Below are 144,179 nucleotides of genomic sequence, written 5' to 3'. Positions count from 1 at the left end.
TTCACAAAATGGCTACCAGCAACGTGGCCAAACAACAGCAAGGATCAAGGAGGCATGGCAAACAAAGAACACATGCACGCTCATGGCAAAGGACATTGGCTGGATGGACAAAATGTCTGCCGGCCAGCCACATGGTCAAAAAACAACAAGGAGCAGGGAGGAAGCATGGAGAACAAAGAACACATTGAAGCCTATGGCAAAGGACACTATCCACATTGACAGAATGACTGTCAGCCAGCCACATGGTCAAGCAACAACATCAAGGAGCAAGGAGGCATGACAAACAAAGAACACATTCAAGCATTGACAATGGACATTGGCTGGATGGACAAAATGGCTGCCAGCCAGCCACACGGTCAAACAACAACAACAAGGAGCACGGAGGCATGGCAAGAAAAGAAAACATGCAAGCCCATGGCAAAGGGACACTGGCTGCATTCACCAAATGGATGCCAGCCGCATGGTCAAAAAACAACAACAAGGAGCAAGGAGGAAGCATGGAGAACAAAGAACACATGGAAGCCTATGGGAAGGGACACTAGCCTCATGGACAAAACGACTGTCAGCCAGCCACATGGTCAAACAACAACAACAACAAGGAGCAAGGAGTCATGGCAAATAAAGAACACATGTAAGCCCATGGAAAAGGGACACTGGCTGCACGCACACAATGGCTGCCAGTCACATGGTCAAGCAACAAGGAGCCAGGGGGCATGGAAAACAAATAACTCATTCAAGCATTGGCAAAGGAAAATGGCTAGATGGACAAAATGGCTGCCTGCCAGGCACATCATCAAACAACTACAACAAGGAGCAAGGAGGAAGCATGAAGTAAAAAAGAACACATGCCAGCCTATTGCAAGAAACACTTGCTGCATGGACAAAATGGCTGCCAGCCAGCCACATGGTACAACAACAAAATCAAGGAGCTACGAGGCATGACAATCAAAGAACACATACAAGCGTATGGCAAAGGGTCTATTGCTGCATGCACAAAATAGGTGCGAGCCACATGGTCAAATAACAACAACAAGGAGCAAGGAGGCATTGCAGACAAAGAACATGTCCAAGCCTATGGCAAGGGACACTGGCTACATGGACACAATGGCTGTCAGCCAGTCACATTGTCAAACAACAAGAAGGAGCAAGGAGGCATGGCAAGCAAAACACATATGCAAGCCTATGGCAAAAGGACACTGGCTTCATGCACAAAATGGCTGCCAGGCACATGGTCAAACAACAACAAGGAGCAAGGAGGCATGGCAAACAAAGAACACATGCAAGCCTATGGCAAAGGGACACTGGCTGCATGCAGAAAATGGCTGCCAGCCACATAGTCAAACAATAATAACATGGAGCAAGGAGGCATGGCAAACAAAGAACACATTCAAGCATTGGCAAAGGACAATGCCTGGATGTACAAAATGACTGCCAGCAACATGGGCAAACAGCAACAACAAGGAGCAAGGAGGAAACATAGGAACAAAAAAAACACATGCAAGCCTATGGCAAGGGGCACTGGCTGGATGGACAAAATGGCTGCCAGCCAGCCACATGGTCAAATAACAATAAGGAGCAAGGAGGCATAGCAGACAAAGGACACATGCAAGGGTATGGCAAAGGAACACTTGCTGCATGCACAAAATATCTGCTAAGCATATGGTCAGACAGCAACAACAAGAAGCAAGGAGGAAGCATGGAGAACAAAGAACCCTTGCAGGACTACGGCAAGGGACAATGGCTGCGTGGACAAAATGGCTCCTAGCCAGCCACATGGTCAAACAACAACAAAGATCAAGGAGGCATGGCAAACAAAGAAATATGCAAGCCTATGGCAAAGGGAAACTGTCTTCATTCACAAAATGGCTACCAGCAACATAGCCAAACAACAACAAGGATCAAGGAGGCATGGCAAACAAAGAACACATGTACGCTCATGGCAAAGGACATTGGCTGGATGGACAAAATGGCTGCCAGCCAGCCACATGGTCAAAAAACAACAAGGAGCAGGGAGGAAGCATGGAGAACAAAGAACACATCGAAGCCTATGGCAAAGGACACTATCCACATGGACAAAATGACTGTCAGCCAGCCACATGGTCAAGCAACAACATCAAGGAGCAAGGAGGCATGACAAACAAAGAACGCATTCAAGCATTGACAATGGACATTGGCTGGATGGACAAAATGGCTGCCAGCCAGCCACATGGTCCAACAACAACAACAAGAGCATGGAGGCATGGTAAGAAAAGAACACATGCAAGCATATGGCAAAGGGTCTATTGCTGCATGCACAAAATAGGTGTGAGCCACATGCTCAAACAACAACAACAAGGAGCAAGGAGGCATTGCAGACAAAGAACATGTCCAAGCCTATGGCAAGGGACACTGGCTGCATGGACACAATGGCTGTCAGCCAGCCACATGGTCAAACAACAACAAAGATCAAGGAGGCATGGCAAACAAAGAAAATATGCAAGCCTATGGCAAAGGGAAACTGTCTTCATACACAAAATGGCTACCAGCAACATGACCAAACAACAACAAGGATCAAGGAGGCATGGCAAACAAAGAACACATGCACGCTCATGGCAAAGGACATTGGCTGGATGGACAAACTTGCTGCCAGCCAGCCACATGGTCAAAAAACAACAAGGAGCAGGGAGGAAGCATGGAGAACAAAGAACACATCGAAGCCTATGGAAAAGGACACTATCCACATGGACAAAATGACTGTCAGCCAGCCACATGGTCAAACAACAACATCAAGGAGCAAGGAGGCATGACAAACAAAGAACACATTCAAGCATTGACAATGGACATTGGCTGGATGGACAAAATGGCTGCCAGGCAGCCTCATGGTCAAACAACAACAATAAGGAGCAAGGAGTCATGGCAAATAAAGAACACATGTAAGCCCATGGAAAAGGGACACTGGCTGCATGCACACAATGGCTGCCAGTCACATGGTCAAGCAACAAGGAGCCAGGGGGAATGGAAAACAAATAACTCATTCAAGCATTGGCAAAGGAAAATGGCTAGATGGACAAAATGGCTGCCAGCCTGGCACATCATCAAACAACTACAACAAGGAGCAAGGAGGAAGCATGAAGTAAAAAAGAACACATGCCAGCCTATTGCAAGAAACACTTGCTGCATGGACAAAATGGCTGCCAGCCAGCCACATGGTACAACAACAAAATCAAGGAGCTACGAGGCATGGCAATTCAAAGAACACATGCAAGCTTATGGCAAAGGGTCTATTGCTGCATGCACAAAATAGGTGCGAGCCACATGTTCAAACAACAACAAGGAGCAAGGAGGCATTGCAGAAAAAGAACATGTCCAAGCCTATATAAAAGGGACACTGGCTGCATGGACACAATGGCTGCCAGCCAGTCACATGGTCAAACAACAACAAGGAGCAAGGAGGCATGGCAAGCAAAAACATATGCAAGCCCATGGCAAAGGGACACTGGCTTCATGCACAAAATGGGTGCCAGCCACAAGGTCAAACATCAAAAACAAGGAACAAGGAGGCATGGAAAAAAAGAACACATTTAAGCACTGGCAAAGGACATTGACTGGATGGACAAAATGGCTGCCAGCCAGCCACGTGGTCAAACAACAAGAACAAGGAGCAAGGAGGCATGGCAGATAACAAACACATGCAAGCCCATGGCAAAGGTACCCTGGCTGCACGTACAAAATGTGGCTGCCAGTCACATGGTCAAGGAACAAGGAGCAAGGATGCATGTCAAACAAAGAACACATTTAAGCAAACGGCAAAGGGAAACTGACTGCATGCAGAAATTGGCTGCCAGCCACATCATCAAACAACAACAATAAGAAGCAAGGAGGCATGGGTAATAAAGAAGACATTTAAGCATTGGCAAAGGACATTGGCTGGATGGATGAAATGACTGCCAGCCACATGGTCAAACACCAACAACAAGGAGCATGGGGGCATGGCAAGCAAAGAACATATGCAAGCCTATGACAAAGGGACACTGGCTGCATTCACAAAATGGCTGACAGCCACATGGTCAAACAACAACGACAAGGAGCAAGGAAGCATTGCAAACAAAGAACACATTTAAGCACTGGCAAAGGACATTGACTGGATGGACAAAATGGCTGCCAGCCAGCCACGTGGTCAAACAACAAGAACAAGGAGCAAGGAGGCATGGCAGATAACAAACACATGCAAGCCCATGGCAAAGGTACCCTGGCTGCATGTACAAAATGTGGCTGCCAGTCACATGGTCAAGCAACAAGGAGCAAAGATGCATGTCAAACAAAGAACACATTTAAGCAAACGGCAAAGGGAAACTGACTGCATGCAGAAATTGGCTGCCAGCCACATCGTCAAACAACAACAATAAGAAGCAAGGAGGCATGGGTAATAAAGAAGACATTTAAGCATTGGCAAAGGACATTGGCTGGATGGATGAAATGACTGCCAGCCACATGGTCAAACACCAACAACAAGGAGCAAGGGGGCATGGCAAGCAAAGAACATATGCAAGCCTATGACAAAGGGACACTGGCTGCATTCACAAAATGGCTGCCAGCCACATGGTCAAACAACAACAACAAGGAGCAAGAAAGCATGGCAAACAAAGAACACATTTAAGCACTGGCAAAGGACATTGACTGAATGGACAAAATGGCTGCCAGCCAGCCACATGATCAAACAACAAGAACAAGGAGCAAGGAGGCATGGCAGATAACAAACACATGCAAGCCCATGGCAAAGGTACCCTGACTGCATGTACAAAATGGCTGCCAGTCACATGGTCAAACAACAAGGAGCAAGGAAACATGTCAAACAAAGAACACATTTAAGCAAACGGCAAAGGGAAACTGACTGCATGCAGAAATTGGCTGCCAGCCACATCGGCAAACAACAACAATAAGAAGCAAGGAGGCATGGCTCATAAAGAAGACATTTAAGCATTGGCAAAGGACATTGGCTGGATGGACGAAATGACTGCCAGCCACATGGGAAAACAGCAACAACAAGGAGCAAGGAGGAAGCATGGGGAACAAAGAACACATGCATGCCCATGGCAAGGGACACTGTCTGCACTGACAAAATTTATGGTTGCCAGCCAGGAACATGGTCAAATAACAACTACAAGGAGCAAGGAGACCCATCAGACAAAGAACACATGCAAAGCGTATGGCAAAGGGGCACTTGCTACAAGCACAAAATAGCTGTGTGCCACATGGTCAAACAGCAACAAGGATGAAGGAGGCATTTATAGACAAAGAACACATGGAAGCTTATGACAAAGGCTACTGGCTAAATGGGCAAAATGGCTGCCAGCCAGCCACATGGTCAAACAACAACAAGGAGCAAGGAAGAAGCATGGAGAACAAAGAACACTTGGAAGCCTATGGCAAGGGACACTGGCTGTTTGGATAAAATGGCTGCCAGCCAGCCACATGGTCAAACACAAACAAGGAGCAAGGGGGCATGGCAAGCAAAGAACATATGCAAGCCTATGACAAAGGGACACTGGCTGCATTCACAAAATGGCTGCCAGCCACATGGTCAAACAACAAGAACAAGGAGCAAGGAGGCATGGCAGATAACGAACACATGCAAGCCCATGGCAAAGGTACCTTGGCTGCATCTACAAAATGTGGCTGCCAGTCACATGGTCAAGCAACAAGGAGCAAGGATGCATATCAAACAAAGAACACATTTAAGCAAACGGCAAAGGGAAACTGACTGCATTCACAAAATGGCTGCCAGCCACATGGTCAAACAACAATAACAAGGCGCAAGGAAGCATGGCAAACAAAGAACACATTTAAGCACTGGCAAAGGACATTGACTGGATGGAAAAAATGGCTGCCAACCAGCCACATGGGCAAACAAGAAGAAGAAGGAGCAAGGAGGCATGGCAGATAACGAACACATGCAAGCCCATGGCAAAGGTACCCTGGCTGCATGTAAAAAATGGCTGCCAGTCACATGGTCAAGCAACAAGGAGCAAGGATGCATGTCAAACAAAGAACACATTCAAGCATTGGCAAAGGACAATGGCTGGCTGGGCAAAATTGCTGCCAGCCAGCCACATGGTCAAACAACTACATCAAGGAGCAAGGAGGAAGCATGAAGAAAAAAAGAACACATGCCAGCCTATTGCAATAGACACTGGCGGCATACACAAAATATTTGCCAGCCAGCCACATGGTTCAACAAAAAAAACAAGGAGCGTGGAGGCATGACAATCAAAGAATACATGCAAGCCTATGGCAAAGGGGCACTTGCAACATGCTCAAAATAGCTGCGAGCCACATGGTCAAACAACAACAAGGAGCAAGGAGGCATGGCAGACAAATAACATATGCAAGCCTATGGCAAGGGACACCAGCTGCATCTACAAAATAAATGGCTGCCAGCCAGCCACATGGTCAAACATCAACAAGGAGCAAGGAGGCATGGTAAGCAAAAAACATATGCAAGCCTAAGGCAAAGGGACACTGGCTTCATGCACGAAGTGACTGCCAGTTACATGGTCAAACAACAACATTAAGGAGCAAGGAAGCATTGCAAACAATGAACACATTCAAGCATTGGCAAAGGACATTGGTTGGATGGACAAAGTGGCTGCCAGCCAGCCACATGGTCAAGCAACAAGAACAAGGAGCAAGGGGAAGCATGGAGAACAAAGAACACATGCAAGCCTGTGGCAAGGGACACTGGCAGCATGGACAAAATGACGGTCAGCCAGCCACATCGTCAAACATCAACAACAAGGAGCAATGAGGCATGGCAAACAAAGAACACATGCAAACCCATGGAAAAGTAAAAGTGGCTGCATGCACAAAATGGGTGCCAGCCACATGGTCAAACAACAAAGAGCAAGGAGGCATGGCAAACAGAACACATGCAGGCATTGGCAAAAGACATTGGCTGAATAGACAAAATGGCTGCCCTCCAGCCTCATGGTCAAACAACGAGAAGAAGGAGCAAGGAGTCATGGCAAACAAAGAACACATGCAGGACTATGGCAAAGGGACACTGGCTGCATGCCCGTAATGGCTGCCAGCCACATTGTGAAACAGCAACAAGGAGCAAGGAGGCATGGCAAACAAAGAACACATATAAGCCTATGGTTAAGGGACACTGGCTGCATGCACAAAATGTCTGTCAGCCACATGGTCAAACTACAACAACAAGGAACAATGAGGCATGGCAAGCAAAGAACACATGAAAGCCTTTGGCAAAGGACACTGGCTGGCTGGACAAATTGGTCAAACCACATCCTTCTCTGGTTTCAAATATTAATACCCCACAATATATATAAACTTTTTGCAAAAAAATTATATGCAAACAATTGCCACATTTAAAATGTAAGTTAATCCAAAGCCATTCGTTATCTAAATGAAGTTTTAACAACATATACCACTGAAACATTTATTTCATGCACTGATGACTATTAGTACTGGCCTGGGAGGAATGGCCTTAAGGCCCTTTGGAAATCTAGGACACATATAATATTACAAATGGAAACATGTAGAAAAGGTACTGAGCTGTGCAACAATGTTCCTTTACAAAAGGTGAAAAATCAATGAAGGGTAAAATAAATAATAGCTAGGCCTATACTTCAACTCCAGGCCACTCAATAGCACTATACATTTTAAAATCAAATTAACGTACAAAGAAACAGTGGGGCATGCGCATGTAAACAAACAACATTGCCCTTATTCAATAAAGTTTTAGAACTTACTTGTGTGACGATTTCATTAAAAAAAGTCCTTAAATCTAAAAGTATTTCTAGGAGACAAAGAGAGTGATCCTTCCACCTTGAAGTTCAAGTAAAAAGTGACCAGGGGATGGAAAAAGCACTGGGAGGAGCCTGCTGGACAAGAATACTAAGTTATTTTCTCAGACACACTTCCATCCTGTTTGGAAAACAAAAAGGCTTCTCAATCTGAAAAACAAATTGCAGGGTCCATTGGAGAAGGAAGTCTAGTCAGAAAAGCTCATATTGACTAGGTTTCATTGCTCTGGAGAAGAAAATGTATTTCAGAGGTGAGTTTGCACTTGCGAGCAGCCGTTTTGGCCACAGTGTGGCTTGAAGCTACGCGAGAGAATGTGAGGTCTAACACAAGCTCGCTAGCAGCCCAGGAGAATCTTCACACTTATGAGAGAGCATCAAAACCCAATCTTGCAAATGCAAACTAAGTCCATCCGCGCTGGAGAGTGGAATTCTGGAACTCTGTGCTACTTTACATGGCACGGAGTGCCAGAATTCCGCAAACTCCGCCGGTGGAGCAGAGTTCTACTCCCAAGCCTAGAATGAACCTTTACTTTTCAAGCATGTATCTGTTTCTTCAACTCACTAATAAAAATCATCTAATGTCTCTGCCCAGGCAGGCCATCTAAGGCCAATATTTTACTTTTTGGTGGTGTCAAATGGTGGTGGTGGTTTCAGGAAGGTGTCAGCAGTGTAACTGTTCACATGATTGGCTCACACTGTGACTGGAGTTCTCTCCAACCCTGCTTCATGGTATTGGTGAATCTGTTCATGCACACCATCTCTGAGGCCATATGATGTGTTGGACTATGTGTTATATTGGATAGTCTGTGGAACTGTGACCTCTTCCTTTGTCTCCCTTGGAGTCTTCACTTTCTGGAGACTTCTGGAGTCATTTTGAGCTGCCACTTGGCAGCTCTGGTGGTGTGCTGCTTCAGGTACTGGGCAGTTCAGTAAGCACAACCATGTGCTACTTCTTAGGTCTTCTCACCGAGCAGTGAAGTCATAGAGCTCTTCTCTTGTAAGTGTAACAACAGTATGCTTTGTTATCAACTGTTCTGTCAGCCCTCTTTTCTGTATCTGTTTGTTTCCACATTTAGCGTTATCACTTCGTTCACTGTATATCCTTATACTGTGTGGCGGTGTGATTCCTCTCTATATGGCCTTGCTAGTAGGTTCTTGGTCAATGATGTGCAGATTTCTCAGTGAAGCTTTCTTTATCTACAAAAGCTTCACACAGACTAGAGTTGCGCTTTGACTCCACATACACCAAATATTGATTCTCCACTTCAACAGAGGCACACATGGCAACCACAAGCAGTTTGCGTGGACCATGGCAAACTTTCTGGGTGAGCACTGTCAATCTTTGGGTTACTTATCCCCTATCTCCACACCAGTTTTAGCATCCTTTCTAGCCTGGGTGCCACACACAAAGCTATGTATTACACGTCTTCATTCTTCTGCATGTAACCGCAAACTCAACATTCTAAACCTGCATTCACTTCACCACATTTTAACCCTCATGCCACTGCTCTACTGAGTCCTTCAAAAGGCAACAGGGTTCCGTCATTCATACTCACAAGACACTACAGCCCTGAACTGACACATGTGAGCACAGAAGACATTTGCATTGGCTTTGCCGAATTTTGTCTGTAAAATATGTGAATGTATATTTTTGAAGAGACAATAGAATGCACAAAAGTTCATAAAGGCATGCCTAGAACCTGTGACTTTCATACGTTTTCAAGAGTAAGCTGGAAAACATTTGTTGATTCAAAAGTCAGAAACCTGCATCCATCAGAGGCCTGCAGAGGCAGATTTAAGAATTTGTTGCCAATCAAGCCCATGTTGCCAGGGCTGCTGATTGCTACAATAAATAACACAGCTACTGGCATTTAGAATTGACTGCAAGTGAATTCTGATACTGGTTATCTCGATTCATAACAAACAATTGAGCTTGTCCCAATCTCTAGAAGAGTTTGATGGGATTTTCGTCCATAAAATAGTTTACTAAACATTTGGAAAGCAAGTAGTCCTCCCTTGTCAATGTTTGTCAATTACTTTTTGTTAGTGTGTTAGCAGCGCTGCTAATATTTAGAAAAAAGCTCTGTGATGTTGCCAACTCTAGCTCAAACAGAAATGACTCAAAGGGCAGAGTGGGGCAGTCGGAAGGAGGGGGCAAGAAACAATGACAATGGGGCAAGCAACACAACAGGTGGAAGGAGGCAAGCAACAACGACTGGCAAGGGATGGAGGGGGGCAAGCATAAGAAGAGGCAGAAAGGCAGAAAGGCAAACAACAACCACGTAACTGGTGAGGGGGAATGAGGGAACCAACGATGGGCAAGGGACAGGCTTGGAATGGATCAAGCAGCAAAAGTAAGGGGGGCAAAGCAATGAAGGCGGAAGGGGACCGGTCAGTGGAAGGATGATGGCTGGGATAGGATGCAGTACTTGGTCCATGCTCCACTGAAGCAAGAAACACCTAAGGCGTAAGTGAGACTAGCAAGTTTTGACCAACAAGAAGCAAGGAAACCAGGATGACAATGAAGGCAACCAATGGTATGTAATGGGCGGGCTCCAAACCCTTTTTAAGTTGAAGTAAAGAAAGCATTTACAGGTGCTGTCTTGGGTGAGACCTAAAAATTGAGCCATAAGATTCATTTTACAGCACAATTTCAGTAGAAAGGCAATTCTGATGAGACACTGAAGAATTCAAATACTTTATCATCTGTCAAAGGAAGCCAAGATCCCTTGGGCTTTCTTTGTGGGGAAGTAACTCTTCTTACAGAAAATTATGCAAACATATTACCACATTGGGCATTTTATAGCACAATTACCTTAAGACACAGCCTGAAAAAATATACATTTTAAAGTGAAATCAAACAATATGATTATATTATTGGGGCATGAGTTTTAAAACAATTTTTCAACATTTATAGGTTGCTTTTCTTTATTTCTAAATTATACTTTTACATTTATCGATCATGTTCTTTTCAGCTAACTCTGATTTCTTTCGAAAATATTGTTGAAGATCTACTTGAAAGAACCATGATGGGAAAAGTAGAAAATAAACAGCTTTCACAATTACAAATTTTACCCTGAATCATTAACTTAGAAGTTACAGAGACCTGAGACATTCAGAGAATAGGCACATTCCATGTCTCTTATGTTGCAAACGGGTCTTACAGGCTTGAGTAGTTATCACTCAGCTTAGAGACTGTGCAGATTAAGAAATTCAGAAAACAAAGAAATCCATTCGGTTACCCTCAAATTTTACAGGGTTGGGTACATATCAGTCATATTGAGGAGAATGTATAGATTTAGAATACCAGACATATGCATTGGGATACACCAATCTCAAAGTATTCTGTCTCAGACATTATGGGCCTGATTATGCCTTTGGAGGAGAGGTTTACTCCGTCCCAAATGTGACGGATATCCCGCCCGCCAAAATACGAGTCCATTATATCCTATGGAACGCGAAATATGGCAGGCAGGATATCCGTCACATTTGGGAAGGAGTAATTCCCTCCGCCGAAGTCGTAATCAGGCCCTATATGTCTACAGTGTTCTTAAATTCATAAACAAATGTCAATAATGTTCATGAAAGGACTCTGAGTGTCATTAAATAAATACAATGGCAGCAAGACTATGCCCTCTGGTATTATGCCCTGGTATGATCAATGAGACCCTCGTTATAAGTGGCCTCTTAATTTCGATGGAACCAAGAACAGCAGTTATGTGCCGTCAGAGTTATGGGATCTGAAAAAGCACACTGGATCTGATAAGTTTCACATGGAGATTTCAGCTAAAACGTTGGGGAGATATTGAACATTACCAGTGCAGTCGGACCAGAATTACTGATTACCACAATAATTTCTCTTTTCAGCATCTTGGGTGTACTTCTTCTGTACCTCTGCCTTATGGAGTTATCTGTACCATGGGTTTTGGTACTTGCAGTGGGTGGGGGGTCGTCGGGGAAGTGTTACTAGGGGTATGGCTGATCTCTTTGTAGCATTCATTATCACACATACATCAGGCGACGTTCCCACACAAAGGGATCTCATGCACCCTCAGACCTATTTTGGCCCATTTGGGCCTTATAAGTAAGATACATTTTCAAAACGAACGGGCCCACATCTTGGATTGCCAGTGTCTCGGTATTTCACCTAGGAAAAGACTCACAGAACAAAATAAAAATGTGATTGAAGGAGTTCTTAAATTTATCATAGCCACTAGTAGTGCTATAGGTATTATTCCACAAAATTATTTTTGATTAATTACACCACTACGTAGGAGATGCAGCAATAGGCATACCATTCATGATGTCATCTCAGCAGGATAAGTACATTGCAAACTGCTGTACTCTGACTCCTCTGAACGGAAACACGAGCAACCCCAGACCACTCTCAACTTCATTGCAAAGTGCACTTTAAGTACTCATGACAAAGCTGTGATCAATAGAAAAAGATAGCAAACACTCCCAAAGCAAAAAAGAAAAAGGTAATGAATGGAATACTTGAATTAATGATAGTAACTTTCATGGCGCTTGAAAGCATGATACTCATTTTTTTCTCACTGTGCAAATGCTGACAGGTGTGGATGCCCTATATAGTTTAGCCTTGGTCCCATTCCCAACAGCAGTTGAGCCATAGATTTGAGACCATGTTTCATCTAAACACGAATGAACATAAGCAACCCTGGAACATTTTTGGTCTTGTTAGGCCTCATCAGAGACCAGTAGGATGAGTCAAAGTGGGTCAGCGATCTACAGGACATTAATATGATTCAGAGTTTTTCGGATGGGGTTACTCTGTCACAAATGTGACGGATATCTCATCCACTGTATTATGATCCCATTGCAATACGATTCCCATATGGCGGATGAGATATCTGTCACGTTCGTGAAGAGTCACACCAAACTCTAAATGAGGCCCTCAGTGTCACTTACTTTACTTCTGAAAGATAAAAAGATGAGTCATTCCTTCCTGAATTTAAACTTCTGGTTTAATCTTTCATCTCTGCTAACATGGTAGAGCAGGAGTCTAAAGGGAGAGAAGAATTTATATTCTGCCTCGTTTCCCAATCGTTGCTTTGTTAATCAGTACATAATGGCACTTTCCTTATGTAATTCAATAGGACGGTAAGAAGAATAAGCAAAGCCCATGCTCACCTCTAAGACTTGCTGGTAAGTTTTGCTTGGCTTGCAATTTCTATATGGAATGAACTGGCCCTGCATAGCAGCGAGGTTTTTGCAAACAGCAGCCGCTGGTTTTAGCCAGTGTGCCATGCAGCACAGTGATGTGTCTTTTTTGTACAGTTCAGCGAAAGCACACAGTGAGAGTTTCTGTATGGATAATGTTGACTTTGGCATGCAATGACCCTGTGTATGTTAGGTTGCATTAACCTTGTGTGCATGAAACAAACAGAATGATGCTCTTTTCCATCTCTCACCTCCTGCTATCAGTGGCCACATGTACAGGAATAAGAGGAAGAGGTGAAAGAGAAATTAAATAGAAAAAAAAAAGAAACAAAGTTCCCCACCACTCTGCTTCATAACTTCAATTCGTCATGGGGGGGGGGGTCTGCAGGATATAATGGATCTCTATGAAACAAAGAGACATCTTAAGTAACTTGGCCTTGAGACTGCTGATCGTAAACTGTAACATCAATATCTCTGAATAGCCAACTCTCATTACTTCGGCCGATGGCAATGCTGTCACCGCAGGTTGCACCAGCAAAGCAGACATTGAACATTGCAATGGTAATTTGCCGGGGGGCCCTGCACTGCCATGGCAAGTGGATGGGCAGTGCAGGGGCACCCCTGTGGTCCCCTGCACCTGTTCTCCACCAGCCGTTTCAAAGCGCTGCTACTGCCATGAAACTGCTGGAGGAGTACTTGGTATTTATCCACATGGCAGCGTTGCCGTGGCAGATTAAGATCACCACCACCACCAGACCGACCAAATCCAAGATCCTGCAATGTGTTGCTGCATGGCGGTCCAGACCGCCACGCGTAATGAGCTCTAAGTGTCAGTATCATTTTATAAAATGCATAATACTTCTTGTATCCTACACTCTATTCTAATAGGTCCTCCCTTGCATTAGAAAATACATAGAAGTATCATAACTTTACAATAAATCTGCCTGTAAGTCATTCATAAGTGTCACATTCTTGTTAGTTATTTTTCCTACTACCCGATGCCATCAGTATAGTCGCATATGCTATTAGTTGACACAGCATTTCAACTATCCACCTTTTATATAGACTTTATCAGGACAAAAACTCAATTCAAATAAGTATGGGAAAGAAAGTTTGCCATGTCAGATTGTAAGTAGACATATATTCACTATTTTCACTATACAGCCTGATCTTCTGCTTTACTGTCATATATCTATACGAAGATCCGCCATAGAACTTGTGGTCATCTCAAATATTGAAACAACAGAGGCAAAGCTCTTACCCAATTCATCACCTGAAACCTGAACATACAAAAAATAAGTATCTCAAATAAATAAGTATCTCAAATAAATATTTGGAGTAGCACTTTTCCCTATGTTTCTAGTAAGTACCTCTAGTTATGTCGCTACATGCTCCCTCGCGGAAGATGAGGTATAGTTTCTATTTGACTTCTGTAGAATGACAAAACAACCAATAGTATTAACAGTCTGCTCCGTACTGCGAGCAATTGTATGTCCAAGCAAAAACTCCTATATCTTCTACATACATTTGCATATATACATGTCATGTAGTCCAGTCTAAGAATCCTTCCTGTTTCTTCATAGAGTACAAGCCCACTATTAGAAGTTCAGTCAAAAATGTTCAAGAAAATAATTCCAAGTTTGCTTACATCAACAACATTACTTTAGGATACTGCTCTATATTCCCAATGTTCATCAAAATATTCCTTAAGAAAGCAATAGGTCTTTGCAAGGAAAATTTTATATCATTGTTGCAAGGTGTGGGCAGTCAACCCTCACTATGCATGGGTTGACTTTTGACTTTGCGCATTCAGGATTGCCTACAGTGACTCATGTATGTCCATATTTTGTGCCCAACACAGGGCTAAACAGCTGTTTTGCATGGCATTCAACCACGCATGGGGAGGGGTTGGGCACAGGGCGTAGATTCCAGCCAGGAGCAGCACCCAAACCTACCTCAGTATGGCACAGCAGCACTGTTTCTTTTTGTGTGTGTGTTTTTAATTAGGGATGTTAATCCCTCGGGTGCCCTGGACGTAACGGTTACGTCCTGGGTAGCATCGCTCGGGTGCCCAGGACGTAGCCGTTATGTACAGATAGGGGCCCTCTGGGGAAGTGCTTGCGTCCCCCCAGGGGCCTCGCACCCCCCTCCTCTGGGGAAAGGTAGAAGGGGAATCATTTCCCCTTCCACCCCCGCCCCAACCTCCCTGACCACCCCATGGCATCTGATGACATCAGTATGCGATCGCACGCTGACCTCATCAGATGCCTCCCCTCCGCACTGAGATCAGAGGTGAATTGCAAAAGAATGTATCCTCCGATCACGTGGAGGGGGCGAGAGAGGCATGAAAGAAGAGGAAGGTCTTCACTCTCCTTTCATGTCTCTCTCAGCTTGACACTAAACACCAGGGAGTTTGTTATTTTTTTTAATTATTGAATAAGAGGAGAGGACCCTGTGGCAAGGGCCACTCCCCAGGGGGAAATTTATTTCTAGGCCATTTCTGCCCTCCTGGTGGCAGTTTGGCCTATTATAATTAGGCCAAACTCTCCCGGGGGCAGAAACCGCTAGACACCAAGGATTGTTTTGTTTCTTTCTTTCTTTTATTGTTTTCTATGTGGGGCATGACCCCTTAGGCAAGAGTTGCTACCCTGGGGTTAAAATTAACTCTAGGCCATATCTGCCCCCCCCCCCCTTGGAAGCAGATCAGCCTAAACCACTAGAGAACAGGGAATAATAATATTATAATTATGCCGATATGCCCCAGGGGGCAGAAATCCCTAAACACCAGGGATCTTTTTTTTTTGTTTGTGTTTATTTTTTTGTATGTGGGGAGCAACCCCTTAGGCAAGGTTCACTCCCCTGGGCCCTTGGAGGCAGATCGGTCTATTTTTATTAGGCAAACCACTAGTCACCAGGGATTTTTTTCATCAGTTTCACATGAGAGGTGCGACCCCTTGGGCAAGGGTCGCTCCCCTGAGGGGGGCAAATTTGTTTTAGTCAATTTCTGTCCGCCCTAGGGGGCAAATCGGCCTATTGTAATTAGGTCGATCTGCCCTGGGGGTGGCAGAAACCCCTAGACACCAGGGATTTTTTTTTGCTTTTTTTTTTTTTTTATATGTGTGGAGTGAACCCTTAGGCAAGGGTTGCTCTCCTGGGGGGGCAAATTGTCTTTAGGCCGCTTCTGCCCCCCATGGGGGCAGATCAGCCTATTTTTATTACACCAATTTACCCCCAAGTGGGGCAGAAATCACTAGACACCAGGGATTTTTATTTTTTGCGTCAATTTCACGCAAGGGGAGTGACCCCTTAGGCAAGGTTTGTTCCCCTGGGGGGCAAATTTATTCTAAGCCATTTCTGCCCCCCTTGTGGGCAGATCGGCCTATTTTTAGTAGGTTGATCTGGCCACAAGGGGGTCAGAAACCACTAGGCCCGAGGATTTTTTTGCACCAATTTCACGCAACAGGAGTGACCCCTTAGGTAAGGGTCGCTCCCCTTTGGGGCAAATTTATTTTAGGCCATTTCTGCTCCCCTTGGGGACAGATTAGCCTATTTCTATTAGGTCGGTCACCCCCGGAGGGGCAGAAACCACTTAGGCACAAGGGATTGGTGTTGTGTGTGTGTGTTTTGTTTGGGGTGCAACTCCTTGGGCAAGGGTCACTCCCCAAGGGGGCACATTACTGTTGGCCATATCTGCCCCCCTTGTGGGCAGATCAACCTATTGTTGGAAGGCCCATCTGCCCCCAAGAGGGCAGAAAGCCCACCAGAGACCAGAGAAGATTTATTTTTTCAAAATAAGAGGGTGAGGGTATGGCCACACCCCTACCCCAAGTAAATGGGGCCAAAGTTGTTCTGCCCACCAGTGGACAGATGGGGCAATTACCCCTGATCCAGAACTGGGGGGAGGGCAGAAAGTCTACTAGATGCCAGAGATTTTTTTTTAAAACAAAAAATAGTGGGGTGGTGGCTACCAACCTGTATGGGCATGGTTATGCCCCCACCCCAACTGAAGGGGGTACAGTCTTTCAGCTCTCCCTCTGCACACTAAAACATCTTATCCCACTGCAAGCAAGAGGTCATTTGATTATGTTGGGTTTTGGTTTTACATTTGTGCCATGGGAGCTTGGCTAACTCTCATAATCATCTCACTTGGAATGGTGAGGGCTGCACTTTTTGGACTTTGACAAGCTGCCATGTAGAAAAATCCACAAGACCTAGACACATCTGAAAACGAAACATCTGGGTGAGTCCAGGGTGGTGTGCTTTACATGCACCCGCACCATTTTCTTACCCACAGTGCTCTGCAAACCTCCAACTTTGCTGGAAATTACACATTTTTTCCACATTTTTGTGTTGGAACCTTCTGGAATCTGCAGGACCCGCTTTGGTTCCCCCTCAATTTCAACATGTTTTTGGCTCTTCCCTGTCACAGGCACTTGGCCCACGTACACAAGTGAGGTATCATTTTTACCGGGAGACTGAGGGGAACGTTGGGTGGTTGGAAATTTGTCCCGGTGTGGTGATCCCACACAGAAATGTGGGGAAAATGTGATTTTTTTAGCTAAACTCTAGGTTTTCTGAGGATTCTGGGTAAGAAAATACTGGGGGATCCATCCAAGTCAAACCTCCCTGGCCTCCTATCGGGTGTCTAGTTTTCAGAACTTTCTGGATTTGGTATGTTTCCCAGTATGGTTGCTGAGCCCAGGACCAAAAGCGCAGGTGCCACCCCCCGCAAAACAGATAGTTTTGTATTTGCTAAGTTTGATGTGTCCAGATAGTGTTTCCTTTCGCTGGCACTTGTCCTACTTACACAAGTGAGGTACCATTTTTATCAGGAGACTTGGGGGATGCTGGGTGGAAGAACATTTGTGGCTTCTCATAGATTCCAGAACTTTCTGTTACCGAAATGTGAGGTTTGCCAAAGATTCTGGGTAACAGAACCTGGTGCGAACCCCACAAGTCACCCCATCCTGAGTTCCCCTAGGTGTCTAGTTTTCAAAAATGCACAGGCTTGGTAGGTTTCTCTAGGTGCCGGTTAAGCTACAGGCCAAAATCCACAGCTTGGCACTTTGCAAAAACAGCTCTTTTTTCTTTGGGAAAATGTGAGGGGTCCATTCTGCGTTTTGGGGAATTTCCTGTTGTGGGCTCTAGGCCTACCCACACAAGTGAGATACCATTTTTATCTGGAGACTTTGGGGAATGCTGAGTGGAAGGAAATTTGTGGCTCCTCTCAGATTCCAGAACTTTCCGTCACTGAAATGTGAGGAAAAGGTGTTTTTTTGGCCACATTTTGAGGTTTGCCAAGGATTCTGGGTGACAGAACCTGGTGAGAGCCCCACAAGTCACTCCATCCTGGATTCCCCTACGTGTCTAGTTTAAAAAAATGCACAGGCTTGGTAGGTTTCCTTAGGTGCCGGCTGAGCTACAGGCCAAAATCCACATTTTGTTACTTTACACAAAATAGCTCAGTTTTCATTGGGAAAATGTGATGTGTCCATGTTGTGTTGTGGGGCATTTCCTGTCACGAGCACTAGGCCTACCCACACAGGTGAGGTACCATTTTTATCTGGAGACTTGGGGGAATGCTGGGTGGAAGGACATTTGTGGCTCCTCTTAGATTCCAGAACTTTCAGTCACCGAAATGTGAGGAATTTTTTTTTTTTTGCAACATTTTGAGGTTTGTTAAGGATTCTGGGTAATAGAACCTGGTGGGAGCCCAACAAGTCACCCCATCCTGGATTCCCCTAGGTGTCTAGTCTTAAAAAATGCAGCGGTTTGGTAGGTTTCCCTAGGTGACGGCTGAGCTAGAGGCCAAAGCCTACAGCTGGGCACTTTACAAAAAAAACTGCTGTTTTCTTTGGGGAAATGTGATGTGTCCATGTTGTGTTATGGGGCATTTCCTGCCGCGAGCACTCGGCCTACCCACACAAGTGGGGTTCCATTTTTATTGCGAGATTTGGGGGAAAGCTGGGTGGAAGTAAATTTGGGGCTCCTCTCAGATTCCAGAACTTTCTGTCACCAAAATTTGAGGAAAAGTGTTATTTCGGCCAAATTTTTAGGTTTGCCAAGGATTCTGGTTTACAGAACCTGGTGAGAGTCCCACAAGTCACCCCATCCTGAATTGCCCTAGGTGTCTAGTTTTAAAAAATGCACAGGTTTGGTAGGTTTCCCTAGTTGCCAGCCAAGCTAGAGGCCAAAATCCACAGCTTGGCATATTGCATAAAACAGCTTTGTTTTCTTTGGGAAAATGTGATGTGTCCACGTTGTGTTTTGGGGAATTACCTGTTGCGGTCACTAGGCCTACCCACACAAGTGAGGTTTCATTTTTATCTGGAAACTTTGGGGAACATTGAGTGGAAGGAAATGTATGGCTCCTCTCAGATTCCAGAACTTTCTGTCACCGAAATGTGAGGAAAAGGTGTTTTTTGGCCGAATTTTGAGGTTTGCAGAGGATTCTGGGTAACCGAGCCTGGTGAGAGCCCCACAAGTCACCTCATCTTGGATTACCCTAGGTGTCTAGTTTTGAAAAATGCACAGGTTTTGTAGGTTTCCCTAAGTGCCGGCCGAGCTAGAGATCAAAATTCACAGCTAGGCATTTTCCATGAAACACGTCAGTTTTCAATGTAAAAATGTGATGTGTCCACGTTTCGTTTCCTGACGTGGGAATTAGGCCTACCCATGCAAGTGAGGTACCATTTGTATCGGAAGACTTCAGGGAACACAGAATGGCAGAACAGGTGTTCTTGCCCCTTGACTTTCTCTACATTTTTTCCTTTCAAATGTAAGACAGTGTGTAAAAAAGACATCTATTTGAGAAATGCCCTGTACTTCACATGCTAGTATGAGGACCCCAGAATTCAGAGATTTGCAAATAACCACTGCTTCTCAACACCTTATCTTGTGCCCATTTTGGAAATACAAAGGTTTTCTTGATACATATTTTTCACTCTTTGTATTTCACCAAATGAATTGCTGTATACCCTGTGTAGAACGAAAACCCATTGCAAGGTGCAGCTCATTTATTGGCTCTGGGTACCTATGGTTCGTGATAAACCTATAAGCCCTATATAACCCCGCAACCAAAAGAGTCCAGCTGAAACAACGGTATATCACAAATCTGATATCGCAGGAAAAAGGTACAGAGTAAAACATGTAGAAAAATGGCAGTTTTTTTTAGCTCCATTTCAATATTTTTTAATTTCAGCTGCTATTTTCCGTAGGAAAACCTTGTAGGATCTACACGAATGACCCCTTTCTAAATTCAGAATTTTGTCTACCTTTTAGAAATCTTTAGCTCTCCGGGATCCAGCATTGGTTTCACACCCATTTCTGTCACTAACTGGAAAGAGGCTAGAAGCACAAAAAATAGTAAAAATGGGGTATGTCCCAATAAAATGCCAAAATTGTGTGAAAAATGTGGTTTTCTGATTCAAGTCTACCTGTTCCTGAAAGCTTGGAAGATGGTGATTTTAGCACCACAAACCCTTTGTTGATCCCATTTTCAGGGAAAAAGTCACAAGCCTTCTTCTGCAGCCCTTTTTCTCCATTTTTTTTTAAACAAACTTTTCGCTGTATTTTGGCTTTCTTGGTCTCCTTCATGGGAATGCACAAACCCTGGGTACCTCTAAAATCCCTATGATGTCGGAAAAAAGGGCACAAATTTGGTGTGGGTATCTTATGTGGACAAAAAGTTATGAGGGCCTAAGCGTGAACTGCCCCAAATAACCAAACAAAGGCCTGGCACCTGAGGGGGAAAAGGCCTGGCAGCGAAGGGGTTAATCTAGAACCCTTTTTGGTTTAATTCTTTCTTTATTATTATTACGTTTATTTATTGTTTTATTACTATACATACTTAAAAAAAAATATTTTAAACTGTTTTGTTCAGCAGTTTTTGTGCTCTTCTTCAATTCTTCGAACTTGTGAAAAAGACGTTCTATTTTTGGGGTGATGTTTCATTACACGAGAGCAGACCATTCTGTTCATTTCAACAGAATTTTTTTTTTTCTTTCTACATGTACTTCAGTGAGTGTGTAACTTCTGCAACAGTAAATCTTCTTCCTCGCTGACAGTGTGAACTGTTTTCTTCTCCTCCCTCTATCTCCTGTCACTGAGCTTCTATTTCTGGTAAGGAGTACGTGATCGGGTGCATGGCAAGTAAGTCTTTCGTCCTTCCTCTATTGCCAAAAGAGTGCATTCTGGGATGTCGACGCTAACGGACTTGATCGCACAAATTGTATGTAGCATTTTGTGTATTATCTTTCTTCTCTCAGTTGAGGTGTGTGAAACATTTTCATTCTAGGGATTCTCACGCAGAACGAACAGCTCTTCCACCACTGGAAGGTGTTACCATTTCCAATACATCATCTTATTGAGGTAACTTGACCGGTTCCTGCTGTCGCATGCCTCTGCCCAGTTTGTTGCCAAGATATTTTGGTCACACCTGAAGCTTCCTTCTATCAGTCTCTGGGTAGAAAATGAGAACAGTGTATTACTCAGGATGAGCTCCTTTTCTTTTCAGGTAATGGACTTGGTTCGCAGTTTCAGAATTCATGGATCCTTCACTGACTCCTCCAATAGACATAATGAAATGACATGCAACTTCCTACCCATGGACCTCAAACCCAAGAATGAGTGGCCTGAACATTTTTACAAAGTTGTGTTTGGAGTGAAAAAGAATTGAGATCAATTGTATAAACCATTGATGTTATCTGATTGGTTGCTAAAATATATTGCTCATAATTTAAATAGTAATAATTGACTTTCTTGGAAAGATGTTTGCACTCCTTGCCATCAGAGAGCTCTGCAGGAAAGGAGACTATTTCGTTTTCTTACTGTGATTTTTTCTTTTTGGATTTAAAAAAAACTTTTGCTCCTTCACAATGGCTTCTAGACAGGAAGGAGAAGGGAAATCCAGAGGAACAAGGAGGGGGAACAATTGAAGAACTGGAAGATGTTCAGACTGATGGTTCAAGAGCTGCATCAGACTATACTGTAAAATTGTCATTTTCCAGCTGGCGAAACAAAATACTTCTAAGTACACATGCACAATTTGTACAACTAAGAAGCTGAGCAAAGAGAAACATTGAAAATATAGCCCTGAAACTTCCTCAATGCACAAACACCGTAGTGCTTGTCATGAACTGCAGCTCATAGCTGCAAAAATGCTGAAAAAAGGAGATGGGACACCGAAGAGGTGATTACACCATCTTCATGCCATACCTCCTGGAGGGACGTTATCAGAAGATATCATGCAAGAGATCCAAGAACAGATTGATTATCGCTCTGAAACTGTGGGCTTTCTTACCCTGATGTGGTACAAGGTGCTACATTTCAGAAACTGTACTGTAAGAGCACAAACAATCAGGTGCTACTTCACCAGAAGATATAAAGATATAAATCAATATATATATATATATATATATATATATATATATACACACACACACACACAAATAACTTTTTTTCGTGTCTTTTAACTTTTTCCCTCTTCATGAATCAACATGAAATTTGGCATGAAGGACTTTCACTGACTACACTAAGCAATTTCCAGATTTGATGCAGATTCATCTCTGGGGTCAGACATAATAGGCAAATCAAAAATACATTTATCACTGAAGCAAACCATAACTACACAGTGGTTGAGCACTATATCATATATCATAGAACGTCATCAGTAATGTCATTTGAGATGTCATCAGTGATGTCATCAGTGATGTCACTGACTATGTCATGAGTGGTGTACTATGTGATGCCATAAGCAGTGCATTACAATTTAGCTCAGCTAACTATAACTGCTGATTTTTTCTGGTTTTGTGGAAGTAAATTCAGGACCTAACTATAATGTTCCTGTAACCTTTGTTTTTTCAGTGAATTTCTATGTTTTTTAAACATATTGTAGTTTTCATTACTATACGTTAATCCAACCACAGCCATGCACGGCCAAAGGGAGTTGGCCGCAGCCTATCTCTCTGGGTGTGAGAACAGGTGTAAGAGAGTGTATCTGGGGAGAGACTGGCTGTGAGAGTCTTTGGGTGTGAGAGTGCGTGCATCAGTGTCTTAGTGGGTGCGTCAGTGTCTGAGTGTGTCTGTGAGTGGGTGCATGAGGATCTGAATGGTCTGTGAGTGGGTGTGTGAGTGTCTCAGTGGGTCTGAGTGTGGGTGCATCAGTGTCTCACTGGGTCTGTGAGTGGGTGCATCAGTATCTGAGTGGGTCTGTGAGTGGGTGCATGAAAGTCTCAATGGGTCTGTGATTGGGTGCATGAGGGTCTGAGTGGATTTATGAGTGGGTGTGTGAGGGTCTGAATGGGTCTGTAAGTGGGTGCATCAGAGTCTCACTGGGTCTGTGAGTGTATGTGTCAGTGTATGTGTGGGTCTGCGATTGGGTGTGTGAGGGTCCGAGTGGGTCTATGAGTGGGTGAGACAGTGTCCATGTGGGTCTGTGAGTGGGTGCAGGAGGGTCTGAGTGGATTTGTGAGTGGGTGTGTGAGTGTCTGAATGGTTCTGTGAGTGGGTGCATGAGGGTTTGAGTGGGTCTGTGAGTGGATGTGCCAGTGTCTGTTTGGGTCGGTGACAGGGTAAATGGGAGGCTAAGTGGGTATGTGAGGGTCTCAATGGGTCTGTGAGTTGGTGCATCAGTGGTTGAGTGGGTCTGTGAGTGGTTATGTCAGTGTCTGTGTGGGTCTGTGAGTGGGTGTAAGAGGGTCTGAGTGGGTCAGTGAATGGGTGCGTCAGTGTCTGAGTGATTCTGTGAATGGATGTGTCACTGTCTGAGTGGGTTGGTGAGTGGGTGCGTCAGTTTCTGAGTCAGTCTGCGAGTGGGAGTGTCTGAGTGGGTCTGTGACTGGGTGTGTGAGGGTTGGAGTGGGTCTGTGAGTGGGTGTGTAACTGAGTGGGTAGGTGAGTAGGTGCTTCATTGTCTGAGTAGGTCTGTTAGTGGCTGCATAAGGCTCTGAGTGGTCTGTGAGTGAGTGTAGGAGTGTCTCAGTAGGTCTGTGTGTGGGTGCATCAGTGTCTGAGTGGGACTGTGAGTAGGTGCATGAGACTCTGAGTGGGTCTGTGAGTGGGTGCATCAGTGTCTGAGTGGGACTGTGAGTAGGTGCATGAGACTCTGAGTGGGTCTGTGAGTGGGTGCATCAGTGTCTGAGTGGGTCTGTGAGTGGATGTGTGAGGGTTTCAGTGGGTCTGTGAGTGGGTGTGTCGGGCTTTGAATGGTCTGTGAGTGGGTGTATGAGTGTCAGTGGGTATGTGTTTGTTTGCATCAGTGTCTCAATGGGTCTGTGAGTGGGTGCATAAGGGTCTGAGTGGGTGCATAAATGTCTGAGTGGGTGTGGGAGTGGGTGCATGAGTCTCTGAGTGCATGTATAAATGAATGAATTAGTGTGTGAATGAGTCTATGGTTTCCCAAATGTTTTCATATTTTCAAATATTTTGTGAATAATTCATAAATTTTCACGAATATGGCCCATGGTGGCATAACACTTTTTTAAACCCTTGTTTTGCGCCTAAACACACCTATATCACGCCCCTGTGTACCTCCACCCTGATCTCTTATGCCACTTTCATTTAGAATTTTCAACCCTGGGGACTGTGTCCCATAAAATAAAATGGCAGCCGCAACTTTCTAGTCAGATTATGGTCATCCAATTACAGTGCTTCTTTTCGCAAGCGCATTTGTGAAAATTTGCAAATATTCACAAATTATTTGTGAGCCCAGCTATACAAATTTGTATTTCATTTAAAATCTCAAAAACTTCTGAAAGGATTTACACCAAATAAGCGAAAGCATAATCTGCGTATCAAAAGCTATTTTTTTGCCAAATTTGGTGTAATTCCATCAAGTAGTTTGGGCTGAAGTTGTTTCAAAAGGCCCTTTAGGCACTGACATGGGAAACACAACTTTTTTGACCCCCTCTCTTTTTCTTGGCCCCCACTTGACGGAGCACCACCAAACGAAGGCACTTTTGTTGGAAAATTTTGCAAAGATTTGTCAAACGATGCCAAAGATATAGACAAGTCAAAAAATGATTTTTCTATGGAAACGTGGTCCTAACTATAACTACCTACCGGGGCCACAGAAGGTAATATATATATATATGTAGTTATAGATACAACCTAGATTCCAAAGGAGAATTTTTTTTTGTTTTGATTATAAATTTGGTGCTGTTTGACAAATCTTTGCAAAATTTTCAAAACTACTTTGCCATTCAATTCAGGTGCCATCTTGAAAGTTTTGTGGTGATCCGTCAATCGAGGGATGAAAAAAAGGGGGTGTCCCAAAACGCGTATTCCAAAGGAATTTCCCAAAGGGATTTTGAGTATGACTACGGCCTGAACCACTGGACCGAATTGCATCAAATTTGGCAGAAAGGTAGTTTTTGCTCCAGAAAACATGCTTTTGTTATTTGGTGTAAATCTGTTCATTAGTTTCCGAGATATTAAAGGAAAAATACATTTGTATATCTGGATGGAGCCAAAGCACAGATCTCATGATAAGATCTGATTGTCTGTCAGCACTTAAACCAGGAAGAGTTGGCAGTCATCTTGGGATCAATATACATGATAGCAAGCAGTAAATATACATTGTAGTAAATGGCAGATTTTGAGGGTCACAAAACGGAGAGAGTATAAAAAGTTATAAAAGGTGTTAGTTACAATATAAATCTTTGTTGAGGGTACCTTACTAATCTTAGGAATTGTGGTGTGTTCTAAGATGATTTTATCTTGTGAAAAAGCCTTCTGCTGGGATTTCATGAATCATGTTTGAGAGAAAATTGTTTTCTCATGATTTTACTGTAGAGGTTATGGAAGGTGCTCCAGAAGCTACCAGAGAACAAGAGACCAAATGCAGCACGGATATCACCCAAATGTAGCCCAAGAATCAATGACGGAAGATGCACAACCCTATTGTTTTAATTCTGTTGCAGTTTTATATACCGCAGTTTTATTTAGCGCAGACTTGACCTGACGGTATTTGAGTGCTTTACACAAGCATCATTTACATTACACAAGGACACATTTGTTGTGGCTTTAGACATTTGGAGATTAAGTGATTTGCCCAGAATGACAAACCAATGCTGTTGTGCTGCATTCTGTCAAAGGGAGAGAGCAGACTTAGTAGACATGGCAATGTTTTCCTACACTGATACTCTTTAGACAGCCTAAATGTTAGACCTGACATCCTTAGGGTGGTCACTCCCAACGTTTTGCCTGCCTCCCTCCACTTTTGAGATACTATTCTATTTTTGCTGGTTTTTAGACCTTGCACACTTTACCACTGCTAACCAGTGCTAAAGTGCATATGCTCTCTCCCTTTAAACATGGTAACATTGGATCATACCCAACTGAGCTATTTAACTTACTTATAAGTCCCTAGTAGAGTGCACTATATGTGCCCAGGGCCTGTAGATTAAATGCTACTAGTGGGCCTGCAGCACTGATTATGCCACCCACTTCAGTAGCCCCTTAACCTTGTCTCTGGCCTGCCATTGCAAGGCCTGTGTGCACAGTTTCACTGCCAATTCGACTTGGAATTTAAAAGTACTCGCCAAGTCTAAAACATCCCTTTTTTTAACATATAAGACACCCCTAAGTTATGCCCTGGATAACCCATAGGCAGGGTGCTGTGTAGGCAAAAGGCAGGACATGTACCCATGTAGTTTGCATGTCCTGGTAGTGTAAAAAAAACTAAATTTGTTTTACACTGCTGTGAGGCCTGCTCCCTTCATAGGCTAACATTGGGGCTGTCCTCATACATTGTTTGAGTGGTAGCTGCTGATCTGAATGGAGTAGGAAGGTCATGTTTGGTATGGGTAGAATGGTGATACAAAATCCTGCTGACTGGTGATGTTGGATTTAATATTACTATTTTAGGAATGCCACTTTTAAAAAGTGAGCATTTCTCTGCACTTAAATCTTTCTGTGCCTTACAATCCACGTCTGGCTGGGCTTAGTTGACAGCTTCCTGTGCATTCACTCAGACACACCCCAAATACAGGGTACTCAGCCTTACTTGCATACATCCGCATTTTGAATATGTCTTCCTGGGCTGGGAGGGTGGCGGGCCTGCCCTCACACAAAGGACCTGAACCAGAACCTGCATCCTGCCAAGAAGACCTGCCTGGCTGCCCAAAGGACTCACCTGTCTGCTTTCTGTGAAGGACTGCTACCTTACTGTTGCCCTGCTGCCTTGCTGCTCTCTGGCTGTTGTGAGGAAGTGCTCTCCAAGAGCTTGGATAGAGCTTGCCTCCTGTTCCCTGAAGTCTCAGGACCAAAAAGACTTAGGCCCTCATTCTGACCCTGGCGGTCGGTGATAATGCGGCGGCCAAGCCGCCAACAGGCCGGCGGTCCAAAATATGCAATTCTGACCCTGGCGGGAACCGCCAACACAGCCCGCCGCATTAACACTCCGACCGCCACGGCGGCACAAACAAACAGCGCGGCGGTCCCCGCCAACAGCCAGGCGGCAGACAATGTACCGCCAACCCTATCACGACCCACCAATCCGCCACCTTTTCCGGGGCGGGAGCACCGCCGATAAAAACACGGCGGAAACAGACTACGAACGGGAAAACGCTCACCTCTACGCACTCCACGCGAGATTCCGGCAGTATGGAACCCGAGTTGCAGGTCATCCCCGCACTCCTATACCTGCTCCTGTACCAGGAGCACGCCCGGCGGCGCGGAAGACATCGGTGAGTACTGCAACAACGACACAGGGGAGGGAAAAGATTACCGGCACACACCCACCCACCCATACCCACTACAACACACACATCAATGCATTCCCACAGATCACTGTCACAACCCACAAACCCCCCCCTCCGAAATAATGCAAAGACCAAAAGAAGAGATCATAAACGGGCAGATATATTGAAATATGGACACCAGTAATCCCAATAAATAAATAAACTATGTACAAAATATATACAGCTACTAAATGTAGTCCAACCACTGTCCGTGGACCACAGGGGTCCTGTGCAAAGGGGCAAGGCCCAGTCCCACGACAAGAACTCCACGGAGAGAACACTGCAGGGGCATCAGAAAGAAAATAGGACAGGCACCTCAGGGGGAAGGGAAGGGGGGGCACCTCAGCCACTTGAGTACACGACGCCAGATCCACGAGGGGACTCCATGACCACTGGCCCATCCTGGGGAGAGCAAAGCCACAGTCCATACAGTCCATACAGTGGGTGGCCTGCCCACTGGGCCATCCTGGGGAGGGCAAAGCCACAGTCCATACAGTCCATACAGTGGGTGGCCTGCCCACTGGGCCATCCTGGGGAGTGCAAAGCCACAGTCCATACAGTCCATACAGTGGGTGGCCTGCCCACTGGGCCATCCTGGGGAGTGCAAAGCCACAGTCCATACAGTCCATACAGTGGGTGGCCTGCCCACTGGGCCATCCTGGGGAGTGCAAAGCCACAGTCCATACAGTCCATACAGTGGGTGGCCTGCCCACTGGGCCATCCTGGGGAGTGCAAAGCCACAGTCCATACAGTCCATACAGTGGGTGGCCTGCCCACTGGGCCATCCTGGGGAGTGCAAAGCCACAGTCCATACAGTCCATACAGTGGGTGGCCTGCCCACTGGGCCATCCTGGGGAGAGCAAAGCCACAGTCCAAACAGTCCATAACAGACCCCACTGCCACTGGAGGAGGCATGTTGGCCAGAGGACATCCTGCAGCCCTGCCCGAGACAGATCCTGCCCTGCCACGTCTGCCAAAGGGCCAGCGGTTCTTGCCTGGAAGGGCCCAGTTCAGCGCTTCTTGCCTTGAAGGGCCCAGTTCAGCGCTTCTTGCCTTGAAGGGCCCAGTTCAGCGGGTCTTGCCTTGAAGGGCCCAGTTCAGCGGTGCTTGAGACGGCGGGGCCCAGTTCAGCGGTGCTTGAGATGGCGGGGCCCAGTTCATCGGTGCTTGAGACGGCGGGGCCCAGCGGAGCGGTGCTTGAGACGGCGGGGCCCAGTTCAGCGGTTCTTGAGACGGCGGGGCCCAGTTCAGCGGTGCTTGAGACGGCGGGGCCCAGCGGAGCGGTGCTTGAGACGGCGGGGCCCAGTTCAGCGGTTCTTGAGACGGCGGGGCCCAGTTCAGCGGTGCTTGAGACGGCGGGGCCCAGTTCAGCGGTGCTTGAGACGGCGGGGCCCAGCGGAGCGGTGCTTGAGACGGCGGGGCCCAGTTCAGCGGTTCTTGAGACGGCGGGGCCCAGTTCAGCGGTGCTTGAGACGGCGGGGCCCAGTTCAGCGGTGCTTGAGACGGCGGGGCCCAGCGGAGCGGTGCTAGAGACGGCGGGGCCCAGTTCAGCGGTTCTTGAGACGGCGGGGCCCAGTTCAGCGGTGCTTGAGACGGCGGGGCCCAGTTCAGCGGTTCTTGAGACGGCGGGGCCCAGTTCAGCGGTGCTTGAGACGGCGGGGCCCAGTTCAGCGGTGCTTGAGACGGCGGGGCCCACTTCAGCGGTTCTTGAGACGGCGGGGCCCAGTTCAGCGGTGCTTGAGACGGCGGGGCCCAGTTCAGCGGTTCTTGAGACGGCGGCCGGTCTATGGCCAACTGCTCATTGCCTGGTGGTGCCCTCCTGGGCAGCGGGGATGGTGCTCCTTCAATGCCCACCTGGGCTGTGGGTGGTGGGGCCCTCCTGGCCAGCTGGGCTGGGTCCTCCCTGGGCAGCGGCTATGGGGGTGGTGGGCTCCTCCTGGGCAGCAGGCCTGCAGCCTGACCTCTCCGACTTGCTGCCCTTGCCCTCCTTAGTCGGGAGTCTGTGGCCCTTTCCTCCCTTTGGAGCTGTGGCTGGTGACTGTGTCTGGGTGGTGTCCGGGGGGGATGTAGAAGCCGGGCTCCTGCGGCGCCCCTTCCGCCTTCTGCTCCTCTTCCCAGGGGGTGGGCTGGCTGTCCCCTTGCTGCTGGGCGAAGATCCAGACATGCGGGCTGGTGGGCTCCAATACCCCTGCACCCTTGTCAAGGGGGCTGCAGGGCTGGTGGTGGCTGAGGTGCTCTTCTTACCCCGACGAGAAGGAGGGGGGGGCTCAGGGTCAGGAAAGAAGTTAGCAGTGGCGAGGAAGAGTTTCTTGGGACAATGGAGAGTGGTAGGTACAGTGGGAATGGGAGTGGAGGGAGAGGATGTGGTTGTAGGTGAGTCACGTTTGCTGTCTTTGGGTGCAGGTGCAGGAGGGATAGGCTGTCGTGAGGTGGATGGCTGTTGGGTGGGTGGGTGGCTGCGTTTGTGTGGTGTGGAAGAGGGGGTGACAGACACAGTGGGAGAGGACACAGGGGACGTGTAAATGGCAGTGGGGGTGGTGACTGCACATGTGCGGACTGGAGTGGAGGGTGTGCTGGTGATGGAAACACTGGCTGATGGTGAGGTGAATGGAGGTGTGAGTGTAGACGTCACAGGGAGGGAGGAGGGAGACGAGGAGGTGGGGGTCACAGAGGTGGTAGTGACTGTTGGCATGTCTGCATCGGAATGTTGCGTGTGTGAATGTCTGCGTGATCTGTGGTGCTTATGTTTGGATGAGCTTCTCTTGGGTGTTGAGGTGTGTGCAGGCTGGTCTGATGGTGTGGGTGGGACAGGCAGAGGAACAGGAGACTGGGAGGAGGGAGTTAGTAGAGGGAGGCAGGAGACAGGGACAATGGCTGCCGTCAGTGCTGAGGCCAGAGCCTGGAACGATCGCTGATGGGCAGCCTGACCCGAATGAATGCCCTCCAGGTACGCATTGCTGCGATGAACCTCCCTCTCCACCCCCTGGATGGCATTCAAAAGGGTAGTCTGCCCAACAATGAGCGTTCGGAGGAGGTCAATGACCTCCTCACTGAGGGCAGCGGGGGTAACAGGGGCAGGGCCTGAGGTGCGGGGGCGAAGGAGATGCCCGGCTTCCTGGCAGAGCGGGCACGGGGCGAACGCTGAGGGGCTGCTGGGAGGGCGGAGATGGTGCGCTGGGTGGCGGCTCTACCTGTAATGGCGGGGGGCACGGATGGTGCCACCCCCGCAAGGGAGCTCCCTTCCGAGGACGTGTCCGTGTCGCTGCAGGGTCCAGTCGTCCCCGTTGTGGAGCTCCCCTCGCCCTCCGTCTCACTGGTCCAGTCTGACTCTGTGGCATGGCCCTCCTGGGCCATGTGAGATGCAGCTCCCTCCTGCCCCGATGCCACTTCTCCTCCGCCTGATGATGCTGAAGCACACAAGCACAGAAAGACAAACAAAAAGGGGGGGGAGAGAGAAATAAAGGGATATTGAGTACATGGATCTCCGGTACAGTTAGCGGACATGACAGACACAGATGCCCCCTGCACTAAGTTGCGCACTTGGGGTCCGCTACGCATTCCGTGGAACATGCCCTACACGCCTAGAGTTGACAACTGCACCCATGGATGACACGGCCCAGGGATGGCTGTACTGACAAACTACTGAGGGTGGTGGCTGGGGACACAGGGGCTTACGGGGGTGCCCAGCCTACAGATATCGCCCTGGCCTAGGGGGACCCACAGCCCTCCTCCCCCACCCAGACACCTCCACTGCGCGACAACAGAGTAGATAATGCTTGTACTCACCCCCTTGTGTCTGCTGTGCTGCCCTCACGCGCCCATCCAAATCAGGGTAGGCCACCGCCAGGATCCGGAACATCAGGGGGGTCAGTTGACGGCAGGCACCCCGCCTACGTTGGGAGGCCATCCCCAGCAGAGACTCGGCGGTCTTCTTGGTCCCGCGGCGGATGTCCTCCCACCTCTTGCGGCAGTGGGTGCCCCGTCGATGGTGGACCCCGAGGGTCCGGACTTCCTTGGCGATGGCACGCCAAATCCCGATCTTCTCATGGGCGCGGACCTATGTGACACGTACAGGGAGGGAGAAATACCACGTTCAAGTTTGTCTGCATTTTCGTTGCCAGTGGCCCAACGCCCCCCATCCCCGCCAGGCCCCCCGCCATGCCCCCCGCCAGCCCCAACATGCCCCCCCATCCCCGCCAGGCCCCCCGCCAGCCCCAACATGCCCCCCCATCCCCGCCATGCCCCCCGCCAGCCCCAACATGCCCCCCATCCCCGCCATGCCCCCGCCAGGCCCAACATGCCCCCCCATCCCCGCCAGGCCCCCCGCCAGCCCCAACATGCCCCCCCATCCCCGCCAGGCCCCCCGCCAGGCCCCCAAGCCAGCCAGTGGCCCCAAATCCAGATTGAATTAAACTCACTTGTTGGTCTGGAGGACCGTAGAGTAGCGCATACTGGGGGAGGACCCCATCCACAAGTTTCTCCAACTCCTCTCCAGTGAAGGCAGGGGCCCTTTCCCCAGGCGCAGCAGCCATTGTCCCTTCCAGACCGAGGTCACAGCAACACTTGCAGTATAGGTCCTCTCCTGTGAAAGTTCAAGTCGCAAGTGGATAAGTAGATAGAAAATGGCGGTCACGTCCGCGGCGGTGCGTACCGCGGCGGTGCGTACCGCCACCGCCGGCGCCCTTCGCCATTGGCTCCTGAAACCCATAGGCTTCAATGTTAACCAATGCGGCTTCGCGCCGCGGTCTTCGCCCGCCGCCCGCCGCGGTGTGCCACGCCAGCGCATTGACCTCACATCCCATTGTCACACTTCACAGGTCAGGCAGCCGCCATTTCGAGGGTCCACATGGCTCAATTTCAACTGCGTCACACAGGCCTAGGCCTTGCATAGCCACTCCGACACGCCATTCACTGCATAGAGAATCGTTTACTGTGCTAGCTGTGAGTACGTACCTGTGGGTTGCTTGACTGTGTGCTCCATGTTGTCCTTCCTAGGCACCGTCCGCTGGGTTTGGCGAGGAGACGGATGAATCCTCCCGTGTACCGACCGCTGGTGGACCTGTCGACAATGGAAGAACGCCACATTATCCTGACCTACCGTCTTAACCGTGCCACTATACATGAACTGTGTGCCCAGCTGGAGCCCGACCTGATGTCCCCCATCCGCCAACCCACAGGGATTCCCCCTCTGGTGCAGGTCCTGTCAGTACTCCATTTCTTGGCAAGTGGGTCATTTCAGACAACAGTGGGAATTGCTTCTGGGATGTCTCAGCCCATGTTTTCGAAGGTGTTATCCAGAGTGTTGTCTGCCCTGATGAAATACGTGAGGAGCTACATCATTTTCCCTGAGGTGGGCGAATTGGCTGCAGTGAAGGGTGATTTCTACACCCTTGGACATATTCCCAACGTCATTGGTGCCATTGATGGGACCCATGTGGCTTTGGTTCCCCCAAGAGACAGGGAGCAGGTGTACAGGAACAGAAAAAGTTACCATTCAATGAACATCCAGGTGGTGTGTTTGGCTGACCAGTACATCTCGCATGTAAATGCCAAATTCCCAGGGTCAGTGCATGACGCCTACATCCTGAGGAATAGCAGCATCCCTTACGTGATGGAAGAGCTAGAGAGACACCGTGTATGGCTATTGGGGGACTCTGGGTACCCCAACCTGTCGTGGCTACTGACCCCAGTAAGGAATCCCCGGACCAGGGCAGAGGAACGGTACAATGAGGCCCATGGGCGTACTAGGAGGGTGATCGAACGCACCTTTGGCCTCCTAAAGGCCAGGTTTCGGTGCCTGCATATGACAGGTGGATCCCTAATGTACTCACCTAAGAAGGTGTGTCACATCATCGTGGCCTGCTGCATGCTTCACAACCTGGCTTTGCGCCGCCAGGTGCCTTTCCTGCAGGAGGATGGTCGAGACGGTGGTGTTGTGGCAGCGGTGGAACCTGAGGAGAGTGACGAGGAGGAAGACGACGGGGCTGAAACAGACAACAGGGACAGAATCATTGAACAGTACTTCCAATAGGACACAGGTAACAATTCAAAGATAATTTAGTAAATGTAAACTACTCTCCTGCATCTCTGCTGCCTGTCTATTTGCCCCAGTGTATGATGACTGAGTTGTGGCTTTTCCCTCCCTATTTCAGATCTGGGGTCCCCACTACGAGTCCTGTGCTTCGTTTCCCCATGGACTACAGCTTTGTGGCAGCTGTTTGTTGACTTCACTATGTACAAGGACATATTTGCACTGTCATGTCAATTACAATATTTTGAAATCACAGCCAGACTCCAGATAGTTTTGTGCAAAATAGGTGTTTATTTAAGTGCTCAAAATGGGATGGGTGGTTTCAAGTGGGTGGGGGCTATGGTGAAGGAATGTCCATGGCAGAGTCCAGAGTAACAGTCACACAGGTGCATTGTCCAGAGGCCTGTGGAGAGATGGAGCATGGGCAGTTCAAGGATGGACAGGGTGACAATGTGGGACAGTGGGATGACATCAGGTGGTATCCTTTGCTGGCGGGGGTCTTGACATCCTACTCTGTCTTCTTGCGAGATCTCAGGGCCCTCTTGCGGGGTGGTTCTTCTCCTGCAGGAGGTGGGGGTCTGGTGGGCTGCTGCTGTGCGGGGGCCTCCTGTCCACTAGCGCCGGCGGAGGTGGTTGGCTGTTCTTGGTCGAGGCTAGTGGCAGGGGCCCTTGGGTGTTGTTGAGTGTCCGTCCTGGTGTTGACGAGGTCCTGCAGCAGCCCTACCATGGTAACCAGGGTGGAGGTGAGGGCTCTGATGTCCTCCCTGTACCCCCGATAGTGTTCCTCCTGCAGTACCTGGATCTCCTGGAACCGGGCCAGTACCGTCGCCATCGTCTCCTGGGAGCGGTTGTATGCTCCCATGATGGTGGTGAGGGCCTCGTGGAGAGTGGGTTCCCTGGGCCCGTCCCCCCCCTGTCGCACAGCTGCCCTCCGAGTTGCCCTGTTTCCCTGGGCCTCTGCCCCCTGGCCGGTGTGCCCACTACCACTGCCCCCAGGTCCCTGTTGTTGTTGGGGTGGTGGGTTATCCTGGGTGCCCTGTAGTGGTAGACACACCGCAGATTGACGCGCCCTGGAGACAGAGGCATGGGCCCGCTGGGTGGGAGCTGTGCTGGTGTTCCCAGAGGGGTTTGGGTCTGTAGTGGCCTGGGCCTGTGTGAGGGGAACCGACTGTCCAGAGGTCCCCGATGGTCCGGGCTGGTCATCGGTGTCCAGGTCGACAGAGCTGCTGTCATCGCTGACGGTCTCTTGGGTGGGGGGTGTGGAGAATTCTGGGCCCTCCGCGGCGGTGTGTTGACGGTCGGGTCCTGCAGGGGTATAGAGGTATGGTTATAGTTTCAATGTGTGGCATATGGGTGTATCTGTGGGTTCCCGTGTCCCCAAGTGCTGGCATTCGTGTGTGGGGGCTTTGGTGAGGGTGGCTTGTGGGGGGGATGTGTATATGCATTGGGCATGCTTTGGTGATGGGTGTCCATGCTTAGTGGACGCATGCAGGCCTAGGTTTTTGGATGTGTGGGTTGTGATGGTGAGACATTGGCAGGGAATAGGTGTGCTGGGGGTGGGGGTGAGGATGGTGGTGGGGGTGGGGGTGAGGATGGTGGTGGGGGTGAGGGTGGGGGTGAGGATGGTGGTGGGGGTGAGGGTGGGGTTCGAGGATGGGGGTGAGGGTTGGGGTATGATTTGGCATGCAGGTGGGGGGGAAGCAGTAGTGAAGCTTCAACTTACCAGTATCCATTCCTCCGCCGACTCCTGCGAGGCCGTCAGGATGCAGGATGTTCAAGACTTCCTCCTCCCATGTTGTAAATTGTGGGGGTTGAGGTGGGGGTCCTCCGCCAGTCTTCTGCACGGCGATGTTGTGCCTGGATACCATGGAACGCACCTTCCCCCGTAGGTCGTTCCATCGCTTCCTGATGTCTTCCCGATTTCTGGGGTGCTGTCCCACAGCGTTGACCCTGTCGACAATCCTCTGCCATAGCTCCGTCCTCCGGGCAATGCTGGTGTATTGGACCTGTGTGCCGAACAGCTGGGGCTCTACCCGAACGATTTCCTCCACCATGACCCTGAGTTCTTCGTCTGAGAAGCGGGGGTGTCTTTGGGGTGCCATGGGGTGGTGTGTGTGTGATGTGTGGGGTGGAGTATGTGTAGTTAAGTGTGTTGAGTGTGGTGGTGTGTGTTGTTTTGTGTGTGGATAGTGTGTGGGTGATGGTGTTGAGTGGCTGTGGCTGCTAGTTTGTGGATGGTGGTGTCTCGCTCTGGCCTTCTTTCAGAATTTTCTGTCGTAGGGGTTTGTGGGTGATGTGGGTGTGTGTTTTATATTGTATTGTGTGTGTGGGAGTGGTGTGTGTATGTGTATCAGGTGTGTGGTATTCAAATCGGCCAATGTGGCTGAGTTTTGTTCGTTTGTGTGTATTCTGACCGCGGCGGTGTGTCCCGCCAATGGAATACCGCGTTTGAAAGACCGCCGCGTGGATTCGTGGGTCGTAATGGCATGGGCGTATTTCTGTTGGCGTGACGGTGGAGGTTTTGTCACCTCCACTTTTCCGCCGACCGCTGGTCTGGCGGTCTGTTGTGGCTGTCGGATTTTCGGAGGTTTGCCTTCTGCGGGTCAGAATGACCGTGGCGGGTTTCCGCGACCGCGGCGGGATTATGGAGGATTTCTGACCGGCGGTAGGCGCCTTTTACCGCCGAGGTCAGAATGACCCCCTTAATCTCTGCAAGAAGGACTCCTTTTGCGGTGAAAATCAACGCACAGCCTGCCAGAAACGACGCACAGCCTGCACCGCAGTGAAAATGTCACCGCATGCCGAACCGGAACGAAGCAGCCCGACTTTGCAATGAGAAGATCGATGCAGCTCCAGCGTAGCGACTGGAAATTCGACGCACGGCCTCACCGGATTGACGCACAGCCGAGCCGGAACAACGCAGCCTGACTTCCAGAGAGGAATCGACGCAGCACCTGCCATGTGGTAGAAAATTAGACGCAACCCCTACCGGATTGATGCAGCTCCTGTGACTTCGCCCTAGCAGCGCCCGAAATCCACACATCGTCCCAGAGATGTCTGAAAACCCCACAACCCAAAGAGGATCCACTTCCAAGTGCCAGAAATCGAAGCACAGACGTCCCCTCTTTGTTTCCACGCATCTTTTCCTCTGCGTTTCTTAGCGGAGATTTTTCCCGCAAACGAGTAACTTTGGCCTTGATAGAGACTTTGTTTGCTTTAAAAAGACTTAAGACACTTTATATCACTTTTCAGTGATATCTCAACATATACTTATTGCATTTTAATCGTTTTGACCTGCATTTATCCAGATAAATATTATTTATTTTTCTGAACACTGTGTGGTGTATTTTTGTGGTGCTATATTGTGTTATTGTATGATTTATTGCACAAATACTTTACACATTGCCTTTTAAATTAAGCCTGACTGCTCAGTGCCAAGCTACCAGAGGGTGGGCACAGGATAATTTGGAATGTGTGTGACTTACCCTGACTAGAGTGAGGGCCCTTGCTTGGACAGGGGGTAACCCGACTGCCAACCAAAGACCCCATTTCTAACACTAAGGCAATGCACATATCCTAGGACCATAATGCAAAGATGTGTGCATGATATCTAATATATGTTTTGTATAATATGATATGAGTAGGCATATTTAAGCCTTTTCCGAGTTTGTATTTTGTGATGCACAGTACAGCACACATGCAAAGTTGGAAAAGTTTGTAGAAAATAAATCTCCAATGTTATGCCTACCTCGAGGAGGTATACGTTTCTGACGTTAAGGACCCTTTACCTTTGTTAGTAGGCAGTGCTTTGCATCAAAATCAATGGGTGGTTGGGTGAAAATGTCAGTGTACCACCAATGAGGTGCTGCCTTGATGCAAAGTAGTGCAAAGCACTTTCTTGGGCTCCTTTGCAGCTACTTTCCAGAACAAATCAAGAATTGTACTAGATAGTAACCCCCAATTCAATCCTTTGTGCTGATTTGTATTATTTTTGGTCACATTGCCCTTGTGTAAAGCTTGATAAATCTGGCCCATTGTTTCTAACGCAAATGGATCCAAATAAAGGAGTATGTGCTGCATAAGTTACCTTTTGCCCCACAGTTTAGATATTCTTGACACATAATTTAGATAAACTTGCTACATGATCTTAGTGGTGTTGAAAATGGTACAGCTCTACAGACTGGTGGTTCCCACTAGGTAGTTATAGTTATGGCTTCCAGTTTGTATGGTATTTGTTTTTTCAACAATCACATCTGCATTTATCCATATTTATTTTGTGCTCATTTTTTCTGTATTTATCCATTTTTATTTTGTACATACTGTATAAATGAAGTTGCTAAATATATTTTTCCACATTTATTTAACTAATGAATGTATAGGCACATTTGAGTGTGCAAAAGGTTTCAGCAGTATACAGTGCAATAGCGTTATCTGAAAACACATATTGTAGAATAGTATAAATATCTGTAGCTCTGCAAGTGATTAAGCTTAATTAGGAAATGTATTGTCTTTTTTCATCTCCCCTACTCTCAGTCTGTACACCCACAGACCTGGCACTCATGATTGAGAGTAGAAAAAAATAATTCAAAGAAGGGCTATTTTCCATATTTTTCTGTAGTTATTTATCTGCAAACATCAGTAAAAACTAAAAACTGGGAGCCCCAGTTATAGTTCAGACCACGCTTCCATAGAAAAAGTACTTATTGGTTTGTTAATGACTGACGCCATTTGACAAATCTTCACAAAACTTTCCAAAAAAAGTTCAGCATCTCACATCCCTTCTGAAAAGGTTCGGGGTGATCCATCAAGAATGAGTCATACGATTCATTTCTTTCTTTGAAAGAATTATATGTTGTGCAGAAATATTGACATTTTTTATTATATTTCTGCTAATATTTGAGAATGTATTTTTTCTCATTGTATTCATGATGTATGTTTTCCGATTCTTCTCTTTTTTAGTTCTATTAATGGTCTTTGCATTTGAATGGAGTTTTTCTACTTTGCAAACTTTGTGTAGAATTTTTACCATGAACAAAGCACTATGGTAAGTTGGTACTTAATTGGGTTCTCTTTTGGACACCCTCACAGCGGTTTTGAAAACTTTGTGGAGAAATATTACCATGACGAAAGCACTATGGTAAGTTGGTACTTATTTAGGTTCTCCCTTGGTCACCATCACAGTGGATTTACTTTAGTATGTTATTTTAGGATTTTATAATACACCCCATAAAAGCCCTCTTATTGCTGTACCAGAAAAAGGAACAATAATACAAAAACAACAGGAATGTCTTATGATTTAAAAACCATGACTAGAGTAGTTTATGAAGTTCCTGAAAAAATGGTCCCTTCCTGATTTGTAAAGAAGTTTCATTCGGTTCCTCAGTGCCTTGGACTTGAAAACGTTTGCCACCTCAATCCCTTAAAAAAAAATTGGGAACAACAAATCATAGTTAATCTATTGACTTCAAAGTACTCATAGGAACATATTTGACAAATCTTCCACTGAAAAGAGAGGCTGTTGTGCGAAGAAAACTCAACAGTTAAACACGTGTTTTTGAAAGATTTTTTTCCTCATCAGCAGCTAGTGCAATTTAAGAAGAGCTTTAAAAACATGATCCCATTTCCTAAGTCGGCATAGCCCTGGACGCAGTATTTTGAATGTACTGCAGCTTTGCAATATGTTTTTAGGGTGTTATTACTAGAATACAGTCTAGATTGAATACAAGAAATACAAGCCGTTACCCCCGAGAAAAGTTCAGCAAAGGAAAAACTCTTCACAGTACTTTAAGGTGATAAAAGATGACCTTGGTAATAAAGGCGATCTGTTGAGAGATGGTAACTTTAGAAGCAGTCAGTTCTACATTTCTGTCCAAAGTAGCAGAAGCAGGACAGGCAATATGAACAGGATGATGAAACTCACATCCAATTTTGAGTTGATTCTAAAGCAGCAAGAGGACAGACTGGTGGAGTAATCAAGTTCATACCATTTCCCTTGAATCTTGAAGGGGATCTTGCTATCATCAGCATATATACTATAGGTAAGATGACAGAATATGAATAAATTAGTCAAAGGATGGAAGATAAAGAATAGTGATGACTATTGAGTGCAGATTGACAAACATCTTTTTGCAAGGAGGTGATGATGAAAGGTGCAGTTTATTTCATGATCTGTTTCAATTTATGTATTTTGGGCTGTCCATGTAAATGTGTAATTTTTCACCACACTATTGGCAAAAGATCATGGGCCTGATTTTCAAATATTTAGCATGGGGCAGTGCTGCAAATCTTTTAGCTGCACTGCCCTATACCAAATAGGAAAGGGCAGGAATGCACTGTATCTATGAGAGTATAATGATGTGGAGTGGCATGAAGTGTCATGCAGTATAGTGCTGCGTTGCAGAGTGGAGGGACACAGAGTGGAGGAGTGAAGAGTGGAGGAGTTTAGAGTTTCGTAGAGTAGGGTATCATGGAGTAGAGTGAAGTTTCATGAAGTGGAGTGTCAGAGTGGAGTGTCATAGAATGAAGTGTCATAAAGTGGAGTGTCGTACAGTGGAGTAGAGCAGACTAGAGTGGAGGGAAGTAGCCTAGAGCAAAGTGTCATAGAGTGGCCTTGAGTGAAGTGGCATAGAGTGGAGCAGAGTGGGTAGAGTGGAGTTTTGTAGAGTGGAGTGATGTAGAATGAAGTAGCTTAGAATGGAGAGACATAGACTGAAGTGGCATAGAGCGTCAAGCAGTAGAGTTTTTGTGTCGCAGGGTAGAGGGGCATAGAGTGCAGTGCATAGAGTGGAGGGGCATAATGAGTTGTGGAGTGCAGTGTTGAAGAATGAAGTGGCATAGAGTGGCGTAGAGTGGTGTAAAGTGGAGGAGAGTGGAGTGGCAAAGCATAGTGTGGCGTGGCAAAGAGTGGAGTAAAATGGTGTAGAGTATTGTAAAGTGGAATGACAGTGTGTCGTAGAGTGGAATGCCATGCAGGAGAATGCATGGAGTGGAGGTTTGTGGAGTGGAGTAGTGGGAAATAGAGTGTCCTAGTGTGTTGTGGAGTATAGTGTTGCATAGTTGACTGGTATAGACTCGAGTAGAGTGGCTGAGTGGAGTTGCATAGAGCAGAGTATGCATGGTGTGGTAGCTTGCTGCCATTACAGATAACACATTTTCCATTGAAATAACAATTACATTCGCACAGACGTACTGTTTAACTGGTAAAACAATACAGCGCACAAACATTAATGTGTGGAAATGGAATCACTAAGTGTATTGATTTGTTTTGATTGAATTAAAATGTGTGTTTCCACCACACTTCAGAAGCACAAAAATGTGCTTTATTTGTGCTTTCCTAATTCTGATATATTCTGAAATATTTGAACTGCTCATTTACAGACATTTAAATTTTGTTGTGTTCTAAAACAAAAACATTCTACAGCTGTTCCTCTGTCATGGATTGTCACATAAATCATCTCACTTTGAAGTAAGAGAAAGAAAAATAAACATCTTGCTCCTTGCAAGAGAGAGCCTGTTATTTGACCTCTGTCTTTGAATGCACAGGGAATGTGACAAGAACACAATATAAAGACCTGTTTACAGAAAGCACTTGTGGAAGAATACAAGGAAGGATAGAAAACAGGCTATTCTCCACGGGGTGGATGAAGACATTATGGACAGCTTAATACAAACAAGGTCAGCAAATAGAAAGCAAGCAAATGTGAGTTACAAACCATAAAGCCAATGGTAAGCAATGGGAGAAATACATTCTCGGGGAAGCTTGTGGAATGTTCCCAAGAAGTCTTTGAAAAACAGACAGATATGCTGTCTGGTAGGCTTTGACCTTAAAAGACCAAAATCTTGCAAAGGCTGCCACTGATATCCTAGAGTGGATTCACACTCCTGAATAGACATCATCTGCTTACAGCCTCCAAAGATGAGCTAGAAGCCCACACAGAGCAGGGATTACAGCTTGCCTTCACTGCCACTGTGTGATACAGGCTCTTCACCAGGTGACCATGTGAGGGGAGCTTACATTGTGTGAACACACACAGCACTGCGTAAGTTGGCGGTCTGTTTTCATCACAAGTGGACTGATGAAATATAGCCAGCACTTATTTTATAGGAGGGGCATGCTTTGCCTACCTCCATTCTGCAAGGCTTGTTTTTAGGTTGCCAAACCTGCCCCACCTTTTTTGGTTTATATGTAGGCTTTTTCTTCAGTACATCAAACGATTTGGAGGTGAGGCAGCATTTCCTCCTTGGGATCTGTTCCAGTGGGAGGGACACAGCTTGATGTCAGCAAAGGTTTTGCAATCTTGGGGTTTGGCAATGAGGTTTCAATTTAGCTGCACATTCATAAGATTCCATAGCCACTGAAATGTATCTCAAATATGTAAATACTGTATCAGCAAAATACATGTTTCACTAGAAGGATTATAGAGTGCGCTCTGTTCGTATTAAGCTTTGATTGTGCTACACCTCATTTCTAGGTAGTGCTGTGCTCATGAAGACACGCCTTACAAGCTAGGGAAAGTTATACCTGAGGTGAATAAGGACCAGGGGCTGCATCATAAACAAAGCGCACCCCGGCAAACCTTCGTAAGCTGTTCAACTTTTATTATGTATTTCTGACATTTATATGCCTAATCATCAGTTTGCCGACAAATCCTCTGTTGTGACAAGTGCAGATGCACATAGATTACATTTCTCGTGAATAGGGGCTTATTTTTATGAAGATGTGTCCAACTTAAAAAAAAGAAAACTCCCAGTTTACTTAAAACTTGTGCACTAAGTGGTGCAAAATGTTATGTGCACATTTGGGCCATACCATGATGGGCTTGGCTGGCGCATAACAGAACCAAGGGCCATATGTACGAACATATTTTCCGATAGACACAAAATGGTCAAAACTGCTTGCTACATCTGGCCCCAAATGCCTGTTTTGTGCACTCGCAGTGCATAAACTGAATTAGCTTGACCCAATATTTCTCTGAGTTAGTGCTTAATTTTCAGACAGTACAGCTCAATAACAGAAATACACAAACCGTGCTCACTGTTTTATTGCTGTATTAACTGAAAATAAACCATTAAGTCAGATAAATTTGGTGTTAAATTATTTCAGTTTACACAATACAAGCTCATAAAACAAACGCTGGGCTCTGCACTACGCTAACAAAGCCCATAATTATATGACCCCTGCGTAACATAGGACGTGTACACAAAATGATATATCATGAATGTGTAGCTGCCTTCGATTTAAGAGAGATTGCAATGTTAACTAAAAGATTTCGAGTTTATGCCTGAGCTACAGACAGCACCGTTCGAAACAGGGAGAGGTAACTATTTCTCCCTGTATCCGAGCAGCACTCAGGAGTGGCTCCTCCATTGTGGCAGCTGCCAAATTTCTATAACACAATGATAGTAAACTATGGCCAATATTTATACTTTTTGTGTGTCACAATTGTGTCATTTTTTGACGCACAAGTGGTGCAAACCTACAAAATCTAATTGCATTTTCTAAGTTTGCACCGCTTTTGTGTCAAAAAATTCCGCAAATGCAGCGCAAAAAAGTATAAATATGGGCCTATGTTTATTATCGATATGTTGTAGAAGGGGCGGGGCCACAGGCTGTGATGAGCCCTGAGGGGGTTGCTTAACACTCCCCCTCAGTGCGCATGTATGTTTGGCCGGCCATCTCAGGCCGGCCAAATGCACATGTGCACCCAGCTCTGTCCAGCCCAGCAACGCAGTGCTGGGTAGGAGAGAGCAGGCAGACTCCCTGGCTGGGCACTCCAACCAATTCCAACTGTGCTTTCACGCTGCCAGCAGCATGACAGCAGCATTCAGATCGGCCACAGGGCAGGCTGGAAACATGTACCTGCGTCGAAGGAAATTGGAGTTGCGCAGTGGCAGTGGTGGGTGCGGATTCAGGTACATTCTTTTTTTATTATAATTCACTTTTCTTCCCCCTCTTGCTGCCCTGCCACACACCTCGAGCTGCTCCTGGCAGAATTCCCTGCAGGTCATGTACTCAGGGCCTGACCAGCTCATACAAATATGAAAGCAGTGCTGCATAGGGGGTGGAATTGCCAGTGATTACGAGGTGCAACAACAGCTAAACCCCAGTAAATTTTAGTATGTTAAACCTGACAGAATTTAACAGAACTAAAGGGCCCAGTAGTTACCTGAACATGCAGAATTCGGTGCAGTATGTAGGGGTGGGCAAAATATTCCATTCTGACAATATGACATTGTATGCTCACATATAGTGCCAAATGCTTAAGCCCATTCACATATACCCATACACAGCCTTAGATGTCTAGGATCAACCTTCCTATATATCGGTATAGCTTCAAATGTCAAGAGAGTTCCTCAAAATTCTAGGTGCATGGTCAAATGCCAAATTAAAACATCACATGCTCAGGCGATATCACCAAATGCCTAGACCCAAATTGCACATGCACAGGTATAGGCTTAGATGCTCAAGTCTTACCACAAAACCTGTCTGAATGGCTCAGTGGGTTTAATGCCTCTCACTGAAAATGATAGTGAGCTGCAGGTCAAGGACTTGAATCCTGGCAAAGCTGCCTTAGGCTCCATCCTATTGAATGTCAGTAAACCGATTCACTTCAATTGGGTATGAACATCTGTTGTTTACCATGCTTAGAAACAGCAGAAACCACCATATTAAAAGCAAGCTAATATTATACTCCCAATACATGGCTTTCCATCATTTCTCATGTCAGTAGAATGAGTACTTTAAATCGGGTATTAATAATGTCTGCTATTTAAACAGCTCAGAAATGGCAGAAGTGTGGCATGAAGCACTGTATAAAAAATCTATTCTTGTACAGCCAGTACAGTTCAAGTGCAGATATGGTGTTGAATACTTTGGTACAGTCTCCTTTGCTCACTTCTGTTTCACAATGCCAGGGTTTGACTTTGCATGGCTAATGCATCCTCACAACACAGATAAATAACCTCAAATGTTCAGAACAACCTCATGATGCTCAGATACTCTCCACGGGTCCTTCCCGGCAAACCAAGGTTTCTGGTTTCTGTATCTTTGATGTTATAGGAGACTGGATGCTGATGATAGAAGGTTGGGAACATTTGATACCTAGGCACTCCCATCTCACACACTGTGTGGAGACAGAGGAGGCACACTTACATCATATATCCGCACTAGACATTGCCCCTCATTAAGCAATGGCAAGTCACATGTTGCCACTGCATGATCTTTTGTTTTTCCCTTGACTGATGTCTCATATGAAGGGAAACTCTCCACCCTTTGGAGAGTAATATGGGACTTCTGAATGGCTTGAGGCAAGGCATTGGAGCTCCTAGCCAGTGCCTCACTATGGACTCTAAAGCAGGCTAATTTTTCCTGCTGATTGTCAAGGACAGGAGCAATGTGTTGCAACTAAAGACAGAACATGGAGATCCTTGAAAGCTATGGTACATAGGGCCATATGTATGAAAAAATGGCCTTGCGAATCGCATGTAGCGATTTTTAAGAAATTGCTATTTCCGAGTCGCAATTGTCCATGTAACAAAATTGCGATTCGGAATTAGCGATTTCTTAAAAATCGTTATTTGTGGTTTGCGAGGCCCATTTACCGAATCGCAATTTGTATTTTCGCAAATTGCGACTTTTATTAGCGATTCGGTAAAAAATCACAAATTGCAAGACGTTTCGAGAAAGCACACCTGGATGAGCCTGATGACATCACAAGCAGGAAGTGAGTCATCCCAGTCAGTTTCAGGTGCCACACCCAAACCAGCAACCTGACAGAGAGCAGCCCAGCCACACAGAGCAGCACTCTGAAGGAGGCAACACACCTGAGCAAGGTTGGACACCTCAGCCCAAGCACAGGAGAAGGGAGAAAGAAAGCGCAAGCTAAAATTCAGCGAGCAAGAGCTTGAGGTGCTGACAGAGGAGGTGGTCAGGAACCATGACAGCCTTTTTGGCAAAAGTTCACTCCAGGTGCCTGAGAGTGAGAAAAGGAGACTATGGGCAGATATCCAATCAAAAATCTGCGCAATTGGAGTGGCACGGCGCTCCCTTGAAGAAATTAAGAAGAGGTTGAATGACCTGCGGTCCCGTGCGAAGGAGAGGGTGGCAAGGAGACTGCAGGAGGCCAGGGGCACAGGAGGCGGTCCACCCACAGAGGCACCATCCACCCCATTAGAGGACCTAGTCGAGTCCACACTCCTCCCTCAAGCTGTGACAGGGGTCACAGAGATAGACACCTCCGGCACACCAAGTACCAGCCAAGGTAAGTGCAATACCCCATATGTGTATGCACAAAATCCCCTTAGGAATTAGCAAGTCATGTTAAACATTGTGAGAAGTAGTCCAGTCCACATCTTAGAAGCAGCACAACAATGCATTATGGGAGTGGCAGTCCACAACCCAGAGCTAAAAGTAGCACATACAATGTATTTAAGTAGAGCGACACCCAGAGGAACACAACACACACAACACAGTGTAGAGAAGTACCTGCACCTTTATTACCATTGTGTGACCGTAATTGTAACAAACAGAACTGATATGCTGCATATTGTCATTGCAGGTGGGCCAGGCCCAGCAGCCACAGCATCAGGACGCGTAGGAGAGGCTGACACCCATCCGGCCTCTGATTCCAACACCAGTGGGTCTATCACCATTGCACCTGTCCGATGCAGGCCCAGGGCACTGCCACTGCCAGAGCTCAGCCAAGACTCAGATGAGCAGTTGGAAGGGCCAATTTCCCCATCACCAACAGGCAGGCGCAGCCAAAAGCAGGAGGTCAGGTGTCAGCAGACCACAGCAACCCGCAGGATGGTGACAAATTCTGGGGCACAGCAGCATGAGGCAGGTGAGGGTCCCTCCTTATTTGGTGGGCTGGAAGCTGCTATGTTGCAGCAGCAGCGCCTACAAAACAAGAGGATCCTGGGATTACAAAAGAATTTGCGCCAACATAACAGCAACATGGTGGGCCTGCATTGCCAGCTTGAGTCCTTCAATTCTAACACAGCACTGCTGCATGAGGGACAGGTGCAGGCATCACAGGACACCAGAAACCTCACATGTGCTGTCCGTGAACTATGCCAGGAGCTGCGCCATGAGAGGGTGAGCCACCGTTGACAGGAGCGCAGATTTATGAGCATGTTTGGCGGCTTCTGTCGTTCTTCAAACAGGGTGGCAAATGCAACTTCACTGATTGTCCGTCGTGCAGTGGCTGCACAAGTGGAAGCAGCACACACCAGCAGGGATGTTGCGAACGGACTGCTACAGATCACCAATGTGATTGACAACATAATGGGACAGAGGTCAGCCACACTGAGTGAGCTTGCACTGGGGGACACTGAGGACAGTTCCAGCCTCAGCAGTGTAGCTGTACCAGCATTGGACACCAGACGGCGCAGTGCCAAGCACAGCACTGCCACTGAGGCGGACAATAGAGGTGCCAGTGAGGTAACTGGGTACCTGAGTGGTGTGTGTGGCCACCAGAAAGGACTGTAGCTGCCAGTGGACTTATGTTTTCACTATGACGTAATAGTGCATTACTCAGGTCCTTCTTTGTTTCTAGTTTATCACTTAACCTTTTTTGCAATTCCTCAAACGCACATTACCTGACTTAAGGTAATAAATTTATTTCACTGCAGGTACAGTTGTCAGAGGATTTGTGTCATTTATACTTACGTCTGAAATGGTTGTGTGTGATGTCAGCATGCCCTTGCCTTCCCTCTGCTGCACTGGTCCTGTCTGCTGGATGTAGGGGTGGTATGGGATCATCATCCTCATCAGATTCAGTATCACATATTTCTACAGGTATGCCCCTGGTGGTAGCTATATTGTGCAAGATAGCACAAGTAGCCACTATTCTACATGTCGTCTCTGGACTGTACTGTAGTGCCCCTCCACTTTTGTGGAGGCACCGGAAGCGACTCTTCAGCAGTCCAAATGTGCGCTCCACCACATTGCAGGTTGCCCTGTGTGCTGCATTGTATCTCCGTTCAGCAGGTGTTGCAGGATTGAGGTAGGGCGTAATCATGTAGGTGCCCACTGCGTAGGCCCTGTCTCCTGGAAGGGACAGAGGGTATAATAAGAAGTGGGCCATCTGACATCAGCATGCCATCAATGCGCCATTGTATAGAGGGACAATACCTAGTAGATATCCTTCATCAAACTTCCCACCTAGCAGTCTTGTGTGTATGCCGCTATGGCGAAAGATGTACGAATCATGTATTCTCCCTGGGTACCTGGCCACGAGATCAGTTATGATGTAGGAGGCATTGCATATCACCTGTATATTCATTGAATGTTGGTATTTCCGGTTGCGGTACACATACTCTGTGGCGGATGGTGGACAGATTGCCACATGTGTTCCATTTATGGCACCTAGGACGTGGGGGGACTGTACTATCTGGTAAAATAAAATTTTTGTCTACTGTATTTCCTGTGGGGTGTGGGGGAATCTAATGTACTGGTGTAGTTTGCTTAGCATGGCATTGATAAATGCATTGAAAAATCTGGAGAGGGTACTCTGTGAGACCCCTCCAGCTGCTGCTATGACCCCTTGATAGCTCCCTGAGGCGAGTAGGTACAGGGAGCATAATACCTGCACATGGGTGGGTATGCTGTGAGTCTTTAGTGTTCTGCGCTGCAGTATAGGTTGTCGCTCAGCTATCAGATCAAGTATCATGGCTGAGTTCAACCTATACCTCTCAAATATTTCCTCCTCTGTCAGGTTAAAAAGTGCAATGCGCACTCTGAAAATGCGCTCCTGTCTCCTCCTCCCTCTACTCAAACCTGCCAAGATCCTCATCCTCCTCGCCATGACGTAGAGTGCAGCCATTGTGGAAAAGAGTCTGAGGCATTCTGGGCCTCTTTATATAGGTTGCACCTGGTTACCACCTGGTTTCACTTAGTGGTATTTTGCATGTGCAAAATGCCATACTGCAAAAAATCGCAATTTGCGATTTTTTGATGCATCAAATTGCGACTTGGATTTTTGCGCCTCGCAATTTGTGCCTCGCAGTTTCCTACTGGAAATACCGAATCGCTAAATGCAACTCGCAAAACCATGTCGCAACGCAAAAAATTGCAATTTTTACGATTTCTTATTTTTGGTCTGCGAATGCCTTTCATGCATCGCAGACCATGTTTTTGCACTCGCAAACGGCCCGAATTTTGCAATTCGCACCGTTTGTGAGTGCAAAAAAGTTTCATACATCTGGCCCATAATGCTGCCGAAGCACAGGGCATGTTACATTTGACCTAATTCAGAAAAGAAAGTAATCAACAAGAAAAATGTGCACCTGCTAAAGGTACATCTCTGTGCAAAGTGGTCATTTTCAACATATGACAGAGCCCTACTAGCCTCCATCTGGAAGTAATGGTCTTCCTTGTTTAGTAATAACAGGGGCCCAGAATTTGCACATATCCTCAAATAGGAGCTCCCTGTTTGCCAGCAGTGTCATATTCTGGGGTAAGATTCTTTTCTTCCGCATTTTCATCTCGCCTACTTCATCATTATTATTCTGTCGGAGGTGAATCTCACTCTCTCTTTCTGAATATGCTTGTAATCCAGTGTTTTTGTACCACTTCTATTCCCATTTCTGAATGCCATAATGCAGAATCTCGCCCACAACCATATTATGTGATGCAGCAAAGTCCAACGTAATGCCTGCTGTGAGGAGCCTTGATGGCTGAACTGGTCTTGGAAGTAATACATGTATTTCCCTGGATCACTTGAGCATACACTATGATGTATTACCCATATAGTAGTAATATTGTTGAAAATGCAAATATATTTTGTTGCATCTCCAGACAAAGTAAGATACAACAGCTCATTGGCTCCTCTGAATTGGTGAATTGCTTTTGTCACATTTAACATGGCCTATCCTGGATAAGGGGATCTCAATGAGGAATTAGCAAAAGTAGAAGAGCAACTGACCTCTGAGCTGAAACAAACAATATGAGATTTGTGAGTCTCACAGAAAATGTTGAAATGGCTTAAAATGGGGGCCGTGTTTGAGCATCTGTGGGTTCTTGAGCCTCTCACATGTATTAGTAACTAACTGGGATTTATTTATAATTTAATATTTAATATTTAGGATTTATAATGCATGGTTTGCAAAGTAACCCTCTGCAATCTTCAATGAGTGCCATCTACTTTATTATTTTACACTGGTTTTATTCTAAGACCCATTTGACCATACACCATGTGCTTTGAGTAGTCCATTCCATGTCCTCCACGGGGGTCTGTTTTTTTGTTGTATTTTCCTAAGGTGTAATCAATAACAATTACACTGCAAGAGATTTCTGACTTGGGATGATGGCAATGTGCGAAACGTGACAATGCTTTTAGACTATGACATTATTCTGGGCAATGCTTAAAATGCGGTATGCTAAAAAGTGACATCCTTCAGTGAAAATGTGCATACCCACATGATCTGTTAAAACCTTTTTTTCTCAGGAGCTTTTCCGCAATAAAGAGCTAAAGTTGGCATGTGTGTAGAAAATCACGTACAATTCTTCCTCCTGTACAATGAGCAACTTCTGTATTTTATATCACTATCCAGACCCTTTACTTGGGTCTATGATGTTCGCAATTCAAGTCCACCAATTCTTTAGCATGTTAGACTCTAGATCACAAAGGCAATCTCTAAGTAGGGTGTGAATTAAATCAGGTTTTTACAGACGGCCTGAAAGTTACACCATTCTATTAAATACGTGTTTGGTACATTAATTACTGAACTAGGTGTTCCTTGGGCATGTGTTTGCGCTCCCTTCAGAGGTGAGCTTTCTCAATAAATGTTTGAGGAAGAGGGGGGTTGAAGTGCTTTTTCCGACAATTAATTTTTTATAAAGAATGTTTTCTACTGCATGTACCTGGGTGTATTACCTGTTTGTCTTTATTTGCATTATCATTGTGTATTTTTGTCATGGAGTATGAATAAAAAAGATGCTTAGTCATATATCATAGTAATTACTGACAGTACAAGCTTGTTGCAATCGAATTGTCTGCACAATGGCAACCCTTTATTAAAATGAGTAATCTTTAGTGTAGACTTGCTCATATTTCAGAGGATTAGTCCAATTACTGTTTTGTTTTTCAGACTTCCATCTAAGTGCAACGCACGCTTTTCGAGGGTGACTTTTCTTAGAGTGGATCCAGCAATTTTGCTCGTATGAGACGATATGCCTAACTGAATAGTAAACAGCATTACCAAAACATTCTACTCTGAAGTACGACCGACATTTCAACAGCCATGTGCTTTTCCAAAACAGTGAACCTTTCGCCCTCCATTAACTTGCAATGAACATGCAGGACTCTGGGACACACGTTGTAGCCTTGTGCTTCGTTAATGATACATGGAGTGTTTGTTCATTCTGCTTAATCACATGAGCTTTACTTGGTGGAACATCCTGTCTCTCCAGTGTAAACCAGTTTGGAGGTGAATTGTTTGGACTCGAGCCAGACTTGACTTATATTTTACTTTGTCAATCCTAATACATTCCAAAGAGGCAATCACCAGCTGGCTGTCTCGGTTCACATTTTGTTTGCATTGCGTGTGTGTCTGAAGGCACTACAATGAACTCGCAGATGAAGCTTACACTGAGTTAACATTTTCAGTTAAGTTTACATTTTACCATGTTGAGAAATGTGGACATCAACACGTCCAGTAAAAACAACAATCTGCTACGTAACGATTTGCTATTCAACCAAAATAACTGAACCGAAAAACGTGGATTGGATTGACTGATGCAACAGCATTTTGCCGAGCTTTCCATCAACAGGCTTCACGTTTTTGCTTCTTAACTTTCTATCAATAACACTTTCATTTTTGTGAATGTCATAACACTTTTGGCTCGTCCTAGAGTGATTGCAATTTGGATCCCGCGCTTGTGATGCTAGAAATTAAATGGTTGCAAGCGTGAGTGCGGAATGGTTCCTTGGAAAGTGAGCTGAAAGATGGGATGGGTGTCCCTCAGATATTAGAAGAAGAGGCCGGTGAGAAATGCTCGGGTCTCCATCTGCCTTGGAGAATGGCCAAGGAGTGAGATATATGTGACATTTCAAACTGATCTATCTGGCTATAATTATTTCATAAAAAAGGCTATCAGGTACTTTCGATGTGTTTCACTAGTAAGGAATGCAACCTCACGTACATATAACAAAATTGAATAATACAGATTATTGTACCATGAGCACCCATGGTTGAAGTCTGCCCTCTCGTCAAAAGCCTAGGCATGGACTAATTGAGTCTGGTAAGGCATCTCCATTTAGTTTTCTCTGTCATTTAATTCATCATTTAATATTGATGCTTTCCAACAAATCAGCTTTATGTGACTCACATACTTGGGTCAAGAACCCACAAACACAATCTGAGGCAGCCGATGCTGTGATGTACTTTTTTTCTGTGTGTGCTCCTTGGCAAACAATCCTACAAAGAACTCGGCCAGTTACCTATCTCTCTGTCTGATCAGTGAGTCACAACGACTAGTTTAGTCATGAGTTTCAAGCCTCATAATTGTGGTGAGTAGTCAATGCTGCACGTGGGCTACAATCACACTGCTGGGTCTACCCGTTAGCCCCATTAGTAGTCTGATCACTGCCATGCTGGAAGAACACCTTGGCCCTGTGAAGAATTCCAATAAAGAGATAGCTAACTCATCCTAAAAATCATTTATGAAAGCCACAAGAGTAACATTTGCAAAGTTTGTAGCTCTAGCTGTTTTCTTTTCAGTTTTTTTTAAATTGCAATATGCAATCTGGACCTATTCACACAAACACAGAATGAGGTTAAGACCGAGTGTGGCTTGACGGCTTTTTTCTTGTGGCAATCGGACCTCGGCCCTTTGGTCACACCACACACGATAGAGGATATTGAGTAATAACCAAAGGACAAAGTAAGGTGATCATACAAAGGTGAATAAGCAAGCAAACATTGTTAGTGGGAGGAAGCATGCTCAGCTGCACTTGTAGATTGCTTTTGGTAAGGCATTCAAATGTTTCCAGGAATGAGATTGAGTAGATTTCTTGGTGCACCCGTGTTCACATCTACAGTTTCCACAGGCTGGCTGGTGGCTATCACAAAGACAGTGTCAGAAGGAGGACATTCAGCAGGGAGTAGGCATAACTCTATATTTGTAGCATTAGTGCTTAATTTGTGCTCGTTTCCGGTGTGGAACACCGGCACTTCTTTTTGAGGGTCAGCACTTATTTTTCTGCCTCTAGCATTTACTGCGAGCAAAAGACACATATGATAAAGAGGGAGGAAGGGAAAAACGAAAAATCCTCACAATGGGAGAAAGCAGAAAAGTGTAAGAGTGAGCTGAAGTGGCAGGGAGTGGCTTTAACTGGATTAAAGAGGCCCAAGATGAATTCAGTATTGCGCTGCTTCAGTATTCCGTGGTCGCACATTTAATTGCAGCAGCTGTGTGTTTTAGTGGAGGGCTTTGGGCACCATCACATTTTTATTTACCAATTAAGCACTGGGTAGCATACAGCATTCAGTAAATTACTGCAGCAAAATTCATACAGGTCTATTTCGAGTTACATCTGCTATTTGGTTGAGGGGTCTCTGCAATAGGGAAATCCTACTCCATAAAATAAATCTATCCTCATCTGTTTGTAAATGTCCTTCATCCTACGAGATAGAACAGCTAACTTTGCAATACGTAGACAAAATTACTATAAACATAGGTGGGTTGGTACTAAAAACAGAAACAACTGAAGCCCAGGAATGCTGCCCAGTGGCCTTCAAAACAAATGAACCAGTATAGAAAACCCTTCAGAGCTGTAGAACTGAGATGACACCCAAACTATTTGATGGGTGATCTGGAGCAGCACTGCAACAAGAGGAAAATAAAGCTCACATATAAGCTTAAGATTGTCTTTATTTAAATAGAACTGACTCTCACCAGAAATAGTCCTTAAAACTCCTTCATGTAATCAAGCAATCTTGAAATCCATCTACCAATTACTTATCTAAGAACAATAGAGAAACCAACTGTGAACATATTTCCCACTTTTTGAAGGATAAAAGTCAAAATTGAACTGTTGCTGGCACTTTTATATCCTGTTATCATAGTACTCATTACATCTGGCCAACTTTCTGGTGGTAATGTTGAGAAGATCTGAACTTTACAAAACCCTTAGCAAAACTGTAACATCTGCCCACTTGTCAGATCCCATGCCTGTCTCCACCATCAAAGAGATCCGTATTTCATTAAGTCCTTTATGAAACAACTGAATCAATGCATCACTGTGTCAGGGCATTGCCCCACATTATCTAAAAACAAGACAAGTTGTGATCCTCTTGAAAAACCAGGGCAGACTCTCAAAGAGCTGAACAACTTTTAACTAATGTTGATTCTTCCACTCCTGGCAAGAAATATAGAGAGCTGTGTTGAATACCTGCTAAAACGATGCATCACTGAGAACAATCTCCTTGATGACCGTCAATCTAGTTTCAGAACAGGATTCAGTACTGAGACAGCAATAGGTCAAATCATCAACAATGGAATCCTAGTACTGTACAAAGAGGACAGCTGATTTCTTAACCTGGTGGATCGGTCTGTGGATTTTAACACCATAAATCATCCCACTTTTCTCAACACTGTCTTTGAGATGATGTGTATCGTAGGGAAGGAAAGTTCGTTATTATGTTACCCTGTTAACTGCTCCCAGTCCATTAAAATTTGAATTCCTTCTCCATCCCCACTTTAAATTATCATGGTGTCTTCTAAGGTTCCATACTCTTGCCACTTTAATCAATCTATATATTGAACCACTTGACAACTTCTTAAAAAATACTGCTACTGATATGTGGACCCAGCTGTGCCTGATATTTTTCTCCTTAAAAAGACATTGAATTCTTTGGTCAGGTTTTGAATAAAATTTAATTTTGAATGTTCTAGCGCTCCCTCAAATTGAATTAATTAAATACTGTGTTTTTTTCTGAATTCTCCCCAACTTTTTCATTCCAGTGCAATTGTTGCTAGGTGTTTTTAACATCCTGGACTGTCACCCCAAGAACTTCAAGAACCTCAATCTTCAAATCCGCATCAATAACTTAACAAAAATAGTTAATTTTTAACAAAGGCTTCTATGTGGGATTAAACATTTCACACAGATCTAAGATTATAAATAAGGTGTCCAATCGTTATTCCTCTCTAGGTTACAATATGGCAATGCCTTGCTAGCCTGAATACCAAATGTGCAGGTTGCTCCCCCAAATGCAACTCTGAACCTGGCATTTTGATCACTGAGCAAACAGCTGGTTGCACAAAGATTGGTATGTGTCCTCTACCAATGTCAATTTCACACAATAAAACGATTTCTTGACATGGCCAAGTATACAAGCAACCCAGACTGGATTTGGCAAGCCTTGGCCTTATCTGTGAGCTATAGCTTGAGTCCTGTGACACAGCAAGTACAGAACCAACATCTGGGTATACCCCTTGCAAGTAGGACATCTAATGTATTAACAAAGTGATAGAAGGAATGCTTGAATTCATCATACTTACTGTGTATTTCTTGGGGCCACAATCCATCCATTGTTTTTCACCCACTTTGTCACTATAGATAGAAAACAGCCAAATGAAAATCAGCCGTGATACATTTGGAACAATCCAACCTAAACTGCCACTGTCTGAAAGACACTATGCAGCTGGGGTCTGAGTGTAGATAAATGTCTATCAGGTTCAGGGCGAGAAGATATTCTTTGAAAATCATAAAGTCTGTCCTTACTGAGGCTCAGGGAGTCTTGAGAGATAGCTTACTGATGGACAATAAGAGTATAAGGGGTGACCCTTCTGATTTGAAGGCTAATCAGCTAAGTTCTATAACTACGTTTAACAGCAAAGCTGAAGCTGCCAAGAATATTTTAAAAAAACATTCAGATGTTTTGTCCATTGAAGGCAATCTGACAAATATTCTTGGTGATCACCCCAAAATAACATTCAGAAGGGGGCTACTTTTAGAGAAAAACTGAGCAGGAATATGATAGTGTCTACGAACATTAGCAGGAAAGAAATGTCCAAAGGATTTTTCACCTGCTCTAACTGTAAGGCTGGCAAATACAGTCAGAATGTCAAAAAATATTTTCCCCTTGTCTTAGGGATAGAAAGATCTATTGACAAGTATTTGAACTGTCAGTCTGATTACTGTGCTTATGCCCTTATTTGTCCATGTGAGAAGGTTGGTAGCACGATTCACCCAGTGAAGAAACGGCTTTTGGAACATATGAGAGCCATCAAAAACTTAGATAAACAGTACCCAGTGCAACACGATGTTGCCAGTTTTCATAAAATGAATGCAGCTTTGTTGAGGTTTTTTGCCCGGAATAGAGTTCTGTGTTCTACCGTGAGGGGTCAACATTTGATATCCAGGTACATTGTGGAGCTGGATACCCAAAGCCCAAATGGGTTGAATATGGAAGGTATTTTCTAATTTTTGGGTGGCTAAGTTCTTGCTGTGTGTTGCTAAAGTAGGCCCCTGGTGGGAGGATCCCGGCATGAAGAGGGGATATTAAGGTATATGAAACTGTTTGATGTTTATAATTGCTGTCTCCACCTCATAGATTGTTTTTAACTTCTATTTTAATGGGGTGTCAGTTTCACTTCTATTTTCACTTTCACATTTTCAGGTTCAAGGCTGGGGGCAAGGACATTAATCAACAGGAGTGAATTTTTGGCTGTGTAGCTGAGCAGCTAAGATTTCATTTCACTTCATGATGTTTGTTTTGGTTATTTTGGTTATTTCATGTTTCTATAAGTCTTTGCCCACTTTTGCTAGATTGTTGGAGTATTTGTGAGTCAGTGGAAGTGCAAGATTTGTACTTTGCTAATTTACATGGTACTTAAAACTCATTCGTAGCAATAACACATCTTTTCACTTGGTAATTTGGATGCAGCCAGAATAGTATATGTAATAGGCTGATTTGGAAGGTTTAATAATAGAGTACAAAATATTTTAAAGGACAGTGAATAAGTAGGTAATTTCAGATTTCTAGATTTCTAAGTTTTAATTGGGGAATTGTGGATATAATGTGATGTATTTACATTTTGTTTTGTGTCTTACAAGCATTGTAAATACTTGTTGGAAGTTCGAAATGCCCGACATGATTTTTGTTCTTTTGTTTCTATTAGTTCATTGTTTATTTCGATGTTCCTCTGTAAGAGCCGTTTCAACCTGCGCGAGTAATGTAGTTCCTCAACACGTGATCAAGGCGTTGTTACACCGAAACGCATTGTGTTGTTGTATGCACCACTATACTGCATGAATAAATTGGGATTAGATTTGAACTGTCTACTTTTCTTCAGAGTGCGAGTTGCCGGCTGGCAGGAATTGTGATATATAATAATATGTCCTGTTTTACATCAAAGGTCACTGTTTTGTCTTTTTATTGTTGGTGCATGTCCAGAAAAAGAGACAAAGACATAGAAGACCCGATAGTTGGGCAGATAGAGCATCTGGGCATCTGGTTCAGAGGGCAAGAATGCCCTTGACATTTTTTGAAAAGCTCAAAGTGACATATTTATGGATATTGACAAGCACATCTTACTAGGGTGACATCCTGCCTTGAATTTTCAGGGATTGTCTGTTAGGTAAGGCTAAAATCCGTTGTCAGTTGCTAAACACTTTACCAGAAGTCTTTAGCCTATAATTGGAATTGCTGTAAATTGAGTGTTTTTTATATTTCACCCTTGCATGTAGAAGTAGCACAGATGCCATTGCCTGTGTGTTTTGCTTACACATGCCAACTAGTTAAGAAAGTTAATTTGGGAAAGGAGCATACTTCAAAACTTGCAAAAAGTCACGTTGCCCCTGGCTCGCTGGCACATTAACCGTTATATTAACAGCACCCTGAAATATTTGAGTATGGTCCTCATATTATTGCACCACTATTAGGTAGACAGATAAAGGGCATTTGAATGTTATATTGCCTCAAAGAATTGCTTTTTTAGTCCTGCAGTGTTTTTGACTTGAATGTAGTCCTTGATAAGAAAAATGGGCATACTGTTAAAAAAAACTTCCTTAAATATTTGCCGGTTACCTCTGGTTGATAGGTCTAAGACAGTGTGGGTGGTATCTGATCTGGATTTGAGGAGGGAAAGGAATCATCTCACAAAATGTCAGTCATCTATGGTTTACCTACATCACACAATCAAAAGAGATCAAAGTGTAAACTACAGTTACATTCTCCCTATTTTCATCATTTGTGCAGATTTTAGTCATCTTAGACTTTGTCCATAAAACATCCATTTTGTCTGGGATTTTGGCTTGTAAAAAAATCTTTTGTTAAAACTTTTTTCGGTCACTGTCCAGAGTTTTTCTAGGTGAAAGTAGTGACTAATCCTCACCCTGGAAGTTGGCAGTGATTAAACAGGTCAAGGGCAACAGTAACTCCCTTTTCAAGGTAGGAAGCAGAAGGAAGCAGCCCAGAAAATTGGTTGGGGTTGTCGAGTAAGTGCTGCACCTGAGGAGCATATTTTCTTTGCAGCTAAGAAGGAATATGCAGTTAGTACCTACGTTTGCAGCTACTTGGTTTTGTTGGATGCAAAGACAAAAATCTATATGAATGGTTTTGTATATGAAAAAGGAATTCACGAACAAATGTAAGGAATAAGCCTAGAAAGCTGTTACAGACACAAGTTTCGAGCTATAATCTGGAAACATTTTGAGAACTTCAAACAGAAGGTAATGTGCACCCATGTGACATAGAGCACCTGAGGTTCTAGATTCGTCTTGAAGAATTAGGTTTAAGGAACTTAGTAACATATAAAGGAGAACTTGTTCTGTGTGTTGCAATGTTTAAGGTCTGGTCCATACCGATTTTCAGAATTTGTACACATAATAAATGTGAATAGAGCATATTTACTTAATTAGTGGATATCATGAAAATATGGCATGGATCAGACCATACTCGGTCTGAGTTTTTGAGTGAAAATTGAAAGTACTAGGGGGTATATTTATCAAAGTTTTGCGTCCCCTTTGCGCCATGCTAGATAACACAAGGGCAAATGAAACCCTAGCTGAGATTTATCAAGCAACGCAAGGCCCTTTGCATGGCCATGTGGTGCTTGGTAAATAGGGAGTAATGTAAGGCAGCACAAGTCGTGGCCTTGCTTTACCCTGCCCTAGGGAGGCGTTCCATGGGTGGACCATGGGTGTTCCCATGCATATCCCCATGGAGTTTAGCACATTCCCAGACTTATCATGAGTAGTAGACTTGGGAATCTATCAAAATGCTATGCTTTACCAGTGGATGCATAAGAAGGGGACATATTTTTTTTTCTTCTTGTTTTTTCCTTGTTCTGCATGTGCTGTAAGAGGAAAAGGCCTCAGAGGATTGCTTTTGTACAGCAAGGTGTCCTTCCTGCCCAAAAACAATCCTGCCGGTAGCGCAGGCACCCTTGTGCAAGGGTATTTGCATTGGCGCTACACAGCCAAAAGTGCGCCAGAACAAAGAGAGAGCAAGAATGCGACATTTCTTGATACGTATGGCACATTCCTACTGTTTTCTTTTCACCCAGGACAGCAAAGTGTCTGGCTGCGTTGCATGAAATAATTATAAATATAGCCTTAAGTATATTGAGATGTCAAAATAGTGTGATATACTGAACGGAAGTTAATGTTATTTCTACCTCTGAGCACAGAGTAACTGAGGTAGACCGTGCACAGAGACTTACAATTACAAGTGCAGCATTGGCTATTACCCCCATGTAATACAGGAAGCTGTATTCAATAAACCTGGACCGAACTGCTCAAGACAGCCAAGAATTACATATGATGCAACCCACATAACTATTTACACATATTGTCACAATAACTTTCCTTTTGAATAAGAATAGCCACCAGACAAACAAATGCAGTCTTGCATACCCACTTAACAGATAATGACATATGTAATGTTGGGCAATAAAATACATATGTTACATCAAGAAATACAACACAACGTGGACCTGCGAGATCACAGTAAGACTAAAAAATGGGCATTAGCAAAGGCAATAGGTTTGCCATTTTCAAAGTAAAAGTGTCTCTTTTTTGATTGGTGATTTTGTGTCTGCAGTTGTATTGTAGGAAGAGTGTGAGAATGAGTCAATAGTTGTATGGACTGACGAATATGTGAATACCTGAGTTTATAAATAATGTATAGGGATTTCGGTACTCTAAGTATGAAAAAAAATTGACTGCAGAACAATCTTGTGGGATACCTACTGAGAAATTAAGAAAAACGTTGAAAACAGACAAGGCATGAGCAAAGACAGTTCTAGCTGTAAACACAGACCTGGGAACCTGAATAAGGTAGCTCGATATGCAACACAAAATTATTTTTAATGATGACAAACTCCTCTTTTTTATCCAAAGTATTGTTTCTCATCTACTGTTGGTACCAGAAAGAAAAGATCGAAATTGTTTTATGCTTTTGTTATGCTGAAGAATTAGAGATTTTAGGTGAAAGGACTGACATGTTTCACACAGTGGAGGTAGTGCTTCATTTGTACCGGTAGTATCTTATGGTTAGCTCAGTATTACATTCGGTACAAACTTGTATTTTCATTATTAGACGTTGTCTCAGAGCAAGAGAGAAAATGCAGAAAAGAGCGAAAGAAGGAACAGAGAAATAGGACCAATGAGACAAAGGGAGGAAACAAGGATGAAAAAGGTCCAGAAAGAGTGAAATGGTATTTTCTAACTCTGTTGGCCAGCTCCGATCAAAAAGTCTGACCCCTGCACTTGTTTTTCTTTGACAAATTAAGCACTAGAGGAGAGAGCATAGTCATAGAAATTAAAACTAGTATAGCCTTTCAATATTTTTTTATTTACTGGTGCATAAGTCCCAGTATGCTGTAGCTAAAGAACCAGATATGGAACTATTGAGGAGAGTGTTAAGGGAATAGAAAAGGGCAGATGGAGGTCTAAAACATCAGAAGCATTGTTCTAAAGTCCAGCCATCCGAAATCTAGTTAAGGCAATTTTAGCAGTTGGTAAATGTAGATCGGCAGGCCTCAAGGATATGGTGTTCTGTGCTAGATCAGTTCAGAGGCACACGCATGCCCTACAACAAAAACCAGTGGTACTACTAACACTAAATGCAGAATTGATTTGAGGTTGAAATTGACTTTTAGTAATGTCATGTTGGTCCTATACCTATTGACTGTATTCGGAGTCGGACTGGGGCAGAAAATAAGCCCAGGCTCCAAAATAAAAGTGACCCCATTAGTGAATTAGATAGCTGAAAAGTGGACTATGTTTGCAAAACATTTAACCACATGCTGTATACGTGTTTTGCTAGGTTTGGGAGACTGCTTGCATCTGTGCTTGCTTCAAGAAATATTTGTTTTAGTGTCAAGAAAATCAACAGTAAAAACTGGCCCAGCAGACCATAAAACAGACCGGCAAACAGCCAAAAAACATGTCCTCACGCTGACGAGTCAGAATAGCCTTAAGGCACTGTTTGATTGCTCTATGGGCCAGTGGTGGAGTGGGAACTTTAGTTAAATATTTGGTTTACGGCATTATCTTACGAACTCCTCAAATCATCAGTCCCCACTTTGTCCAGGCTGATGGAACTTGGATGCAGATGAGGCTAACCATGAGCTGCAAATGGAATCAACTAATCATCACAGTTTAAATTTCAATCTCTTGGAAGTCAATGATGAGTTGGTGTGAGTTATAAATGTTTTTTTTTTAATCTTCTAGTAAGTAAATATTGATCAGAATCAGAAATAATCAATCAATTGATATTCAATATAATTAATTAGCATCAGAGCAAATGCATGACTCATGTTCCATAAAGAAAAAGTCCCTATTCTAAGCTTGGAAAACGAGAGAAGATCTTCAGTCATAACCCATAAAGAACTTTGAATCGAGAGGTCAAAGCATGAAGCTTTAGCATCAAATCCCAAATCAGAAGTCAGAACTTCCCATAAAGAGAGGTTCAAGCAACTCAGTAGAGCGCAACATGGATTCAGACATGGTAGATGAAAGGATCTCTCAGAGTGAAACTGAGAAGTGTCTGCAAAGAGCTTTGCAGAAAGTCTGGAAGGGGTCTAACCATAATCTCTGGAGTCTGCACTTATATAATGTTTTCATATCAACATTTGAGAAAAGTTGTTTCCATCTTCAGTTCTCTTATCCAATCAGCTTATGGTGTCTTTATGCAAACAGGAAACCTTCTGTCATCTAAGCAGTCAAAAGACAACAGCTTACAGGTAATACCTTTCAACTGAAACACTTTGTAGAACCTCAGGAGAGTTCCCACCATTTCTCTACTATGAGAGAACTACTGTTGATGGTCAGGCCTTTGCATCACTCTATTAGATCGTGGGTTTCTCACTGATTCAAACTAACAGGACTATTGTTCATACATAAACATACTATGGAAATTAAACTAAACAATTTAATACGTTATTATATTCTTTACAAAACATGTGCATAGGAAGGTCATAATCTAAAACTTTCCATTAAGTCACTTTCTTCTCAGCACATTTGCATCATTGGAAGTTTAACATTTCACATTCCTGAACTTAGGTCAGATTTGGTAAACAGTGCATTCTGAAGCTATTCAAACTTAATACAAGTAAATGTGCAAGCCTAGTGCCTGTGCTTACTTTTAAAATATGGCTTTTCATCAATAGCCTGCATGTTGTTTCTACATGTTTATTGCAATAATTTCCATTATTTGAAAAACGTCCTTGCACCAGTTAGACCCTGATTGTGCATGATGTAATACATGCTTGTGATTCAGCAATAGTGGAAGGCCACAAAACAACACCTAGGGACGGTTTGTGACTCCTCCTCCCTGGCCTTTCATTGAGAGGTTTGCCATTGATTATGCTTTTGCTTAGATGAAAAATCACTCTGGTTGCTTTTGTCTGTGATTAAAGTGAAAGAATCAGTAGTGGGTGTACTGTGGTGGATGTCAAGTGGGACAAAGGAGATGATGGAGGCTAGAACATCAGATGTATTGTGAAAACTATGACCTGAGATAAATGGCGACTGAATACTCAGCAGCATTCAACAAAATATGCTTCTTAAAAACCCACAGAGACATGAACCTCTTTCATTCCTCCTTCAGTGACTAAATGTATAAAATATATATTTAAAAATGTAGACGTGGCATATGATCGGCAATCTGAACCTTTGAAATAGTGACTTTGCCAGCAAGGGTTCCACATACTATAGGACTGTGTCCAGTAGTTCTGCAGAATGATGCCTGGGTGCAGCCAGGATTATTGCTCTAGGGTCATTCAACATCATGGTGATCTGCTGCAAAACACCTTCTAGCTATGGGTTGTGGTACTACATTCTTACTCCCTCAGTGATGATGCCAGAAAAAAGAAGGAAATCCTTCTCACTGAAAATGGATGCACAGTTGATAGGCCTGGGAACAAGAAGACCAGGGAGAACCGGAAATGTAAATGGATTGTTTTTGAAGCATACCATCCTGATTCTGGCAAATAAGTAGAACTAGTTGTAAACTGCAGCTTGGCCAACTACAGGAAAGTGGAGATGTGCACCGGGCAAGTTGAACAGCAAAACAGTACTATGCATTTTCTAGGCAGGAACAGGACAGCTGTTGGATAATATACTCCAGTGGGAGGATCTAAAATGTGAATGACGTGTTAATTAAGCTATAACTTGAAAGGACCAAAACCCAACACCCAATGTGGCCCAACCCCCTCTCTTTAGTTCTTAATGATCTCATGACTTTGTATAAATAGCTAAAGCTTTTATATACATACTTACAAATGTGTCCATTTGCTTACATGCTGCATAGAGCCAAACAGGCATTGCTGTATTAGGTGTAGGAATGGTGAAAAGTAAAAACACATCTTGGAATTTCAATTATGAAAAATAATTAGAAACAATCACTAATATTACACATTGCAATGTGTGAATTTATGAAATATATGTTTGATTATAGCTATTGTTGACTTTTGGATAAAGCTAACAGGTCTGCTTTTTATATGTTTATGTGCTGACCTCTTCATAAAGTCAACAGGTCCACCACCTTTTGTACTTTGACCCTTGACAGAGCCAGTAGGTTTGCCCTACTTAAATGGCACCCCTTTTTATTGTTACATATAGTCAGATGTACACAGCAGTGGAGGGTTAGGCACAGGCCCTGTGCCTAACCCCACACTTTGTGCACCACTAGTGGTTGTCTGCCAGTGGGACCAAGCTCTGCGCCCAACCCCACACTGCATACAGAACTACAGTGCCTCAGAAATGCAGTCCCCAGGGCACCGCAATGTATTGGGTCCCAGGGGATGGGGGCCCTTGGTCAATAATTAATTCAGTGAGGACGTCCACATGCCCCTCTTTATTGCTTGTGAATTATTGGCCCAAGTATTTGTGTCACATGTCCTCTATAAGACTATGAGAGGGGGACCGCATTCACCTCTCCCAAAAACATCAAAACTGTTCCGCCCACTGGGAAAAGCCACAATCTTTTTCTTTTTTAATTGCCACAATGTATTCACAGGTTCTCCAAGGATTAGTGGTGCAGACTTACAAAATCCCCTTTTTGGTATTCAGGAGATTCCAATTGGCCATTATGCCTAGAGGAGGAAGAAGGGTGTCCCTGCCCTGCCACATATATTATTTTTTATTTTTTTGTGGATAGAGGACTGAGTCCCTGAATTTTAGAATGTCTACCCCTACATCTTTGCTGAGGTAGTAGCATCCAATTTGATATTATCCCAAGATCTGTTGGCTTCGCAGATCCTCCTGTAGCATGGAATATACTACAAATTCAAACCTTAATTTTTCAAAAACTTCTGAATGTATTTACTTAAAATCGCAAAAGTATAATTTCTGGACCAAGATCTGGCTTTCTGCCTAATTTTGTATAATTCAGTTCAGTCATTTTGACTGGAGCTGTGTCTAATTAATTTCCATATGGCAAATGAAAAAACAAATTCTATGGGAACCTGGTCCTAATTACAACTTCATATATATTCATAGTTAGGACCTACTTTCCATAGGCTTTCCAAACCATATTTTGTTTCGCTAATAACTTTGGGCTTTTTGATGAATCTTCATGAAATTTTCAAAGCTAGGTTGCCACTCACTTCAGCTGCTCTTAGGAAAGTTTTGGAGTGATTCCTCAAGCGGGGCCAAGAAAAAGGAGAGGTCCCAAAACATGTTATCCCCATGCAATTTACCTTATGGATTTTAGACAAGACTACAGCCTGAACCGTTGAATAGAATTACCAAAAATAAATTTAATTGAAAGCTAACTCTTGGTCCAGAAATAGTTATTTTTGTAATTTGGTGTAAATCTGTTCAGTAGCTTTGGAGTTATTAAAAATGTATGCATATCTAAGGACTCAGATAAACAAGCTAAAAGCAAGGCCCTGATTGGCTGGCCGCAAACTGATAGAAAAATTGCAGCCACCATTTTGTTCATCCGTTCAGATCCGGGGGGGGGGGGGAATTGATAAGTGGCATAAGGGGGTCAGGATAGAAGTATCCTGACCCCATAGGACTGATGAAGGGGTCTGTGAGGGACTCCCTCATGGACAAGAAATTGCTCCAAAACTTTTTTTTGGGTGGGCACACAAGGATCGGTGGACCCTTCATGATGCTCTGCATGGCCCCGTGTGAATCCTGTGATGGACCCGTGGATCCAGAGCCCAATGAAAACAAATAGACCCACAGACACACTCACTTTCCAATCCCCTGCTGCGCATGGCCAATGGCCATGCACAGTGTGGGGTTAGCTGTGTGCCAAAGGCCGTATGCTGTGGTGGTAGGATGAACGTGAGGTAATTAAATACGACTTCACATTAAACAAACATAGAAATTCACTTAAAAAACATAGAAATTCACTGTGACATTATAGTTAGGAAATAGTTTAATAAACCTTAGAAATCCACTGAAAAAAATTTAAAGGGACGTTATAGTTAGGTTCACATTTTACACACACAAAACCATAGAAACTTAGCAGTTATAGATATATTTATCTAAAAAAAACGATAACTCGTGCCACAAAAAAAGTTTAGGCCATGAGTTGTAGTTTATATGTATGTATTTATACATATATATATATACATATATGTGTGTATAAATATGTCAGTCATCACTAGGTAGTTATAGTTGCCTCTGCTTTTCCACAGAAAAAGTGTTTTTTTCTGTTGAAAAGGTGCTGCATTTTGACTAGTTTGTGCATTTTTTGCATGGCATGTTTCAGGGTGATCTGTCAAGCGGGGACGAGAATAAAAGAGGGGGTTTCAAGATGCAAAATCCTGATGTATTTTCCATAGACTTGTTTATGCAGGGCCACTACAAAAACTGCTGAACTGAATTATACCAAATTCAGCAGGAAGCTAGATCTTGGTCTGCAGGCTCTACTTTTTTGTGATTTGGTGTAAATCAGTTAAGTAGTTTTTAAGAAATTAAGGTTCAGAAAGGATTGTATATTTTGGCAGTAGGGTTTTCCAAAGTCTCCGAGACTATTGCGGGAGCCCCAGTTTAAAAATAGAGCATTCTAATTTCCCTAGGGATCTTTATTTTTCTTGGGCCATATTGCTCCCACACGAATTAGACTCCCGGAAGAGTGGGCACTCTGAGAAAAATGTTACTGGCAGTCATTAGGACCAGATGTATGAAGGGTCATTACCGAATTGCGTTTTTTTGTGACTCACAATTAGGTAATCGCAAAACCGAATGTATGTATGGATTTTCATCTCTAATTGAGCCTCGTAATTCATGCGAGTTACAGTTCTGATTATTGTAAATTGTGATTACTGCAAATATAGTCGCAATTTGCAAATGCTTTCACAAACACATAGAAGCACTTCCTGGTTTGGGTGACTGACCCTCAAACCAGGAAGTACTTCTCCTTGCCAGCCAATGAAGCATTGAGAGAGGAGGTGCTGCAAACTGCAGGTGAAATTTGTGTGTTCGGTGGCAAGAGGAATGCAACTAAGCAAAAACAGTGCAAACCAGGATGGTGATGAACAAGCTGGGAGCAGAAAACGAAATTTGAAATTCTCAGAGAAGGAGATAGAAATACTAATAGATGAATGCTACAATGATCATGATCTGCTGTTTGGGAAGCCCTCAATTACTGTCTCTCAAGGCAAAAAAAAAAAGATCTGGCTTTACATGGAGGCCGGAATGAATGCAGTTGGTGTGATGCAGTGCTCATTGAAGGAAATTGGCAAATGCTGGTACAACCTCATGTTGAGGACCAGAGAAAAGGTGGCCACTCGTCTGCCAGAGAGTCGTGCCACAGTAAGAGGACCTTCAAGAGTACTGCATCCCACAGATCTTGAAACATTAGTGGAAGGCATTCTTGAGCCAGAAACAGTTGTAGGATTTGGGCAAATAGACACCTCAACATCAGGACCTGACCCAAGTAAGTGCAGCATGCCCACTGCACTGAAAATAAAGGTAGAACTCATTAAGACATGTGTAGTTAGCATTGACTTCAGCCATGTCAGTGTGTTATGCACCATGTAGTACATTAAACATTGTGTTTGTATTTGGTAAATTTGATTGTGGCTTAACAACAAAAGTGTGTTAGTTGTATTCAAATCATACACAACAAAAGTAATTGCAAGTTTCTTCCGCACCACAGAAGCACTGCACAGTACTCAAAAGGGGCAGAGTCAGAGGTAAGTGATGCAACTCATATTGATGAGGAGAGAGATCCTATTGAGACCTACAGTAGAGCCTCCACATCACATTGGCACACCAGTAGTTCTGTTTTTTCACCACAGCCTGCATCAAGAGAGGAGGACGAAGACCAACCACAACAAAGTCCAAAATTAGCTCCTATAGGGAAACCATGCCAGCAGCTTCTTTTGGGACACGGTTGACCAAAATGTAGGCCACATCTGTGTCACCAACAATGCCATCCAATGCACAACTTGTTGAAAACACATAGGTGTTTGAAGGGCTTGAGAACTCCATTTTACTGGTTCAACGCCAGCAACAGTAACAAGCAAAATTAGTGAACAGGAAGTTACAAACCATCCAACCCATATCATTTGGATTTGGAATTGTGGTCAGTCAATTGGCCAAAAAACAATAGCAAATGGACAGCAAAATGGACAGCATGACAGCTGCTCTTGAAAATGTGTGTGTCCAACTAGCAGACACAAAGCAAAACTGCAAGGAGAAGCACAGTGCAACAGGAATGGACATTCTAAGCCATTCAGTCAGAAGATTTGCACTTATAACATCATCCCTGTGTAGGAGAACAGTTAATCTACAAGTGTAAATGGGCTACTATAGTGGCAACATCTCAATAGGGTTGCAAGAGATCACAACACAAGTTGACGCAATGCAAACTGACTGTATTGAAGGTGGGACAACTGGTGAAGGTCAGGAGAGTCAGGACCAATCTAGCATTAGTAGTGTGTCCACTACAGAAGCCAGGTCCCAAAGACGCAGCAGCAGCTAGATACATGCTCCCACACATCCTGAAAATACCCCATCAGACAGCGGGGAAGAAAGCATTGATTTTCTTTTTGTTTATGGTTTTTGTCAGCACACAATAAGCTGCTAATTCTTTGTTTGTTTTGTTAAAATTTGAAATGCATAGCTGATATTAAAGAGAAGTTACTTTAAGGCATCAACGTGGTTTTGTTTTTAATTAACACACTCAACTGCATTATAACTATTGACTTACTTCCCAAAATAATTGTTAGTTATGTGGTCCAGTCGCCCTTTTCCCTTCACTCTTCTCCCTTCTGCTCACTGCTGTGGTGGAGGTGCAATGTCATCATCTTCAGAGACTGACACTGCGATGTCTAGGCCTGCCCTGGTGGCAATGTTGTGAAGTATTGCACAAGTTGCAACAATTTTGCATGATGTTTCTGCGACATACTGTTGGGCTCCACCACTCTTATGTAAGCACCAAAATAGTTTTTTCAACAGCCCAATAGTCTGCTCAGTCACCCTTGTGCTGTACTGATGTGCAACATTGTAGCACTGCTCATTGGGGTTATTTCGTGAAAGCTTTTGTGTCAGTATCCAGGGCCATAAAGCATACGCACTGTCACTTGTGGAAGACATGCACATCACTGGTTTCAAAATGAATGTTACCCTACTCTTCATCACACATTGCAGTGCACTTCCATCATCAAAGTCCTGTCTCTCTAGTCATATGTAGAATTTATATTCCAGTAGAGATGGGGGGCATATGGCCTCATGTGTCCCATCCACACACACTCTCCCACATGCAGAAAATTAGCAATGCACTAAAATCCAATTTAGTTGCTTAGATTTCAGTGGCATTTCTGAGTTGATAGATGTATTGATTGTTATATATATAGTAACATCACATCAAGGAATGAGTGAAAAACCATGGCAACACAGTCTGACAAACCCCACCAGCAACAGGAATGACACCCTGCTAACTACCAGCTACTAACAGGTGTAGTAAGCACAGAACTTTCACATGTGTGGGGATGGATTTACTGTGCAGTGTTTTTCTTTCAAGGTGTGGTCACTGGAGTGCAATGACATTTAAAAATACAGCACTACTCAGCCTGTTTTTGTCATGTGTTTCCTTCTCTATTTGGCTGAAGATGGTCAGCTCACTCTGTATATCCTCTCCTGTCTCTTCCTACTCCTCCTCAGACCAGCCAAAACCCTGTTCTCCTTGCAATAAAGTAGAAAGCAACTATTTTAGAAAAAACACTGATGCATTTTTGGCCTCATTTTATAGGTTGTACTCAGTTACCTTAGGAACACAAAAGGATGATGGACGGAGTGCTGAAATGTTTCAAACACTCACCCCCAGTCACAGATCTGGGTTTAATCTGTTGTTCTTTTGCTCACCATGCCATCCGAGTTTGGACCCAACCTTATGCAAATCAGTCTTGACCCTGTTCCCATGGGAATGGTCCAGTCTGAACTGCCAGGCCAGGTCCTCCCTGGACAGGAAACAAGTAGCATAGTTACCACCTGTTCTGACTTGATGACATATTGCATGTGGTATTTTCAGACTCTTCTCCTATTCACAAATAGCTACTACCATGAACATACCATTTGTAAAGCACCATTTGGTTGTGTCAATTAGTGAATCACAAAGAATGTTTACAGAAAATTGGTAATGGCAATCCATTTGCATCACAAAAGATGCTTATGAATGGGTTTTGTACATGCGAAACAGACTAAGTAACAGTCACAAATCACTTTGCAACCAATTTCAGAGTCGCAAGTGTGACATACATCTTGCCATTAGTCCCTGTCCTGAAGATTTGAAAAACAATTATATATGGGGCAGGGTAGGGATACCCTGAACCCCTAGGCCCCATGAGAAACCCACCTGAGGCAAAAAAGAAATAAAATGGCAAAAAAGGCCACAATCCTGTGAGACTTTGACAGGATCAAAAAATGTGGAGGCAGGATTGTTTTTATTTATTATAAGCCCTAGGGAACCTACCCCACGGCTGCATTTATAAGTGGGAAGGGGACTGTGTACCCCACTTCCTGAGAATCCAGAGCCCCCTATTTTTATGGGGCGGGAGATGAGCAGGCCCCCCTCCCTGAGCCATAAAATGCTTTCGGGAGCCTACCCCCAGGGAATTTTATAATTTATGTGGAGAGCAGGTACGAGGTCCTGAGGCTGACCATTTATGGTGAGGGGGGTCATGCATCCTGAGCCTAAAAAAGACCCCGGGGAGCCCATATAAGGACCAAACATTCACAAAATATGAAGGGGGTCCACTTGGCCCCTCTCCCTGAGCCTGAAAAGGCCCTGGAGAGCCCATATCTGGGGCTGATACCTTTAAGGGAGGTAGGGCGCAGTGCCCCTTAATGAACCATTAATGGCCCAAGGGAGACAACTCCCACAGCTGGCTCAGCAGCTATGTCTCAAGGTGTCCACACCGGGACATAGCCGTTTTTCCACCCGCAACAGTGTGGATAGGGAAACCTGTGTTTGCTGTGCTTTCAAAATGCTCCCATCAAGCAGGCACACACACAAAGTCTGCTTCCAGACTTCACCCTCCATGTGCAACGTCAAAGGAATAATTTTGATGAAACTAAAAAAGCGCTGAGGACTAGGGAACTGAAGTATATGATGCTGTTTCCATCCAGACTCCAAGTGGTGGCGGATGGCAAGACCTAGCACTTCGGGTCCCCAGAGTAGGCATGGGTCTGACTCGAGGGCTGGAGAACGATGGGGAAGCAGCAGGGAGATCGTGGAAAGCCCTGACCCAATGTCGCAGGAGAAGCTGCACAGCCTAATCCGGGCATGAGGCGCAGGAGGCACCTCTCACAGACAGAAGACTGAAAGACACTAGGGAACTACCCCAAAGGTTTGAGGCTCCTGTTAGACTAAAAGTCCCCAGTTGAAGGGAAAGACAGGGAGAAGCACCTAGGCAAACCTTAATGTATAGCAATCAAGGGCACGATAACTAATCAACATAAAGTAGTGGACCTCGGACATTCACCCAGATGATATCTGTGCATTAATACTGTATAGTTTTTTGAGACATGGTTTGTTTAGGGTAACAGACACTCTGCAAGATGGGGTGGCTTTCTGGGAGGGGGTAGTTGAGGGAACAAGTTTTACTGTTTGAGTTTTTGAGAACAGCTCTGTTTTTTTTAGCCCATTTTTCCAGGTAATTTGGGTTGGCACAGCACTGTTGGGAGTGTTGAGGATCTGTGCCAGGGAGGGAACGCTGTTGGGACTGCACACCAGAACCGATATAACACCTGCAGATGGGAGGTCCTTTAAAAATTTGACCATGTGGTCCTGAAATGTTAATGGTTTTTATAGCAGGATAAAGCGTACCGGGCATTATTCTGCTTCACGAGACACATCTCCAAGAGAATTACTATAAGGCACTTGATAGATCTGGTTGCCCCCTCAGGGCATACCCAGGATACACCACTGACTCCAGGGGCCTGAGCATCCTCATTAAAAAAAATAAACATCCCTCATCACACATCGGTTATGGTATGACAAGAACGGAAGGTACGTGGTGCTATTGGGAACTTGGGAAGAACCACTATAAAGCTTTGCTCCTTGTATCTCCCCGCTCACTTACAAAAGGAAGCGCCCCTGGAGGTTGGGGAGTGGGGACCTGTTTCTGGGGCTGCCTCCCAGGATTGTGATCTTGGAGGGCGACTTAAACTTAACTTTGGGTACGGGGTTGACAGGTCCAGGGGTCCAGATAACAGTGGGGGTAGTGGACTGCTTTCCCAGTTTGCAAGGGCAATGGGCTTGATTGATCTGTGGCAGGAGGGCAGCCCCCACAAGAGACAATACACATATTTCTCTGTAACTCATGGGATCTTCTCCCTACTGGACTAAATTTTCACACTGAGTGCTCACGCTCCCCAGTTCCGGGATGCTGTCATCCACGCAAGGGAGATCTCGGACCACTCCCCAGTTGGGGTCACATTGACTGGCCCCATGAGGGACTTCATGCTTCTGGGACACCTGGATGCCTGGACCCTGAGGGCTAAGGGGACCAAAGACAGACTAAAAGAAGGGGCTGATCTCTACTTTAAAGAAAATCAGGGCCCAGTGCTCTCAGCATGCATGCAATGGGAAGCCTTCAAGGCAGTCCTGAGGGGACAGACACAGGCATTAATTGGGGTGGACAGGAAAGAGTCATGGCTAGAATGCGCAGCCATTGAGAGAGATGGAGTGAGATTGGAGTGGTAGCCCTCACCTCGGGGAACTCGGAGGACCGAGGTAAACTGCAATTAAGGCAGCTGGAATTGAGGACTCTGGCGGAAAATCATGTCAGGAATTATGCAGCAAATTGCTGGTGTGGATGGAGCATAGGGACAGGGAGCTGGCATGGGTGATAAAGACAGAAAATGCAGAAAGTGTCCTGCAGACAACGAGTGCAACCATAGCAGAAACCTTTGTAGAATACTATGAGGACCCATACGCCTCCAAGACTACCATCTCCACAGAGGACTGTACTGATTTCATTAGGGATATTCACCTGCAGGTGCTACGGGGGGAGACAGAGATGCACTTGAGGGCGACATGACAGCAGAAGAGGTGGCACGTTCCTCCCGGGACCTACAAACATGGAATGCCACACACCCGAACGGGATCCCAGTCGAACTGTTCAGAGTAATGGCTAATGTTATTACCAGACCACTGCTAGATATGTTTGGGGAAACCTAGGACAAGGGTCACTTACCAGCAGATCAAAGAGCCACAGCGATTACAGTGATTCATAAGGAAAGTAAGCCCCCAACAGTTTTCAGTTCATACAGGCCTAGTCCGGGTTTATTCCAGACAGGAGTACGCAGCTTTACCTTTGGCACCTATACTGGGTGCTACACTTGACGGCTGATCCCCAGGCAGAGCCAGCGGTGCTGATGGCGTTGGATTCCAAAATGGCGTTCAACTCCCTGGAGTGGAACTACCTGTTCGCAGTTCTGGTGAGTCTTGGCTTTAGGCTGCAATTCAGTGAATGGGTTAAATTACTATATGCCTCTTCCATGGTTCGGGAGTTCAAGTTCTGGAGTAGCACCTGCTAGGTTGTCCCCTGTCTCCCCTGCTTTTACCCTGGCATTAGAACCACTGGCAGCATGGATAGGCCAAGATCCTTTAGTTAGGGGAATACAGGTTTCAGGAGCATGAGAAGAGTGTATATCATTATACACTGATGACAGTTTACTCTACATACGAAAGTCCTCCCTTACCATTGGCAGACTCATGCAAATATTCAGTATTTTTTGTAGGCTGCTCTGGAAATACAATAAACTGGTCGAAGTCAGTGGTCTTTCCCCTTTTGGGAGAGAGGCCTCACCTCCCTTGGGATTGCGGGGCTTTGTGGTCACCCAAGGCTTTCGCTACCTGGGAATATATGTGAACCCCCAGGACTCAGCTCCTCAACTGGAAAAACTCAAGGGGCACGTCACCCACCGGCACGGCCTCCCACTGACCTTGATGGGCAAGGCGGCTCTCTATAAAATGATGAGCCTGTATGACATGCAGAACACACCTCACAATATTCCACAAGACGTTTTTAGAACCATACACTCAGAGGAACGCAGGCTCCTGTGGGGCCAAAGCACATCCAGGAATGCCCTGGCCAAGCTGCAGAGGGGGGGTCTATGACAGGGGACTGGCAATTCTGGGCATCCAAAAATACTACTGGGCATCCCATCTTCTCATAGTCAATGAATGGGTGTTCGCAGATCAGCAGGATTCTGTGTACAGGCTGGATAGGCACATGAGGGGGAAGGGTGGACCCAAGGCCCTACTGCATGACACCAGACGTTAACAAACCCTGCCGCACAATATGAGGGTTGTGGTTCGAGCCTGGAAAGACAAAACAAATACGTAGGGTGGCCGGGGAAGCTCACTGACCTCTCCCCGTTATGGCAGACTGCAAGGCTTGAAGAGATTTCAGAAGTGGGAATTTTGATAGATATAGAATGCCACGGAGATGTGTGGAGGGGACAGGCATTTAGCAGTTTTGAGACTTTTAAGGAGGAATACAGTCTGGTGACCACTGAATATTATCATTAATTGAAGCTGAGGCATGCTCTCGGGAGGCATATCCAAGAAGGAGATCAGCTGCCAGAAGCTTCCCCACTGGAGGACAGGGTCCTATTAGAACCACTTCCCAAAAAAGGAATCTCAGTGATCTACAGGAAATTAATCAACAATTCCCCAGACTTGCTGAGGAAATTGAGGGAGGCTTGGGAGGCCGACCGGGGACACTTCAAAGATGATGAGTGGGTGTAGGCCCTCGGAAGCCCCACGGAGATAGCCATCAGGGCCAGGTTCTGACTAGTCCAGTTAAAAATCCTGCATTGATTGTACTATTCTCGTCTAGAGCTACACAAAATTGGTAGGGCAGGAAACTCACTATGCTTGAGGGGCTACAATGAAGAAGGCACATTCATTCACATACTCTGGGTATGTCCCTTGGTACGGGATTACTGGGCCCACAAATAAGGAATAAGGAAATTTGGTTGAGACTGGCATGGGGAGTAGCCAAATGTAATAGAGCAAGAGCCTGGGTGGTCACAGCCAGTCCTCGACTATTAGATTGGTAGCTTGCCTAGATTGGTGCCAGAGAGCAGAGAAAAGTATATACAAAGGCAGGCGCTGCCCCAGGAAATGGGAGAAGGTATTGGGAGATTAGGCAATGGTCCGAGGTGGGGGAGTTGAGGAGGACCCTCAGGAGAGCTTTGAGAATGGAAACTAAGGGTGGGGAGGAGGTTTTTCCTCAGAGCTGTAGTGGCTGTAAAAGCACCATAACAGTTTTAATGACATACTTTTTGGTATTATGAAAAAAATTGTTGGATTCTCACGTATGTACCTTGTATGCTCCCATGTACACAACAGTGTGAACCATGTTTTGTTAATTACAATGAAAAGGTTTATAAAAAAAAGTATAGGGCCACATGAAGGCAATAAACATTTTCCAAATTTTCAGTCCTCAACACAGAAAACATAGGCTTTGACAATGTGTCCCTTGCGAAAGAGATGCCACTAAGAAAACAGATTTATCAAAGCAAGGCACCACAATCCATGTCAAGTCTCCACTATCAGAAAAGCTCTACTTTCCTGCCAAGTTTGACATAAATGAGAGCAGCTGTTAACTGCAAGCAGAATTTCATATAGAAGAGAAAATGGGTCTATATATCTTTTTTCTACCCTCTATTTAACTTTATCCCCTACACAAAACTGCATCTTCTGTGTCATGCTGGACCTTAGCTGCATCTCCTAAGAAAGTATCAAATTAGGTTCAGCCCTATCCAGAGACTACTACCAAATTTAATCTTTAGATATTGACTGGGTTTCTTAAACCACACTATTTGATTTCACGTATAAACATATACAGATAAACAATAGTATGAATTAAAAAAAACAAGCGATCACAAGCCTGCCAAAAATAATATATTAACAAATTTAGAGAAGGAGAGGCCCTAACTCCCTTACATAAACTTGCCTGAAAAGTATTTCACGTTATCTTTCTCTTTATTCCCATCGCTGTTTTGTGGGAGCATGTGTTGAAAATGCTCCGCCCCTCCCCGTGCCTATGACTAACACTGTATTTGCTTCTCTTACAAATCACAAGCAGATATTGATTTCTTTGGGCCATGCGCACATAACCCGAAAGTCAAATATTGAAGAAGACAAAGGTTACTAACTGTAAAGTACCAACCAGCTCACCCTTTGATGACGTCCGTAACATGAATTGGGCAACATATTTTGTGTTTGTTTTCTGGTGTACTTATGGCAGAGCTTATTTTAAGATAGTGTAGGCAGAGAGACGAAGAGGAGCTAAAGTGGACTGTTCCATTTGTGTAACATAGAAAGAAGCACAAAACTATTACATCAGGAAAATCATTTACCCTTCCGGAAAGACTTAGCATGTTCAGTTTTTTAGAAATGAAACTACCCTGCAGATTACTGTACTGGTCCATGATTTGCAAAACCCACATTGAGTTTTAACAAAGTCCCACTTGACTAAAATGCAATGCTTTTACAAATCCTCATACTGTCTAAGATTGAGAGACTTGCAAATTGATTGTATACATTTTGTCCACTGGCTTACTGAGAATCTATGTATTTGAGGCATAGTTTGTTTTGGTCAATTTAAGAAAGGACGCTTCTCTTAGCTAAAGTTGTCAATATTGCAAGGTCCTTTGACTATATGTGAGATAGGAAAAATGTGCAAGGCCAGTATTCTCACCAGTAGTTTGATCCCTTAATATGTTTACTTTAGAAAATCCTGAGGTGTGTCCAAATTACGATGTCAAGTCTCCACTCACCTGAAACCTGGGACCTGCAAGAGCGAAGATATTTTTCTCTAAACATCCTAGGAACTGTCTCACGTACCCACAAGATGAACTGGGGTCTCTGAGGAATATAACCAGGGGTAACAGGGGGCAAGGAAAGCACATGTTAAGGAGTAAGAGAAGACAAAGCTCCAGGATTGGAGAGCCTAGCTGATTGATATCCCAGTCTGAGGACTTGGGTTCCCTGGCACATGTGATTCCTAAGATAATCGCAAAGAGTAAATCAGAGACAATATTGTAAAGTATGGAATATACACAGAAATGTTAATAATGAGGATATCTAAAACCCCTTTATGGAATCACTCAACGCTTACACAAACATCAAAGGTCTGAAATCCTTACCTACCCCCACCCAAGCCCCCCATCTGGGGAACATAAGTACTCAAAGGTAAGAATATCAAGAGCTTCCTGATTTTGACAGTCTGCCAAAACAGATGAGAACCATTGGTTTGACATTTCTGATATAATAGTAGCCTTTTATATAGTTGCGTTGAATGGCCACTAAAGTTTTTTGGAGACGCAGGCTCAGTGCACTGGCCTGATTTTGAATGCGTTGTTTGACAATTCCTGTGCAGCCTTCCTGATGGCCAATGGCCTCCTCAAGGCAGGGAGCAAGAGAGGACATCGACCAGTAATGTTCGCATGATAGGAACTTCACAAGTTGCCAGTAAGTTGTCAACCAAACAATGCCTGGATCACACTCAGGGAACAAATGCATGCAGGGAGCGGGGACTCAATAGTTTACTAGGATATCCTCAGGTGGGTCAACAGTGAGGGCAGAATTCATGCAAGGAGTCAGGACTCAAAAGTACACAATGTTATTCTCCGGCAGGTCACTTCTCAGGGTAGAATGCATGCGGGGAGCCGGAGTTCAAACAGTGCCAGGTAAAACATGATCCAGAATGGTGTGAAGTCAAGCATTATTTAAACGTTGGACATTGCTGGGCACCGACACCTATGCACGCACGCAAACTTGCGTATGTGTGCATGCGCGCACATGAGCTCGACAATCAGCAGGAAGAAGTACTCAGGTAGTTCTTCCAGACATTCTCACCCTGGCCAGCTCATAATGCGCACCGAGGTCAGTTGAGACCTGAATGTACTCCCCCACAAAGGCTGTCCCACAAGGCAGTGTTTGTTGGGATGCAAGGCATGAAATCTACATATGGGGGAAGGAGCATGAACATGATCTTTAGTTTCCTAGGTTCTATCTTCCACAGGGTAACCTACCCAGTCAACCAAACAGTAGTGTCTTTCTGTCTTTGTGAATCTAGGATTCAATGGACCTCTAATTCTACCTGGTTGTCAACAACTACTGGTGGTAGAGAGGGTTCTGGATGGGAAGCATGATGAAAATGTTTTAATAGGGAAGTGTGAAACACAGGATTTAATTGCAAATGTTTATGAAGTTCTAATTTCATGGCCACATGATTAATGATCTTGGAAATCGTGTAAGGACCAATATAATGTGGCTGCAGTTTAAGTGGTCCTAACAGTCTGATATTCTTTCTTGCTAGCCATACCTAATCTCCAACGGCATACACTAGTGTTGGACAATGATGACGATCAGCTTGAGCTTTCATTTTTTTTCTTGTAGTGTTTTAATTCTGTATTTGCTACAGTCCAGATTTTTACAATATTTTTATGATGTGCTTCTAGTGTGGGAATAGTGCTAGTTCTGGAGGTACTTGAAAGGGAAACACTTCTGGGTCAAATCCAAATAAAAAAATAGAATGGGGAGATTTTAGTTGTAGAATGTGTATTATTGGTATAAGCCAACTCCGCTAAAGGCAAGGTCTGAATGCAATTGCTGGTGCATGTACTAAACAAGCAATGTAGGGATTGTTCAAGAGATTGATTTGCTATGTTCTGTTTGACCTTTAGTTTGTGGGTGGTATGCTGAGGACAACCGATGATCCATCTGTAGAACGGAACATACCCCTTGCCAGAACTTAGAAACAAATTGTGGTCCACGGGCAGAAATAATCACAGTTGGTAGTCCATGTAAACAGATTAATGGACAAATGAAAACCTCCACCAGTTCCTTTGCAGTAGGTAACTTTTGTTATTTACTAACCACATTTTTATTAGTTTTAGCATCACAATGCATCATCCAGTGGTAAAAAGTCAGTTTCATCCCATAAGAATCAGAGAAAGGCATTACATAAACATAATCATAAGTGGCAATATCATCAACCCATCTATAGTCCATGGTATGCCCAGTACCTCCCCCATGTCTTCATGTTTCTGAGGGCAGCCTCTCACCTTATATATATATGTTTTTCTTGGCATGGACACCAGTCAATGCCCCTCCTCTAGACCACAGGAGAGGTGGGCCCGTCCCTTTTCAGTTACGGGCAATGTCTCTTTGGCTATCAAGGAGAGCACCCATATAAAAATCCTTTTAGCCTTTGGTCCCCTAACCTCCTCCAGGAGATCGATCAAAGCCCCCGTGGACCAAAGTCTATATGATGACCCAGCACATTGGATACCTTCACCCCCTCCCAGAAAGGCACCAAGACCATACAGGACCAGGAATGTGGAAGACGTCAGCAGCAGGAAGAGAGCATCTTGCACATATAGCTTGCATCTCAGGGCTCATCCATATCCATCGTATCCGCTGGGGATCAGATATGTCGTATGAAGGTACTTAATTTGGACCGCCCTAAGATGTGAGGAAATTGCCAATTCACTTGGAGCCATACAAGCCTCCCTCCAGTCATCATCAAGCTCTCCTACCCAACCCTCCACCTCCACCGGAAACAGAAAAACTGATCTGGTTCATTGATCAAAGGGTACCATAGATCTGTGGCTCCCTTACCCAATCTCTCCATCAATGTTTTAGTTTCAAGATGACAGTATTCAGGGATCTGAGTATCTACCTGAAGGTGAACCAACAGGGGGAGATGTAACTGTAAATACTGAAAAAACTGGGTATGGGAAAGAGCATACTGCTCCTACATCTCCTGGAGGGACACGAGTGTCCCACCACTGATAATATCCTCTAGGTACATAATCCCAATACGATCCCAAGAGACAAATCCCCAAAGCCCTCACACCTGTGCAAGCCAGGTCCCTGCCACAATAGTGTCATGTCTGTGAGATGGTGATTCCAAACAATAGCGTGCAATGCTGCCCTCCAACAAAGCAGTGTCACTTGGGTACAGGATGGAGCTTTAAGAGGCAATGGGCTGCCACTGAGGTAACTGAAGATACTCTCAACACCAATGAGGTGCAATTCTAGATGGTATACCAGATCATCCCACCCTCCAGTGAACCAGTCATTGATTGGGACCAAATGCGTTGCAAGGCAGTAGGCATAGATATCAGACATGCCTAGGCCTCAGTCAAATGGTGATTTTCATGTAGATGCAAGGGTCATGTGGTGTCATCCTCATGCCCAAAAAGGAGACCATCATTTTTTAGGTCAGGAATAGACACCACGTAGGAGGGAACAGATCAGGGAAATTCACCAGGATGTAGAGGTAACTGGGGAGGTACATCATTGTGAAAACCACATTGCGTCCCATTGGATTGAATGGTAGTCAACTCCACCTAACCAAGTCTCGGTCCAGAGCCAAGGCAAGGGGCCCAAAGTTAAGGGACCAGGCCAGAGACGAGGCATATTAACGCCAAGATAATTGAAGTTGGGTTGTACCGCGATCTCAGGGCACCAAGGTATAGAGAACTGAGGATCTCCCAGGAAGAGTATGCCATCACCTGCATACAGAGCAATGCGATCCTCCACATCAACCCTCCACCTCCACACCCTGACATGAGCATCACACCACATCAGCATCACATCACGTCAGATGTGCCAACGGCTCAATTGCAAGAGTAAACAGTGAGGGGACAAGGGACAGCCTTGACAAGTACTCCTGTTTCCCTGATGTGGACCTGAGCAGTAGGGGCGTTGAAGAGAAGACCCATGAGTTTGTGGAAGGTAGGTCCAAGGCCGGCCCACTTGTGCACGACTGCTAAAAATAGCCATGACACTGTGTTGGAGGACTTCTGGAAATCAACCAGAAGGAGGGCCAGAAGGTAGCCTAGGCAAATGGACTGCAATAGGGCCACTTGCATACTTCAGATGCAGTGCTGTGGATTCCTGCCCAGCATAAATCCACCCTGGTATATGTGGATGTGGTAGGGTAATATCTGAATCAGTCTAGTCGCCAAGACCTTCGCAAAGATCTTAATGTCCACATTGATGAGGGAAATCAGTTGATAAGAAGAACAACAATTGGTGGGCTGATCTGCTTTAGGGATAGCTACAATAGTGGCATTATCCAGGCCTAGAGGGAACGGGCCATGTTTCAATGCTTCTACATAGAGAGCCATGAACCGACACGTCGACTATAAGTAACAGTGGAGGAACCCCATTCCATGAAGAAGGTTGCATGATCAGAGATGCCCCTTCATAGGATCCGAACAGACTCCAGTGGTAGCAAGTTGCATGCTGGGAGCCAAAAGAGGCTGATTCTGGGTTCTATTTTGTGTGCCACAGACATGTGTGTACAGGAGCACTGCGCAGGGTTTCACTGGTGCCATGCATTGCAGAGGCCAATGGAATCTGCCCATGAGTTTAAGCATGCAGAGCACGCCACCCTGCCTGGGCACAGAGAGTCCAACATGTCTGGTACAGGATCCAGGACTGCATTAAAGTCCCCACCCACTAAGGTGGTCCCTGGAGGAGCAGTCACCATTAGTGTTTGGAGTGCCTGAAGAGTCAAGGGCAGAAGTTGTTGGGAGACATAGCAGGAAACAAAGTAGTACTGCCTGGACTCCAGGTGTCCCTCGATACCCACATACCTCTCCTGGGGTTTCACATGGGTGGTAGTCACCATCAATGGAAGGGACCTGTGCAGGAGAATCGCCACCTCCCGTGAGCCCCTGGAAAAACTGGCATGGAAGACACAATCATAGCCAAACCGGCCAAGGAAAGGGCAGTTAGTCCCCAGGAGATGCGTCTCCTGGAGGAGAACCACTTCCGGCATGTACCTCTTAATATGGCGTAGCTCTGCCAACCTCTTGATACGGTCCAAAAGACCGTTCACATCCCATAAGATTACTATATCCATCAGGAGGGGAATGAATAAATGGCAGGTCAACTGAAGGCCCCACAGAGCCAGGGATAAGTCATTGAGGGCTCCAGGGAACCCAACTTAGACTAAAGAACCTGGTTGGTGGAGAACCTATGTGACCATGAACCTGTAATAAAAACAATGAAACTCAACAAAACAACCTACAATAACATACCCTCCCAAATCTCCCCACCTCATACTTTTCTCCCTGAAGCATCTGTTGCCCATAACAAGAATACAGCACACCAAAATTCAGGGGAAGTACTCAGTCTAGGACTCCAGTCACCCATGAGGAGGATAACAATGCCTGATAATAACTACCTGCAAACAGAACATCTAAGTTCCCCACCATATCCCTACCCACTATAAGATCATAGGCGGCACAAGCCATTCTACACATTAGATCCCCCTAAACAGAGGGGGGACCAGCTGCACCAAGGTCCAGCAACATGTTGTGTAGAGGACAGTGGGATCAGATCTGTGAGTTCAGGGAACCCTTTGGGGTCTTACAAAGCATAGAAGTGCCACTGAGGTTTGCACCAAGTTAATGTTGAACATCTTCAAAGGAGCGGCAATGCTGCTGGACCGCTGCAGTATTGTTCGGGAAGACCAGGATTTTATTAAGGTCTGGCTGCTCCTGTTGACTCAGTGCCTCTCAGAGGATACCTGTCTCTGTGGTAAAGTATGCATGTTATCACAGGACATTGGGGGCTCCTGGTGTTTTTTTTTAGCAAGAGTACAATGTGCCCATTCCACAACAAAGCAGTGAGAAAGTTTATCCAATGGAACCCAGGACCAGAATTATTCCTCCAGAGCGAACCAGGCATAAATTATTCCTTCTGGAGCAGTTTTCAGCATCTTCTGCTCTTTTTCCCGGGTCAGCTGTCACGGACATAAGTTTGGAGACCTGACACTTGAGACTCACTATACCATCTTCAGTCGTCAAGATCTGGGTCTCTGTTTCAATTACACCTTTGGCCCCTTTAGGAAGATCCTGGCGTAGGAGGGAAACATCAATACGAATGTCATCTACTTTGGATTGCTCCACTTCGTTTGAGTGCTGAATTGCAGAAAGAATGGCTAACGTATCCGTGGGGGTGTGATCCAGCATGTCCTGCAGCGGACCCCTGGTAGTCCCCCTACTGTCTGACATCAATGTGGTATACTGGTCCATCTTGGTGTGGGCCAGTTTTAACAAGAGAGGTTTATCTTATCCCATCTTCAATCCAAAGGTGGTGGGTGATGTCTTGAGCAAAACTGCATTGAGGCAAGCCCACTTGCCTTGGGGCATTGCCTGCAGCTGGCCTCACCAAGCGCTGATTAGCTGGAAGAATGAACTGCTGTAGTCCCCAAACCAGGAGAAGGAGGCCCAGAAACAGACGCACTTGCAGAGAACCCTGGTTATCGACCCGCTTAACATGAGGCAGCATGAGCAGTCAGTAATGGTCACTCAGGCTCCACTCTAAAGAGGGAAAGTCTCCAGGCTAACCAGAAGAAGGCCCAGAGAAAAGGGTATGGCCAGGCTCCAGATGGGAGGGTGTCTGCAGAGCAACAATCTCTACCACGCCACCGGGGAGCAGCCTCAGTTTACCTCGCAGTGTCAGCAAGAGGCATTCAGTACATCTGCACCTGCCCCTGCAGTCAGGACATTGTCACTGTAGAAGGCACCACCATCTCCTGGGCACAGTCTGATGCTACATCAAGTGGGTGCTGGGTCAATCAAGCCCGATCCGTGTACACACAGAAACCCCCCATGGAAGCACACTCAGGACAAATGCATGCAAGGAGCGGGGACTCCACTAGTTTACTAGGAAATCCACAGGTGGGTCAATAATTAGGGCAGAATGCATGCAGAGAGAGGGGACTCAAAAGTACACATTATTCTCAGTTGGGTCACTTCGGAGATCAGACTACATGCAGGGAGCCGGTTCTCAAAAGTACACAAAGTTATTCTCAGGTGGGTCAGTTATGTGGCCGGAGCTCACAAGGACACAGAAACGGGGCCAGGCGAAAAGTGATCCTGAACGGCATGAAGCCAAGCACCGTTTCAACCTTAAATGCAACTTTTATAATTGATGCTTCCGAGCTGGCTGCCAACGTGTGAACTAACGTATGCGCAACATGTTACACAATCAGCAGGAAGAACTACTCAGGTGTCTTCTTCAAGTCTTGGCCCGGCCAGCGCATGACACACAGGCCAGGTGAGACCTGACACCTGAATTACAGAGCCCTAGATGACAAACTTCAAGCTATTCATTTCTTAACTTTGAATGAATTTGGTTTTCTAATGCAATGCATTTGTGATTGCAGTTCAGGCCTAATATCTTCAATGACAAGACATTTGCTGACCCACAAGTTTTAGGTTGACCCACAAATTTTAGGTTGACCCACAAGTCAATATCAAATTGTAGGGAAATTGAGAGTACTCATCAAGATATGGCCTCATCAAGATGGAATTGAAGAGATACCTTTCCTTAGCTACTATGGATTTTGCTTTATTTAGGCTCATTAGCATTTCAAAAATAAAGTCAGCTGCATGTGGAGCAGTCCATTCTGGTATGAAAAATAGCAGTCCAGCCCATACTATTAAGTCATGTCATCTCCTCTTTTGATAACACACAAACCTCCTTGGCCAACATCAGTAAGGTATGTATGAGTGCCCAGCAAGTAATTAGAAAATAGCTCAAGAAAGGCCTTTGTATTAGGTGATAGAAGAGGCAGCAATAATTTGCTTGGGCTACTATGCATCATTCTGAGTCCTCAGGCACAATTAGCAAAGTATCCTCCTACTAGAGCATGCCCTTCTCAGACACATCTGCCTGTATTAAAAAGAAATAGAAATGCTGTAGGCAAAACTATTTTACTTTTTGGCTCTTAGTTTTATTGACTTGTGTAATACATTTTCTTGCTTTTCTTATCTATGCTGTTGAAGACCAGATTTAGAATAACGCTATGCCTTGTGTAACCATGAAAATGGATGAGTTTAACTTGCAGTGAAAATGAAAGATTTGGGCCACTGATATGCATAGGACATTTTTGAGGTAACCTCCTTGTGTGTTTGGCTTATTGTTTGTTTGCTGTAGGAGCAACATTCCACTCTACTGTTTTTGCGTGTGGGTGCCATTATCAAAGCTGCCTGATAAAACAAAACTGTCCTTGACTCAAACGTGAGGACAGTGAGGGCTAGACTCTCTCAAGTGATCTCCCAGGTTTATCAAACTCACCTGTTGCAAAAAAGAAATGCTATCCAAAGATACATTTAAAGGCCCCTACCAGTGTCAATGCAGCATAGCTTTGACATTAACCACTGTCACGAAAGAGGATGACCAGATTCGATATAGATAACTAGTGATTGCATTGCCTGTTTCCTTTTATTCTGTTGGAAGGCAGAGTTCTAATAACTGCTGGAGTATTAAACCTTTTAAATCAGAGTACAAACTTGCGCTACCTCGAAATCTATGAATATCTAATTTTCCATCTTCAGTTGCTCCAAAATGCTGAAGCCATAGTAAGTAAAGCCGAAAAATAAATTAAAAGCTAATAACCTACTGCTCTAGGCACACACTTGTAGCCCAGTCAGTACTCTACAACCTTCTAAACCATTAGCCACATCCAGAAAAACATCCCCTCAAAGTCCTACTTTACCACAGCGACATAACAAAACTCTGCATTTTTAGGGTCGAGCCTGCGTTGCATGCGCTCGCGCATGCGTATCGCAGCGAGACGCTTTTGTATTTAGAAAAGGGCTCGGAGCCCTGTCAACTTCACGTCAGTGTTTTTTATTGGTTCGTGGGCTTGCCTAATAAAATCTGCTTGCTTTCATTAGTCGAAGTCACGCATGCCTTTTCCGGTGGCTAGCCCTCCTCCAGCGCAGCGACCAAGTACAGAAAACATGCGAGGCTCGCTGTTTTCCATCAGGCTCGTGGACTTCTTTTTCTCTAATTTACGAGCGCGATCTCGCTTGGCAGGAGTATAGTGCTTTACATAGTTAATTTCACTTTTTCGGGTTATGTACATAAATGCACTTTTGCCCGATAGGTGAAAAGTCGGGTTAGGAGTTTACAACGCGATCAGCTCTAACATGAGCAAACGCGAGACCCGTTGCATTGTAAATGCTTGTTATGATAGTTACTAACACTACAACCGAACGCCTACTTCTCAGACTCAAAACAGACTAAAGCAAAAAAGGAAAACGCAATTTGGTGTTCAGGGTACTCACACGTTATAGGGCTTCTAGCTTCCCAGTTGACATGGTAATTAAGATAAAAACATGCTGATCAATCGACCAAACTGGTGTTACCTAAACGTAGGCACTTGCGGAAGGCAACCTGTGTGCCTGCTTTTACGTGGCTGCACTGTCTAAAGAGCATAGATTTAACTTCACATTTCTTCGATTTAGTCCATGCACTTCCGATAGCACAACTTACTGCGATAGCACAACTTGGAAACAGGAGAAACTAACTGCTCGCTCATTTTTTGCACTGCGCCAGGAAAGGGGTCTGTGCATTTCATTTTCTCCTCTTCAGTGCATACATTGATGTGAAAAATTCTCCTACTTTAGTGCATGGGCTGCACACAGCAGAACATGGAAACAGCGCACTAATTGCTTCTTTGTGCTTGCGAGCTGGGCTGTCAGCGAAACACGCACTACAGTGGAGATTTGTCGAGTAATGCATGTGCTGAAGGTGCGAAAAGAAATGCAGACCCTTTTCACTGACATGGTACAGAAACCGGGATCATGATACTCCTGTTGTAAAAGATGTGATTTTCATCTGTCATCCAGGAAAAAACTGCACTGTGGTGACTCAGGGCCATATTTATGAGACCCTTGTGCCATTGTTTTGTCACTTTTTGTGACACAAAAGTGGCATAAACCCTGAACTCATCTATGAGGCCCTGCAAAGCCACTTTGCATGGCTTTGAATGGCCTCGTAGATATGGAGTAAGACAAGGGAGGCTTTGAATGGCCTCATAGATATGGAGGATGGAGTAAAACAAGGGAGCGCAAATCGTTGGGTTGCCTTAATCTGCACAAGGGAGACATTCCATGGATGTTGCATTGAGTGCACCTACGCAACACCCTTGGATTTTGATGCATCTCCAGATTTACAAGACCTTGCAAACCTGAGAATGTGCCAAAAACTTATGTCTCCCCTGGGGAGGGGCACTGAGAAGAAATATCTTTATTTCTCCTTTTTTTTTCTTCTTTCTATGATAAAAAGAGGAAAATCCCTCCCAGGATTACTTTTGTGCAGGAAAGGTGCACATTCCTGCAAAAAAGCAATCCTGCCTACAATGCAGACACCCCTGCACCATGGTGCAAGGGCACCTGAGTTAGAGCTATTGCAGCAAAAGGCACCAGCACAGTGGGAAAGGACAGGAATGCGGCATATTGCAGAGATATGGTGCATCCCTGCTCTTTCCCTTTGACACAGGGCAGCACAGCAAGGTGACGTGCTGCGCTGCCCTCCATCAAAAGCCCAATAAAATGGATCATAGTATTTAGTGCTACAATAAGAATAATTGTTAAATCTTTTGTTGGACGTGCCCCTTTATTCAGGGATATCCCCCAAACCTTTTGCCTCCTTCCCCCTATTTTTTCTGACCTGCTTCTGTTGGCTGTAGGACTCTGTGCACTTTACCACTGCTAACCAGTGCTAAAGTGCATATGCTCTCTGTCTAAAATGTATTGGTGATTAGTTTATCCATGATTGACATATTTGATTTACTAGTAAGTTCCTAGAATAGTGCACCAGGTGTGTCCAGGGCCTGTAAATCAAAGAGCTTGGAGCACTGATTGCACCACCCTCAGGAGTAGCCCTGCTAACCTGTCTCAGGCTTGCCATTGCAGTGCCTATGTGTGCAGTTTTACACTATCATGTCGATCCAGCAAGTGTACCCACTTGCCAGGCCAAAATGTTCCCTTTTACTACATGGAAGTCACACTAAAGGAGGCCCAGAGCAGCCCTATGGGCAGGGTGAAGTGTATTTAAAAGGTAGGACACGTACTGGTGTATTTTACATGTCCAGATAGTGAAATACTGCAGAATTTGGTTTTTAATATTGCAAGGCCTATCGCTCCCATAGGGTAACATGAGGATTGCCTTGAAATATCTTTTAAGTGTAATTTCATATTGGGAGCAGTTAGAGATAAGACGTTTGGGATTTCTGAACTCACAATTTCAAAACACATCCTTTGATGAAGTTTGTTTTTGAATTGTAAGTTTGAAAATGCCACTATTAGAGGGTGGGCATTTTCTTGCTTAACCATTTTGTGCCTCTGCCTGTCTGGTGAATACATGTCTGATTCAGGATGACAGTTGGGCTGTTTGTGAATTCACTCTAGACAGTCACACAAAAGGAGCTGAGGTGTGCCCTACATATCCTGATGGGTCTTCCTGAGCTAGAGTGGTGGGAGGAGCCCACACTTGCACCTGAATAGGGCTGTGCCTATCCTCACAAATAGCAGTGTCCATCCCCCCTGGAGTGTGTCTGGGGCCAGGGCAGGGAAAAGTAGAGTCTTGTGCACTACAAAGCCTTCATTTTCAAGTTTGTCTACTTCAGAGACAGAAATAGGTATAAGTACTGGACCTCCGACCCCACATAGTTAGAACACTTTTGGACTGAGGACATTCGGTTAGGAAGAAGCGCTAGATGCTGTAGGTGGGACTGCCACTCTGCCTGTCCCTTTGTTCTGCTGCCTGCTGCTAATGTCCTGGGAGTGAAAGGACTGGACTTTGCTTTCTACATCCTGCATTCCAAGGTTCTCCAAGGGCTTGAACTGAGTTTGCCTCCTCTCAAGAAGTCCCAGGGACATCAAAGACTTCATCTGCCAGTGCCTGGGCTCTTCTGCTGAGAGTCCTAACTTGTCAAGTGGTGCCAGTACCAGTCCCTGGGCCCTCGAAAGTGTAAGCTGGTAACCTCAAGGAGAAAATCCACACACCGACGTGCCACAGTTGAAAAATGTATGCACCGCCTGCAGAATTAGCGCATTGCCTGTCTCAAGGTTGAAAAAAATCAATGCAGCACCTCGGAATCGATGCATCACCTGTTTCACTACGGTTCCATCATTACAGCTTTTCTGGATTTCCCATGCATCGTCCCTGGGTGTCAATTTCTTATCGACCCCGCACCTTAGTAAGGAACCGAAGCTGCATGTCCGGAAATCAATGTATCGCCTCACCTGCAAGGAAAGAATCAACGAATCACTTTCCCTGTGCAGTAAGAAACCAATACATCGCTATGCTTTTGTAATGCCTCCCCTCCCCTGCAGCCCACATAGCCTTTGTTCTTGACGCATCCCAGGTACTTTGTGCTAAAAGATATAACCATTGATTCCTATGGATTAAAACTCATGTAAACCTTTATAAGTGATATCTTTACTTGTGTATTTTGGAATTTTGTTGTTTTGGTCTTGTTTTACTCAGATAAATATTGGCTATTTTTCTAAACTGGTGTGGAGTACTTTTGTGGTGTTTGCACTGTGTTACCGTGTGTGTGTGTGTTTGTGTCGGGGTGTGTGTTTGTGACTTCACACATTGCCTCTGAGATAAGCCTCAATGTTTGGGCTAAGCTACCAAGAAGCGAGCAGGGATTATCTTAGTTGTGTGGCTCCCTTACCTTGACCAGAGTGAGGGTTCCTACTTGGACAGGGTGCAAATCACTGCAAACTATAGGCCTGCATACAGAGGGCCTCTGCACGCCTCATCCTGAACATCAGCTGCCACATCACAGCCCACCTGAGAGACCTACACTGGCTCCCCGTCAACAACAGAATCACGTTCAAAATACTCACGCTCACAAGGCACTGCACAACACCAGTCCAGAATACCTCAACAGACGACTCTTCTTCTACACCCCGACCCGACAACTTCGCTCGGCTGACCTCGCCACCATCCCACGCATCCACAGAATGACCGCCGGTGGCAGATCGTTCTCCCACCTCACTGCCAAGACCGTGGAACACTCTTCCCACCCACCTGTGTCAGACACAGGAAAGACATTTCAAGACATGGCGGTTCGAGCAGCCCTCTCCCCAAGCGCCTTGAGACCCTCACGGGTGAGGAGTGCGCTTTACAAATACTTTGATTGATTGATTAAACCCATTTCTAACATCTTTATTTTAATATTTTCCAGCAAAATTAAAACGTGCACATTTTAGAAGTGAAAAATGCATTGAAGATGCGATTTTCAGAAAAAAAAATAACTTCACGTCTGTAACAGAAAAGTACATATTTCTGGCGAAAAAGGTCAGCAGGAAACCAGAAACATAAATGCACTTTGACCAATAAACTATTATTTATCTGTGTATATTTTAGTAAACAAAAGGTGACCGAAGTTTGGATACAGAAATAGAACATATTTAAAGGGGACGAAGAAACTTAGAATGAGTTAAATGCTGATCTCAAAGTGGGTTTTGGATACATCATGATCCATTTTATATGTGTCAATAATTGACCCTAGTGAGGCAATTTTTTCTCGAAAAATATTTTTGAACATGTTGGATCTGTTAGGCAGTTGGACTACTAATCGTTCTCACGTTAAACATTTTCTTCGGTCTTTTAGACGAAGCAGTTACATTTCCTTTGGAGTACAACACTTCTTGGAATAAACCTGTACTGTTTTTTTAACGTTGCAATTCGAGTTTGTGTGTGACCTCTGGAGACTAGTTTACAGTCTTAACAGCCGTTTTTTGGTTGCAGATGGCAAAGAAATCATGCAGTATTTAGGGCAACCCTTAAATCTCTCCAAGAACTTCAGGATGACGTTATAAAATGCTGATATTACAATTAAGAAGTACTTTACTTGAATGTGTATTTCTCATTGGCTGCTTTAATCTCAGCGACGCGTTTTTTGTGCAATTTCTTGAAAGTCTTTTATATGAGGAACTTCTACATTCCTGTACCGTTTGTAAATGTAATTGTAGTTAAATCTTAGAAGAAAACTATGCGGTCTGCGATGCAATATTAGACTTGAAGTCTAAGGAGGGAGATTTACTGGTCATGTGAGGAACCATTTTCTGCAAGTCGGTTTTTGCCTGGCCAAGCCAAGTGGATTTGCCCTGTGCTTTCCTACTCAAATTCTTTTAATTTCTTTCAGATTTGCAGTCCCTTTTATCTTTTTTTTATTTCTACATCTTTTTGAAAGTTCGTGTTTTTTTGACACAGGCCCTGTCAAGATCAACTGTCCAGTTTTTAAACTTAGTGCAAGAAAAAAAAAGCTGGTCTTCGAGCTGGTCAAAATATGCTCTCACCATTTTACTTATTTTTTGTATAAAGTGAGGGAGAGTGAGTGACCTGTGGAAAAAATAAAGTGTAGTTTTAAACATATAAAGTTCTCAATTTCGATCAGACATTTTAAAAAACAAAATATTAAAGCATATTTTAGCTGATAAATATATTATATATTTCGACGCTAATGTTGTATTTTATTTTGTGAGCTGGCTTTTTCAATGATCATTGGCAGAGCAGGCCTTGTCACTACCTTAAATTACTTCCCGGGAATTATTTGGTTCACTATAGCATTGTTCGAAGGAGACTTTTTATTCAGATGGCCATCTCTTAACAGACTATGGGGGTCATTCTGACCCTGGCGGTCGGTGATAAAGCGGCGGCCAATCCGCCAACAGGCTGGCGGTCCAAAAAATGGAATTCTGACCCTGGCGGGAACCGCCATCACAGCCCGCCACTTTAACACTCCGACTGCCACGGCGGGACAGACAAACAGCGCGGCGGTCACCGCCAACAGGCAGGCGGCAGACAATGTACCGCCCACCCTATCACAACTCACCAACCCGCCACCTTTTCCGGGGCGGGAGCCCCGCCGATAAAAACACGGCGGAAACGGACTACGAACGGGAAAACGCTCACCTCTATACACTCCACGAGGACGGAGGACAGCATGGAGCCCGAATTGAACATCCTACCTGCTCTCGTCTACCTGCTCATCTACCACGAGTACGAACTCCGGCGCAGACGACAACGGTGAGTACCGCACCTACGACACAGGGGAGGGGGGGAGGAGGAAGGGTTACGGGCACACACATACGCATTACACCCACCCCCCAACTATCTACACACCAATGCAGGGCACCAATTCAAAGTGACCCCACCCAAACTCCCCGGAATAACGAAAAGATAATATTAAAGTGAGAAACAACATTTATGTAAAAAAATAGGTTCATTGAAGTCATGGTAAAATAGGAAAATGAAATAAAAAAATCCAAGTGTAAACATTGCGTAACCGATAAATAGAGGCAAAAAGTCCCGCACAGTCACTGAAATTGCAAATGTCCGTGGGCCAAAGTGTATCAACACATGGGCAAAGCCCACACAGGAGACCTGAGTCCGTTGGAGAGAACACTGCAGGGGCATCAGATGATAAAACTACAGGCACCTCAGGGGGAAGGGAAGGGGGGGCACCACAGCCACATGAGTCCACGACGCCAGATCCAAGAAGGGGCCACCATGCCCACTGTTCAATCCTGGGGAGTGCAAAGCCACAGTCTCTCAAGTCTCACAAGTGGGTGGCTTGCCCACTGTCATATCCTGGGGAGTGCAAAGCCACAGTCCATCAAGTGGATAACAGTCTCCACAGGCAATGGAGGGGGCAGGGTGGCCCGAGTGCAGCGTGAACATTAGCACGACACAGAACCGGCACTGTCAATGGGCCAGCGGTGCTTGAGACGGCGGGGCCCAGCGGAGCGGTGCTTGACAGGAAGGGCCCAGCGGAGCGGTGCTTGACAGGAAGGGCCCAGCGGAGCGGTGCTTGACAGGAAGGGCCCAGCGGAGCGGTGCTTGACAGGAAGGGCCCAGCGGAGTGGTGCAGAGACGGCGGTGCCCAGCGGAGCGGTGCATGAGTTGAAGGGCCCAGCGGAGCGGTGCTTGACAGGAAGGGCCCAGCGGAGCGGTGCTTGAGACGGCGGGGCCCAGCGGAGCGGTGCTTGACAGGAAGGGCCCAGCGGAGCGGTGCTTGACAGGAAGGGCCCAGCGGAGTGGTGCTTGAGACGGCGGGGCCCAGCGGAGCGGTGCTTGACAGGAAGGGCCCAGCGGAGCGGTGCTTGACAGGAAGGGCCCAGCGGAGCGGTGCTTGACAGGAAGGGCCCAGCGGAGAGGTGCTTGACAGGAAGGGCCCAGCGGAGAGGTGCTTGACAGGAAGGGCCCCTGTTCAGCGGTGCTCCTCCCGGCGGGGCCCTGTTCAGCGGTGCCTTTCTGGACGGCGGGGCCCTGTTCAGCGGTGCCTTTCTGCACGGCGGGGCCCTGTTCAGCGGTGCCTTTCTGCACGGCGGGGCCCTGTTCAGCGGTGCCTTTCTGCACGGCGGGGCCCTGTTCAGCGGTGCCTTTCTGCACGGCGGGGCCCTGTTCAGCGGTGCCTTTCTGGACGGCGGGGCCCTGTTCAGCGGTGCCTCTCTGCACGGCGGGGCCCTGTTCAGCGGTGCTTGTTCTGTAAGTCAAGGGAGTCAGACCTGGCCACGACTCCCTGCTCAGTCGCCCTCCGACCGTGCATTTGCTGGACCCTTCGGTGACGGTGTGCTGGGCCCTTGGGTGTCCTCCCTCACACCCGGGATGGGGCTTGTGGGGCCCTCCTGGTCCGCGCTCCTGCTGGCTGACTTCTTCGCCCTGCTGCCCTTGCCCTCCTTCGATCTGGCTCTCGGGCCCTTGCCTCCCCTGGATGTTATGGCAGGTGAAGTGGCAGAACTTTGGTCCTTGGGGGCAGCCGTGTCAGTCGTCCCGCGGCGGCCCCTTACTTTACGGGTCCTCTTTCCAGGGGGGGGGCTGGCTGTCCCCTTGCTCCTGACCGATGTATCACTGCTGGCAAAGGGGGGACTCCAAAAGCCATGCACTACGGTGACCCTTGAAGCCGGGCTGGTGGTGGCTGAGGCACTCCTGGGACTCTTAGCAGATGGAGGGGGGGGGGGCCAGGGGAGGGAAAGAGGTCAAGAGTGGAGAGGTAAAGTTTTTTAGGACCAGGGTAAAGGGTAGGTGTAGTGGTTATGGGAGTGGAGGAAGAGGAGGTGGTTGTAGGAGAGTCAGGTGTGCTGTCCTTGGGTGAAGGTGCATGGGCTGGAGGCTGTCGTGAGGTGCTTGGCTGTTGGGTGGGTGGCTGCCTGCGTTTGTGTGTCTTGGAAGAGGGGGTGACAGACACAGTGGGAGAGGACACAGGGGACGTGTAAATGGCAGTGGGGGTGGTGACTGCACGTGTGCGGACTGGACTGGAGGGTGTGCTGGTGATGGAAGTACTGGCTGTTGGTGGTGTGCATGCAGGTGTGAGTAGAGACGTCACAGGGAGGGAGGAGGGAGACGAGGATGTGGGGGACACAGAGGTGGTAGTGGCTGTTGGCATGTCTGCATCTGGGTGTTGCTTGTGTGAATGTTTGTGTGAGCTGTGTTGTGCTTATGTCTGGATGAGCTGCCCTTGGGTGTTGAGGTGTGTGCAGGCTGGTCTGATGGTGTGGATGGGATAGGCAGAGGAACAGGAGACAAAGACAGGCTGGAGGCAGTTAGAAGCGGGAGGCTGGAAACAGGGACAATGGCTGCCATCAGTGCTGAGGCCAGAGCATTGAACGATCGTTGATGGGCAGCCTGACCCGAATGAATGCCCTCCAGGTATGCATTGCTACGATGCACCTCCCTCTCTACCCCCTGGATGGCATTCAAAAGGGTAGACTGCCCAACAATGATGGTCTGTAGGAGGTCAATGACCTCCTCACTGAGGGCAGCAGGGGTAACAGGGGCAAGGCCTGAGGTGCCTGGGGCGAAGGAGACGCCTGCCTTCTTGGGCGAGCGGGCACGGAGCGAAGGCTGAGGGGCTGCTGGGAGGGCGGAGCTGGTGCGCGGGGTGGCGGCTGTACCTGTAGAGGCGGGGGGCACGGATGTTGCCGCCACCGCTAGGGAGCTCCCATCCGAGGACGTGTCGGTGTCGCTGGTGTCACCATGGCTCCCCGTTGTGAAGCTCCCCTCGCCCTCCGTATCACTGGTGGCCTCGGTGTCTGTGCCATGGCCCACCGGGGCCTGGTGAGTTGCAGCTCCCTCGTGCTCCGGTGCCAATTCTCCTCCGCCTGATGATGCTAATGCACACATGCACAAGAAGATAAAGAAAAAGGGTGGGGAGAGACATAAAAACTGTTTGAGTGCATGCATTGTCAACACCGTTGGCGGAGAGGACAGACACAAGAGCCTAATGCACTAAGCCGCGCAATCGGGGTACACTACTCCGTACTTGTGACTAGGCCAACAGGTCTAGGGACAACAAACGCGCACATGGGTGATGCAGGTCCATGGATAGCTGTACTTGTCACCCTACAGAGGTGGGGGGCGGGGGCACAGGGACATGGCTAAAGCAGAGGACTACACTACAGAAAGCGCCCTGGCCTAATGTCACCCACAGCCCTTTTCCCCCACCCAGGCACCTCCACTGCACGTAAAGATAGCTGAATGTGCTGGTACTCACCCCCTTGTGTCTGCTGTGATGTCCTCACGTGCCCATCCAAATCGGGGTAGGCCACCGCCAGGATCCGGGACATCCGGGGGGTCAGGGTACGACTGGCACCCCTCCTAGGTTGGGAGGCCATCCCCAGCAGTGACTCGGCGGTCTTCCTGGTCCCGCGGCGGATGTCCTCCCACCTCTTGCGCAGTGGGTGCCCCGTCTGTTGTGGACCCCCAGGTCCCGGACTTCCTTGGCGATGGCACGCCAAATGTCGACTTTCTGATGGGCGCTGACCTATTTGACATGTACAGGGTGGGAATTGAAATATCATCAATTTTCCGCATGATAGATGCGATTGGCCCCCCCCCCAAACCTTGCCATGTGGCACATGCTCTCATCTGTCGTGCCTTGCACTCGTCATTGTCTCCCCACCCCACCATCTCACATCCACCATACACAACCCAGGCATAGCCCATTCAACGTGCACACAGTGTACTTACCTGTTGGTCTGGAGGACCGTAGAGTCGCGCATACTGGGGCAGGACCCCATCCACAAGTTTCTCCAACTCTTCTGTAGTGAAGGCCAGGGGCCCTTTCCCCAGTCGCAGCAGCCATTGTATCAGCCAGACCGAGGTCACAGCAGCACTTGCAGTATAGGTCCTCTCCTGTGGATGATCAGGTCTCGAGTGATTAACCAGATAGAAAATGGCGGTCACGGCCGCCGCGGCGCGTACCGCCGCGGTGGGTTCTGCGACCGCCGGCGCAGCTAGTCATTGGCTCGTGAAACCCATAGGGTTCGATGTTAACCAATGCAGCTTTGCGCCGCGGTCTTCGACTGCCTACTGCCACGGTGTGTCACGCCAGCGCATTGACCTCACATCCCACTGTCACACTTCACAGGTCAGGCAGCCGCCATTACAAGGGCCCACAGGGCTTAATTACTACTGCGTCACACAGGCCTAGGCCTTGCATTGCCACTCATACAAGCCATTCAATGCATTGAGAATCGTGTACTGTGCAAGCTGTCGTTACGTACCTGTGGGTTGCTTGACTCTGTACTCCATGTTGTCCTTCCTAGGCACCGTCCGCTGGGACTTGCGAGGAGAAGGATGAATCCTCCCGTGTGCCGACCGTTGGTGGACCTGTCGACAATGGAGGAACGTCATATAATACTTCGCTACCGACTTGACCGAGCCACTATATATGAACTGTGTGCCCAGCTGGAGCCAGCACTGATGTCCCCCATCCGCCAACCCACAGGAATTCCCCCTCTGGTGCAGGTTCTGTCAGTCCTCCATTTTTTGGCAAGTGGGTCTTTTCAGACAACAGTGGCCATGTCATCAGGGATGTCTCAGCCTATGTTTTCTAAGATTTTGTCCAGAGTGTTGTCTGCCCTGACGAAATGCATGCGGAGCTACATTATTTTCCCTGAGGAGGGTGATTTGGCCACTGTGAAGGCTGACTTCTATGCCCTTGGACATATCCCCAATATCATTGGTGCCATTGATGGGACCCATGTGGCCTTAGTACCCCCAAAAGACGACGAGCAGGTTTACAGAAACAGGAAAAGTTACCATTCGATGAATGTCCAGGTGGTCTGTTTGGCTGACCAGTACATCTCCCATGTAAATGCCAAGTTCCCTGGGTCAGTGCATGACGCGTATGTTATGCGAAATAGCAGCATCCCTTATGTGATGGAACAGCTAGAGAGACACTGTGTGTGGCTAATAGGTGACTCTGGTTACCCCAACCTGCCTTGGCTACTGACCCCAGTGAGGAATCCCCGGACCAGGGTAGAGGAACGGTACAATGAGGCCCATGTGCGATCTAGGAGGATCATAGAAAGGACCTTCGGCCTCCTGAAGGCCAGGTTTAGGTGCCTGCATATGACAGGGGGATCCCTAATGTACTCACCCAAGAAGGTGTGCCAGATCATCGTGGCCTGCTGTATGCTTCACAATCTTGCATTGCGACGCCAGGTGCCTTTTCTGCAGGAGGGTGGTCCAGATGGTGGTGTTGTGGCAGCTGTGGAGCCTGTGGAGAGTGAAGAGGAGGAAGACGACGGGGACGACACGGACAACAGGGACACAGTCATTCAACAGTATTTTCAGTAGCACCCAGGTAAGAATCCCCCACGCCATTTTACATTTACTTCTGGCCTCCTGCATCTCTACCTTCTGTGTTTTCCCCCAGTTCCTTTCAACTGAATTGTGACTTTCCCTTGGCTTTTCAGAGCTGTATGACCCACTGCGTGACTTCTGGTTTGTTCGGCCATGGAGTAAAGCACATTGACATTGGTATGTTGTCATCACAATGTAACTGAACAATTTTGAACCGTTATGTGTAATACATTTGTTAAGAATACAAGCAGACTCCTGAGTGTTTTAAGTGCAATTAGTGATTTATTTAAAGTGCTACATATAGGTCCATGATAGTAAAACGGTGATGGGTGGGGGTAGAGTGATGTCCATGGCAGAGTCCAGTTCTCGGTCGCACAGGTGCATTGTCCATATGCCTGTGGAAGGATGGAGCAGGGGCAGTTCAAGGTTGGACAGGGTGACGATGTGGGACAGTGGAATGACATCCGGGGGGATCTTAGGCTGGCGGGGGTCTTGGCATCCTACTCTGTCTTCCTTTGTGATCTCAGGCTCCTCTTGCGGGGTGGTTGATCTTCAGCAGGAGGTGGGGTTCTGGTAGCCCGTCGTTGTGTGGGGCCTCCTGTCCACTAGCGCCGGTGGAGGTGGTAGGCTGTTCCTGGTCCGGGCTGGTGACAGGGGCCCTTTGGGGTGCCACATGGTCCCGCAATGTGGTGACTATTAGGTTCAGGGCCTGGAAGATGTTCCTGAGCTCCTCTCTGTACCCCATGTACCGTTCCTCCTGCTGTGCCTGGATCTCCTGGAACCTGGCCAGTACCGTCGCCATCGTCTCCTGGGAGCGGTGGTATGCTCCCATGATGGTGGTGAGGGCCTCTTGGAGAGTCGGTTCCCTGGGCCTGTCCTCCCCCCCCTGTCGCACTGCAGCCCTCCCAGTTGCCCTGTTTCCCCGGGCCTCTGTCCCCTGGACGGTGTGCCCACTACCACTGCCCCCAGGTCCCTGTTGTTGTTGGGGTGTTGGGTCAGCCTGGGTGCCCTGTAGTGGCCGACACACCGCTGATTGACCTGTCCTGGAGACAGAGGCATGGGCCCGCTGGGTGGGAGCTGTGCTGATATTCCCAGAGGGGGTTAGGTCTGCTGTGGCCTGTGTCTGTGTGTGGGGAACCGACTGTCCAGAGGTCCCCGATGGTCCGGGCTGGTCGTCAGGTTCCAGGTCGACAGAGCTGCTGTCCTCACTGCAGGCCTGTTCTGGGGGTGGGATGGACATATCTGGACCCTCCTGGCCGGTGTGTTGGCGTTCGGGCCCTGCAGGGGTGAAAGAGTATGGTTATTGCTTCTGTGTGTTCCATGGCGTGCGATTTGTGGGTGCCCTTGTCCCCCAGTGCTGGCATTCCCTTGTGGCAGGAGTTGTGAGGGTGGTTTGTGGGGGGTATGGGTATGTGCAGTGGTCATGCATAGGTGATGGTGTGTACCGCCAATGGAATACCGCGGTTGAATGACCGCCGCGTGGATTCGTGGGTCGTAATGGCATGGGCGTGTTTGTGTTGACGTGGCGGTGGAGGTTTGGTCATCTCCAGTTTATCGCTGCCCGCTGATGAGGCGGCCTTCCGTGGATGTCGGGTTTTTGGCGGCTTGGCAGTTGTGGGTCAGAATGACCGTGGCGGGTTACCGCGGCCGCGGCGGTAGAATGGCGGTCTTCTGACCGGCAGTAAGTGCCTTTTACCGCCGAGGTCAGAATGACCCCCTATATCCTGCTAGGATCCAGACCAGCAGGGATGCTGTCCATCCTGTGTGACTCACAGATGGTAAAAGTTTTGTTTCCAGATAGTAGGGAAGAACTGCAAGAAATCCTTGGTTAATTTCCTCTAGCCAGCAATATCCATGTGGAAAATGCTGGTGGTTAAAGGGCGGGCCATTTTGGAGGGTCCGCCATGCTGCATAGGTAAAACGGAGGGAAATACCTTTGACAAAAGTATGACTACAAGGGGTTTCCCACGAACTCATTCATGGGGGCTCTACTAGGTTATGTTAGGGACCATTCAAATAATGCAGACTCAGCAAATATCGACCACCAGGACTATACCCCTAGGTATAGTGTGACTGCTTGCTGACAAATGCATGAGTTTAAATATAGAATGGAGTTGGGAAAGTGAGACTCTTGGCCCTAAAGAAAGCCAGGGATCCCTTTTTGGGAGTCACGCAGGCTGAAACATGTTGACCCAATCAGATGTTGGGATAACAGGTAGTCCCATGAATTGCAATAATTTTTATTCATATCTTTGACCCACCCAAAATAAATAGGAATATTTTGTGTTTAGGGCCTAAGGATTTTTATGCTTACTAGATCTAGTTCCACCAATACCCACTCAGAGAAAGTAATCCACTTAATCAGGGGGAGAATATTCACCACTATAATTTTATCTTGTAAATGTGGCTGGTCGTTGATGAAGCATGATCACCAGAAGGGCGTGTGAGGTCGCACCTTTCAATTTTTTGTGAATTGTTCCTGTTTGTTCTGTGTGACATAGCATGGACATGTGGGCTCTGGGAAATGGGTAACTCACTATTCATGAGGCTCTCTAGTCTCACTGACGCCAGTAACAGTTGCTTTTGGTATTCTTGGAGCATAGAAAGGGAGAGTGCAAACTTTTAAAGAACTTTTTTCCTCTCATTCCCCAGAATCCTTTTCCTGTGCTTTGGAAACGGTTCAATTCTTTTTAGATACGTGTGGAAAGTGCTCCGTGTTTTACACTTTGGCTTACTTAACTGCGACATGTATGGTAACCGCTTTTACCCCTCTTATAGCAATTATGACTGTTGGGATAAATATTGGCAAGCCTATACATGTCAGAGGAAAACTGCACAGTATTTACTGTAACATGACAATGTTTTGTTGTGTAAGCACCCAAATCCACATGGTAGTCTCCAAAATGTGTTGGAGTTGGATTTTATCAAGTGTAATAAATATAACAATTACTAGGCTGCTTGTAATGAGAACCTATATAGCTAGCTGAAAAGCACACCAACCAAAACCTCTAATAATCATTTATGGTGCAAAGGTCTGAGTCGTTCATTTTATACATTGTTAGTGGTTCAGAACCCCATTCCATCTAAGGAGTGTTTGCTAGTTACATAATAGTTTACATGGTTAAAGATGGAAGAATAGTCTACATAGCTGGTCTTAGTTTTCCTTGACTGTTCACCTGTGTGACCTCTGTAAATTGTACCTCGTCATTGATGTGACAGAACAGTCTGGTTATGGGAAGCAAATCCTTTGAAATCACAGAGAAGCAGTGCGTGTTAGCTATCGTGCTCAGACCCACTTGCATGAGTGGAGCAGGATGTGTCAGCTCAACTTGAGAGGCCCCAGAAGTAAAGCAGCTGTTCTCTAAGAAGCTCCTGGGCATTGACTGATGGTGGACCTGTGCTAGAGGCACCAACAGATGTTAGAGTAGGCACCATGTTTTCATCAGGAGTACTGTGCTGGAAGTTACTTGCTAGCATCGCCCAGCAGAAACCCAAAATATTTCAAGCACCATTTTCAATGCATTTGTCTAAACAGATTATATGTGAAGGTCACATTTAGTGAAATTTGATGCAATGTTTTGAGAACCTTACATTTTAAAGTGCTCTGTTAACTAGCCCATGTTTTGAGAACCTTACATTTTAAAGTGCTCTGTTAAAAGTGCTAAGAAACTGACACCCGGTACTTTGCAAAATCACAGTGACCAGCATGACAAAATTATAGCACTCTATGCATGAAAAAGTCTCTAAAGTTGACGTATCCTACGGCCTACTTGTAGGAAAGTACCATCTTGCCTGGCATGTTACCCCCATTTTTCACTGTATATATGTTGTTTTAGTTGTATGTGTCACTGGGACCCTGGTAACCCAGGGCCCCAGTGCTCATAAGTGTGCCTGAATGTGTTACCTGTGTAGTGACTAACTGTCTCACTGAGGCTCTGCTAACCAGAACCTCAGTGGTTATGCTCTCTCATTTCTTTCCAAATTGTCACTGACAGGCTAGTGACCATTTTTACCAATTCACATTGGCTTACTGGAACACCCTTATAATTCCCTAGTATATGGTACTGAGGTACCCAGGGTATTGGGGTTCCAGGAGATCCCTATGGGCTGCAGCATTTCTTTTGCCACCCATAGGGAGCTCTGACAATTCTTACACCGGCCTGCCACTGCAGCCTGAGTGAAATAACGTCCACGTTATTTCACAGCCATTTTACACTGCACTTAAGTAACTTATAAGTCACCTATATGTCTAACCTTTACCTGGTAAAGGTTAGGTGCAAAGTTACTTAGTGTGAGGGCACCCTGGCACTAGCCAAGGTGCCCCCACATTGTTCAGAGCCAATTCCCTGAACTTTGTGAGTGCGGGGACACCATTACACGCGTGCACTACATATAGGTCACTACCTATATGTAGCTTCACCATGGTAACTCCAAATATGGCCATGTAACATGTCTATGATCATGGAATTGCCCCCTCTATGCCATCCTGGCATAGTTGGCACAATCCCATGATCCCAGTGGTCTGTAGCACAGACCCTGGTACTGCCAAACTGCCCTTCCTGGGGTTTCACTGCAGCTGCTGCTGCTGCCAACCCCTCAGACAGGCAGCTGCCCTCCTGGGGTCCAGCCAGGCCTGGCCCAGGATGGCAGAACAAAGAACTTCCTCTGAGAGAGGGTGTGACACCCTCTCCCTTTGGAAAATGGTGTGAAGGCAGGGGAGGAGTAGCCTCCCCCAGCCTCTGGAAATGCTTTGTTGGGCACAGAGGTGCCCAATTCTGCATAAGCCAGTCTACACCGGTTCAGGGACCCCTTAGCCCCTGCTCTGGCGCAAAACTGGACAAAGGAAAGGGGAGTGACCACTCCCCTGACCTGCACCTCCCCTGGGAGGTGTCCAGAGCTCCTCCAGTGTGCTCCAGACCTCTGCCATCTTGGACTGCTCTGAGTGGCCAGTGCCACCAGGTGACGTCAGAGACTCCTGCTGATAGGCTCCTTCAGGTGTTAGTAGCCTATCCTCTCTCCTAGGTAGCCAAACCCTCTTTTCTGGCTATTTAGGGTCTCTGTCTCTGGGGAAACTTTAGATAACGAATGCATGAGCTCAGTCGAGTTCCTCTGCATCTCTCTCTTCACCTTCTGATAAGGAATCGACCGCTGACCGCGCTGGAAGCCTGCAAACCTGCAACATAGTAGCAAAGACGACTACTGCAACTCTGTAACGCTGATCCTGCCGCCTTCTCGACTGTTTTCCTGCTTGTGCATGCTGTGGGGGTAGCCTGCCTCCTCTCTGCACCAGAAGCTCCGAAGAAATCTCCTGTGGGTCGACGGAATCTTCCCCCTGCAACCGCAGGCACCAAAAAGCTGCATTACCGGTCCCTTGGGTCTCCTCTCAGCACGACGAGCGAGGTCCCTCGAATCCAGCGACTCTGTCCAAGTGACCCCCACAGTCCAGTGACTCTTCAGCCCAAGTTTGGTGGAGGTAAGTCCTTGCCTCACCTCGCTGGGCTGCATTGCTGGGAACCGCGACTTTGCAGCTACTCCGGCCCCTGTGCACTTCCGGCGGAAATCCTTTGTGCACAGCCAAGCCTGGGTCCACGGCACTCTAACCTGCATTGCACGACTTTCTAAGTTAGTCTCCGGCGACGTGGGACTCCTTTGTGCAACTTCAGCGAGCACCGTTTCACGCATCCTCGTAGTGCCTGTTTCTGGCATTTCTCCGGGTGCTACCTGCTTTAGTGAGGGCGCTTTGTCTTGCTCGACGTCCCCTCTCTCTTCAGGTCCAATTTGCGACCTCCTGGTCCCTCCTGGGCCCCAGCAGCGTCCAAAAACGCCAAACGCACGATTTGCAGCTAGCAAGGCTTGTTGGCATTCTTTCAGCGGGAAAACACTTCTGCACAACTCTCCACAGCGAGAGGGATCCGTCCACAAAAGGGGAAGTCTCTAGCCCTTTTCGTTCCTGCAGAAACCTCAGCTTCTTCTGTCCAGTCGAAGCTTCTTTGCACCCGCAGCTGGCATTTCCTGGCCATCTGCCCATCTCCGACTTGCTTGTGACTTTTGGACTTGGTCCCCTTGTTCCACAGGTACCCTAGATTGGAAATCCACAGTTGTTGCATTGCTGGTTTGTGTCTTTCCTGCATTATTCCTCTAACACGACTATTTTGTCCTTAGGGGAACTTTACTGCACTTTGCACTCACTTTTCAGGGTCTTGGGGAGGGTTATTTTTCTAACTCTCACTATTTTCTAATAGTCCCAGCGACCCTCTACAAGGTCACATAGGTTTGGGGTCCATTCGTGGTTCGCATTCCACTTTTGGAGTATATGGTTTGTGTTGCCCCTATCCCTATGTTTCCCCATTGCATCCTATTGTAACTATACATTGTTTGCACTGTTTTCTAAGACTATACTGCATATTTTTGCTATTGTGTATATATATATCTTGTGTATATTTCCTATCCTCTCACTGAGGGTACACTCTAAGATACTTTGGCATATTGTCATAAAAATAAAGTACCTTTATTTTTAGTATAACTGTGTATTGTGTTTTCTTATGATATTGTGCATATGACACTAAGTGGTACTGTAGTAGCTTCACACGTCTCCTAGTTCAGCCTAAGCTGCTCTGCTAAGCTACCATTATCTATCAGCCTAAGCTGCTAGACACCCTATACACTAATAAGGGATAACTGGGCCTGGTGCAAGGTGCAAGTACCCCTTGGTACTCACTACAAGCCAGTCCAGCCTCCTACACTACTACTGTTACTGTTATTATTATTAATAATAATAACAACAACAATATTTATAACAACAACAATAATAAATATATTATTTTAATAACAATAAGGATAAGAATAATAATGCCAATAATAATAATAATAATAATAGTAACAACATGAATGAATGTTAAGTAGGAATTATATACTACTACTAATAATAATAGAATATACTTGTATATTTTGTTATTACTATTATCACACTTACATATTGCACACTACTATTTGTCTAGTGTCTAGGCTCTCATAAAAGGTGGTAATTACTCGAGGAAAAGAGTATTTTGCCCATAAAAATGGTTTTAAAGCAGCACTAAGTTTCGTACATAAAATCTTAAAACACCCATTAAGACAGAAGAGCTGTTTTTGTGTTGAGATACTTGTGGAGTGCTACTAAAAGTGAAAATAAGGATAATTCTTAAAATGATTATACTTTAGTAATGCCGTTTGAGGATAAAGGTAAATATAAATGCCTCCTGCTACCTCTTGTGATTATCCCAAAGGCAGCGCGTGCCTTCTTAGTTCAAGTGACTAAAACTACATTGGGCTCTAGTCCTTCTGCTGAGTGCATCCGAGGGCTTTTAAATCCTTGTTTTCATTTAACAGACAGGATACCACTAACAAAGGCCCACTTCAAGATCAGACTTTCTGGTGCCAGGAGATTTTATTTGCTAACAAATCAGTTCGGTAATGCACTCAGGGGTGTATGTTTAACTAGAAGGAGCACTTTACAGAGCTGCAGTTAAAAGTCTGACCCTCACATCATTGATTCTCGCACCCTCCGTTTCTACCAATGCAAATAATTCCCCAAGGAACTTGAGCGTGATATGGTTCGTGAAGCAGATGTACAATAATCCCAGTCATCACGATATCCTGCATTGACGGACAAGGCTTTCCTGTAAACTGCTTAACCTGATGGTCGAAAAACATCGAGTGTACTCTATAAGGAAGCAGCTCTATTTCTGTCCGTTGGCACATGAAATTATCTGCAGTCTGCGAACGCCACAAGCAGAAAAGTGCGAGGTGTGCCACATGTGGCAAGAATTACCTCCATTGTACCAGGGTTCACATATGCCATGGATTTCCGTCCATTTATGCTAATGATTACATACAATATACTAGTGCCATAATTTTGCCATTAACAGCATTCATATACCATGGGTGATCCGTATGCCAAAAATTACCTCAATATTTCAGAACATTAATTTTGCCAAAAACTTCCTCTAATGTGCCACATGCTATTCATTTCCGGAAGTATGCCAGCTATTTTCACGCATGACACATATGCCAATAATTATCTCTAGTATTCCAGTACTAGTATTTTACAGTGGGTGCCCATTGTACCAAGAATCATCGCTAGTATGCCAACGCCAGTAATTTGAGACAAGTGTTTGTCATGCTAACAATTGGCTCCAGTTTACCACTCGCAGTATTTTGCCATGGGTGCCTCAATAAGACAACAAGGCCCTCATTACGACCCTGGCGGACGGGGGAGAAGTGGCGGTAAAACCGCCAACAGACCGGCAGGAAAAAAAATGGAATTATGACCATGGTGGTTATCGCCATGGTCATCCGCCACTTCTCCACTCTGACCGCCAGGGCGGTGATGACTGCTGGGCTGGAGACTTCGGTCTCCAGCACGGCGGCCGTCACCAGACCGCCGGTGGTATCAGGACCCTGCAGACTACCATGGATTTCAGGTGGTTTGGAACTGCCACGAAATCCATGGCAGTAGACACTATCAGTGCCAGGGAATTCCTTCCCTGGCACTGATAGGGGTCTCCAACCCCGAGTCCTCCCCCCAAACCCCCGGCCCCCCTGCCACCCCCAAAGGAGGCAGGACCCCCTTCCCCATCCCACCACCAACATGCACATACACACACCCCTACACACACACATACACTACAACAACACATACCCGCACACATACAAACAGAAAGGCACACAGACCGCAAACATTTCCCATACACACAACACACACCCCGCATGCATACATGCACTCACACACCTCCTCTACATACTCACACACACACCCCCATGCATGCACACAACACACAACACACCACCCCCCTCCCCTAACGGACGATCAACTTACCTTGTCTGTTGATCCTCTGGGAGGGGACGGGATCCATGGGGGCCGCTCCGCCGCCAGCTCCCCGTCACCAGAACACCACCACACCGAAACATGGGATGTGATTCAGTGGGCGGTGTTCTGATGGCGGGGCGGTGGAGGTGGAGCAGCCTCCACTTCCCTGCCAATCGCCAGTATGGCTGCTGGCGGCTCTCCGTCCGAAAAAGGATGGAGGGCTGCCAGCAGTCATAATACGCTGCGCGGAAAAGCGCATGCACTGGAGTTCTTCAGCACGGCGGTCCCTCGCGGTCTTTAAAAAAGACCACTGAGATCGAAATGAGGGCCCAAATGTATTCAATATACCTGGCCTAATGGCAGATTTGCAAGAATAAATCCACATTCCCGCACATGCTCACTTACTTTCACTCAGTACTCTTTGCTCTCACACATTCAGTTGCTCTAACTTAAACTCATTCATTGTTACTTACTCTTTGATGCAGTCCCACTCATTGTTATTAATTCACACTCACTCACTTTCACTCAGATTCACTCCTTCACTCAATCATACTTTCAGACTGTTATTATAATCCTATCAAGGATGCCCATAAGGAAGCACTGCCACTGTGTTCTTGGCACTGATTTTGCCACGTGTTGCCTAGACAGTGCCAGGAGTTGCAAACTGCAAGTCACAGGTGGCAGCTGAGTGCCCAGGTGACCTCCCAATGACTTTCATGCCCACAACATAACGCAAGCCCTGTAACAGCTACTTTAAGACATGGGGCGCTATCACATAAGGTGATCAATGGAAATGCTGATTAAGACAATAATATATGTGGCATTATTAAGGTGGTGCTTGCTTTAAACACCTTTTACCACTATATTATGAAAACAGCATTCAGGAGATAGTAATGCGTGTGGTAAAAACGTTTGTGAACTTTGACTGTGTGGCATTACAGTATGTTGTGCTGGTGATGTGTTCAATTGTTGTTTGCAACTGCTGTCTTTTTGTGCTGAATGATTGCAGTTTTGTTGCACTTCAGTTTTTGTGTTGCAGTCTATTGTGACTGTTTTGTTGTGATGGACTATATTATGTTTTAATTTGTGGGGTGCTGCTTTATATATGTAATTGTGTTTTGTTTATGGCTTTACTTTAAAAATATCAAAACGTTTGCTATATTTATAGCCAAGGGCAGGAAGTGACCAGAAGGTTCTTACAACAAACACCTTTTACCACTCTCTAGAGAGCAACTCTTCAACCACTCAATACACCAGTCAACCCACAACTGTGGCTGTCTCCAGTGCTCCCTTTATGTGAAACGTCATTGGTCTCTGCCACAGTTTTAGGCGTATTGTTGTCTTAAGTAGTTAAAGAACTGGAGCTGCCATACTATACAATCTTTGATATTGGTAAATAGTTGTTTAATGCTAGTGTTATAAAGAAATGTGCTGCTGTTGGCTGGGAATGTAGAAACAGTTGTTGATTTCTTTAAAGTAATTACAGAGCACAACAGAACATAACACAAAAACAGAAAACAAAGCAAAATAAAAATGCTACAAAAACAAAAGAGGGTATAACAAAACATTCAAAATAAAATGCAACACAACAACCACAATACAACACAACTACAAAAAAATGCAAAAATGCAGCAGAAACATACAGCAGCTCAAAAAATAACCAATCACCACTGCAACAAAATGCCTCTAACAGGTGCACTTTTATGTTTGTCACGCATTACCACCTCCACAAGTTTGTTTTCTTTGCAATAAGCACTAATGTGCCTTCGAGGACATGTAAGAGTGCCTGTCAAAAATGTTTTGAGATCTGGTCCTAGGAGCAATGTGTAAAATTAAGTGTCTGTACGTTGAAAAATTTGCGGTGGGCAACATGCGGAAAAAACAGATGCAATCTTTTCCCTTTGGAAGGATTATGTAAATGGTAGGGAGTTGTATGTCATGCCGAGCTGCACTTGAGCCTTCCTTGCTGGTAATATTTTGTAAAAAGAATACAAAGGGCTTTGTCCTCTAAAAGATTTGGCAGAAGAACCTATAGAGTTCTGGGCCGGAAGCTGTAGAATTTCCTCCCCACCCTTATTCAGCCTGGTTCTGTTACCCGCTTGTTCGATAAAAGCCTAAAATTCACTTTTTCTGATTACTTTCTGCTTTAGTTGGCCTTTCCCTGGCATAGTCTTTCTGTCTTTTTATATGGGGTTGTTAGTTCTAGTGCCATAATGTTTTTGGGCTATATACTATGTGCTTTATGGACGATTGCATATTGTTTAGGCAAGCAGGCTGGAAGTTAGAGCTTTTTAAGCATGCAAGGATCTATGCTACAGAGAAAGCAAAAACTTTGCACACCATGTTTAGCACTGGATTGTGACCACAGGCTTGCTTTAGCGAATTTGTGGAAAAATTCCGAGAAACATAGTTCCAAAAAGCAGGCAAGCTGCAGCGTTTGGCCTCACATGGTGTGGGCTACCAATGCAGTTTTGTCTCTCTCCATTTTATCATGATTACCAACTTTGGGAGCAGCACTGTTGCAGATAATGTCATTAGTGTAACACCCGAACTGGTTACTGGGAGTTCGACTAGTTACCAAATACTGCAAATATTGCCAAAGAGGGCCAAGAGTGCTTTTCATTTAAAGGAAAAAACAAGAGCATATCACACAGTTGTATGTACCACATTTTGAAAGGAGCATTGTGGTACAAACAATGAAAGTGCGCCATATATATAATACGCCCTCTGGTGTACTGCTTGTGAGGGTTTAAAAATCAGAATTCAGCTTCATTAGTCATGCTAAGTCTGTTGGATTTTTTTTTAATTCTGGACAGCAACATCCAGTTGTATGAAAAAGATGTTGTTCACACCGATCTTATTGATGTCACATTTAGATAGATAACCTTAGCACCAAAACTTTTTTGTAGGAAATGAGGACTGTTAAGTTTCTTTCACCTCTCTTCTAGCAAGTTACACTCTGCTAGGTGGGAGGTGTTAGGAATCATTCAAACCTGTTGTGGAGTCTCTTTAATGTTGTGGCAGAGCCCTGCCCTGGTCCCTCAAATCAACCTGCTCTATCAATAATTTGCCTTTTAATATTATACGGTTATTTATTGCGCAAAATTCGTCTACAGGTGTATCAGAATGATCACAATTATTAGAAGCAACTCAGCAGATAATATACAAATTAGGCTGAAGGTAGCGAAAGCCCCAACCAAATTTCATTACACATCCCTCACCTGTTAGCCTCTTTCAGACTCAGCGTATTCATAGTGATTTCAGTCTTTCAAAGTAAATGGCTATGTTAGTTCACTAGGCTGTATTATGCTAAGCCATATATAGGTTCCCTGCATACCTTATGCTGTCTTTGAGTCAGTTGTTAGAATTCAGCCCTTTAGCATCTATCCTGAGCAACAGGCTCATGGTGCCTATTTACAAAGGAAAATACACATCTGTAAATGTGTGCCCTTTAATTAAATAAAATGAATTTATATATATATATATATATATATATATATATATATATATATATATATATATATATATATATATATACACACACATATACATATGTACACATATATATGTGTACTATATATATATATAAAAAACCATTTTAACATTAATTCCTCTAAGGTGTTTCCCTGTCTTCATTGTTTTCTATTGGAGTGTGTGGCACTACCTGTGAGTTGCCATTGTGGTACTTGATGTATTCCAATGCTGGCAGTGGTACTTTACACCTGTTTGATACAGTTAGCACTGTATTAACATATTAACATTAGATGTATGTTTTGTGAAAGCAATGTTCTTACTTATTTGTGGGTGGGTGTTTGAATTAGCATGCTCTTCTTTTATTGAGGTTGTGACAAAGTGGGTTGTTGGTTGACTGCAGTGTTAGCCCTGGTCAAGCAACATCCACAGTCCCTTGAAGGGTGAAGCACAAAAAGTCACCCAATTAGCCTGTGTTTAGCCCTGAATAACTAGGCACAAAAAGCAGTCAAGCTTAACTTAGAGACAATGTGTAAGGTAATAAAGTGAAATCACCACATAAGAAAAATCACAAACCAATTTAGAAAAGTAGAGTAAAGTTTATGAAATTATTTGACATACAAATGACAAACATCTAATCAGTATAACCAGAGTTATGAATTTTAATAAAAACTGGTGCTTAAAAGATTAAAGTGTCAACTGCATAAATCTAGTCACGCAAGACCAGGTCAAAGTCGAAAAATATGGCTAACTGTGATGAAGTGTGGTTTGGATTTCCAAAGTGGATTGGGCTTGATCCGTACTTATCTTCGGACTTACAAGAAATTCGGAGAAACAATGTCTGGGAAGGTAAAGTTCTGCGGGGCAAGGCTGCAGGAAGTGTCCAAGGACAGAGCACCATTGTCAGATTGCTTTGGGAGGAAGCCGCAGTGAGGATCTCTATGTTCAGACTCAGTCCCCGAAATGAAAGTCGAAAATCTCCAGCAGGAAGAGGTAAAGAGTTGTAGCTGATGACAGTTCCACGAGGTCAGCTACCCCCTTGATAAAGGACCACTTAAAAGGATTTGCTGCTGTGAAGAAGAACATAGTGGGAGAAGCATCAAAGTCAATCCAACCTGCGATGCACCTCGGTCAGATAGGTGAGTAGATTGGTCCCAGTCTCCTCCAGGTTCCTAGAGCACTTTAAGGCAGATTTGGCCGCATTTTTGGTTTTTGTCCATCTGGGCACTTTTAGCACCACAACTAGGGGTCCAGAACTGATGGGACACCTCTTTGGGTTCTGGACTTACTCACGTTGGGTCCAGGTGCAAGTTCAAGATGGTAGGAGGCTTTTAGGTCCCTGTGACTTTGAATAGGAGGCCAGCAAGCTATCCCTTGGAGTCCCTTCAGGCAATCCTTCCCCATGTTCAATAGTGAAATGACTAGTATTTTTATACCCTGGTACCTTTCCGGAAGGTATAAGAAGCATCTGGAAAAGTCCTTTGAAATGCATGGGATTTCCTGACTTTCCTGCCCGGCTCAAACTAACTGCAGTGACAATACAGGGCTGTTAGGCCCCTTTGTGTGAAGGTTTAGCACTGGCTATTCATTTGTAAGAGGGGCTGTGCTCAGCTTCTCCCCCACCCATCCTGCGATGGCCCATTAAGACACACCCAATCCCTCTATTGTGCAACTGTCTTCGAAAAATTCAAAAAGGCTGACAGCTAACCCAGTCACGTGACCCAAAAGAGGCTACAGGCACACAGGGCTAAGGACAGGAAAATACCATCTTTCTGAAAGGGGCATTTTTAAAATTGTAATGAAAAATCCACATTTACCATTAAAGAGGGTTTATGAGTACAATTTTATAGCTACCAAACATGATCTACATACCTGCTCCCAATAAGCAATTACAGCTTATTAAATGTAATAAGGATTCCCCAATGTTATCCCATGGGAGGTGTAGGCCTCACAATATTGATAATTAATTTATGAGTTTTTCACAACTAGGACATTACAAACATAAAAAACGTGTTCATCCTTTTAATTGCGCCACAGCATGCCTTATGGGCTACGTAGGGCCTTCATTAAAAGTGACCTATATGTAATAAAATGTGACTTTAGGGCTTGACAAGGGGGTTTAAATGTCAAGTCAACATAGTAGTTTAAAACGGCACTCAGGCTGCCCTGGGACATGTTTTAGAGTGCTACAATACGTGCTACAGGTCCACTGCTAATATTTAATTTACAGGCCCTGGGTATAAGGTTTATCAATCTACAAGGGTCTTACAAGTAAATTAAATATGCCAATTGGGTATCCGCCAATTTAAACATGTTCAGAGGAGTGAACTCAAGTACTTTAGCACTGATTAGCAGTGGTAAAGTGCACAGAGTCCAAAGACCAACAAAAACAAAGTCAGCAAAAAGTGGAGGGAAAAAGGCAAAACGTTTGGGGTAGACTCTGCAGAAAGGGCCAGATCTAACATAGGTTAAAAAAACAATATAATTCAAACAAGGACCCCTGCTGAGCCTCGAAATGAACAAAGAAAAAGAGCCAAAGCTGTCAACATTTGGAAAAATATATATTTTGTAACACATTAAGTGGGGGCCCAAATTAATTGATGCTCCCAATGGTTACTTAAACACTTGTCATAAGAATTCAATTCATTATATACAAAAAACTGTCATACACAACAAGACAAACAAGCAAGTATAACAACCTAATGTGATGGGTTGGCACTAATTAAACATTTGTGACAAAGAAAACATATGCATAAAATAACACATTTCTAAAAAGACAAATCCAGGTTCTGAACCAAATCTATAAAGGAGGAACACAGCTGAAATTATTCTTGAACAAATATAAGCTCCACACTCAAGAGCTGGAAATAGAGGCGCTAATTGCAAGGTTTTTTATATATAACTAAAACAGTGGTACTGTATATTAAAAAACATTGCTTTTGAAAGCTCACTGAAGGTCCATTCATCTTCACAAGTGCTCTCCGGGTGCTCAGTGATGTCGATGCGTTTATAACCTACACCCCTGAAGGGTTCTCCTCAGGAAACAGAACTCATGTATGTCCCTAAAACAGAATAAGAAGAAAAAAGACAACAAAACAATATGTACTCATCACTTATAATATTAATGAAGTGACCACTGTCTACTCAATACTTCTAACACCCGTCTACAAAAGACCTTAAATACCTGGCAAAGAGGAGACTCTCCCAACAGGAGAAGACATTCTTCTGATAAATTACCTCTGCAGCAACAAATACCACACTTTCTGAAATGAAAACCACAAAAATGTGTTTGTTACAACTATCAACGCCACCCAAATGCACCAGACATGCACAACACTAGGAGAAACCAAGAATCAAGGAATGAATCAATGTACCTAACTCCTCATAATTTAATGGCCCAAGCAAAATTAGTAGTTCGCCCAAAACTATCAGAGCAAACACTGTGCAACTTTAAAAAATCATGGCAGCACACTGAGTGACCATGGATCTAAGGGCCAGATGTACGAAGCTTTTTGCATGGCACAAACAGCTAAATTCGCTGTTTGCGCCATGTAAAAAGCACATCTCAATGCTCATTAACTATTTGCTGGTCGGTAACCGGGTTACCGGCTCGCAAAACGGGAATGCGACTCGCAAATAGGAAGGGGTGTTCCCCTTCCTATTTGCAATTCGCATCGCTATGTAAAATTAAGCAATTCGCAGTTAGCACCCATTTCAAATGGGTGCTAACCCATTCGCAAAAGGGAAGGGGTCCCCATGGGACCCCTTCCCCTTTGTGAATGGCCCTGAAAACATTTTTTCAGAGCAGGCAGTGGTCCTATGGACCACTGCCTGCTCTGAAAAAATGAAACACAAACGTTTCATTTTTTCATTGGTGTTGCAACTCGTTTTCCTTTAAGGAAAACGGGCTGCAATACAAAAAAAATAAAACTGCTTTATTGAAAAGCAGTCACAGACATGGTGGTCTGCTGTCTCCAGCAGGCCACCATCCCTGTGAGTGCTGCAAATCAGAATGGGGGCGCAAATTGCGACCCACCTCATTAATATTAATGAGGTGGGTCTTTGCGACCCCCTTGCAATTTGCAGATGGTGTCAGGGACACCATCCTTCATCCAGGTTTGCGAATTTTGCTACATCTGGCCCTTAATCCTTTGTAAAATTAGCTAAAGTGGCTAAAAAGGAATCATGCACCACCCTAAACTAGGCCCCAATCCTGCCAAACTGTGTCAAAGTGAAACTGTAAACAATGTTGCAGTCATAAATTCATTCACATGCAGCCAAGGACAACAAAAGGTTGAATGCAAGGCATTTCCTTCTTACCGTAATGCAGGGATGACTCACTCAATATCACCAGCCCCCGAGGACACTTAAACACAGTCGAAAACTGTTTCTATAGAAAACAATGAATGTCAGTCATCCTTAGAGTCACGCCACTGACAATAAATAAATGAATTAAATTCGAAACGGTTCTTACTTAGTGGAGTGCAGTGATGAATCGCACAGTCACACAACGCAGTGAGGCCATTTAAACATATCCACAGCTGCTCCTATGAGGAAAGCAATATATGTCAAAACGCGTATGAAAGTTCAAAACTCTGATTGTGTGGGAACACCACAGGATGACTACGCACCGTAAAAAGCTGTTGCAAGGGCATTAAATGCTCCTTATGAACTTTGAGGCAAAAGGGACACCCAAGGCATGTAAAGAATTAAATAGATTCAGGCCCCTAAATGGTGACGTTAAACTCCTGCACAATGGAATTGCATATCAAAATCAATCTGACAACCTACTATGAACGGTAATTTCACAGTATTAATAAGTGATCCGAATGCCTATTGAAAACAATAAAAATATGAAGTTCAAATTGCCACTGAAAAGTTCTGAAACTGCAAGAAGTTTCTAGCGAACAACTACCGAAATTACCTGAAATTGTGGGACACGTAGTCCAAATGGTCAAAATAGGTCAATTAAAAACCAACAATCCAAACTGTATGGTAGTCTAACAATGTTGCACCGATGGAGATGAGTAACTCAATTAACAACTGCACACAAATGGTCAATAATACACTCACTGGTCTATAAACCTTACCCCAAAGTGACAAAAGCTAAGATTTATCAAAATATCTCCAATAACCTAAGGATCACTTCCTAAACCACGATCACATGCCACTTTAACTGTAGAAAAAATAGTCTAAAATAATTAAAGAATTGGTCCACACACTCTCTTGTATATGGACTAAAAGGAGACCCACGCCCATTATAAACAGATTGGAAATTAACAATTGGACAAGGGTGAGATCTTCACCACACAGTGGCGGAAGATAGTTTGAAATAAATGTGCTCCAATTGTCGAAACATATCCCCACATCAATATCTTACCTCCATTTGCAAAAACACGCACCACTTTGACTCACATGGCACATCGACAAAGTAACAAATCTATCTGGCTGCAAACTCATGGGGGAGGATAGTTACAAGCAGCACTAAATCATGCAATCCTTAATCTTATTATCAGTGAGGCCTTAATGAAGCCCCAGATGTCAGTTACAGTAAGTTATACAACTCATCAAATTCACTGAGGCCATCTACTGCGGTATTAAATCTCAAGATCAAATGAGTTCTTTCCTCACGAGCAGTGCATCTAAATCACTTCCTCTGTGGCTTACAGTGACCACTGCCAAAACTGTTCATTGAACATCATTTTCTAAATTATTGTTTTCTATAAAATGACTAACCACTGGTGCTGCCGTGATCGCGTGTTGGTTGATATGTTGTCTCACTTCTTGATTAGTCTTGCCTGCGCACAGTTTTTTTTTACAAGGACACACAACTCCTTAAATAACATTCTTGGTTTTACAATTAGATAATTCCAGATGACTCCACTTGTACCTTTATGCTCACACTCTTTACCCTCAGTGATGGAACTGCAACAAACACATGACCTGCAGTTATTACGTCCTTCTGCAAGGGCCAAGTTCCATACTTAGCGTAAATCCCATCTGAGATTGGTGATGTGCATCCTCTAACTATTTGCCAATGCTATGATTATTCTTTAAATGTGGCACCTCTGATTTGAGTGTTCTTAATAATCATGGGATTTAGTCAAGTCAAGAGAGCAATGAAGCCAAATAAGAATTTGTTGCTCTAACCTCAGATAAGATGTGCTTGTGAGTGTCACATGTGCTCAGGAAACAGTAGCAATACTGGTCACGCCTTAAGAGCTGACATTCCCTAAATTTCAGGACACAGTCACTTGCTTGATGCACAGGGTTACTTCCCTTGCGCCATCAGATCGGAATCCTTGAGGCACTCTGTAATATTGAAACTGTGTGGATTAAGAGAATAATCCTGGATCTGGAAAAATCTCTCAAATAGTATGGTTACTCTTTCAGAGATTTTGTCATAGGAAATACCTGGAGTGTATCTATTAAGGCTTACAACAACTTAAGTTGAGGAGGTAAAGTGGACATCTACAAACAATAAATGCAATATTTGCATCAAAGGTCACTGGTTGCAACGATTTTCCTTGATAAAAACATATTGAATGTTAAATGGATTTGCAAAAGATAAAAGTTATATCACTCTTGACAATAGAAGGGGACATAACTAGGAAACTACTACTGTAATGAAACTTGTTGAATTGACCTCACAGCAGCAGTTGATGTACTTGACCATTTGGAATAAATATATATGAAGATTTGTCTTCCAGAGAGGTCAGGGAAGTTATATTAATGTATTAGTAACGTGAAAACACACAGTCAATAATCAACATTTCAAATTGATCAGTTTTATGGGTAAAGGCTTGTCAAAGAATAACAATGGGCTATCCAAGTCTTGTCAAGAAAGGGTCCTGTCATCTCTAACTCACAAGGCACTACTTCTCCCCCTTGCTAAATAAAAAGTAAAAATATTACATAAATACATCACAACTCTTCTATGAATCATTGTGAAGCTCGAATCAAATTCCCTGAACTTGTCCTATGAGACTGTGAAGAGATAAGAGAGGTGTCCATGACTGGCACTTGTGATCCAGAGATAGGTGCAGTCAATGGCCTCTCAGAAGGCTCACTTAAACCAGGCTCATATCTGATATATGAGATTGGTGAATTATGTAGTAGATGCTTGAAATGGGAAGAATCTCATGTGAAAGATTTTCTAGGATGGTGAGCAGTCACCTTGTGTCTTTTGCTAGCTACAACTTTAAAGAGATCAGCATCAAAGAGAGCTTCAGACTTGCATTTGTCTCCTTTGTCTTACAAGGACCCGAGCTCCTTCTGTAAAAACAGTGTTCTTAGCACATTGGAGTTTATCTCCATAGATTTTCATTTTATGCTTGTGACACAATTCTCTGTGACAAAAATTGCCATCATTTGTTGATCTTTCATTTGTCCATTATGGCAACTTGGTCATCATGGCGCTCCCAAACATCAGGATGGCAGCACTTTCACCTGTTGCTGAATCGGGAATCGACTGACAGACACAAAGAGCAGAATGAAGAGCTGATTTGAGATCAAGCTTCTCTAGTGCAGCATTCTGAACTGTCGTCTTGAGTGTTCTCATAAGACGCTCTACAACACCACTTGCTTGTGGCCAAAGAGGTGTGCTTTTCTGTTGCTTAACACTGAGATGATTAAGAAAGTCTCTGAATTCTCAACTGTTTAATGGGGGGGGCCATAGTCAGACTTTAGAACTGAAGGAACACCTCATGCTGCAAAAATGCCATCTAACCTCTCGATATTTTTTTCCTGAGTGATCGATGAGAGGTCTCCTACCACAGGAAAGCAAGAGTACTCATCAATAACCACCATCAGGTGATCTCCATTGTCAAGGGGTCCAAAGAGGTCAACAGCAATTCTCTCCCACACATGCTTCAGAAGATTAGACATGTTCAACGGAAGCTGGGTTGTTTTGTGAGATAAGCAGTTGCACAAATGGCAGGCTTTCAATTCCCTTCAACTCTTTTGTCAATATGAGCCTTAGAGAGCTTGGTTAGTGGCAACAGTTCCACAATGTCCTTTGTGTGCTACTTCAATTACTTGTTGTTGCAGGCTCTCGGGTGTGTCATTTCTTGCACCTCATAAGACAATACTTTCCTGAGTAACAGACAATTCATCTTTCTCATTTTTGAATTTCTGATATTCACTATCATTTGTAAGAGGTTGAGTGTGCTGTTTTCAGGACTGAAATGCAATAATGTCTTTAAGTATGATTACGTCACTGTCTGTGCTTGTGGCAGTAATGATTTGTTCCAATGAAATAGCGGCAGGTGCACTTGTTTTTACAATGAAGTTAGTGTATGCTTCAGCTGCTATTAGGACACCGTACAAGCACTTATGAAAAATAGCTAGTAGGGTTTCTCTTTTTCCCTGGTTGGTGTACAATAGTTTAGATAACTATCATCAATCCCAATGTTCAATACGAGGAGGCATCTTGGCTTTAGGATTGCCAAAGATAGGAAAGAATGTGTTATTATCTGTGACAAGAATTAAATGAATTCCATATAACAATACATGGAAATGTTCACAAGCCCACACCACTGCTAAACATTTTTTTCAGGTTGGGAGTAGACACGTTCAGTTTGTGGCAAACTTCTGCTAGCATATTCCACAATATGCCTTTGAACATTTGGGTGTCCACTGTGTTGGACACGGATAGCTCCCATCCCGACCAGGCTTGCATCAACAATAACCTCTTTATGAAGCTTCGGATCAAAGTGGGCCATTTCAATGGAATTCTCAATTGCATGTTTGATATTCTTGAATGCTTTGTTCATACTCATAGGATCAGTGAAATGAAGCTTTTTGATTCTCGGCCCTTTCTGTGGCAAAGTTATGTATGTACCTAGAACAGTCACTGGCCATGCCAAGAAAATAAAGTAATATGGTAAAGTCTTGTGGGGAGAGGTGGCTGACAACACCTGAACCTTAGTCTTATTTGGAGTCGTTCCCCTATCAAAGAAAATACGGTCAAAGAATTTGAATTTTGGTTTGTGGAACACCCACTTGTCTGCATTCAAGGTTAGACCAGCATCAGCAAGTAATTTACAAACTTGTGTAAGAGTTTTATTATGGTTTATTCGTGTGCCCCCCCAAATACCAATATGACATCACTGTAATTGAAAGCATTTGTGAAAGGCTGTAATATATGTTGAATGACATCTTGAAAACATTCTGCATCTGATGACACACCGAAACTCAAACCAATGAGAATAGAAAAGGTAGTAATGTACCTGTAATTTTCTTCAAGTTCCAATTGATGATATCCTTTGTTCAGATCAAGGCAAGAGAATACTGTGACACCATTTAACTGTGTGATCATGTTAGCAATGTGGGGACCTTGATGTTGTTCTCTTTCAACTGCCTTGTTAGGTTGATACATATCAACACAGATGCATGTCATTCCTTCATGGTACTTTTTGGCAAAATCACTAAGAGTGAAACCCATGGTCTATGCACCACGCATAGGAAAAGCAAAAAATGAGGAGGAATAAAAGTATTCCTCCTCGGTGAGCCTTGCTAACGCTACCCCTGGTGCTGGCATTAGATTTTGGAGCTGCCTCAGGTTTACGAAACTTCGTAAAGCTGAGGCAGCATCAAAAATGCAATAGGTGTTGCTGTGGCACGCCCACAGCAACACCCATTTCACGCCCCTCTGATGCAGATAACTGCAAAAAAGTGGCATTACACCTCCTTGTGAATATGGAGCAGAGGTTAGCACCAATTGAGCGTCTTGTAAAGTGTGCTCCTGTGCCGCTAGGGGCTCATCAATATGCCCCTTAGTGGCAAAGGTCCTCATTTTTTCAGCTGAACCAATTGCTCATAATTTCGGTATTGCTGATTTCTCAGTTTTTCTACTCGGATCACATTTGAAATGATTAAAAGGCAGATTCCTGCAATTAGTGCTAAATGCATGATTTCATCCAAATCTATTTTTACATATCTATGGGGAACCCAGTCGGGTGTACATCATTTTCAATCAATATAAATTACGTTTTTGATCAATTCTTTGGCTTTTCTTCTTGTTTTTTCCTCTGAACTTTCCAGTTGAATAATTAGCCTAAATCACTGTTACTCTACGGACCAAGGCATTCTTTATAATTAGTGCTGGATCCAATTACCTTTAATCTTTTGTGACCTGTTTACTTATTTGATGGACAAAATCATGCATAGAGGTTCAAGAAACCTTGATCTTCTGCAAGGTTCTAAAGGACAAACAAAGGGATGCCATGTCTTTCAGAATTCTTTCCTGCAGCATCTTTTCAGAACCTTTACATTCTGTGCTATAACTGTATCAAGTAATTCCTTAACAGCACGGAGAACGGCAGCAGCCTAACACATATGCTTCCTTTTCTCCATTACAGAGATTTTTTGTAAAATCTACTCAATCAGATTTTGAAACATCTATCCCAATTTACCTGTTGCTAATGGTTAAACACGGACTCCTTAACCTTCTTCAAGTCGGAATGGCCTTATCAAGAAGCCACATTTTCTGTCCTCACAGAAATAGAAATTACTTTTTGGAATGTAGTGTGAAAAATTATCAGGAAAAGAAAGACACCGAGGCATACAACATTTCCTAGAATACTTTCTAGATTTGCAGATATTTGACAGAAATGACTGGATAAAATCCAGCTTTACAGATTTCAATGAAACATGACTGCAGCAGCAAACACGAGTCTGAAATTAATACTTTGGTATTCTGCACTGGAGTATCAGACTGCTTAGCACAAACTCCTATCAGTACAAAACATGGGGAATGCACCTAGAGCAAAGACCCAAAGAAACAGAGTAGCAAACTGGAAAATGAGTGAAGTACCACAATGATGCATAATTGATTTACTTCTTACAAAGGTTTAGAGCAGGAAGCACCTGTTTGGGAGAGGTAGGATGAGAACACCCTAATAAACTAGTGACTAAGGGCCAGATGTAAGTAGGTAAAATTTGCGAATCGGAAAGAGCGACTCCATGCGAATCGCTATTTGCGACTCACAAAACCAAATGCAAGTAAGACTTGCGATACCAAATTGCAAGTCGCAGAGGTGTTGCACCGCATTTTGCGACATCCACTTTTAGCGAGGTCGCAATTTGCAAGAAGGGTGTCGGAAATTGCGACTGACTCGCAAATTGCCTGCAGGTGCAACAGAACAGTTGGGAAACCCACTTCCTGGCTCTTGGTGATGACATCAGAACCAGGAAGTCACCAAATAGAACTGGGAGGAGGGAGGACCACACCCATCCCAAACTGCTGAGCCACACCCAGGGGAGAGGAGCTGCAACAACCATGGAGGAGACAGGCAGTGCTGGCCGAAGGACAAAAATTAAATTTTCAGACAAGGAGTTGGAGGTCCTTACAGAAGAGTGCTGCCTGCACCATGATGAACTCTTCGGAAAGGCAGCAATGAGTGTCCCAGACACTCAGAAGAAAAGATTATGGTAACAAATACAAGACAAAATAAATGCCATTGGGGTAAGCCACCTCACCCTAGAGGAAATCTGCAAAAGGTGGTATGACCTGTGCTCCTGGACCAAGGAGAAGGTTGCGGAGCGCATGAGGGAGATGAGGGGCACCGGAGGAGGCCCATCCACCATACCACCACCCACAGCCTTGGAAAGCATAGTGGAGCAGACACTGGAGCCAGAGGCCGTACTGGGCATGGGAGAATTGGACAATTCAGCACCTGGGGCATCAAAAAGTGAGTATCATGAGATATGCTTTGACACCCACAAATGCAGTATACACACTATCCCAGTACATAGCAGCAGGCAGCACCAGACTAGCTCCATTCCAGCCTACCAACCTCTAGTATAGTGCATTATGAGCAATGTAGTACAGTGGTTCAAATATAGGCAAATGTTTATTATGAGGCATAAAACAGATGTGTGAGACTGACAGTGTATCCCCTATGTCCCACAGGTCCCCCACAAGGCACCCCCAGCATCGAACAAAGGCAGGGAGAGGTACATGGGCCACACCCACAGCAGGAGCCTGCCAGTGACACAGCAGGGCCCAGCAGAACACCACCAGGGTCCATGGAAGATCCAACGCAGGACATGGAGGCAGCAGGAATAGCACCAGTGCCCAGCCCCACAGAGAGGCGCACAGAGCCAGCAGATGGAGCAGTGCGCAGACGCCGGCGCAGAGTGCATTCTGTGCACCGGGATAACATAGCAGACGTAGAGTTTGTGGGACTGGAGGCATCACTGATTCAGGGTCAGCGCCTGCAGAACAGACAATTAAGGTCAATAAATAGAAACCTGAATTGACTGCAGACCACAATGACCCATGGGATGGCAAATGTGGACAGTCAGTTCCTACACATGAACCAACATCTGGGGAACTTGACACAGGCCATTGAACATTTGGTCACTGAACTTGTGGCAGACAGGGCACAGGCAAGGCGCAGGGAGCGCACCACTGCCGCCCGCTTTGACAGACTGGCAGCATCCATTGGGCGCCTTGCAACTAATACCACATGCCTGTCAAGGCATACAGTCAGCCTCCAGGTTGAACTTGGGCATTTTGCAGGGGATGTGGCATGGGGGCTTGGACGCATCAGCCATGCAGTAGACTTAATGGAGAGCAGTCAGGCTGCAAGGGGCACAGGGGATACCCCGCAGGACAGCGAGGAAGGGTTGACCATAAGCAGTGTGTCTGCCAGCGATTCCCGTGTGCTGCGGAGTAGCAGTGCACGGCAGGGCTCAGGGGACCCACCAGGAATGAGCCATGGTGGCCGCAGTAGGAGGAGGGTGTGAGCCACCAAACTGGACTCTGAATAAGGCGCATGCATTTAATGTGTCTTAAATGCCAATTGACAATTCAAGACTGTGCAATACAGCACTATTCTATATTTTTCATAGTTTAGAAATAAAAAGGTTTTGTTTGTTTCACTACATAACTGGGCTATGTGTGTCTGACATTAGTGAGTGTGGTCACGGTTGCCACGTACCTGCCACAGTATTGGGTTGCAATGTGGTTCCGTCTCTGTCTGCCCTCATTTGCGATGCTTCTATCCCCAGGCTGTTGGTGCGGTAGCTCTTGCTCCTCATCCTCCATGTCGGTGTCTTCAGTGGTGAGATGTAGCCCACGTCTGGTGGCAATGTTGTGTAGGATGGCACAGGCGGCAACTATCTTGCATGCTGTTTCTGGGGCATTCTGGAGTGCACCTCCACTTTTGTGGAGGCATCTGAATCTTGCCTTTAACAAGCCAAAGGTCCTCTCCACTACAGTTCTGGTCCGCCGATGTGCACTGTTATATCTCCCCTCGTTCTGATTGCCAGGTGTTAGGTATGGGGTGATTATCCATGGTCACAGGGCATATGCACTGTCACCTGTTTGACAAAAAAGGCAAATTTAGCAGGGCATCAATGGGTTACACAGTGACCTGTGTGTATGGCTTCAGGGTGTAGTCAGCAATACCTAATAGATATCCGTCTCCAAACTCCCCACGTTCTAGGTGTTGGTGTATCCCACTGTGCCTGAATATGTATGAGTCATGTGTACTCCCTGGATATTTAGCTATAATGTCAGTAATGACATTATGGGCGTCACATACCACCTGGATGTTTAGTGAGTGGGTACATTTCCTATTGCGGAACACATATTCCAGATTTGCAGGAGTGTGTCCCGTCCACACACCCTATTTCATGGGGGAAGTTGGCAATTCTGTAGAAGTCCAACTTGGTGCTGTTAATTTATGCCTCAGTCCTGGGTAGGTATGTATATCTGGACATGTGTGTGAGTATGGCATCTAGGAAACATCTGAAGAATTGTGAGAGTGCACTTTGTGATACCCCACCTGCCACAGCAATCAACCCCTGATAGCTACCCGAGGCCAACAGGTGCAGTAAGCATAGCACTTGCACATGTGTAGGGATGGCGCTGCCGCGCATTGTCTGTCGGTCAAGCTGAGAATTCAGTAGTTCAATTAATTCTAAGATTGCAGCACTGCTCAGTCTATATTTGTCATATATCTCCTCCTCAGTTTGTTGAAATATTGTCAGCCTCACTCTGTATATCCTCTCCTGTCTCTGCCTCCTCCTCCTCCTCCTCCTCCTCCTCTGCTGGGTGGCCTGGACTCTCCTCCTCCATGCTATCACGTACAGTTCAGCCATTTTGAGTCACCCAGATGCCTTCTGGATTCCATCTAGAGGCATGAGACCACTAAACCAAAACAAGGGTGGGAGAACTTCTGTTCACTTCAAACTTCGGATTCTGATTTTCAACTACCAGAGGATAGGACTTAATTTGAAAAATCTGGGACACAAGTTTCAAAATGTTCTGAAGTAGAGAGACATATTTGGGTCTGCGGGTGAGACTAAACAATATGCTTCAATATAGGGCCAGATTACAAGCTGTACAGTGTAGAAATAGGTTCTTCCCATTTAGTGCTCCAGGACTTTTTGCTTTTGATTACACCTTTTATTGACCTTTACTGTGAGTGAGTATCACTACTTGACTTACTGAGCGTGTTAATCATCTGTGTCCACGTCTTAAGACAAGGCTGCTGGAATTCAGCTAGGGTAAGCCAAGGGTAGCTCCTCCGCTATGGCAGGGGAGCATTGCCCCACCAGCAGCAGCAGCTGCAAAGCTTTTACAGTAAAACCATAACAAATGATGTTTATTACGGTTTTACTGTAGAATGTGCGGGGTCAAGGGCCGTGACAGGGACATGGGGGAGTGCACAGCACTCCCTCTCAGTGCACATGTATGTTTGGCCTGCCGTCTGGGGCCGGCCACATATACATGCACACTAGGCTCTCCAACTGTGTTGTCGGTGGAAGAGAGCAAGCAGAGACTCTCACTCTACCTCAGAGCACTGTGGCTGGGTGCACCGTTCAATCCTAACACTGCTTTCATGCTGCCAGCAGCATGAAAACGGATTTTGGATTGGACACAGGGCAGGCTGGGAGCTTGTGCCTGCAGTGGAGGACCGGAGCAGATCAGAGCGACGCAGCTAAAAAGGTAAGTTTTTTCATTATTATATATTTAGTCAGCTTCCCCGCCACTCGCTGCCCTTCCCCTTTTCCTCCCCACGAGCTGCCACTGGGGTAAGCTACACATGAACATGTGTGAGCATGTGAGTGAGAGTGGCATGTGAGACTACCATCATACGCAGCCAGGTAGCTGCACATAGATATCCCGTCACAGAAGGGACTCTGCAAGGATTGGTGCTGACCTGGGACAGCCCTTATAGTCTGAGGCGGCATTTATAGTGTAGGTCTGTAATGGTTACTAGAAAATTTGTAGTGTTTTTACTGTATTATATATATAGGCAACATTTGCCCTAAAGTACAGTTTTACTCCAGTTAGGCCTAGAGATAGAGATTGAGCTGATCAAGATGGATGAGGTCAGCAAGGCTGAGGTGCAGAGGCTCTGGAAGGACAGGTGGCTGAATGCAGGTAAGACAGCCACAAAGGTGAACCTCCAGATAGCCCTTTGTGACTATGAGAAGGTCAAGGGGGTGCAGTCCACCACAGAGTCATGAGAATGCAGTCCATCACAAAGGAGCCAGAAGATGACAACCCTGAGGAAGAGAAAGTGGACTTAGGAGAGGAGGAGGAGAAGAGTCTTGTAATATACCGTGTGCTGTAGCTGCCTGAGGAAGAGGAAGACAGTTTGTCTACAGGGGAGGAGCCCCCTGCCAGTGAAAAGAGCAGTGTGTCACCTCAACCTGTCTCCTGCGGGACTTAGGGATCTAGGAACTTCCAGACAGGAAGGCTTAGAGGGAGTTCAGATGGCAGACGGTCAAGTTGAAAATGTAGGCAGCCAAGGAGGAGGCTGTTGCCAAAAGCATCCTAGGGGAAAATAGGCTGGTCCTGGAGTAGAAGAGAATGACTCATGAGAGGAGTCTGAAGGAGCTGGACCTTCAAGTCAAGTTAGCAGAATCCAGCAGCACTGGAGGAAGCATGCATTTAGTGTCTCACAGGAGGGGAGAATCTGCATAACTCAACACCTGGTGCCCAGCTATGTGGTGCGAGATGACATAGACAAATGATTTTCTTAATATATGGTAGCCCTTAGAATGCACAGGGTTCCAGAGGTGGATTGGGGAGCAAGCTTGTAGAAAAAGATGCCCACAGTAGGGAGGGACAACCCGCTGACACTATTGGTGGGGATCAGATAAAGTATTGCCATATGAAAGCCATTTTACTTGCCAAGTTTGGGCTGAGCGCTGAGAGGTACCACCTTAGGTTTGGGACAACCATAAAGTACCAAACCCGTCTTGGGTAAATTCTTTGGACTATTAAAGCAGGACACTGAGTGGTTGCGTTGGGGTAGAAAAGTTGATGATTTCACTGAGCCGTACAATCTGATTTTGAGAGAGAGAGCACATGCTCAATGCCTATTTTACACAGCTGCACCAACCCCTATAGTAAGGTCACTGACCCCAGGAAGCATGCTAAGGAGGTGGACCACTGGGTCTGCACCACAGTATTCCAAAAGACATCTAGGGGGATTCTCAAAAGACTAGTCAGGTTCCCCACCAGAAAAAAAGAGGGGAGAGAAAAATAAAAACAAGGAGTTTCTCAAGGACTCCAAAATAGTTCATGTGGAAGGGGAGCCGAGCCCCACCCTAATCAAAAGAACAATGGCTTCTTTGATAAAAAAAGACAGGTAGGTTTGTCTGCAAGCTCCAGGACAGCTACAATTATGGGCAAGTCAAAGGAGTTACCAAGTTACCCAAGAGTGCACAGGGAGGAGATTGTGCAAGTTAGTGTAGGGGAGAGAGCAGAGGTTACCTTAGTGTACCTAGGTGACCAACAGATGGTGACCAAAGCCCACATGCCTTCCAAAACTTCCAAGTACAGGTAGTTAGTCACCATCAATGGCAAAGGGTGGAGGCTCTGAGAGACATATGAGCCAATATGACTACTATAACGTGTCATCTGGTATCCTCAGAGCATGTAACATCTAATACATTCCACTAGGTTGTGGTGGCAGACAACTGGGAGTGTCACTACCCAGTGGCTCTGGTTCCCTTTTGAGGGGTCTCAGATTCTCCAAAGGTACATTTGAACCCTGTCATGCTTGTAGATAGTCTGTTTTAGGCAATAATCTGGAGCACGCTATCTACAATGAAGAGGAGCTTAGATCTCACCTGGAGAATTTTGGGTTGCCTGGGTGGGTGTGCCTGACCACACGGGTCATGACTGCCCAGGAGGGGAGTCAAGGAAGCCAAGAGCCTGGAAAAATGTCCCTGGCTGCTGCCATGAAAGGGAAGGGCAGGTGGTGTGGGGAACCAGCCCCTGAAACTCCCATGGTCCAGGTTGAAGGGGTGCCCAAGTAGGCTTCCCTGGAGGCTACAGGGGATGACATTGATGCCCTTTGAGACTTGCCTGGGCTTACAGGATGACAAGTTGAGGGTGAGCCCATCATGTAAGAATTCTGTAAAGCAGAAAACAAGTGCCCAACTCTAGAGGGCTTTAGACAGGAAGCTGAGGCTCAGGGACCTGGTGACACCTCCGGGAATCACCTGCTCTCTTGTGAGAATGGCCTCCTGTATAGTGAGCCTAAGGTTCCTGAGCCTGGGGCAATCCGTATGTTGGTGGTCCCCCAAGAGTCTTCCTACTGAGGCTGCCCCCATGACATATTTGTGATAGGAAATCTGGTGCAGGAGAAGACTTTTGCCCTGCTTGCACCCACTTCTATTGGTCCTGGTTGAAGACAATTTCAGATACATTCTGTGGGCCATGGCCCACTTGCCAGCCCAGTGGGAACTCATGGAAATAGCCCAATGCTCCTCTTGTTCCCTTACCTGTCATAGGCACCTCCTTTGATGGATGTTCACATTGTTTGGCCCCTGGACCCAAAAACTGCCAGGTTTACCCTAGTTTTGGTGGACCATGCCATCAGATACCGAGAGGTTACACCTCTGAGATCTGTGGCTGGACCTGCAGTGGCTAAGACCCTGATAAGAATTTTCACCTGAAGGGGTTCTCCAAGGTACTAGTGCCTGACAGAGCCACCAACTTCATGTCTGCATACATGAAGTCCATGTGGGGTGAGCATGGGGTAACCTACAAGTTCTCCACACTTTCTTGCCCTCAGACAAATGGGTTTGTGAAAAATTAACAAATTTGATTTGTGATTATGAAAGGCATGATTATGTACCTGTCTGAGCCCATGGGGCAGAAGTGGGATGTCCTCTTACCACACTTTCTGCCTACAGGGAAGTACCATAGAAAGGAGATGAGGTTAGCCCACTTGAGTTCCTCAATGGTCACCCTGTTAGGGGGCCTTTCAGTCTGGTGAAGAAGCAGTGGGAGCAAGCTCCCAGAAAGCCCCTCGCAAGATTTAGTAAGCTAAATGCTGGCTGTCAGGAACCAGATACAGACATTCTGAAAGAAGGCTTCTGAGAACCTAGAAGTCAACAAGGAATACATTCAAATTTGCTATGACCAGAAGGCCACTCATGGTAGCATTTCAGCCTGGACCGAAAGTGTGGGTAACGGAGCTAGTTGAGCCCAGGGCCCTTCAGGACTGTTGGTCAGGGCCTTATAAGGTGAAAGAGAGTAAGGGGGGGGCCTACCTAGTTGACCTCAAGACACCCAGAAAATGTACCCTTTAAGAGCACCCTATGTAAATCACCTCAAACCACACTGTCAGAGAGGTAGGAAAGGAAAGAGAACCTTTCCTCAACTTCCTATCTTCCAAGGATCAAGATGGTTTGGTGGAGGTGTCAACCTCTCCCCTACACTGACCCCTGAACCAAGATGAACTGTCGGCAGTTGTTGGGGCAGCTTGTCTCTCTGTTCTCTCTCACCCGTGGGCTTACACACGTGTGTACCCATGGCATAGATAGTGCAGGCAGTATTCCTGTACAAAAAAAAATGAGAAAGCTGTCTGACAAGGTGAGGGCTATCATTAAGGAATAAATATCCACAATGCTTGAATTGGGGGTGATTAAGCACTCCAGCAGTCAATGGTCCAGCCCAGCGGGGCTGGTAACAAAAGCCGCCCCACCGGTTGCTGCCCTAGAACTCAAGTTCTGTGTGGATTACATAGGGCTCAACTCAGTCACCAAGACTGATGTTCACTCCATACTATAGCTGATGAGCTCATTGACAAGCTAGAAGCTGCCAAGTTCTTTAGTGCTTTTGATTTTGCATCAGGGTACTGGCAGATTGCCCTGATTGAGGGGGAAAAGAGAGGTCAGCATTCTCTACCCCAGAGGGCCACTTTCAAAACAGGATGATGCAGTTTGGAATAAAGAATGTCCCAGTTTACCTTCCAGAACGTGGTAAACTGGGTCCTGGCTGGGATGGAGTGCTTCAGTGCTGCCTACTTCTGACCACCAGTTCAGAGACATAACAAGCTCCAGAGGTCTCCCTGCAACCACCCAGATGACCTGTTGAAACCGAACCTGACTGGACCTGCAACTGAGCATGCCTGAGCCCTGCTGGTGTCCGCAAGACTATGTCCCTGATTCCCAAGAGGTGCTTTCTTAGGTCCTGAAACCTTGGTTGGTATTAGAATGCACTCCTCTGAAGAAAAAGGAGAAATCCTGAAGTTTTTACCTCTTCCCATCCGTGATTGGTCCCGTTCATACACTGAGATCTTGGAGATCCTGATGATGTCCAATGTAAAGCTCCAGGGGACCTGACTCTTCATGCTACAGTGACTGCCAGCGATGACAGGCAATGTAAGATCTGCACTTCGTGCCACAGCATCGACAGACAATGGCGACCAGCAACACAAAGCTCCAACAATGTCCATCCATGATGCCCGGCAGGATCTATAGCGACGAGCCTCCATAATGCCCAACCTGTTCTTCGCACTACAGCGAAGACACTCTCCCTGCTCCTTGAAGCCTTCTCTGACATGAACTGATTCTTTGTGTTGGACTTTAAGCTCATTCCTGTATATGACCCTCACTCCATAGTGGTTAGCCTGAACTTGTGACTTTCCTCTGGTCTAGCACCACCAGATAACCGTGCTTTGTGCTCATAGGTGCTATAATTCCCTTAAATCTTTGAAATTATATATCTCAAGGTCTACAGTTGTTTTGCTGTCAAAATTGTTCATTAAATTGTACTTATTTTTGCAAACTAGTGTGGGATTTTACCTTGTGTTGTGTTTTCAACTGATTACCGTTTGTGTGCTCCATAAATACATTGCCTCTAAATTAAGCCTGACTGCTTTTGTGTTATGCTATCAGAGGTTTAAGCACATTTTAATTTTGTGATTTGTGGTTCACCCTGACAAGACTTGTGGCTGTTGCTTGAGAAGGGCTGACACCCCCCCTCAACCAAAGTATTTCATTTAAACTTAGGAAAAAGCTAGTCTTTGCAAGGGTTCTGAACAGATGAATCTTACGTTTTTAGGAGCATCAACTTAAATGAAGTCAGATTTTTTTGTGTAAATTGTTCCAATGTCTTGGTGCTTGTCAAGGGAAATTTGATTAAGAGTCTTTATTTTGTCTGGTGGTTGGAATTTCTAAAACAATGTGTAATTTTATTACATCGCTACTTTTGCCTTCTGTACTTCATAGTTAATCTGTTTGATAAGTCAAGATGTCAAATGTGTTTGGGGGAGACAGATTGGATTTAGGGCTAAGGCCAGGTAATAGTGCATCACCACTTTACCACTATGGGATTTTTAGCACACCAATTGTACTGTAATATGTATATAATGGTAAGACGTTTAATCTGATTGTACAGCTGCTTTTAGGTCTGGGGGAGGGTTAGATGGTTTGAGGTTCTTCGGCAAATGTAGTTCGAAAGATGCAACATTTGTGATTTGAGTTCCTACTGGCAACGAATATTAGCAGCATATATATTCAAATCAATTTTTTCGATACGTTTCTATACCTGACCCTTACAGGCTTCAGATCAGGTGTCCAAACCGCTAGTAGTTGATCAAGTGAAACTACTGAAGTTGTCAAACATCTTAAGCTTGTGCAATAGTCCCTCCAGACAATGGGAGAGTTCTGGGCATAGACAAGTGCATGCAGCCTTCTTTTTAGAGCACCTTGAGCCTGTTGCTAGTGCTGCTACTCCAAACTGCCCATAACAACGAACCAGTTGGTTGTGCATCACATGAAGAACAATCTAGACCACTTGAGTGTTAAGATGATAGAGCATCAGAAAAGACCACATCACATGGCACCACTGGAGGCATAGCTTATTCTCCCAGGCTTCAGAGAGTTGATAAACCAGACCTAACAGTTTCATGTGGGATGCTTTAAACTGTGCACATAGAGGACAAGTCTTGACCTATTATTTACCATAAGAAATTAACCTAGGCCATAACAAAGGTAGACAAATTCAAAATAATAATATTTTCCAGAGGCTACCTTTAGAAGAGTAATGAAATCGTGAAAAGACTTATTAGGGAAATCTGCGCAGAAACAACAAATACCTTTAATTTAAAAGAGAAAACATATTTTTACGTAAAATATGAGAAGCTAACAACAATAAAAATGACTTGATCTCAAAGCTGATCCAAAAAAGAATAAATCAATACTAAGACCCTCATTACGACCCTGGCGGTCCAAAGACCACCAGGCCACATGGCGGTCTCACCATCAACTGGTTGATGGTGAAGACCACCAAATTCCGAGTTCGGTGGTTTGGCACTCGTCCCTCCTCTTTTCTGAGGTCTGCAATGCCGGAGATGAGTTCTCTCCAGCACAGCGGATGCTGTAATACTGCTAGAGGTATTACGACAAGGAAGACCGTCAGCATTTTTCTGGCAGTTGCACTGCCAGAGAAGCTGGCGGTCTTGCATCCTGGACACAGGAATAAGCCTTCCTGTCACCAGGATACCCTTGCATACACTTCCACATACCTGCACGCAGGCACTCACAAACTTCTACACACAAACACACCCCCACTCACCCATGCAAACGCAGCATGCACACCCATTCCACTGATATACATACAAAAACATCGCTGACATGCACGCATTCACTCCTTCCCCTCCTCCCTCACCCGCATGCATCCATTCTCGCCCCCTCCCCCGTCTGCACCGCATAGACCCATTCACTCCCTCCATCTGCACTACACACACGCACTCACCCCATCCATCTGCACTCACCAACCTACACGCACCCACCTCCCCCTGCATTCACGACACTCATACATGCACTAACATATACACACCGATCCCCCTCCCCCATTGAGGAGGTCTTTCGGAAGGGGACGGATCCTGGCGTTTCCACTGCTGGCAGCACACGAAATCAGGACACCTCCATGCCGTGTTACGTGTCGTACTACAGCGTGCAGCATCCTTTTGGCATGGCGGTGCTTGCAGTGGAACCGCCTCCTCCCCGCTGACCGCCAACATGACTGCTGTCGGATTTCCTCCCAATTTTGGGCAGTAATCTGACAGCCGCCGTGATGCAGCGCTCTTAGACCGCCAGCAGTGGTGGTCTTTTGGCACTCGCAGCTTTGGCGGTCTTGTAAAAAGACCGCCTAAGTCGTAATGAGGGCCTATATCCTGACTAATACATAATAGCGATTACACAGAGGTTAAGCATCAGCCATTATTTAATTATGGGTACAATAATAGGCTGTGCCTAATAATTAGCTTCCTGCGTTTGTTAAAAAGATTGCATCTCTTTTTCATTTCAGACACACCCACAACACATGATTTAGTAAGATCAATACAATTAAAGTCCCAGAGCAGTAACAAAAATAATCCTCTTCCTGAAACCTTGTTGAATGCATCTTTTGTATTGTTAGGCCAACTGATGCATTGAATATTGTTCTTGCATTTCATTCACCTCATCATTTTGACATGTTCTCAGGCCTGTTTCTTTAATTGGACTGACAGTACTTGACTTTCGGAATTGAAATGTCACGTGTTTTCTCCTTAAATGAAAATGGAAGATTAGGCAGTTGAGTTGCCAGTGATTACATGTAAATGCATTGTTTTTTGCATTACAGGCACACAACCCTCCGGTTCAATCATACAAAGCAGCTGAGATCAGTGGCCAGGCCTTGCCTTCATATTAAATTAGGGGAGCCTGTAACTAAGAACTGCGAAGGGAAATGTCGCCAATGGGTTCTGAAGGAATTGCCTCCAGGAGTGCAAATAGCTCGGTACTCCAGCAGAAATTCAAAGCAGAATTTCAGAAGGACATAGATTAGCAGAGTACGGTAGCCTACAATTGCAGCTCATGCCTTTTTTCTAGAGAGCCTCTCATCATATGCCACCAGCTTAGGTTAGACCAGCGTTGCTTACCAGGCAAAGTACTGAATACAAAGTAGCCTTTGCTGGGTATATTATTTCCTAACCATATTGGCGGGCAAACGATTGTGACATTTTTAAACGCTTAGAAATATCGACTGACCATGAAGCGTTTGGGCATAAGGGAGAAAACTTGTAACCCAAGAGAAGGGTGAGGGTGTAAGACAATTTAGGGCTATCCACTCACCTCTGCTTAGATAACTATAGCTAACAGTGTTTGCATTGGTCAGAATCTGCCTGCAATCTTTCCATGCTGTGGAGGTGGTCATCCTGCATTTCTGCAGAACAAGACTTGACACAGACCAGCCAGAAGGAAGTGGTTGAATTTTGTATGTGGGCTGTTGTCACTGATGTCAAAGCTTAAGTCTGCTTCTCGAAGGAGAGAACATGTTTTGGCTTTACACTTGTTACAGAATTTTCTAACTGGCACGCACAGAGAAGAAGGGTTTCCTCAACTTAGGGGCAGATTTATGTAAAGTGGCACTGCACCGAGTGCAGTGCCACTTTTCCTGTGCCCCTTAGCACCCCTCTACCACCACCATGTCTGCACCAAATTTAAAATATGGTGCACCATGGCGCAGGGTAGGGGGCAATAGTGTCATTTTTTATGACGCTATTGATGTACTCTGCAGGAGTATTGCCAAAATATTGGTGACATTCCTGCAGAGTACATAGGGGCCCTTTCTAAAGAATGGAAGCCCCCTTTTAGCGCCTGCTCTTGAGCAGGCATTTAAAGTGCCATAAAAAATGGCGTAAGGAAATCTCATAGATTTCCTTATGCCATTTTTCAAGGCTCACCTAACTGGGGAACGCCCCCTTTGCATATATTATGCCTGCCGCAGGCATAATGTAGCACAAGGGGTTACAGAGTAGCTCAATGCATGCATTGCGCCACTCTGTAAATACGGCATCGGGATTTTGGCCTTGTTGGGCCACATTAACGTCAAAATAAATTACGTTAATATGATGCAAGGTGGCGCTAGGGGTCTATAAGTATGCCCTTATGTGTATAGGATTGGTCCTGTGGCGTTACAAAGGCCACCGCAGCCCCCACTTTGCGGGGGGACCTGAGCTCCAGGGCCCCCCTAGCACTGTAGCCCGAGAGCTCCTGAGTGAGTTCAGAATGGGGGCCCCTCCATATACTTTGCAGGGGGCACCCACAAGTTTTGTTACGCCACAGGATTGGCCCCTTACATCTCTAGAGACCTGTGTTTGTTTCTCAAAAGGCTTCGGAACTAACTCTTTTTGTAGACAAAAACAGTCACCAGGTGGAACTGGAATAATTGTTTTTGTTCAGATTTTTTGCTCAAAATAGGAATAAGAATTCTGTTAAAGACACTTCCTTACATGGAACGCCAGCATGGATAACCCATTGGAATTCTGTGATGCCCGAAAGCCTTTAACTTTGCCAGTCTCACGATGATGTCACTGCAATTGTTGCAGTGATATTATCCATGAGGTCATAGAATTTGTCATTTGTGGGGTAACTAGCAGTACATGGAGAGGATGCAACTTATAATTACCTGGGGGTACGAGTCATAGTTACTTGAAATAACTATAACATGTATTTCTGAGGTTTTGTATGTTTAAAATGGCATTTTACAACTGACATCTTTACCAGCTATAACGTCACTTTAAACTTTTTTTCATTTGAATTTCTATGTTTTTATAATATAAAGTAATAAGTTATTGCTATACATAAAGCCAATACCCCTGTCGTTCAAGGCTGTGCGGCCAAACCCTTCAGCCATAACCCCCCCCAACTCTCTCTATATATAGCAGATCTAGCAGATTTCTCCAAATGTTACCAATAATTTTAATCAAATGTATATTTCAATAATACACACAAAGCAATGTATATTAATATTGATACTTTGAAATATTTAATAAGATTTTATTAAAATATATGTGTGCAACTCTTTTTCCATAGTTTTTATTATTACATTTTGTGATTGAACAGTGTGAAAAAAATACTCACAAAGATATTTAGTTCTTTTAATTTTTGAAGCAGTCTCTTAGCCTTTTTAAAAAAAAAAAAGTTTTTTTAGCCTACAAAATGTGAACATAAAAAGAGCAGCAAAGGAGACATATCTTTTCTTCTACATCTTTAGACCACATAAAATTCAACTATGATACTAATCCATAGAGGGCATGGCACTCCCAACTATAGAGCAAAAGCTCCAAACTGAAAAGAGCTTTAAGAAAATATGATAAGTTATCCAGGAAAAATGGTTTTAATGACCCAGGACACTTAGGGGGTGATTCTAACCCTGGCGGTCGGTGTTAAAGCGGCGGCCAACCCGCCAACAGGCTGGCGGTAAAAATTATGGAATTCTGACCCTGGCGGGAACCGCCAACACAGACAGCCACTTTAACACTCCGCCCGCCACGGCGGTACAAACAAACAGCGCGGCGGTCACCGCCAACAGCCAGGCGGCAGACAATGTACCGCCCACCCTATCACAACTCACCAATCCGCCACCTTTTCCGGGGCGGGAGCACCGCCGATAAAAACACGGCGGAAACAGACTACGAACGGGAAAACGCTCACCACTACGCACTCCAGGAGGAAGGAGGACAGCATGGAACCCGAATTAAACATCCTACCTGCTCTCGTCTACCTTCTCATCTACCACGAGTACGAAGTCCGGCGCAGACGACAACGGTGAGTACTGCACCTACGACACACGGGAGGGGGGAGGACGAAAGGTTACGGGCACACACATATGCGACCCCCCCCAACTATGTACACACCAATGCAGAGCAACAAGTCACAGTGACACCACTCAAACACCCCAGAAAAATGCTAGGACATAATCAAATTTGGAATAAATATTTATGTACCAAAAAGGTCCTGAAAAATATCGTACAACCATGTAAGATATTCACAAGAAAACAAATGACATACACATCAGTGTATAACTGAAGTAACAAGTCCTGCACATCCTACGAATTCATCATGTCCGTGGGCCAAAGTTTTGAGAAACAAGGGCAAAGCCCACACAGGAGACCTGAGTCCTTTGGAGAGAACACTGCAGGGGCATCAGATGTAAAAACTACAGGCACCTCAGGGGGAAGGGAAGGGGGGGGCACCACAGCCACATGAGTCCACGACGCCAGATCCACGAGGAGCCACCATGCCCACTGTACCATCCTGGGGAGTGCAAAGCCACAGTCTCTCAATGTCTCTACAGTGGGTGGGCTGCCCACTGGACCATCCTGGGGAGTGCAAAGCCACAGTCCATCAGGTGGATGACAGTCTCCACTGGTCAAGGAGGAGGCATGGTGGGCACAGTGAACCATAAACAGTGATTGAGACGGCGGTGCCCAGCGGAGCGGTGCTTGAGATGAAGGGCCCAGCGGAGCGGTGCTTGAGAAGAAGGGCCCAGCGGAGCGGTGCTTGAGACGGCGGTGCCCAGCGGAGCGGTGCTTGAGAAGAAGGGCCCAGCGGAGCGGTGCTTGAGAAGAAGGGCCCAGCGGAGCGGTGCTTGAGACGGCGGTGCCCAGCGGAGCGGTGCTTGAGAGGAAGGGCCCAGCGGAGCGTTCCTTGAGACGGCGGTGCCCAGCGGAGCGGTGCTTGAGAAGAAGGGCCCAGCGGAGCGGTGCTTGAGACGGCGGTGCCCAGCGGAGCGGTGCTTGAGAGGAAGGGCCCAGCGGAGCGTTCCTTGAGACGGCGGTGCCCAGCGGAGCGGTGCTTGAGAAGAAGGGCCCAACGGAGCGGTGCTTGAGACGGCGGTGCCCAGCGGAGCGCTGCTTGAGAAGAAGGGCCCAGCGGAGCGGTGCTTGAGAAGAAGGGCCCAGCGGAGCGGTGCTTGAGAAGAAGGGCCCAGCGGAGCGGTGCTTGAGACGGCGGTGCCCAGCGGAGCGGTGCTTGAGAGGAAGGGCCCAGCGGAGCGGTCCTTGAGACGGCGGTGCCCAGCGGAGCGGTGCTTAAGAAGAAGGGCCCAGCGGAGCGGTGCTTGAGACGGCGGTGCCCAGCGGAGCGGTGCTTGAGAGGAAGGGCCCAGCGGAGCGGTCCTTGAGACGGCGGTGCCCAGCGGAGCGGTGCTTGAGAAGAAGGGCCCAGCGGAGCGGTGCTTGAGACGGCGGTGCCCAGCGGAGCGGTGCTTGAGAGGAAGGGCCCAGCGGAGCGGTCCTTGAGACGGCGGTGCCCAGCGGAGCGGTGCTTGAGAAGAAGGGCCCAGCGGAGCGGTGCTTGAGAGGAAGGGCCCAGCGGAGCGGTCCTTGAGACGGCGGTGCCCAGCGGAGCGGTGCTTGAGAAGAAGGGCCCAGCGGAGCGCTGCTTGAGAAGAAGGGCCCTGTTCAGCGGTGCTCTTCTCCACGGCGGGCCCTGTTCAGCGGTGCTCTTCTCCACGGCGGGCCCTGTTCAGCGGTGCTCTTCTCCACGGCGGGCCCTGTTCAGCGGTGCTCTTCTCCACGGCGGGCCCTTTTCAGCGGTGCTCTTCTCCACGGCGGGCCCTGTTCAGCGGTGCTCTTCTTCACCGCGGGCCCTGTTCAGCGGTGCTCTTCTTCACCGCGGGCCCTGTTCAGCGGTGCTCTTCTCCACGGCGGGCCCTGTTCAGCGGTGCTCTTCTCCACAGCGGGCACTGTTCAGCGGTGCTCTTCTTCACCGCGGGCCCTGTTCAGCGGTGCTCTTCTCCACCGCGGGCCCTGTTCAGCGGTGCTCTTCTCCACGGCGGGCCCTGTTCAGCGGTGCTCTTCTCCACGGCGGGCCCTGTTCAGCGGTGCTCTTCTCCACGGCGGGCCCTGTTCAGCGGTGCTCTTCTCCACGGCGGGCCCTGTTCAGCGGTGCTCTTCTCCACGGCGGGCCCTGTTCAGCGGTGCTCTTCTCCACAGCGGGCACTGTTCAGTGGTGCTCTTCTTCACCGCGGGCCCTGTTCAGCGGTGCTCTTCTCCACGGCGGGCCCTGTTCAGCGGTGCTCTTCTCCACAGCAGGCACTGTTCAGCGGTGCTCTTCTTCACCGCGGGCCCTGTTCAGCGGTGCTCTTCTCCACCGCGGGCCCTGTTCAGCGGTGCTCTTCTCCACGGCGGGCCCTGTTCAGCGGTGCTCTTCTCCACGGCGGGCCCTGTTCAGCGGTGCTCTTCTCCACGGCGGGCCCTGTTCAGCGGTGCTCTTCTCCACGGCGGGCCCTGTTCAGCGGTGCTCTTCTCCACGGCGGGCCCTGTTCAGCTGTGCTCTTCTCCGCGGCGGGCCCTGTTCAGCGGTGCTCTTCTCCACGGCGGGCCCTGTTCAGCGGTGTTCTTCTTCACCGCGGGCCCTGTTCAGCGGTGCTCTTCTTCACCGCGGGCCCTGTTCAGCGGTGCTCTTCTCAACGGCGGGCCCTGTTCAGCGGTGCTCTTCTCCACGGCGGGCCCTGTTCAGCGGTGCTCTTCTTCACTGCGGGCCCTGTTCAGCGGTGCTCTTCTCCACGGCGGGCCCTGTTCAGCGGTGCTCTTCTCCACGGCGGGCCCTGTTCAGCGGTGCTCTACTCCACGGCGGGCCCTGTTCAGCGGTGCTCTTCTCCACGGCGGGCCCTGTTCAGCGGTGCTCTTCTTCACCGCGGGCCCTGTTCAGCGGTGCTCATCCAGCAGGTCAAGGGAGCCAGACCTGGCCTGGACTCCCTGCTCAGTCGCCCTCGGACCGTGACGTTTCTGGACCCTTCGGGGACGGACTCCTGGCCTCCTTAGTGTCCTCCTTCCCAGCTGGGATGTGGCAGGTGGGGTCCACCTTCTCCGCGCTCCTGCTGCCCTTCTGCTCCTTTGATGGGGCTCTCGGGCCCTTGCCTCCCCTAGATGGTGTGGGTGGTGAAGTGGCCGCACATTGCTCCTTGGGGGCAGCCCTGTCGGTCCTCGCACGGCGGCCCTTGTTTTTGCGGGTCCTCTTGCCGGGGGGGGAGGCTGGACGTGTCCTTGCTGCTGATCGATGTGTCACTGCTGGCAAAGGGTGGGCTCCAGAACCCATGCACAACAGTGACACCCGAAGCTGGGCTGGTGGTGGCTGCGGTGCTCTTGGGACTCTTTGAAGATGGATGGGGGAGCTCATCGGGGGGAAAGAGGTCAAGATTAGCCATGAAAAGTTTCTTAGGGCCAAGGTAAAGGGTAGGAGAAGTGGAGATGGAAGTGGAGGTAGAGGAGGTGGTTGTAGGAGAGTCAGGTGTGCTGTCATTGGGTGAAGGTGCTGGTGCTGTAGGCTGTCGTGAGGTGGATGGCTGTTGGGTGGGTGGCTGCCTGCGTTTGTGTGTCTTGGAAGAGGGGGTGACAGACACAGTGGGAGAGGACACAGGGGACGTGTAAATGGCAGTGGGGGTGGTGACTGCACGAGTGTGGACTGTACTGGAGGGTGAGGTGGTGATGGAAGCACTGGCTGATGTTTGGGTGCATGCAGGTGTGAGTGTAGACGTCACAGGGAGGGAGGAGGGAGACGAGGAGGAGGGGGACACAGGGGTGGCAGTGGCTGTTGGCATGTCTGCATCTGGGTGTTGCTTGGGTGAGTGTTTGTGGGATCTGTGGTGCTTGTGTTTGGATGAGCTGCTCTTGGGTGTTGAGGTCTGTGCAGGCTGGTCTGATGGTGTGGATGGGATAGGCTGAGGGACAGGAGACAGAGAAAGGCTGGAGGCAGTAAGAAGAGGGAGGCTGGAAACAGGGACAATGGCTGCCGTCAGTGCTGAGGCCAGAGCAGTGAACGCTCGTTGATGGGCAGCCTGACCCGAATGAATGCCCTCCAGGTACGCATTGCTCTGTTGCACCTCCCTTTGCACACCCTGGATGGCATTCAAAAGGGTCGTCTGCCCAACAATGAGCGTCCTTACCAGGTCAATGAGCTCCAATAATTTTAATCAAATGTATATTTCAATAATACACACAAAGCAATGTATATTAATATTGATACTTTGAAATATTTAATAAGATTTTATTAAAATATATGTGTGCAACTCTTTTTCCATAGTTTTTATTATTACATTTTGTGACTGAACAGTGTGAAAAAAATACTCACAAAGATATTTAGTTCTTTTAATTTTTGAAGAAGTCTCTTAGCCTTTTTAAAAAAAAACATTTTTTTAGCCTACAAAATGTGAACATAAAAAGAGCAGCAAAGGAGACATATCTTTTCTTCTACATCTTTAGACCACATAAAATTCAACTATGATACTAATCCATAGAGGGCATGGCACTCCCAACTAGAGAGCAAAAGCTCCAAACTGAAAAGAGCTTTAAGAAAATATGATAAGTTATCCAGGAAAAATGGTTTTAATGACCCAGGACACTTAGGGGGTGATTCTAACCCTGGCGGTCGGTGTTAAAGCGGCGGCCAACCCGCCAACAGGGTGGCGGTAAAAATTATGGAATTCTGACCCTGGCGGGAACCGCCAACACAGACAGCCACTTTAACACTCCGCCCGCCACGGCGGTACAAACAAACAGCGCGGCGGTCACCGCCAACAGCCAGGCGGCAGACAATGTACCGCCCACCCTATCACAACTCACCAATCCGCCACCTTTTCCGGGGCGGGAGCACCGCCGATAAAAACACGGCGGAAACAGACTACGAACGGGAAAACGCTCACCACTACGCACTCCAGGAGGAAGGAGGACAGCATGGAACCCGAATTAAACATCCTACCTGCTCTCGTCTACCTTCTCATCTACCACGAGTACGAAGTCCGGCGCAGACGACAACGGTGAGTACTGCACCTACGACAGACGGGAGGGGGGAGGACGAAAGGTTACGGGCACACACATATGCGACCCCCCCCAACTATGTACACACCAATGCAGAGCAACAAGTCACAGTGACACCACCCAAACACCCCAGAAAAATGCTAGGACATAATCAAATTTGGAATAAATATTTATGTACCAAAAAGGTCCTGAAAAATATCGTACAACCATGTAAGATATTCACAAGAAAACAAATGACATACACATCAGTGTATAACTGAAGTAACAAGTCCTGCACATCCTACGAATTCATCATGTCCGTGGGCCAAAGTTTTGAGAAACAAGGGCAAAGCCCACACAGGAGACCTGAGTCCTTTGGAGAGAACACTGCAGGGGCATCAGATGTAAAAACTACAGGCACCTCAGGGGGAAGGGAAGGGGGGGGCACCACAGCCACATGAGTCCACGACGCCAGATCCACGAGGAGCCACCATGCCCACTGTACCATCCTGGGGAGTGCAAAGCCACAGTCTCTCAATGTCTCTACAGTGGGTGGGCTGCCCACTGGACCATCCTGGGGAGTGCAAAGCCACAGTCTCTCAATGTCTCTACAGTGGGTGGGCTGCCCACTGGACCATCCTGGGGAGTGCAAAGCCACAGTCTCTCAATGTCCTACAGTGGGTGGGCTGCCCACTGGACCATCCTGGGGAGTGCAAAGCCACAGTCCATCAGGTGGATGACAGTCTCCACTGGTCAAGGAGGAGGCATGGTGGGCACAGTGAACCATAAACAGTGATTGAGACGGCGGTGCCCAGCGGAGCGGTGCTTGAGATGAAGGGCCCAGCGGAGCGGTGCTTGAGAAGAAGGGCCCAGCGGAGCGGTGCTTGAGACGGCGGTGCCCAGCGGAGCAGTGCTTGAGAAGAAGGGCCCAGCGGCGGGCCCTGTTCAGCGGTGCTCTTCTCCACGGCGGGCCCTGTTCAGCGGTGCTCTTCTTCACCGCGGGCCCTGTTCAGCGGTGCTCTTCTCCACGGCGGGCCCTGTTCAGCGGTGCTCTTCTCCACGGCGGGCCCTGTTCAGCGGTGCTCTACTCCACGGCGGGCCCTGTTCAGCGGTGCTCTTCTCCACGGCGGGCCCTGTTCAGCGGTGCTCTTCTTCACCGCGGGCCCTGTTCAGCGGTGCTCATCCAGCAGGTCAAGGGAGCCAGACCTGGCCTGGACTCCCTGCTCAGTCGCCCTCGGACCGTGACGTTTCTGGACCCTTCGGGGACGGACTCCTGGCCTCCTTAGTGTCCTCCTTCCCAGCTGGGATGTGGCATGTGGGGTCCACCTTCTCCGCGCTCCTGCTGCCCTTCCGTTCCTTTGATGGGGCTCTCGGGCCCTTGCCTCCCCTAGATGGTGTGGGTGGTGAAGTGGCCGCACATTGCTCCTTGGGGGCAGCCCTGTCGGTCCTCGCACGGCAGCCCTTGTTTTTGCGGGTCCTCTTGCCGGGGGGGGAGGCTGGACGTGTCCTTGCTGCTGATCGATGTGTCACTGCTGGCAAAGGGTGGGCTCCAGAACCCATGCACAACAGTGACACCCGAAGCTGGGCTGGTGGTGGCTGCGGTGCTCTTGGGACTCTTTGAAGATGGATGGGGGAGCTCATCGGGGGGAAAGAGGTCAAGGTTAGCCATGAAAAGTTTCTTAGGGCCAAGGTAAAGGGTAGGAGAAGTGGAGATGGAAGTGGAGGTAGAGGAGGTGGTTGTAGGAGAGTCAGGTGTGCTGTCATTGGGTGAAGGTGCTGGTGCTGTAGGCTGTCGTGAGGTGGATGGCTGTTGGGTGGGTGGCTGCCTGCGTTTGTGTGTCTTGGAAGAGGGGGTGACAGACACAGTGGGAGAGGACACAGGGGACGTGTAAATGGCAGTGGGGGTGGTGACTGCACGAGTGTGGACTGTACTGGAGGGTGAGGTGGTGATGGAAGCACTGGCTGATGTTGGGGTGCATGCAGGTGTGAGTGTAGACGTCACAGGGAGGGAGGAGGGAGACGAGGAGGAGGGGGACACAGGGGTGGCAGTGGCTGTTGGCATGTCTGCATCTGGGTGTTGCTTGGGTGAGTGTTTGTGGGATCTGTGGTGCTTGTGTTTGGATGAGCTGCTCTTGGGTGTTGAGGTCTGTGCAGGCTGGTCTGATGGTGTGGATGGGATAGGCTGAGGGACAGGAGACAGAGAAAGGCTGGAGGCAGTAAGAAGAGGGAGGCTGGAAACAGGGACAATGGCTGCCGTCAGTGCTGAGGCCAGAGCAGTGAACGCTCGTTGATGGGCAGCCTGACCCGAATGAATGCCCTCCAGGTACGCATTGCTCTGTTGCACCTCCCTTTGCACACCCTGGATGGCATTCAAAAGGGTCGTCTGCCCAACAATGAGCGTCCTTACCAGGTCAATGAGCTCCGCACTGAGGGCAGCAGGGGCAACAGGGGCAGGGGCAGGGGCTGAGGTGCCTGGGGCGAAGGAGACGCGCGCCTTCCTGGGCGAACGGGCACGGAGCGAAGACTGAGGGGCTGCTGGCAGGGCGGGGCTGGTGCGCTGGGTGGCAGCTGTACCTGTAGAGGCGGGGGGCACGGATGTTGCCGCCACCCCTAGGGAGCTCCCATCCGAGGACGTGTCGCTTTCGCTGCTCTCACCAGCGGTCCCCGTCGTGGTGCTCCCCTCGCCCTCCGGATCACTGGTGCCCTCGGTGTCTGTTCCTGGGCCCACCGGGGCCTTGTGTCCTGCAGCTCCCTCGTGCTCCGATGCCAAATCTCCTCCGCCTGATGATGCTAATGCACACATGCACAAGAAGATGAAGAGAAAGGGTGGGGGGAGAAAAAAGAAGACCAGGTTGAGTGCATGCAATGTCAACACCGTTGGCGGAGAGGACAGACACAGGTGCCTAATGCACTAAGCCGCGCATTCGGGGTACACTACTCAGTACTACTGACTAAGACAACAGGCCAAGAGACGTCAAACGCGCACATGGGAGATGCTGGACCTTCAATGGCTGTACTTGTCACCCTACCGAGGTGGGGGCCGGGGGCACAGGGCCATGCCTAAGGGATAGGACTACACTACAGAAAGCGCCCTGGCCTAATGTCACCCACAGCCCTCCTTCCCCACCCATACGCCTCCACTGCGCAGAAAGATAGGAGAATGTGCTGATACTCACCCCCTTGTGTCTGCTGTGATGTCTTAAAGCGCCCATCCAATTCAGGGTAGGCCACCGCCAGGATCCGGGACATCAGGGGGGTCATGGTGCGACTAGCACCCCTCCTAGGTTGGGAGGCCATCCCCAGCAGTGTTTCTGCGGTCTTCCTTGTTCCGCGGCGGATGTCCTCCCACCTCTTGCGGCAGTGGGTGCCCCGTCTGTTGTGGACCCCCAAGTTCCGGACTTCCTTGGCGATGGCACGCCAAATCTCGATCTTCTGATGGGCGCTGACCTATTTGACATGTACAGGGTGGAAAGGAGGAAATCATCAATGACCTGCATGTTAGATGTGATTGCCCCCCCCCTCCAACTTTGCCATATGGCACATGCTCTCATCTGTCGGGCGTTGCACTCCTCATTCGCCCCCCACCCCACCAACTTACATCCACCCCAATCCACACAGGCATAGCCCATTCCATGTGCACCCGGTGTACTCACTTGTTGGTCTGGAGGACCGTAGAGTAGCGCATACTGGGGGAGGACCCCATCCACGAGCTTCTCCAACTCTTCAGACGTGAAGGCAGGGGCCCTTTCCCCAGTCGCAGCAGCCATTGTATCTTCCAGACCGAGGTCACAGCAGCACTTGCAGTATAGGTTCTCTCCTGTGGATGATCAGGTCTCGAGTGATTACGCAGATAGAAAATGGCGGTCACGCCCGCGGCGGTGCGTACCGCGGCGGTGC

The 144,179-nt window shown here is 46.1% G+C and overlaps 1 protein-coding gene across 1 annotated transcript; it reads left to right on the top strand.

Annotated features, from left to right (window-relative positions):
- The first annotated feature begins 66,670 nt into the window (after positions 1-66,670).
- On the top strand, positions 66,671-121,713 carry LOC138301766 (myb-related transcription factor, partner of profilin-like). The gene is made up of 2 exons (XM_069242273.1): positions 66,671-67,112; positions 121,364-121,713. The coding sequence occupies exons 1-2, from the start codon at positions 66,671-66,673 to the stop codon at positions 121,711-121,713; spliced, it is 792 nt and encodes a 263-aa protein (XP_069098374.1).
- The last annotated feature ends 22,466 nt before the right edge of the window (positions 121,714-144,179 follow it).

Source organism: Pleurodeles waltl, chromosome 6 (assembly GCF_031143425.1).
Source record: "Pleurodeles waltl isolate 20211129_DDA chromosome 6, aPleWal1.hap1.20221129, whole genome shotgun sequence".
Taxonomy (NCBI): domain Eukaryota; kingdom Metazoa; phylum Chordata; class Amphibia; order Caudata; family Salamandridae; genus Pleurodeles; species Pleurodeles waltl.
The sequence above is the reverse complement of the archived record's forward strand: the minus strand, read 5'-3'. Positions and strand labels throughout refer to the sequence as shown.

What these genes read in the sequence shown, in the direction of transcription:
- LOC138301766 (XM_069242273.1), top strand. Translation starts at nt 66,671, where the DNA reads ATGCAACTAAGCAAAAACAGTGCAAACCAGGATGGTGATGAACAAGCT. An exon ending in AACATCAGGACCTGACCCAA is followed by an intron (nt 67,113 to 121,363) that starts GTAAGTGCAGCA and finishes TATGTCCCACAG; the next exon opens with GTCCCCCACAAGGCACCCCC.